The following is a 140,046-nucleotide window of genomic DNA, read 5'->3' on the forward strand; positions in this document are numbered from 1 at the left end:
TCGCGGCCCGATGCGACCCGGCTCGGCGGCGACCTTGTTTGGAGGAGATAGCGTGGCGGCCTACTTCTCCAGCATCGGCGCGGCGGCCCGGCCCGGCGCGGCCGCATACAGGGCGCCTCGGCCCTCCCGCGCGGCCGGCGCTGCTCCCCTCCCGGGCTTGGCGGCCGGCGCTGCTCCCCTCCACGGCTTGGCGGCCGGCGCTGCTGCCCTCCCCGGCTTGGCGGCCGGCGCTGCTCCCCTCCCCGGCTTGGCGGCCGGCGCTGCTCCCCTCCACGGCTTGGCGGCCGGCGCTGCTTCCCTCCACGGCTTGGCGACCAACGCTGCTCCCCTCCACGGCTTGGCGGCCGACGCTGCTGGCCTCCCTGGCTTGGCGGCCACCGCTGCTCCCATCCCCAGCTTGGCGGCCAGCACTGCTGCCCTCCCTGGCTTGGCGGCCAGTGCTGCTTCCCTCCCAAGCTCGGCCGGTGCTGCTCCCCTCTCAGGAGCTGGCGGCGCAGCTCCCCTCCCAGGCGCGGTGAGATCATTTTGCCTCAATTCTATTTAGTGAGATGAAACTATTTTGTGCGTGTGCTTTTGTATGATCATCAACAATAGTTTTGCTTCATTTAATCACATGCCTCTGTGATTGGTAAAAGAAGTGCACTCCACTGTTGTACTGCTAGGCTGTTAGGTTCCTGGGAGAAGACCTTTTTTGAGAGTGAAGTAGTTCTCAGCTAGTAAACTTGTTCTGAAATTCTTGTGGAGTAATGCTTGTCATGCCAATTGTTTTATAGTATTACTTGTTGTTTATCATTTGATATGTACCAAATTACTCCTGATAGCTTGAGTTGAGGCTGGTCAGTAATGGGATAGATTGATGCCATGTACTGTTCTATCATTTGATATGTGCCAAATCTACTGTTCTATTGCATGTTTAGAGGCTGCTAATCTTACTTATTGTTACCGAATAGATTGATGAGTTTGACAAAGCCGATTGGAATACCATCAACAATAGAGCATTTTGTGAAATATGTGTTGAGGAGATAAGAGCTGGGAATAGACCTATTGGAGTTATGACTACTAGAGGGTATAAGAACATAGCTGAGAAGTTTTTGGTAACGACTGGCTTGCGTCACTCTAGAACGCAATTAAAAAACAAATGGGACTCACTTAAGGGTTTGTATAGCTTCTGGCTAAGGCTTAACAAAGACACTGGCCTTGGATGGGACAGTGCTAAAGGAACGGTGATGGCTAGTGACAGTTACTGGAAAGTGAACACGAAGGTACTAAATTTTCTATTGATGTCCATCATTTACACTGTATGTATTGTTTACAAATCTGAACCACTGTTATCTTGTAATGTTTTACAGAATCATGCAGAATGGAGGAAGCTTAAGAATGGTCCACCTGAGTGTCTGGATGAGCTTCAGATCATGTTTGATCTTACAGCAGTGGATGGCTCTTCTTCTTGTGTTCCCGGAGAAGGAATAGGAGAAGGAATTGGAGAAGGAGGTGGTGAAGAAAATGGCAGAGATGAGAGCAACTCAAAGGGCAGTAATCCACTAAAGCGATGTAGTAGCAGTAACAATGCAACTAGCCCAAAGAAGAAAGTGAAGAATCCCATGGTTAAGATAATGAAGGGCATTTGGGATACTATGCAGGCTAATAGTGATGTTGCCAATAAGGTGATGCAGGGTGAAATGAGGTTTGAGTCCATTAAGGAAGTGATGAGCTTGACGGTAGAGTGCGGAGCAACCGAAGGAAGTGTAGAGCATTTCATGGCTAGCCAACTCTTTGTAAAGGCTGAAAATCGTGATGTATTCCGCACAATAACCACAAAGGAAGGGAGGCTCAGTTGGTTGAAAATGTGGTGCAAGAAGGAAGGCTATTAGTAGTTATCTAATATTAGCTTATTCATGTAATATTTGCTTGAACTTATGTATGACAATGTCTATGTTTGGGTTCAATAATTATTGCATTATCAATGTGAAATATGTTTGACAATGCCTATGTTTGACAATATTTGTTGCATTATCAATGCTCATTATGTTTGACAATGCCTATGTTTGAATATGTTGTAGATGAACATGTATGGAAGTGATGATGAGGATGAAGCATTTGAGGTTGCACGCAATCAACTTGATGTGCTTGAACAATATGGAGCAATATTTTGCACATTTGGTATGTACTATGCCGACACTTATTTGAACAAGTCACGGAGAAGAGAATCTATTCTATCGGGTCATGACTGGGTTATGCATACCCTTAATATTCCAAAAGATTGCTATGACATGTTTAGGATGAGTAGACCACTTTTTGATACCCTTCATAATTTATTGGTGTCATCTTATGGTTTGAAGTCAAGTAGTAACATGAGCTCTATTGAAGCTTTAGGCATGTTTTTATGGACTATTGGGGCTCCTCAGTCATTTACTCAAGTGAAAAACCGATTTGAGAGGTCAAAGGAAACAATTAGTAGGAAATTCAATGAAGTGTTGGATAGTATATATCTTATGTCAATAGATGTTGTGAAACCAAGGGACCCAGAGTTTACAATGGTGCATCCAAGACTTCAAGGTTCTCGTTTTGCACCATATTTCAACAATTGCATAGGCGCAATAGATGGTACTCACATACCCGTTGTTGTGCCTGCGGCAAAATTGGTTCAACATGTGGGACGTCATGGATATTCCACTCAAAATGTGTTGGCTATATGTGACTTTGACATGAGGTTTACTTTTGTTGTTGCGGGATGGCCCGGATCGGTCCATGACATGAGGGTGTTCAATGATGCTATACAGAAATATGCCGATAAGTTCCCATTTCCTTCACATGGTAAGGACACATATTTTATTGATTTCATCTCATTTCATTTCAATATCGAAAACTATTTCTCATGTTGTACATTGTTTTTTAGGAAAATTTTATCTTGTTGACTCGGGCTATCCTAATCGAACGGGTTTTTTAGCTCCTTACAAAGGGACAAAATACCATTTACCGGAGTTTCGACAAGGCCCACGTCCTAGTGGCAAGAAGGAGGTATTCAACTATTTGCATTCATCTCTTCGCAATGTGATTGAGCGCTCATTTGGTGTTTTGAAGATGAAGTGGAGAATTTTATTGGACTTACCAAGTTATCCTATGCTAAAGCAAACAAGAATAATACATGCATGTATGACTCTTCATAACTTCATTCGAGATAGTGTTATGAGTGATGAAGATTTTGACATGTGTGATCAAGATGAAAATTATATGCCAATACCCTCTCAAGGGAGTGGTGAAAATAGTGAATTAGGAGAAGAAGAGGGAGATATGAATATCTTCCGTGATAACCTTGCTAATGCTTTGTATGCTATGAGAGAGTAGATTATTTATAGGAGGATATTGATATGGACAAAAATTAAATTTTATTTGAATGATGTATTTTGTGTAATTTAATTATGCAATTTCGTATTTTACAAATAAGCTACAAGTTCGATTGAATGAGAAACGTGTCACGAAATGGTAAACAATGTACCCAAGACAGATAAGGGCATTTCAGACTTTTGACCTGCACAAATAGCAATCCAACACATCCAGAATCCAGATTGCCAAACAGCCCTCAGCTTTTGGATCATCAGCTTTTCACAATCCAGCTTTCCACAATCCAGAATCCAAAAGCTGCTTTTCAGAATCCACAGCTGAAACAAACAGGCCCTAAGCAAGTCTTGTGCGCCTTGTTCTTCTTGGTTTTGCAGCCATGTCTTCAGCGCCTATTTTTTTAAAACACCCGTACAATTCGTACATCCACAAATACACTCATATCACCAATGTACACTATGTAAATAGTGTCTATTGAAGATAAAAATATAAAGTTTAAAGTACGACGAAATTATTATAAATATCTCGCTGTCGAAAATTTCGTTCTTTTAGCAATTGTTTAGTCCGCCTGGTGAGTTTCCAAAGTGCTAAGGGTCTATGCTGAACTTTTAGTAGAGGATTAATCAACTTGACAGGGTGTGGTGTTTCTTGGGAAACAAAGTGGACTCTTGATATTAACGCCACTTTATGAAGTTGCAAGTCACATGCTAGCGGTCATATTTGTGTGGTCTCTATTTGAACTTTCTATTTTAAGATTAAGGATAATTTTAGTGATTATGAATAGCAACTAGTTTTTATTATCATGTATATATAGAGAAAAGAATTAGGTGAGTAGAGTAAAGCTGATGTGGAGGAAAATCTTAGATATCTAGTTTTTAAAGAAAAGAAAATAAGAGATAACTATAAATATTATGATGTGTGAGAAATTGAGAATGGAATTTTATGAGAAATATGTCGAAAGAAATAAAATATAGTAGTTAGAGATAATCACTAGAATACCCTAGACGAGATAGGAATGCACAGTACCTGGAGTGCAAACGATAGGCATGTTTGGAAATTCTACTCAGCTTACTATGAATGTTTTAAGGATTAAAAAGGGGGGTAAATCTGAAATTCGGGCAGACAAGTCCAAATCTTGCTAACTTAGTTGTGTACAGAATCTAACGAGTGAATCAGTGCTTAACTGCTGGAGCATTGAAAGGCTGTGCTGTCAACAACAACGATTATTCCGATTAGTCTGACCAAGCCATGAGGGCTTGACTAATTCTGTCGCTGGTCAGCTAGTGCTTCAAAAGGAAGAAAAGGCGAGCTTGTGCTCGCGTGCACTCTTCGGTGCTGTCCCACTACTGTCCTCCTGATGCATTCCCTACCAAAGAGATTATCGACACTGTATGATATAATAATTATCACTGATATGTAAATCAACGACGGTGCAGTATTATTGAGGACCCATATTCATTCCCTACTTGCCTTGTCCCGGGTTCCTGTCGGCTGTCGCCATCATCTCTCTATTTTTTATTTCTTTTCTTTTTCCTATTCGGCAGGCGAGAAACGAGGCAATTCCAAGGAGATAGGTTGTCCATCGCAATTAAGTGCGGTACTGGCTGATAATTAATTGATACTAGTAAATGATTGATGCTATCCTCCAAACCTAACGCTGTACTAGGATCAGATCAAGGATTTTCTTCTGTGCAGAAGATGAGTACACTTTGCATGTGTTTAATTGCTCGAATCTCTTACTATTATACGGTATTATTTTAGGCTGAGAGTGAAACACAATTCGAGTATCACTTTACAACTTAGCATAACGGATATAAGTTCTGTATCTATTTATGTAGTCAAATTCATTTATCAGTGTCATAAAGTAATTTTTATACGAATAACCAATTATAATATCAAATTTTACCTTCACTCATGAGACTTTAGATTCAGTCAACCAAAATATAATCTCAGTTTAGTCAGTCTAAAACCTTATTCGGAACCAAATACACCCTTTCTGTTAAACTGTAAAATGCAAAGCTTTGCATGTACGCAGTTTTTAGCACCAGTAACTCCACCGGAAGTTAAAAAATCTTTCTATTTGTTCTGTAACAATCAAGCTGAAATTTGAATTTAGTTTAAAGAAGGCAAAGCTAAAAGTTTGAAGAACAAGTAAGATTACCCTGGGTTCGGACTTTGACAGGTCTCTGGAGTTCTCAGCATCCACATTACTGCTCCGTCATCGTCGTTGTCAGCATTGAACTACTACCTGCATCATACGAGCAAAGTATTTTCAAAATAATATCATGTAAGAAATTAGTTGGGGGTAATGCGTTAGTAGTGCTGAAATGCTGCTTCTATGTTACAACGTCTCTGACTTTGACCTGCGTATACAAAACAATAAAAAGAAACACTGTTCAATTAAGCTTGTAGATACTTATTTATACCATCTATATCATGATTCAATAACTATATTGAAGAAGAGACAGTATACACGTGTTATCAAAGAAAAATAAATTTTTATAGAACTAAGTTCTATAAAATTTACTTAATATCACTTTAGAACTTTACATAGAAGTACCTGCTTATCTAAGGAGCGTACAAACATGTACAGGATACACTCATGCACACATAGCATGCGAAAGTGCGAATAATGGCAGAATCGCCACTTAGCTCGAAGATAATTGCACATCCAGCTATGACAGGTGGAATTTCATCTAAGACTAGTCATCAAAGATAATCAAGCACAGCTCAGATGATCTGGTTGCCATCACCTTTAACATGCTTGGAATTGCCACGTGCAATCTAAGGAAGAGCGATTCACCTGAAGCGAAAACGAAATGGAATTGCTTTGCACAGGGGGAAAGAACAAAGCAAGAATTCAGCCCACTTGTAAAAGACAAGCCACGTCCTTCGGAATTCCACTACCAATTGCAGCATAATTCCAGAGGGTCCACTGTGTGTACTAGTATATATAAATTCCATAGTGTGGTGAACAATGACACTGAGAACGACTTCCATAAACAACAAGCATATCAAACAAGAGGTCGATCCAAATACTACTCTCATGGGAGTTCAGTCATAATTTACGGGGTCAGAATGCCCACGTTCATCTACAGAAAGTCAAGAATATTATTTGTTGGAAAAAATGAAAATATGATAATGTTTTGTTATTGCCAGGTCTTCTATAGGATCGAAACCGCCTTTTTTCCAACATCTTCTGGGAACTTATCGAATGGATGCCCACGGGAGCTGTCCTAGATCATCTCGAGTTCATAGGATTATATTACCTTTTTCCTGAAAGCAACAGGAAGTTCATATAGTGTGTTAAGATTACATGAGGTAAGGAATGAAAAATAGGGGTAAGATCATCTTCAACGGTTTCTCTTCAGAGGTCAGAATCTCTTTACGATGGAATTTTTATTCCCTTCAGCGTTCTAACGGTTTTCCTTCATGGTTCCTGTCACGAAGAGATTTTTAAGGTTATTTCATTCAGGACGGGATTTTCTCTCTTTTTCCTTCACGATTCCTCTCGAAAGAAAGTTGTTGAAGATAAAGAAAATAAAGAAAATAAGAATGAGAAAAAAAATAGGAACAAATAAAATAAAAAAATAGCTGAAGATGTTCTACCTACGTCTGTCCTTCAAGCGATATCAGTAAGGCACTGTGATCACTGAATAAATGGAGTAAATTTGTGTATGAAATGGAAGGGTGCTGACCACTAGTCAAAGAAAGAAAAAGATGAAGGCCCAATAAAACTCCTCAGAAAATGGGCTTTCTAGCCGACTGGACTCCTTAGATTACCTAACTTTACGATGTGGGCTTCCTTTTTATAGTTTTGTTGATCGCTCAGAATGGGCTCATTGAACTTTGGAAATGCGGCAACCCTCACGAGCAACAGGGACTGCCACAAGTCCACAGCTACTAATACATAACAGTGAACCAGTTGTGGGATTAATTTTGGAATCCGACATTCAAATCCTAGCACGTCGTAATATGATATTAATTGGAACCGCAATTACATTGAAGATGAAATCTGACAAACAAGCCTACTTTGCACTAGAGGAAGTAAAACCCCAGCTATCTCATAGATTATTGTGTTCCAATTCCACATGAGAAAGGCACAAGGGCTATGCCGTTTTTTTTTCTCCTCTCGAATACGTATGAGAGCTACGCATTTTTCATTAAAAAGAAAGAGATAAACGAGTTTTACATAACGACTTACAAAAGGTCAAGGCTAAACAATAACACGCTAGAGCTTATACAACAAACTAATCAACGAAGAACAACAGCAGCAAGAATTAAAAAGCATTCTCTGTAAACCGCAGCTGCTTCAGTTTCCTAGCCCCGATGTTGGACCATCGTTCAGCTTCTTCCCAAATAAGGGCGACTAGGGAGTCAAGTCCTTTACGATGATCGCCACTTGCGCGTCCCCGGTTTCCTCCACCAACTACTGAAGGGCGGGCTTGAGCCGGTGCAACGACGCTGAGAACTCACCACCGCAATTCCCTCGCCATCGGGCAGTGCAAGAGTGAATGGTCTATCGTTTTGGCATCATGCGAGCAGTGAGCATAAGAGTCATCGGGCTATGCCGTTGCTTCTTAAAGGAAGATATGAACGGAAATGGGTCAGATTCAAGAAGGATGGCTGCAACTGGATAGAAAAGGAGCCCGGATAACGGACGGCGGTCAGGGATGGAAGATGGAAGCACACACGATGGCACGACCATCAACAAACAACTCGTCAAAAGCAGGTGCTGAGCATTTCTGTCCTAACGCTTCCTGACTTTTACCAACCAAAGTAAATGTCTTAATCAGCAAGTAATTCCCTAATTTTTCCATGCGTAATTTTATTTAAAAGGGAGATGGGGAAACTGAGGCGAAAGATGCCCAGCCACTCTCATCGTCGGACAAAAGTCTAAGCGCTGATAAGGACAATTTTCACACTAACCAGGTTAATTTGCATAATTACACGTGCAATAGAACTACGGAAGTCAACTTAACGATAGATCATCCCCAACCGATTACCGTCAGGGTCTAGAATCTTTTCACAAAGGGATTTTCGTTCCCTTCAACGTTTCAACGATTTCGCTTCACAGTTCCCGTCACGAAGAGATTTCTAAGGTCATTTATTTTAGGACGGGATTATCTCTCCTTTTCTTTCACGAATCCCTTCGAAGAGAAGCTGTTAGAGATGAGAGAAAATAAAGAGAATGAGAATAAGGAGAGAAATTAAGAAATAAACGAAATGAAAAGAATATAGTTATGAATGATCTTAACGACGTTTACTGGTTCTTAATCTACTGGCCAATGCCCACGTAGTAAGAAAAGACTAAAACTTGGAAAGTTCTACCAAGACTAGAAGCAGCAAAGTAAACGATGTGCCCAGACTTGCCTTCTAAATTGCGCACATGGTCAAAGATCCTGTTCCTCAGGCTGTCAGTCCTTCGAAGAAATTCACACACGTACACATCTAGTTGGCTAGTTGCGGCTTTTTTGTTAGTTGTTACGGAGAGGATGCCTGTTAAGCAGCGTTTTTTTTTGTCAGTTACCTTATTGAATTAACTATTCAGTTGTGAGGTTTTCAAATTTAATTTCTCTTATAAATTAGATTAATTCTTTCTTCCTATAAAAATAAAAAAAAAATCGATAATATTCTTACCATCCTTTTGAAAAAATAGTTAGCTAGTTGCGGCCTTGCGGGTGGTGTATTCCAAATGCCACCATCACGAAGACCTTTCCTCGAACGGATCCAGCACGAGAAAGAATAGTCAAGTCCACGGTGCAGTACAGAACGAAAGGGAGTTAAAACTACCAAGTTGCAAAAGAAAACATTGCCTCCGATATTTGCCTGCTGTAGCTGCTCAAGATAAGCCAAAAGTATTGAAGATTCGGAGTCAATACTTGCAGCCACTTTGGGCCGTTACACACCATTCCAATATCCCGTCTGCTTACTTATTGGTAAAGAAAAGAAAAAACTTGCCTAAAGATCTTCAAAGTTCAAACAAGTAGGCAACAGAAGTTCAGAACATATGACATGCAGCTGTGTAGGGTTGTGGCAGTTAGATTTCGTTTTCGGAATCCTAATAGATCTATCTGTACGCATTCAACACAATTTTACTTTGAAATTTAAATAAGGATTAGGATCTCAGAAGAATTCATTAATATACGACTCAACACGATAATTTTATACATGTTGTCTAACCAGCTGTGTAGGATTTCTTTTCATTGTCAATAAGAAGGCAGGGGGGTGGGGGTGGAATTGAAACTAAAGTGCCATGTGGCCGATGCTTTTGGAAAGTTAAACTGCAATTTAACACTTACTCACGAGGGACAACAACTGCTGATGAAGAAGAGTCACAAGAGATTCACGACTTCAGCAATGAATGAATACCTCGGCAAGTGAAGTGAATGATAACAGCATTTGACTTCAACAAAATGCAATGAGAAATCTGTTTGTTCCACGAACATCCTGCCTGTCCAGACATCACAAGTCAGGCACCACCCGGCATGCCTATAAAAGCCAAGTTATGTTAAACAGAACAGAAGGTCGGCTAGAGCAAGACTCCATTCAAGATGGCTGAACCTCAGCACACAAGCAGCAATGGAGCTGCTCACGGTGATGCGGACTCTGTATATGCATCAGAGAAAATGTCACCAAAGAGGCTACAGAGATTTGATTCACTGCATATGGAAGCTGGAAAGATTCCTGGTGGCTCAACACATGCAGCCAAGGTATGTTCTTCCCTTACTCTTCAATCAGACAGCAATCATTATTTTGCTTAAAGTCGTATAACTGCATGGATATTTTTGAATTCTCGTTAGTTAAAGGACATTTTTTTAAAAGTTAAGGATTCTCACAAAAAAAAACAATTTTGCACTAAACATTCCGGATAGTATATTTTTTATTTTTGTGAAGCACGGTTCTATGAAACCTAAAGTAGCTATTGTATTATCATGTTCGTCGTCGTATTATGTGATGAAACTAAGGATTGCATATATCAGCTGCTTGATCATCTAAGGATTGCATGACTAAAAAAGCATAGGATTAGAATCTGCCTTTTTTAGGCAAACATTATCTGATTCAGATTTTGCACTTTGATACCGAAGGTTGGCTGGGCGACCACACTACACTTGGCATTCCAGAGCATCGGTGTGGTTTATGGGGACATGGGGACTTCTCCTCTCTACGTTTTTTCCAGCACCTTTACAAGCGGGATCAAGGACACAGATGACCTCCTTGGAGTCATGTCTCTAATTATCTACACTATCCTTCTCCTTCCGTTGATAAAATATTGTTTCATTGTCCTGCGAGCTAATGACAATGGTGATGGTAAGTACATATGTTCTATATATCTTCTCAAGCAACTTCTTGTATGGCTATAGACAAGCATTTCAAGAACTAGAGAAGGTGCCTTTTTACAAGCAGTGTCTTGTGTAAAAAAGGTTTAAAACAACTTTATATAGAAATGAATGGTCACAGAGGGCCATAGGAGTGAGCATTTAGAAATCAACTACACATAAATTCTCCCACCACATCAGGTTAGACTGTAATATCTTCTTTTAATAAAACAGTAGGATTGCCCCTACTGAAAGTATATTAAACATAAAGATATATAATTATGTACAGATACTGTAGTATCTCTAAGAATATATGTAAAAATCATTAGCAGTGCTACGGCTGTGAGCATTAAGCACATAATTTGCTAAAAAGACTTAAAAAGAATTACAGGCAAACATTATTTGCTTCATGACAGAGCTTGACATGTATTATGTATAATTTTGCAGGAGGAACATTTGCACTTTATTCATTGATATCTCGGTATGCTAGGATTAGCTTGATACCCAATCAGCAAGCTGAAGATGCAATGGTCTCTCGCTACAAGTTAGAGTCCCCCACAAATCGTATCAAGAGGGCTCATTGGATCAAGGAGAAAATGGAAAACAGTCCAAAATTCAAGGTCATGCTTTTCCTAGTGACAGTCCTGGCAACATCCATGGTGATTGGTGATGGTGTGCTAACTCCATGTATCTCAGGTGAGTTCAGTCTCCTTTCTGTCTTTGCTCATTTATGGTAAGAAATACTGCATACAAGGAATAGTTGAAATACACGTGGATTCTTCAAAAATATAAATCAGGATATCTCTTTTACGAACTAATTCCGCACATTCTCATGCTAAAAATGTCCTTCGAGTCCAAAAATGGAAGAGGGAAACTGCCATTCCGAATAACTTAAGAGAGCTGTTATCCTGCAAGGCGATGCAATGTTCATTGGCCATTAGAATATATTTATATTTTTTTTCTTAAATATGCAGGAGAGCTGCGTATCTTTGTATTAAGATAAAAAACAAACATGTCGGTTACAACGACCTTAGCCAGGCCTAGACCGGGACAAACAAAAAGGGGATGGAGATTACAGTTGCACTAAACAACCTAGCCGTGACAACACGTTTGTATAGGTAGCTTAGCCTAGAGTATGCAGCCAATCTCTCAGTATGCCAAGGTACCGCGCGCCTGCATTGCACCATCTGGTGATGTCCTCCCTGATAAGCACCACCAAGGTGTCAAGGGAAGCTAGATGATTGTTGAAGAGATGTTGTTCCTTGATAGCCATAGTCTCCAACATACTAGGAATGTGAGGGAATCAAGGCCTCTTCTGCATGAATCGTCCGCCCTCATGCCACCAATCGAGAATTGATGTGTCCGCTTGAGGGGTCTGAACGCCAAGCACCTGCCACCATACTTGCCGCTCCTGGCGGAATTGGGGGTCTGAATATATTTATAAGGATGGGTGTTTTTGAAAGGAACTCATTTTTTTTTTTTGGTTATTTTGCAGTGCTTAGCGCAGTTGGGGGGATCAAGCAGTCAGCTACGTCCCTGACTCAAGGTATACCAATCGATGCATCTCATTGTATACCAGAGAGAGTTACATCAGTTCAAAAAACTTGAGTACTATTTGGGACGACAACCTAATTTGGCCTTTTTGACCCCATCGACAGGAGAGATTGCTGGCATCGCAATAGCTATTCTGATTGTCCTCTTTCTTGTTCAACGCTTTGGCACAGACAAAGTTGGTTACACATTTGCCCCTATAATCTTGACATGGTTCATCTTGATTGCTGCTATTGGAGTTTATAATTTGTTCAAACATGATACTGGTGTTCTGAAAGCATTCAATCCAAAATATATTGTGGACTATTTCAAAAGAAATGGAAAGCAAGGCTGGATTTCTCTTGGAGGTGTTATTTTATGCATTACAGGTATTTCTGCTCCCATGAGTCCATGACAGAACTCTGCAGTATACCCTGATCTCTACGAGATCACCTTAATATTTTGCTAGAAAATTCTTGGACTTACATATGAGTTTTGATAGCAATAAAACATCTATATTTTTTATCAAAAGAATTGTAATGTGTATTGTGTCTTTTATAAAACAGGAACGGAGGCAATGTTTGCCGACCTTGGTCACTTCAATGTGAGAGCTGTTCAGGTAAAAGATTCCGACCAACTATGCTTCCCTTTCGAGTGCGCGGAGAAAGCAGTCCTAAAAAACGAAAAACTATTTTCATCTTCTCACAGAAGTGCTTTGAAGCTTTAACTTTGAAACTTTCATTCTTGCTTTTTGTGTTGCTTCAGTTAGACATATAAGATAAAGTTTTATTGCACTGCAGATTGGCTTTTCAGTAGTTCTGTTCCCTTCAGTATTGCTGGCATACATTGGACAAGCTGCATATCTCCGTATCCACCCAGAAAATGTTGCAAGTACATTCTACAAATCAATTCCAGGTAAGAACCTGTAAGGATCAACTAAGAAATAGCATGAATTAGGCGTTGAAAGATTAGCAGTTAACGATGAACTCATGAATTTTGTTGCCAGGCCCGTTATATTGGCCAACATTTGTGGTGGCTGTCGCCGCTGCTATAATTGCAAGCCAAGCTATGATATCCGGTGCCTTTGCAATTATTGCTCAGTCCCAAGTTCTAGGTTGCTTTCCACGAGTTCGTGTGATCCACACTTCAACAAAGTTTGAAGGGCAAGTCTACATCCCGGAGATCAACTATATGTTGATGATTTTATGTGTAGCTGTTACAGCTATTTTCCAGACTACAGACAAGATCGGCAATGCATATGGTAAATTCTCAACTCAAGAAACAAGTATCCCTCCCACCCCAAGATATAAACAAAGGAGAAAAAATGATGCAGTGTCTGAAGATTCATTTTCTTTATGAGATTAAGATACTGAGTTTCTATTATTTCTTGACAATCATCTGTTTGTGCAGTTAGATGCACTAAAGTTGCTCCAAACTTGTTAGGTTACCCTCATCTATGTGCCTAGATTGTAAGCAAGTAGTAAGCACCAATGGTTTGCCGCTACTTAAGATTCCAAAGGCAGAAGAAATGAAATCATCATAACAAACATTATGAACATCAGTAGCCATGTTGCTCCTAAGTAAGATGAGGTAGTGTCTAGATGGAAGGCAATTTGACAAAAATCTAAGATTAGTGCCATTTTCCAATGGCATTGTGATCTGTTAGCTTTTTCTTAGAGCAAGTAGGGACATTATCATAATATCTGCTAGCTATGGTCCACTTCCTCCTTATTCTGATAACATTGGAAAGAATGCTCCACATCCCAAAATGCACCGTCTTAGTCCATCCATAAATCATCAATAATATGATCAGATATTCATACCATCATCATATTATGCAGGTATTGCTGTTGTCTTTGTGATGTTTATAACAACACTTCTAGTCACTTTGGTAATGGTTATGATATGGAAGACAAGTCTGCTTTGGATTGCACTCTTTCCAGTAATATTTGGCGGAGCGGAGCTCATATACTTATCTTCGGCATTCTACAAGTTTACTCAAGGTGGCTACTTGCCACTAGTTTTTGCAGTGATCTTGATGCTTATAATGGCCACATGGCATTATGTCCATGTTCATCGATACAACTATGAGCTCCAGAACAAGGTATCAAGTAATTATGTGCAAGAATTGGCAACAAAGCGAAATCTTGCCAGGTTGCCAGGAATAGGCTTTCTGTACTCTGAACTTGTGCAAGGCATCCCACCCATACTTCCTCACTTGGTAGAAAAAGTACCTTCCATCCATTCAGTTCTTGTAATTGTCTCGATAAAGTACTTACCGATCAGCAAGATAGAAACAAGTGAACGGTTCCTCTTCAGATACGTGGAGCCAAGAGATTACAGGGTTTTCCGATGTGTTGTGCGCTATGGATACAATGATAGAGTAGAAGATCCAAGAGAATTTGAGGGCTTACTTATTGGGCATTTGAAACAATTTATCCATCAAGAATCATTCTACAGCCAAGGAGGAGATCATTCAACAGAAGAATTAGGAGATGCAATGGAGCCTTCTGTTGGAGCTCCAGAGGCAAGGTTGTCCAAAAGTTTTTCAGACAGAATAACTGCTGCTCCAGCAAATGGATGCAACGATGAGATACAATTAATTCAGAGAGAGATGGAGGATGGTGTTGTCCATATGCTTGGAGAAACTAATGTGGTGGCAGAACCAAATGCAGGTTTATTTAAGAAGATAATAGTTGACTACGCCTACAGTTTCTTGAGGAAGAACTTCAGGCAACCCGAGAAGATAACATGTGTCCCTCATAACAGACTGTTACGGGTGGGAATGACATACGAGATCTAGAGTGATGCTGGACCTAGTACAATGCCACGATTCGATAAAACTCAGAGGATTAGCTACTTGACTACAGAGTAGGTCTTTTCAGTATCAAGTCAGGAAATGCAAATGCAAGAAATGGTAGGGGCAAATAACCAGCCTGCCTGACTGAACTGAAAAGCAAAGAATGGAAGGGTTCCAGCAATAGAGGTGGAGTACCTAGAGTACACTTAATGGGTGCCTGTGATATATATATTTGTTAGAAAAATTATGCGTAGTGGTTATGATCCTAATACGATTGCACTTGGTGTTATGTTGTCACTTGTTAGGGTTTAGGAGGGGCTACTTCTGCATTTGGGCTATTGTACCAGCATCCTGCCCTTCAGTGTGCGAATCAGAGAGCAGGCCACAGATGTAATCGACTTGTTTCAAAAAACAACTGTAAGGAGAGATGATTCTAGAAAGAAATCACTTCCCAATAATTCGAGGCTGCGAATCAGTAGGCGAGAGAGGAGAATACACGAACATCAAATCTACGCACAGGAGTAACCCCATTCTCTCATTCGATAATACACAAGCATTAAAACGGTGATGAAACAAGCCGCCGAGGCGAGCATTTCATCGAACAGTTGAGGGGCAACTGGCGAGAGAAGCTAAGAAAACTGCCACACTTCACGAGATCGTACCATAGCATCCCACCCCGGCCGATTCGCTTGCTCGAGCGATCCATTGCTGCTACGACTGGTACCCAATACGACACTTCGTTTCGGCGATTCAACAGTGCCCAACGGATTGTGTCAGAGTTCGGGGGCAAAGAAAAAAAAAAGAGGAACGAGGGATATGGTGGCGGAGAGGTGAGAGAGCATACCAGCGATCATCAGCGAAGGCCGCGCCGCGGGAATTCACTGAGAGATCGGAGCGATCGCCGCCGATTGCCATGCAACCGCGGGCTGCGGGGGCACGGAACGAAATCTCAAAACACATTGATGTGGGCTTGGGCCAATATAAACAGTTTTTCGGCCTCATGAGGCCACCTGCGATGGGCCGGATTTTAACTACTACCTTCGTTTGCTTTTACTCTACCATATTTTTACTGTAACAAATTTAATCGTCTGTTTTTTAAAAAATTATAAATATTTGAAAATATATAATACTAATAAAGTTTGTTTTATGATAAATATAATAATATAAAAGTTCTAAATATTTATAATTTTTTTAAACCATATGATTAAATTTACTATGATAAAAAATGATGATAAAAACAAACAAAGGTAATACATATTTATACAAACTATATAATCTATTTTCTCTTAAAATATCTCTATTACTTAAAAAATAATAGTAGTTCCAACACGTAACATCAGGCACGAGACAGGTGGGCCTATCTCCTATCGCTGAACTTCACCGTTGAGATCTAGTACTCCCCAACCGCCGAGATCCCGCGCTGGTCTTCCACGTCGATCGAGAAATTAAAGAGTATGATCGAGTCTGCAGTCACTACTGTCTCATGGCTCTCTACTCACTTGTAATTCCAAAATGCCATGGCACTTCACTTGTAATTTCAAAGAATATATTAAAAAAATGCCATATCGACCGGACGGCTATAACTTGTCACCGGTACCTAATGGGCTTGTTCAGTCAAGTAATATATACTATTAGAGAGAATGAAAGAAAGTTTAATTAACACGTGTGCATAGCCCCTTGTTATATAGGAGTACTACTATGTATGTGCTCATCGTTTAATTGGTCATATTCACGGGCAAAAGCGCTTTGACATCAGACATTCATCGCGCGGCGATCGCTACCGAGCCACCAAAACCACGGCTAAAATTGAGAAACAAACAGAGATCTGTTCATCTACCATACGATGACAAAGTGGCTCGATTGATCGGTCTACGTACCAAACTGGCGTTGCTGATGCTTTCTCTGTGTCCTGCACGTACTCCTGCTCCCCAAAACGCCGCACGCTGCAGCTGTTGCCTTCCGTTGTCATCTCCGAGATCATCGGACACAGTACTCCAGCACACGATACAAACCATGCATTCTGGATGATGCAGAAGATACTTCAGACGCAAAAGTACATACAAATTTAAAGTGGAAAACGACTGTACTTGGCATACATTATTCCACATGCATGATATGTTACATCGAGGGATATGACATATTATTCTTACAAACAACACACACAAGGAAAAAAAAGTTCAATATATGGCAACTATGGTTTAAAAAAATTCAATACACAATGTAACTGAAAGCTATCCAGCAGCGAGCTGAGCATCAGTCCCAGCAACCAAAACCATGGGGACTCGACATCATATGTATCTTCCTTCACATTATACGTACATATATACATGCAAAAACGTAGCCACGTGTATATGTACATACACTGTACGTACTGTACGTCCATCCATATGGATCATGCATGATCCATGCATGCATGCACACCAAGCAATCCATCCAAGTTGGGTGCCGCGCGCGCGCCCATGCATGGTTGATCAATTCACGTGGCCATCCATGCGAGTCGATGCGCGCGCGCGTGCTTGACAAGGGTGTCCAGAAGGTTCGCGTGATCAGGCGGCGGATTCCTGCAGGTAGGGGAGCAGGGCGATCGTGTTCTGCCGTCGCAGCTGCTCGTAGAAGCGCCGGATGAACTCCTCCGCCTCGTCGTCCACGGCCTCGCTACCGCCCCCTTCCTCCTCCGACGAGTAGTTCGACACCCGCACCGAGAACCCGGCGCCGGCGCCCGGCGCGGGCGACGTGCAGTACTCCTCCCCAGGTGCGAGCTCCCGCAGTAGGAGCCCTGGAGACGACGGCGACGGGGAGGCCGCGGCGGCGTAGTACTCGATCCTGGCGAGGGGCGCGGGCGACGCGACGTCCGCGCGGAGCTCCTCCTCAGACACCGCGCCGAGGCAGGGGAAGTAGGCGAGTCGGTGCCTGGAGGCCGAGAAGGAGCCCGCGGGACCGGGGCTGTTGCTGCAGGAGAACTCGTAGTCGCGGCGGCGCAGCGCGTTGCCGTGGGCACCGTGATGGTGGCCGTGGTGGGAGAGGAGGCTGGTGATGGTGCGCGCGACGGCCTTGTTGCGTCGCTTCATGAGGAGGTGCATGCTGACGAGCAGCTTGCGCTTGTTGGAGAGCACGCCCTTGCGCATCATGAAGAACGCCGCGCGCAGGTAGCTCCACATCCGCTTCGCCACCGCCGGAGCCGTGTGCACCTCCATGCCGCCGCCGCCCAATTGGAAGACTCGAAGAGGGGAAAGGCAAGACCTTTACAGGATGGAGATGGACAAGAACTAGTAACTGTCAGGCTCGATGTCATGTACGAGCATGAGCAGCTCGAATTGGAGGAGGTGGCCGATGGATGGGCTACGCGAAGAAGGCGAGAGCAGGAGACGAAGCAAGTGCATGCGCCTAGCTTGTACGTGGTAGGGTCGTGGTCGCATTGCCTTTGCCGTGCTCGGTGGTGGAGGTATATATAAACCCAGCTCGCACGGCAGAGGGGGGGGGGGGGGGTGGGGGGAAGCTGCAGCTGCCTTAGCCTGGAAGGCAGGGAGCCGAGTGCCGGGTGGTGGTGGTAGCCCCTCGGGGAGCGGGCAAAATATGGATATTTTGAAAGCAAGTTTTATAGAATTATATTAGAATTTTTTTATAAAACTCGATTTATATTATCTATCTCGTGATCTAATAGCTGGATTGAATAGTAGACAGAATAAGTGAATACATATTATCACACAGAAGATAATCTTTTATAGAATATAATTCTATAAAATTTTCTTCCAAATATTTCCCTCGTATTTTACGGTTGGTATTTGGCGTTGTTGCCTGGCTTTTTTATCTTTCTTCTTTGCATGCGCCACCGGTTCCTTGCCGCGTCCCCACCACCCGCCAACTGCCGTTACACTGGAAGGTAAATTTTTATATTTGTATACGTGCAGATGGCTTATCAAAATTATTAATATATGTTAAGATTCATTTATAAGAGAAATAGATTAAAAAATTATGAGAATAAATATCAGATAAGAAAAATAGACTATTAAGATAAGTCATAACCGGCACTTTTTTTGGTTCTTTTCTTCGCCAATGGGTCATCGACATGAATGTCTGTCCACACTGTACTGCACGCTTAACTTCATCTGGAAGGTAATCCAGTCTAAGCGAAGCGAACTCTGCAGTTCCAAAAGTACAAACGAGGAGGAACTCAATTCTGTAATGATCCAGTCCGAAAAAGGTACCTCGGTCAAGTTCTGCAGGGCAATGGTATGGAAGGAATTATACGAGGCTTGGGTCGCAGCAATATTTCCCACGGCAGCCACGTGTCGTTCATATTCTGTTTGCTTAATCTCAACCAAAAGGCCGAGAAAGGTATCTGTTTCCTTAATCTGATGACCTTTGACAATACCGGATCAACCTCAAAGCGGCAGCCATGAGCCGTCTCTCCAGATTTCTATTTCATCACCACAAAGAAGACGAGAAATCCTTCTCAGAAAACCGGAAGGAAGAAAAGCAAGCACGGAAAACAACGTGAAGGCCGTCCATCCAATCAATCATGGATTCTTTCTTCTTCCACAGCCCCGAGCCACAATTTCACGATAAGCTCGCGCTCTGACCTTTACGTGTAAAGATCTCTGATTTTAATATGAACGTAACTTTATCACTGATATATAAGATAACGACTCGTAGCTCTATATGTCAGTAATAAAATTAAAAAAAGTTGAAGCAGAGGATCCCAATCCGATTTTAACTTGTGACTAAAGTACGTGCAAGGGTTCTTTTTTTTCCAGGGTAAAGGTGATCGCTTTGATGCCTACCAAATCCATACTTTGATTAGCTCCCTCTAGTCAAGTTACTACAGAGGTTTGCAGAAATTCAGGCAAGCTTGGTCCTGCCCACACCAATGTCGGTCCAGTTGGCTTTGTCGATTGATAGAAGTAAGCAATTCTTCGGGGTTTTTCATTGAATGGGGCGACGAATCTTCGTAGTACTAGCTGTCGATTCTGCCAGAATGGATTTTTTAAGTAGCCATTCTTGCTACTGTTGGTTATATGTCCTATAAATAATTATATAGATGACGGTATTATGTTTATATTTATGTATTTTTAATAATATGTTATCTTATTTTATAAATATTTATCATTTATATTAATAAACAATTACGTGATTTGTTAGTGTAGTTCTGTGTTTATATTATGATATTATTCTAAATAATTCATAGTCTTTTATTATAGTGATAAGATTGATAGACTGACATATGTATTTATTGATGATCACGTTTTACGGATCATAGATATGAAGAGAGCATATCAATAATATGGACATATGTTAGATAATATGATGTTGAATTGACCTACCTCGAGATTTTGCTAGATTGTTATGTGATGTGCCATCATCTGTAGTTTTGGATGGTGTACCTGTATAATCCTTAAATATGAGATCATCATTGATTTCTTAGGGGCTAACAAATGTTATTCCGTAACTATGTAGTTATAAAGGTTTTTTTTATATGCTATAAAACATTTCAAGATCGAGTTAATGATCGAGGTATCACAAGGATGACACATATTGCCTTGAGTTTGACTGATATTATGAGGTAAAGGGATCGTTGTACGTGTATATCAAGATTCAACTGATATGATCTTTGTGTGTGTTTGAAAATCAATATGTCATGCTAGGTGCAGCTACTGACTTATGGTTAGAAAAGAGTTTTCGAGTCATGGCTATTTACATATAAACCTAATGGGTCACACACTTAATAAGTTAGAACACTAATTCAGATTAGATATATACATGGGCTATACGGATAACGATCCGTGAAGAATTAGAGTTATAATTGTCTTCTAATGTGGTAGCTAATTAGCGGGCTCTATATAAATAGAGGTGTGGGGCTGTGAGCGAGTCAATTCTCTCGCCCCGAAACCTTGGTCACCACCTCCACCCGACCTCTCCATAAAACCTTAGCTGGGTGCATTGTGCCAGCATACCGGCACATGACGTTTTACCCCTGGGCATGTGGATATCGTGGAGGCATTGTTGTTGTTACTACGGTGCTGATTGACGATAAAGACATGAAGAGGAGATGTTCGGTTTATAATGAGACCGACTGATGCGCGTGATTTTGGACTAAGTTGTTCTAACTTTTCTTCTACTGTTCTGCATGTCTAGAGGTAACTATCCATAATCTCTTACTAGTATGATTTATTGGTTAAATACAATAATTTTTTTAATTTAATCTATCATAGTCTACTCGTTCCTCAACACTTACTGCAAGGAATGCAACAGGGACAACCCTTTCAAGAAAAGGACATTCTTCTGCAGCATGATCCAAGAGCTTGCTCTCTACTGCACCGGAGAATATCGACTGATATTAGCGTTTCGTCTTCCTTTCAGCGAGGAAATGAACATTAGCATTTCTTAGGGTGCAAATACTGTGTTTCACTGGTTTCAGTTTTTGGCTAGCTTTCAGTGTCGGAGAGGTTGCTTGGGCAGTTTTTGCACGGCAGGCCCCTGATGAATGTGCGGTACTTTGGCCGTGCACTTGCCTGCAGTTGACACCTCGATTAGCATGGAATGGATTAACTATCCACTTGCGCTGCTCTTTTAGTTTTCTGTTCTGCAAAGCAAACAGCCAGGGAAGTGAGCCCGGAAAGTCAGTCCATGCCGAAAAGAGGATGGCACGGAAAGTACAAGATTGCAAGGAAGCATTATTGTTCGTCAGGTGGTGCCGTGGTCAGGTGGTAAACTGGTAATGCTGCTGCGCCTTTTTTTATCCCTTTGGCCTTTTTGATCCCTTCGGCCGCTTAGTGCTGGCAGAAATCGGCGGCCCGAGACAAGGTTTTCTGCTGGGCTACAGCATCAGACAAATGATACATTATAGTTGTGCGTGATGATGGTTTATCTTTACATGATAGGAGCTACATACATTGATATGGTTTCGTCTCCACTCCTATGTTTTACTTTTATTTGGAGCATAACACTGAGATACAAGCTGTAGTATCTAAATGTAACTCTAAACACATACCACACCCTACCATTAGTACAAAATAGATCTTATATGTTGGTCTATCATTGTCGTTTTATAAAGAATCAGTAATGATCCAGTTATTACTACCAGTTCATTAAAAAAAAGTAACATCATTGATAATTGTTTATCATTGTCGGTTCTTAGTACAAACTGATAGTGATAATATTATTGTCGGTTTTATTATAAACCGATAGTAAAGTTATGGCTAGATCCAAATGTTTTATGCAATCTAGTTTTAGCTTGGTGACTTGAATTCGACTCCAGATTTTTCTAAGTCTCTCCGGCTCTTTCCTCCTCACTTATTCTCTCTCTCTCTCGTTATCTCAGACTCAGATGCGCACATCTTCTTCTCTCCCCTATGTTGCCTCCTTTGATCCCCACCGTCACCCTTCGATCTCCTCCCCTCACCCCTCCCCACTGGCCTCCTCCCCTCACGAGATCCTCCTCCTCTCCACCTCCTCCGCGCGGGCGGCAGCAAGGTGCGGGTGGCGGTGATGGCAAGTAGGGCAACTGTTGCAACGCGACGGCTGCTCCTCTCCACCTCCTCCGTGTGGGCGACGACGGCTGTGACATTGCTGCTCCCCCTCTCCACCTCCTCTGTGCGAGTGGTGGCGACGACAAGCAGGGCAACGACTGCGGTGCTGCTGCTCCTCCTCTCCACCTTCTTTGTGCGGGCAGCGGCTGCGGTGCTACTGCTCCTCCTCTCTACCTCTTCCGCATGAGCGGTGGTGGTGGCAAGGCGCAGACAGTGGCGGCTTCTACGCCGCTGCTCCTCCTCCTCTCCACGTCTTCCGCGTGGATAGCGGCGACGGCAAGGCACGGGCAATGGCGGTAGCAAGAAGGCTGGGGAGACGACCATGTGTGTTGTGGCAGTGACCTTCGTGCCGTCACATTTTCTTGTGCATGAATGTACTTGATGTCACATAGAGGGGAGTAAATAGACATCTCCTAAAATAAACTTCGCAGCGAATTTACATAATCTGGATACTCCGAGTTCAATCTGGAACTTCTGGGTTTCGGAAGTTCCAAGCTCAATCTGGATAGTCCGGCTAGAACATGAAATTAAAAACTAAGAATACCTAAGCAAGTCTAGTTGGTTCTAAATATTACCACAGGTTCCAAAGAGTTACTAGAGGCTTTTTCCACCAAATACCTGCAACCACAAACTCACAAACACAAAGATCGGGGTAAATCACCCAAAATACCAACTAGAACAAGTATGAACTCAAGAAAGCAAATGAGACATTAATTTGTTTCCCAAAGTTCGGATCCAACGATCCTACATCTCTGTTGAGGTGCTCACAAAGAGCCAAGTCTCTTTTAACCATATTCCTCACCAAGCGACCACGAAGATCGAGCTTGGGCTTACTCAAGTGTTCCTCTTCCCTTACATAGCGAGGACGACCTTCACAAACTTCACAGAGTACTTCACAAGCTTGAGTGCTCTCCAGGTGACACCTAGCTGTCTAAGGAGCTCTAAGCTCCAAGAGTAACGAACGCAAATTGACGGCTTGATAATACTCAAGTGCTCAAGATTTGAATTTGGCTCACTTGCACTTAATCTCTTACTCTCACACTCAACTCTTAAATCCTTGCAAGAATTAAAGCACTAAAGGAGTGGGGAGAGTTATTAAAGGGCTATGAATGCTTTTGTCTCAAGATAGTTCAGCAGCCAAAGAAAGGATGGGATGAAGACATATTTATCCCCTTCCCCCCAAAACTAGGCGTTACAGGTTTTTCTGGCCTAACCCGGATACTACGGGTTGGTACTTGAACGCATAACCGAGAATCCCTAATCGTAAGTTAACTCGGAGGGTCCGGATGAAACACTAGAACCCAAAACTTTCGAGTCAACCCGGAACCTCCGGGTAAAATATTTAGACCTTAACCAAACACCCATGTTCGGAGTAAAGATGTCTAAATGGGCCGTGCAACATGGGCCGGCCTGAGGCACGACACCGTTGGCACGGCCCGGGCATGCGACGGCCTAGGAGGCACGGCCGGCCCGGCACGACACGACACGACCCGGGCACGCGACGGCCCAGGAGGCACGGCTAGCTCGGCACGCGGCGGCCCAGGCGGCACGGTCCTCGCGCGGGGCACGGCCCAGCGGGCGCGCGACGGCACGGCCGGCCCGACACGGCACGACCCAACGGGCACGCTTGGGCCGGTAGTAGCCGTTGCGGGCCCGGTCAGCATGCGAGGGCACGACGGGCACGCGGGCCAGCCCGTTTAACCCGTTAACCTGATATTTTTGAATTTTATAGCCGTTTTGTGACCGTTTGAGCTCAAAAAATTCAAAAAAAAATGCAAAAATCACCATTTTTCACATATACATAGAGGACCACCCTGCCCTTCCATTCCACACCAGCAACACCATTTTCTCTCTTGTTTCCTCCTCTCATTCTTGTCTCAAAATTCTTAAGAATTAGCGATAATTTGGCAAAATTAGTTTGAATTGTTACAAAAATCTGAGCAATTCCAAAACCGCCATCCTGCTGATCAGATGTCTTGAAGTTGAAGAAATCTTGATGATTTTTTTGCATCGTTGTTTAGTCTTATTTTATTATTAGTTTTATTACTTGATTATTTCTAACTCTGAATATTTGCAATTTTTGTAGTGCCATTCGACATTGATCATGGATGTCGGTGATCATGATACATCCATCGATCATGATTTTTTTTTTCTCCAAGAACTCACAGGGGACTACGGCCCCTTTGATACCAGTGCTGCAGATGATGATGGACCCAACGGTGAACCTCCGGTTGGTTCACATACAGGTGATGCAGCAGCACCTCCATCATTAAGCTCTACAAGTGCGCACACATTAGCAAGCACCGGGTCTAAAAGATCAAGAGCCGGTACTTCCGAAGTTTGGCAGGACTTTGAAAGGTTCTACAAAGAGGAAGATGGGGTAAGTGTCAGGTATGCTAGGTGTTAGGTGTTATATTTGCAAACATGAATTATCTGCAAAGCCCTCGAGTGGAACGGGGCACTTGAAGAGGCACGCCACAAGTTGCAAGCGAAAGAGTGGAGCAACCATGAAGCAAACGGTGTTGCAGTACAACCCTGACGGCTCTGTTCGTCATTGGGAGTACGACTCCGCTAATGCTCGAAAAGAGCTATAACGCTTCATTGCAAGAGCGGATCTACCACTCAATATCGGTGAGTCTGCTGCATTTGAAGATTACATTAAGCAAACGCATAATGCTAGATTCACGCATGTTTCTAGACAGACAACTAGTAGGGATATGGTAAAAATACTACAATGCATGTCGTAGCAAGCTTAAAGAAATATTGCAAACATGTACATTTTTAGTTGCTTTGACCTCAGACATATGGGCAGGTAGGGCTAGAGAGGATTACCTTAGTGTAGTTGCTCATCTTGTTAATAATGATTGAGAATTAGAAAAGAGAATAATAAGTTTTCAGTTGATTGACAACACGCATACCGGTGAAAATATTGCTGAAAAAATATCTCAAGTAGTTGCAGACTTTGCTCTCACGAATAAAATATTTCCTATCACTTTAGATAATGCCGGTGCAAATTCTAGAGCAATGAATATTCTTACTCCGTTGTTTAGTACCTATGCTGAATCTTTCTTGTTACATCAATGTTGTGCTTGTCATATTATTAATCTTATAGTAAAATCCGGTTTGAAGAGGTTGTCTAATACCTAAACGATTTTCATACTGCAATATCTTTTATGAACTCCTCTAACCAACGAATTGCAGCATATAAACAACACTGTGTTGCAATGGGTGTGCGTCCACGTAAGTTTGTTGTAGATATGCCGGTAAGATGGAACTCTACTTTCTTGATGCTCAAAAATATTATACCATATAAGAGCATATTTGGTGTGTTTCTTCATGCACATTACCATCAGCATGGGGGTCAAACTTTACTCACGGAAGTGCATTGGTATGTTGCCGAAATGATACTGGAGTTTCTTGAATTTTTTTATGATTCAACTGTGAGTTTATCAGGAGCTTATTATCCAACATCTTGTTTAGTAGTGCATAATATTGTTAAAATTACTACTTATTTAAACAACTATGAAAATAACAATTTTCTAAGAGTTTATAGTAAATATGAAACAAAGTATGGCGGAGTTCGCCTGCAACGACCTCCACTACCACCCACAACAAGTAAGAAGAAGACAACGTTGGGGAAAATATTTGGTGCAGGTTCTTCATCAAGAAGTTCAGACTCTTCGTCACGATCGTCTACGAGAGCCGGAATTTCAACATCCGGAGGGGAGCTAACTACCTTCATCAACAGTGACATTATCGGCCATGAACAAGAAAACTTCAACATACTACAATGGTGGTATGAGCACAAGACGAACTGTTAGCGCGAGATTTGTTAACAATTACTGTATCTACAGTTTCTTCTGATGCTGCCTTCAGTCTTACTAAAGGATAATCGAAGAGAGAAGAACAAATATGTCAAGTGAGATGGTTGAAATACTCACCATAGGAAAAGATTGGGAATAAGCTGAAGCACAAATGCAACACACTGCAGAGAACACTGAGCTTAAAGAATCATTCCAAAATTTGTATCTAGATGTTGATGAGAATGTGTAATTTTAAATTTTCTGAGCTATGTTGTACTCTTTTTTTCTTTACTACAAAGGTTTTTAATGAGGCAATCTATCAATAAAGCTCATTTTTAGAAAACGACCCCCACGGCCCCACCCACCTCTCGTCTTGGCCTATAAATACCATCTCAAACCCCCTGTGATCTCATCGGCCACTCATCTCTCTTTTCCTAGTTGCTAGCCAAGTAGCCAGGAGCCACTTCACATCAAGAAATCAATTCTATATTTCAATTTGTGGATCAAGACGTCGAGAACTCGCGTGCATGGTCATGGGTGTGGCAATATTTTGAAAAGGTCTTTAGAGAAATTAACGGAGAACAAGTAAGATTTGCTAAGTGTAATATATGCAGCAATAAATAGGTGCCAGACCTCCAAATGGAACAGGACACTTGAGGAAGCATATTAAATATTTCAAGCAAAATTCTGGGGTTTCTAATGAAATCATGTAATTTTTGGAGCATAATCATAGGTTGTACTCTTTTTTTCTTCTAGTAGAAAGGTTTTTAACGAGGCAACCAATCCATAAAGCTCTTTTTTTTATTTATTTTCTATAATTTTTTTATTTTTGTGGAATGTTTTAGCTATTATTTTTAATTTTTTCCTATTTTCGGAGTGCTGGCGGGCCGAGCGTGGCTCCACCGTGCCGGCCGGGCCTGTCGTGCTGACTGTGCCCGTCATGCCGACCGGGCCTGTCGAGCCGACCGGGCCGTGGGCTGACCTGGCATGGCACGGTGGAAGATGGGCTGTGTTGTGGGCCGAGGACACGTCACAGCCTGTTACAGGAAGCGAGCCTATCAGGCCGTGCTATAGCCGGGCCGTGCTGAGCTGGGCCCGTGCCGGGCAGGCCCGAGTGGCTCATTTGGTCATTTGTGGTTCGGAGCAAAGTTCGGAGACTCCGACAACCCGGAGCATCCGGGTTGGCTTAAAAACCAAAACTGAGCACCTCTGCCGGAGCTAAACTCGGAGACTATGGCAACCCGGAGTACTCGAGTCAGCCCGAAACATCCGGGTACAGATAAAGAATTAGAATTTCTCTGTGTTTGTGTAGTGATTTGTGTCTCTTATCTTTGTTCTAAATAGGTACTTTGAGCACTGAGATATCTTCAAGTCAATCTAAACGTATCCCTCTTTATAGTACGACACATATATACTCAAATTTAAAGATAAAATGAATTTAAATCTATGAAGTAATTATATGCCGCTTCTTTTTTCTGTTTGAGGGATGCCAACGCCTTTTAACATGTTCAATGATACATGTTCATATTCTCATTAAACTCATTGGTCTCTTAATCATTTATCATCAATTATCCAAAACCTACTTAGGGGGTCTAGATGCACTTTCAATGCAGGGCGGAGCTAGTATGACAGCGGTGGCGGAACGCACCGATGGTGGTGGCAACCGAGCCGACTCGATTTAGAGCCAGCTTGTTTCCTTTTTCTGGCTCCTAGAATCACTTTCACTGCCAATTGTACAACCGACAGTGATTGAGGTGTGACTTTCATTGCCCGTTGCGTACTGTCGGTTCCAAAATCGGCAGTGAAAGCTAGTTTGAAACCAGCAGTAGTGTACACACGCACACCTACATATTCTAAGATACACGTTAGACTTAAAACCTATACATACACGTCTACTGAAGAGATTCACGAAGCCTTCGACTCCGCAAGCGATGGGCACATCGTGCTCTCATTGTGGTCCACAGGCGCTCGAGATTGTCAACAACAAAAAACTATTTACAGGGGCAAGCCTTGGTGCGAGACCAAGAATCAAACTCCCAATCGATCGCTCACCCATCGGCAAAACGACCAACACGCTACAAGCTCGTTCGCTCCTCTGTTTTACTTATTATACACCAGGATGCAAATCAAAACCGTAGCTGCAAATCGTGAGGCTTCTTGTATCGAGGTCAACCGACTAGGAGTGTGATGTTGGTTCTGCCACCGCGTCCATGCTACTGCCATCCAGGAACTGGGTTGCTGCCTTATAGAAACAAGAGAGACAGGCAGCGGTGGATCCCCTAACCCCTAGGCACTTGAGATCCCATAAGCCTCCTATTATTTTTAGGCATGAAAGAGGAAAAAGAAGAGGATAAAGAGGAAGAAGAGAAAAAGAGAAGGGGAAAGAGGAAGAAGAGAAGGTTAAGCCCACTTCTGAGAGAGGGAAACTGTAAGCTTTGCCACTGTCAACCTCGCTCTGCCCATCCCGCCACCATCCAAGCTGCCAGTGTTGCCCACCTCTGGTTCATTTGAGACTTGGCCTCATGCCTTTGGTTCAATCTACATGCATGTACGATTTTTGAGAAACAATCATCGAGATGCGTCGGGACGTTGGGCTGTACATACTGGGCTGCTCGTAAAGCCCAATACAGCACAGGGCCTCTAGTTTAAGAAAATATGCTTGATCCTTAAGAAAGATTATATATATATATATATATATATATATATATATATATATATATATATATATATATATATTCAATATTTGCAAAAATTACATGTTCGTTTTAAAAAAATTGCAACTCTAACCTATCATTGTCTGTTGGGAGGACGATAATAAGGTGTCGTCTAGCCAACGGGCAACATCTAATGGGTCTCACAGTCAAACATGAAAGAAGGACGTTTTGCTGCTTGCACTAGGGCATGAGCGGGAATGTTACTTGTCGCATACTGCTGACACGAACACTTCGTCGCACACCCCTTCCTCACGAGGTCCATCGTCCCCGGCTTTGTCGGACTGTCCTCCACTCTCGTCGTGCACCCCTTGCTTCCCTCATCAATCCAATCCTCCCCGCAGCCCCTCCGCCTCCGTTCAGCTCCTAGAAAGGGGAGGCGGCGTGGCCAAGAGGCGTCACGACCGACGCGATGTTGCGAGAAGGCAACGCCACGAGGGAGGCGGCGATGCCATCACCGGAGCTGAGGAATTGGGATTTTGGATCTGCAGTTGGAACAGCCCGTTTGCGCCTACTATCTATTCGCTTTCTTCAAGCGGAGCAATTTTTACGCCCGGAACATTTGATTGGAGCCTCATCGGTTTTCGTCAAGCCACGAGGGAGGCGGCGCGGCTGAGCGACATGGGCCAAATTACGTGCTAGGCTGAAGTAGGCCGAACCCAGCACGGGTGGGGAAAAGGGATTTTTTTTATTTATGTATTTTTATTTCCGGACTTTGCAAATATGTGTGTTCATTTTGAAAATTTACAGATCTTTATGTGTTGGAGGGGCGACAGACATGTAAATCTGTAAATTTTCAAAGCAGAGGTGCATATTTGCAAATTCTAGAAGTAATAAAAAATACATAAATAACAGACCCCGGGCAGGAGTCCACGGCAATCAGCGAAGGCATCAGACGTTACGTAACATGAGCCGGCGGGCTGGCCGGCATCCACGTGACCTGCGTGAATGCATTGTGGATACACACGCGTCTTAGTCGCCGTACGTTGCGTATACACGCAGGTACGTACAACCCATGGAAGACAAACAAGCGCCGGCGAAGGCATCTATGCATCCTGCGGAGCAGAATCCAATACAATGGGATTGCCTCGTGCATATTCCGAAGGAACCTTTACAGTACACCATGATACTAGATAATGAAGAGTATTATTGTTGTGATCTAACTGTCAATTTTAGTAGATATTATTGTAATTATCTTGATACCCTTAGAGGTAATTACGTCATTGACTGACCGGACTTCGGACTTTCGCCACCCATCATCGACCGGCCGACAGAGGGTGAAAACCCTAATAAATGAAATGAACAGAATAAGTGAAAGCTTATCCGAAGAATAAACTAACATTTTGACCTTCCTTAATTAAACATATAATTTACAAGTTTATCATATATATTTTTTCCAATCCTACCCTTATGATACCTATGATACTCTTTAATGATACCCATGATACTGGTGGGCGATAAAGTATCATTGTACCAATCTAAATCACCGAATGAAGAAAATGGACGACATGCACTCATTTAAGTGTACCGTAAAAGTCTTCTATTCCGAACCCTGACCCTTCACAAATGCGTGTATATAATCGAGACTGCGACTACAATGGGATCGATATCTCTTTTTGGTTCAGACAAAAAGAAAATTCGATAGATCGTCTGCAAGATGGCGTCAAGCAGCCGGAGCAGAGAGGAGAGGTGGAGTCTGGCCGGCAAGACGGCGCTCGTCACCGGAGGAAGCAAGGGAATCGGGTAAGTATATACGTGCATGCTTCGTCCATCCATGCGCGCCGGATTAATATAGGTGTTAATTTTTGGAATCTCTGACACGCCTAGGCGCGCGATCGTGGAGGAGCTCGCGGGGTTCGGGGTGCGGGTGCACACGTGCGCCCGCAGCGACGCCGACCTGCAGGAGTGCCTTCGCCAGTGGCGCGCCGACGACCGCCTCGCGCGCGTCACGGCGTCCGTCTGCGACGTCTCCGTGCGCGGCGACAGGGAGCGCCTCGTGGCCGCGGCGCGCGAGGAGTTCGGCGGCAGGCTGGACATCCTCGTCAACAACGCCGGGCAGACCTTCTTCAGGGCGGCCACGGAGAGCACGGCGGAGGACTACGCCCGCCTCATGGCCACCAACCTCGAGTCCTGCTTCCACCTCGCCCAGCTCGCGCACCCGCTCCTCCTCGAGGCCGCGGCGGCGGCGGGGGGCGCCAGCAGCATGGTGAACATCTCCTCCATCGCCGGGTTCGTCTCCTACCCTGCGCTGTCGGTGTACTCGGCGACTAAGGGAGCCATGAACCAGCTCACCCGGAGCCTCGCCGCCGAGTGGGCGCATGACAACGTGCGCGTCAACTGCGTCGCGCCGGGAAGCGTCCGGACCGACATCACCGGCAGCAGCGGCATAACGATGGACCCAGAGGTGGCGCAGGAGATGATGGAGGCGGAGCTGGCGCGGGTCCCCATGCGCCGCATCGGCGAACCAGAGGAGATCTCCTCCATGGTCGCCTTTCTCTGCATGCCGGCCGCGTCCTACATCACCGGGCAGGTCATCTGTGCCGACGGCGGCCGCACCATAGCCGCCTAGACCTTGCTAGCTAGCTACGTCGACGGCTCTTTGGCTGGCTTTCCTAAACTGCTTCATTGTGCACTTGCTATTTTACATGATAACTGGTTGCGTAAAATGTGTACCGATATATGTACGAAATTACTATTTGTCTCTCGGAAAAAAAAATTGCCGAATTTCGTACCTTACGATTTGCATGGAGATTCGTACATACCCTTCTTCCCCGGTGAGCTCTCCTCATCCCCAGCGATGTCTTCTTCTCGTGCAAGCTCCCATCGGGTTAAAGTTGGGGGTTTTCGGGGGCTGTCGGTTTAGAGGGAGGTCTGTCGGCCTGATAGTGGTGGCGGGCGGTGGGCGGGATGGCGAGGTGGCGGGGCGCCGCTCACCGTGGTGGTGGAGGATGCCTAATGAGGAGGGTCAGCGACGGGGTGTCAAAACGAGATGGGTTAACGAGAGAGCGGGCGACGGAGGCAGATCCAGCAGTGGGGAGCCGCCAGAGACATGATAGGAGGGTGGGGTAGGGGCGAGTTTGCCAGCGACCGATGAGATCGAGCGAAGTCGTGGCAGGGGAGCGTGGGGAGGAGGGGCGTTGGGAAGAGAGATATGGTGGTGAAGATAGGCAGAAATCAGAGATGTGAATCTGTACTGTTTGAGACCCATTGGACAATTCAAAATTTAACGGATTATCCAAATCTGTCAACAGACAGCTAGTCACTCCCATGTATGTAATGTGACTTGTGAGTGTCGTCCAGCGGATCATGTTCAGGTTGTTCGGCACGTCAATTTTGAACGAGGAAATTTTCCTAAACTATTCAATACAGAACTTTGGTGGAATTCATATGCTCTGAACATGATCCAATGGACTTATTGCTTACCACATTTGTCGAGTCATATGCACGTATTATACGCGGAGAATTGAACCCAGCCAGTGCTGGCTGCATCCGAGTTACAACAGCTCTCTTCGGTTTGCTTTTCTGAATCCAACATCCAAAACTAACCCAGCTATGAGCTCACCACCCAGCTGAGAGGTGAAGAGCGTACGACGGCCAATCTATTGCTCCATTTGCTTGCTCTTGAGGTCGAGGGTGGACAAGGCGTGCCAACACGTCTCCAAGAGACCTAGAGCACGGAGATTCGTGCTCTAGGTCTCTTGTACCTTACAATTTGCATGGAGATTCGTGCATGCCCTTCTTCCCTGACGAGCTCTCCTCATCCCCGACGAGGTCTTCTTCTCGTGCAAGCTCCCAACGGGTTAGAGTTAGGGGTTTTCGGGGTTAGGGTTCGTGTTTTTGGGGCCTACCGGCTTAGAGGGAGGCCCGTCGGCCCGATAGTGGTGGCGAGCGATGGGCGGGATGGCGGGGCGCCGCTTGCCGCAGTGGTGGAGGATGCCTGGTGAGAAGGGTCGGCGATAGGGGCGTCAAAACGAGATGGGTTAACGAGGGAGCGGGCGACAGAGGCGGATCCAGCGGCGAGGAGCCGCCAGAGACATGGCAGGAGGGTGGGGTGGGGGCGAGTTTGCCAGTGGCTGATGAGATCGAGCGAAGTCACGGCAGGGGAGCGCGGGGAGGAGGGGCGTCGGGAAGAGAGATGTGGCGATGGAGGTGGGCGAAGATGAGAGATGTAAATCTGTACTGTTTATGACCCATCAGATAATCCAAATTTTGACAGATTGGTCCATCCAAATATGTCACCAGACAGCTAGTCACTCATATATGTATTGTTACTTGTGGGTGTCATCGTAACGAGCGGATCATGTTCAGGTTGTTCGGCACGTCAGTTTTGAACGAGGAAATTTTCCTAAAGTATTCAATACAGAACTTTGGTGAAATTCATATGCTCCGAACATGATCCAATGGACTTATTGCTTACCACATTTGTCGAGTCATATGCACGTATTATACGCGGAGAATTGAACCCAGCCAGTGCTGGCTGCATCCGAGTTACAACAGCTCTCTTCGGTTTGCTTCTCTGAATCCAACATCCAAAACTAACCCAGCTATGAGCTCACCACCCAGCTGAGAGGTGAAGAACGTACGACGGCCAATCTATTGCTCCATTTGCTTGCTCTTGAGGTCGAGGGTGGACAAGCCGTGCCAGAACGTCTCCAAGAGACCTAGAGCACGACACCGCTCTTCTCTCCGGAGTCCAAGAAGCGCATTGGCGTGCTGCCAAGGTCCGTCAGGTCAGAGTGCAGCCAGCCACTGCCCTCGTCACCCCCATTGCCTTGTTCTTGCTTGGTCCAGAGCGTCGCAGCAGCCGTAGAGGTTGGCGTCCAGCTCCAGCGGAAGAAGGCGCACGCGCGCCCCGCCTGCCGGTGAGAGAGTGGCAGACTGCGAGTTGGAGCTTCGTCCGGTGGCCGGCCGAGGGGCGCGGCCGGGCACCATGAGGCGCACGAGGAGGCCGTGCCGCGACGCCAGGGATGCATGATCGATGCTGTAACTCGATGGGAGATATCGTGTGTGGTTGCTTTATGCTGCATCGCTCAAGAATTGGATTAACTTCTCGTGAACCCTTTAATTTGCACTGCACCTTTTGCTCACTTCATGCGTGCATCGAGCGGCCGGCAGTTCCAACTGTTGTGCACACGGAGACGGAGGAGGCAGATACACAACATTATATATGCGCCACAAGCCAGGTGCAGCATCAATCTTCTTCTTCAGTTGTGGTAGTAACTCGAGAGTACGTAACAGTAACACCAGCATATCTATCACTTCAAATCAATGGCTTCTAAATAAGCATATCTGCATGCATATGTGTCCAAAAGGTTCATGCAACGAAAATTAGGAATATAGTAATAGTGCTATACTAAAGAATCGGCTGGATGGCAGCTTGAACCAAAACAGTAACTGTTGCGGCTTGAATCTTGCGGGCGACTGCGCATGCAGGTGGTAGGAGTGGACGACGGGAGGGCGAGGTCTGTAGCCTCAGGGACGGATCCAGCCCAGAAATCGAGTGGGGCCTGCTAGCTATAGTAACACTGGAACTACAGTAAAAAAAATATCTACAGTTCACTAAGCCAACAAAAATAAGTGGAGACATGTGCCCCCACTCCTACACTGCTAGGTCCGCTCCTATGTAGCCTCCTCGGCGTTGAGATAAGAGGATAGGAGGAATACTTGTTGCTTGTCTTTATTTTCAAAGTTACCACTTCTTATACAGAGGGTGATTACAATCCTAATTAGAATCTAACTTATAACTTAACAAACTTATCTTCTAATCAAATCAAATTCAACTTCTAACTTATAAAACTAATCTCCTAAACAAATCAAATCTAACTCCGATCAAACTTATTTCCTACTAAAATAAAAAGGCAAGCTTTATCTCCTCATGCGGTGGCCCTTACTGCACGCAGCGGCTGTAGGCCCAGCCCCACATAACAGTAACATAGCTAACTATTCAGACATATATATGGCCACCTATTTTATTAAGTATATCTTAGTCTCAATCTTGTAGATCATGCTAATTATCTATCAAACAAAAGACCTGAGTGAAACATGGCTAGAGCTAAGGATTATTATTGCATATCGGAACTCTATATGGTGGATGGCAAACTTCTCCGAGTCGATCCGCAGCAACTAGCTAGAGTCCACCCATCAAGCCTATACATAAGAAAATACCAAGTCAGAGCTGTCAATAATACATGAAGTAAACCAATATGTTCAAGAACGAAGGAGGAAAATTAAAGTAGTTGCGAACGAAAAAAAAGGCATTTAGACAGCAAAATGAAAAGGAGCACTCTACATACTCTAAAGCAATGGTTAAATTTATCGCAGATGTCTCTTCCAATCAGGTTGTGTTGTGTTGCTATGCGAAATTTGAGTCCTTGATTCCTGGAAGCATATATATATATATATATTGGAGAAAGTGCAAAGATTCCAAAAGAAAAAAGAAAAAGGAAAATCAAACAACATTTCCAACTGTACTAAGGAGCAAATAGATATGTTAAATACAACTGCAAGAATGGAATGAATGAAATCGAGCCTTTGAGAAATATAATACGCGAAAAGGAAATAATAAAAGATTAGATGCAACTTACCAGTAATCACGGCAGCAACATAGGCACATTTGATGGATTAGCGTGGAAGGACCTGGCCGCGGTCTAATCATGCACAAGCTATCTTCATCTGTAACTGGAGACCAGGTGGTGGTGCCAGTGCCACTACCGAGTTGGTATTGTACAAGAGATACTCCCACCTCTCCCCCACAGCTACAGAAGCTTACTACTCCCCAGCTACGTATGCAGATGATCGAGTTACCCAAAACGGAAGGGAGCTCCTTGTTTGGCGTGACGCAGACGCACCGTTCCTCCTCAAGGAACAAGCCATGGCCGCCGATGCTCGTTGAGGGAACAAGCCTCCCGCTCACAAGGTCAGCGAGCCTGTAAGCCAGCACGTGTGTTCGAAAAGCGTTCTACTAGATCGAGAGAGAACGGGCTTGTTCCGACAGGGCATTCGGCGATCTTCTCCGGCGCAGGCAGAGATAGCGGCGAGCGGGAACCCTCGGCGTCAGGTCGTGGCGGGCCAATCTGGTAGATGTCTACCCGGCCTCTTCTTGTCGCGATTGAAATGCTGCATCGCGTAGAGCTTGCCTTGGAATGACACGGCCTTCGACAAAGCTAGGCACTTCCAGGTTCAGAGGGTCCACCGCCGGTGGCGTAGGCTACGCTTGGCAAAAAGTCAGGCGCCAGCATGACGGTGATGTCTCCGGCGGCGCTGACGGCAACGCTGGCGCGAAACTTGCTGGGATATCCGTGGTCGCTATTCTCATTCATCGCGTGATGAAGGGGCGGTGTGACGCCAGCGGTGGGAGCTCTCTTTTAATAAAAGCAAATTTTGTGAAACCTTAGAGGTATATTTTTTTAATCTTTATTTATGCTATATATTTTAGATTACATGATAAAAGACACATGTCTCACACAGACATAAATCTACCTGTAAGGCATAGTCTCGCTAGATTTGCTTTCCATTTGAATAGGGGCAATTAACTTTTTATCACCATAAAAAATGTGGCACTCTTAAATGCTATTATAACCAATGATTTCACCAATTTATCATATGAGTTCCACTTTTTATCTCTTGTGTATTATTTTTGTCTCAGTCAGCAACCATGTGACCATTTTCTTCTCTCTGACGTGGAGGGCAACGTGAAAGGATATCTTTGCCCCTGGTGGCCACACCAAAACTGACCATGCACCGCTACTCGAACCATGCCAACCCAACGGGGCTGTCTTCTTCAGCTCGATGGTGACTTGGTGGGGTCATCTACTACTCTTCTTCACCAGCTTGGGACCTCACTACGAATAAGGAACAGGTATATCTGGAGGCGTATTGCTCCCCTTGTCTCTCTCCGTGCTGATGAAGAAGACAAATCGTTGTGTTGGTATGGTTCGAACAGCGGTGCGCGGTCAGTTTTGGTGTGGTTACTAGGAGCAAAAATGCCCTTTCGTGTCGTCCTCGATGTCGGAGAGAAGAAAATAGCCACATGACAGCTAACTAGAATAAAAATAACACGCGAGTGCTAAAAAAGTAGACCCTATGTGAAGTCATCCGTTACAGTGGCATTTGAGAGTGTAGCGAAGTTAATTGCCCCGTGAGTGAGTCGAGGAGGAGGATGGCTGTGTCGCTGTCGCGGCGCAGGAGGAGGAGGCCGTCGAGTGAGTCGAGGGCCATGTGGTCGTCGACGAGCGGGAGGCGGACGCCGATGAACGCGCCGGTGGAGAGGTTGAAGAAGCCCATGTCTCCGTGAAGGCGACGCCCATGTCTCCGTGAAGGCGGCGGCTTCAGGTGGCGTCGTCAGGCGACGGCGCTTGCTGCTGCACGGCATCGTGGCGGCCGGGGCGCGTTTTGGAGTCGGCGGCGGCGGCGACATCCCGATGGAATCGCCGAACACCACCAGATCGGTTTCACGAACTGCACTGTGCAGCAGCTTTCGGCACCGTCCACCAGACTCTAATACGGGTGCCTCGTGGGCCGGAACGGGTGTGGGCTACCGAGTCCCTGTGGAGTACGTAGCCCGCGGTCTGGAGAGGCCGGCGCGCTCGTCAATTTGTGAGTTTCCCATGTTTAGTTGGACCGAGCCTTTTCCAAAATCTGCTTTTAAAAGTTGTTTATAGAAAAACTGTTTTTAAATTGGCTTTTGATATGTATAAAATGTATAATATATGTAATACCTTCGTAATATCATTACTCAGAAACTAAAAAATTATTCCAGGCAAGCTTTTAGTAATAATAGCAGTTTTTTTTTAGGAACTATTTTTAAAAATAGATTGTTTGGTCCAGTTTTCTGTTTCTGAATAGCAAAAGATAGTAGAAGATGAACCAAACGATACTCTCTAGTTTTTCTCCTATCTTCACCTGCAATCCGATTCTGCATTTCTGCAAATAGTAGTACCCGCCTGCAAATAAATTCCTGCGCAACAAAACAGTTATCCTTGCAACTGCGCATTTGATTTTGAGTTTGAGGTATCCTGTGCAAATCTGATTTAAACAAATTTGAGGCATCCTGTATGTATGATCGTCGCTAAAGCTTCCAGTAGAGGCCAGCGCGGTGAAGCAGCCCGGACACGAGAGCCCAGAAGAGGATCTGCGCGAAGAGGACGTAGAGGAGGATGCCGACCCTGGTGGAGTGCCACACGCGCACGAACACATGCTTCCTCACCCAGTAAACCTGCAGGACGCCAGGATGAAATGAGCTAAACAAATCAAGTAAGTGCAGCCAGAGCCAGTTTTTTTTTTTAAATAATGGAAGTATAACTTCTGATGTCTATAATTACAAGATGTCAAGATGTACATATGCACACATTTTTTTTTTGAAAATATACACTTAAATTCTTGTTAAGAGTACTCGAATTTGAATAATCTAGACGTATATCTAGACCCTCAACCAACTAAGTTAGACTTAGTTCCTACGGCCAGAGCCAGGTAATGGGCAATGGTGGGTTCCCTTGTTGTAATCGATCTTACCAGCGTGTTGTTGGTGCCGTCGTAGTACCACCCGTTCAGGAACCCCTCGAAGATGCCTTCCGCGGCCATCACGTACACCAGCATCGCGTTCATGCCGATCCACTGCAGCGGCGCGAAAAGGTAGCGCAGGTTCAGGATGTCAACCTGCAAAAAAATTCAGGCTTCGACAATGCTATGCATGGGATGATATAGGATTTGAAAGTTTTGTTTTTTCTTTCCAATGGATTCACATAAGATTTACCAAGAAGTAGAGCATGGAGAACACAACGCCAGCAGCACCAGCAGTGACGCAGATGTAACTGAATGTGTAGAGCTGTTTGTTAAGCGGAATTGCTGCAAGGAAATGAGACAAGTACCGGGTGAATCAGGTGGAGATGAAATGATGATTCATTTTATATGTTTTTACCATGCGAAAAATGTAGAATGATTCCAAGAACAACAAGAGATATGCCCATGGTAATCCACTGCTTCAGCCTGTTCCTATGACTCTTAAATTTAAGAAACAAAAATCCATACATGTCAGTAAGTGTGTTGCAGTCTTTGCTTTCTGCCACCACAAAAAGAGTTGAAACCAGAGGCCAAATCACCTTCATATGGACAAGCACATGTCCGTAGTGCACCCCGATGATCGTACTCAACACCGCCGAAAGTGAGCTGCAACATCAACGAAACATTAGTGTTATACCTGAATTGATAGGTGAGAAATCCCCATTCAGCTGGCCAATATGACATATTTACCATTACACATTTAGTTACTACTAACAACAGTTATTTTAAGAAGCTTTAACTTTGAGCATGCTACAATAACAGATGTAGCATGAATCTGACAAAGTGACAAGTACCTCAGTATCCCTTCAGGTTCAAATGGCGCAACACACCATGCTGGGGCATCGTTTTTAAAAGGCCCCTCATGTGGGGAAGCATCAGTGCAGGCCTGCATGGGCCAGTACAGTAGTTGATAACACTGAAAATAACAGTTAGGGACAACACAACGTTTTGTCCGAAAACACACACCCTGTGCCTTCTCCATGCTGGTTTCTGGTACATGTGGTTGATGCCAAGAACTTTGCGGTCAATGTAACCTACTACATTGCAAGGAGGGTTTAATTTTCCCCTTGTACCACACGTCACCTAGACATTAGAGAGAGAATTACAAATGAGTCACGGTTTTCACAAAAGAAAAGCATTGGTTATTATTGAAGAGCAAGAAATGCATGCCACCATTTTCTAATGGAAAAGTATTAAGTTAAAAGCAAACAAATCGGATTTTCGGCTCATCGCGTTTAATGAAGAACTACAGGATTTTGATGCTTTTAAGTGAAAAGCATAAATATAATATTTTCAGTAAGCTATTCTTTAAGAAGTGTGCAACTTATTTGGGATTCGAATAATCTACTCAAATGCAACGGAGAGTACTTCTATGCAGAAAGGAAATTCCATCTCATCGAGGAGTACATAAGAAGAAACTTAAAACAGAAGGGAATAAAAAAGCTGATAAATCTCGTACTGTCAAAACTTTGCCGTAGTTTGGGCTGTCAACATTTCGCACTCTGAATTCCCAGTCAGGAACATAAATCCCATAAACAAGGGACAGATAAATCACTAGAATGCAGCATGCAACAATCCTTGAAAATGCACAGAACACGCAATTAGTATGTCTAAAGATGAAACCTGTCAGAACTCAGAAGACATCAAAGCTCACATACCATTGGGAGAAGTACATCCTGAAAATAGAGAAGCCTGAACTTGACTGATCCTGAACCTTCGCATCTTTTGTTACGATTTCTAGGATTGCAACTACCAAGTATGCAAGAGCAATCCTCTGGTTGAGCAGCGACCAAATTACTCTCAATTGTATCCATCTACCTTTTTCAGAGATGAGGAAAATTAACACGGTTTTGTACCTGGAGAATACCACCCCATCTTACGTGCTTCATGTCGACCCCATAAGTCAGTTCATCTGGAGCATGGGAGTAACCACCTGAATATGTTCATCAATTGCTAATTCATTAGATTTGTTCTATGCAGAGAAGGAAATTTAAGCATCTTTCTTCATGTTATCGGTAAAAGTTGGCCCCTAAAAACATCAGTCTCGTTGCTAGAGACTTGGTAATGTCTGGATATGAAGAGCATATACTGAATAACCTTGCAACAGGATCCCCCAAAAGAGCAGCTTCAGTGTCCTTATGACTACTCTCCTCACAGCTCTACCACGGTCTGGAATTCTCTGCATGTTCGTTCAAAGAAAGTTAGGCCAACGAAAATTGAAACAGTACCATCGAGGACCAACTTTTAGTATATACATAGAATTCAAAACTTGACTGCTCAAAGGGTATATGAAAAGTGATAAAATGGACCTCAGTTTATCGATTCTTTTCAGAATGATTTGTGGCCCAAAAAAGAAAGGCCTTAACTTTGTAAGTCCCGAACGGAAATAAGACAGCAGGGTGGACCTTGAGGGAGAGGGGAATGGCCATTCCAACGATGAAGAGGAAGAAGGGCATGACGAAGTCCGCGAGGTTGCAGCCGTTCCACGGCGCGTGCCCGATGACCGGCCACTCGCCGCCGGCGCCATCCACCAGTATCATCAGCTGCACACAAACGAACAACCATGCTGACATGCAGAGACACCGAACTCTGACAACTCACTCTCTAGTCTCTAATCCAGCAACGGACTGATTGCTACACCCAAAACATCCAGGCCCCAGATTTCCAATCATTTGTGGCTTGCAATCGGCAGTTAAACTACAGAAACCTTCAGACAAACATCGCCGTGAGCTAGCCTGAAAGAGCACGTAGAAAGAGTGACTCACAGCGACGGTGAGGCCACGGAACACGTCGAGGGAAGTGACCCGCCTGCTCCGGCGAGGCGCCTTCTCGTCGCCGTCCGCTTCATCCACCACCGGAGCACCGTGACGGCCAGGATCCTCCTCGGCGGCAGCGCCGTGCGGCCGCTCGACGTTCTTGCTGCCGTCCATCGATCCCACAGCACGCCCACCGTTCAACTGCGCAAGCAGCGGTAGCCGAATGCTGCGTGACGCAGACGTGGACGGATAAAGAAGACGAGGATTCTGATCCCTTGAAGCAATCACTCACTCATCAGTTACTTGCCTAATAGCTTTCGTGTTCGCTTGTCGTACTCCGGTGAGTGTGAGTGGCGCCGAGCCGAGGCCAACCAAGTGACCAACCTCGCTCCTCTCGCACGGCGAATGATTGAACCACTGGGCAGTGACAGGTGGGGCACACACGCACGTGCCCCGGGCTAGAGAGTTTTTTTTTGTGCGACGCTTTTTGGCCGTTGTGCAGAACACGCCGAGCTCGGAGAATGGCGTCGTTTTCCGACGGATGCGACAGATTTGGGGATACATGTTTGCTTGGTTAGCTGGATGAGCTCGGTGCCATCTCAGTCTCAGGCACAGATTTGGGAAGAAATAGGAGTTGGCCTCTCTCTCTCTCTCTCTCTCTCTCTCTCTCTCTCTCTCTCTCTCTCTCTCTCTCTCTAGACAGTGAAGTTCAATAATGCAAGTTGGACTTGGAACCGATGAAGAAACAGTATTATTATGTTTGCCGATTTCTGAACCCTGGAAACTTTGCCCGTGTTCAACTCGTTTGCTGCTCCACCGAAATGGTTAATTATAGTTAGGACTTAGGCGTGCTCTGAACCCTGGAAACTTTGCCCGTGTTCAACTCGTTTGCTGCTCCACCGAAATGGTTAATTATAGTTAGGACTTAGGCATGCCTGTGCCTCTATGCTACCATGAAATAAACCATGTAAAGTGATATATGTTATTACTTGTAAACACAAAGAAAGACACTGAAAAAAGGCATGCGAGATAGCATGTACAGATCAACAAACAAACGTAAGCTAGCAGCAACACATCAAACTGAAGACTAAAGCTGAATTCTGGACCATCGAAGTCAGCAACGCAGCACGCGTGGACCTGGTTACTGCGAAGAGGCGATCTTGGCGACGGCCTGCGCGGACATGGGCGGCAAGCTGAGCGAGCAGAGGCTCTCCCAGGACGCGGCCACGGCGGGCCCGTCCTCCTCCCTCGCCGCGGCCTCCTTGGCGAAGGCGGAGTGCATCGAGCCCACCACGCTCCGGGCGGCCTCGCGTGCCTCTGGCAGCCGGTCGTTCAGCAGATCCGCCGCGACCTTCAGTAGCGCCGACATCCCGAACTCCTTCATCGCCTCAATGTCCTGGCAAGCACACAAATTATGCAGAGAAAAATTGAATCTTTCGAATTGTGTTGCACCGAGTTGCCCAGTTCGACGGGATTTTGTTTCTTGGCGTACCATCCTGGAGGCGCAGTGGGAGATGGCGACGGCGGCCTTGGCCCTGACCCTGAGGTTGGCGTGGTGGACGTACGCCTTGAGCTTCTTGAGCAGGGGAAGGGGAGGCATCGATGCCGCCATCGCGCGCATTGCCTTCTCGGCCTCCTCGCACACGAACCGCTTGTCCTGGGACGCTTTCAGCAGGAGCTGGAGCAGCTGCAGGCAGAATCACATTCAGGCATTCAGCCAGACGGAATCGCCAGTTGATTGGGTTGTTCGGTGAAGATGAGGAACGTACCAGCTTGTCGAAGGCCTCGTCGGAGGCGGAGGACAGGAGGTTGCCCAACGAGTAGAATATGTCGGTGCAGGCCATTATGGACGTCTTCAACACCGCGCTGCGCGGGTTCTTCATCGTCTTCACGATCGCCAGCATCACCTTCACCCTGCCCGATAAGCCACGAATCAAGTGAGAATCATGTAAAAACAATTCCTAATGAATACGATAAAGGTTTTTTCGATTTATGTTATTAGAAATACTATCACAGTTTTAAAATATATCGCTAGACTTTTGGTTTTTGGAATATGTTATTATAAGTTTCTTGAAATTGGACCGTACCATTATGAATCTCCTAAAATTAGATCATGTTATTACGAATTTTTTGGAACGGGATCCATACCATTACGAAAGATATCTAGTGTATTGGCATATTTTAAAACCATAATATTCATAATGATATAAATCTAAAAAACCCAAAGATTAAATCTGAGATCAATAACTTACAGAATCGGGTTCAGGAGGGCGGAATGGTGGATCGCGAGGCGGCGCGTGTCGTTCAGCGCCTCGCAGGTCCTGACCCAGTCCTTGGAGTCCAGCTCCGCAACCAATCCCGCGGCCTTGGCCTTGGGGTTTGTCGCCGCCTCTAACTCCTCCGACGGGATGTACTCCACGGCCTGCTCCCCTGCTGCGGCTGTGGCCCTGGGCGCCGAGTTCTCGTCATTCTTCTTCTTCTTGCCGCTCCCGGGAGAGGCGGCCTGGACGGCGGGGACGGGGGCGGCGGCCAGCTTGGGGACCTTCTTGGGGCGCTCCTCCACGGCGGCGGGCAGTGTGTTGTCGAGCGCGCGGAGGGCCATGGGACGCTGCTGGTCGAACTCGCCGGCGGCTGCTGGTCTTGGATGGAGATGGAGATTGTGTCTTGAGGCGGGCAGAGATTGATGGCTTCTGAAGGTGGTGGAGCAGGGCGGCGTTGAAAATTTTAAATGCAGAGAGTGGGGAATGGACGGGTGTCTATAACGGCTATAAAAAGTTCAAACTCGCAAGTGAACGTTGGGAGCTTGTGATGCTGCTTTTTTTATAATAAAAACAAAAAACAAAAGCAAAGCATAAGATGAGTTATGGCTTGTAAGATCTGCAGTTTTTAATTTACCATGGCAGTAATATTGAATTTATATCTAGTGTGAAAAGAGAAATAATCAATGAGAGTAGAGTAAAGGTGTATTTGACAGAGCTTCTAGAACAATTATCCAAGTGCAATCGGAAAAGCTCTATTAAACAATAGTTTTCAGTTTTTAGCTTTCAGAGCGAAATTCGTGAGAGTGATTATCTGAAATGAATTAGATATTGAGAGCTAAAAAAATAGCTTCTTCTGATTCAATTTTTATACAAAATCATTTTCCCCATAAATTTTACCCTAAAAAATCATTAGAGAATCATTTTCAACCACATTATTACTTTTGTCAAAGAATTCCTCCCTCTAAAAAATTTGAATCAGAGAAAGCTCTACCAATCTACCAAACAGTCCCTAATAGCTTAACTGGACTGCTGAAAATTGATTGAAGAGTGCACCTGGAATCATAAATGGTCACGAGATAACTGGGGAAAACCAGCAGAAACTACTAGCCGGAAACCCTGGCATTAACCAGTGAAGTTTCCAACCCTTTCTCCACAAGATGTTCACAATTGAGAAAGCAGATAAAAATTTTGGCACTAACATACTGTTGTGTTGTGTGTCATCAACGACGGATCTTAAGCTTGAAATACGGTTGTCCCTTAGGACCATTGCCATTGTATACATTGAAGATGACGTTCGCCTAAAATGTACAGGTAAGTGCCCAAAACGCAAATGGCACTTACAAGTTACAACCTCTGTAAGACATTGTATGGTATTGACTCATTCACCCAGTTCCAACTTTCAGAACACCGTGAAGGAGAGAAATCGGAATCTGTCAAAAAAAAAAAGTCAGCAACATCACCAGAAAACTTATGTACGAAGGGAGGGTGTGGTCTTCAGTCAGGCGGTGCTCCATCTGGGTGGGTACAGTATTGCTGGCCTGAGATCCCCATCAGGTGTTCAGTGTAGCCGGTTCTTGGAATTCCCTGTAACCTTCGTCCAAGAATCTGGCATTCTTGATCAGGCCACGGGCAACAACCCATGAGCTCAGAAGGATCCATGTGACAGCGGAACCAGTGAGGAACAGAAACATCATAAGAGATTGCTTCACTTAGGGCCGGAGAAACGCTTTGTTGCACTTCCAGGTGCGCTTCAGGCTTGGCTTGCTTTAATGGCTCTTCAACAGCAGAAGGTTCTGATGACAACATGGAACTCCCTATGCCAAACGCTTCCCAGTCAACCTGCTGCCACAGCCGGTATCCGCCATCACTCATATTGTCCATGTTATGATTTTGGAGTTCAGTTACTGCTCCGCTGCCAATCTGTCAACTTCAGCCTTCAGTTCCTGCAGCCGCTGCCCAATTCTTTCTGTTGCTTTGTCATACAAGATCCCTCTAGAGATATGTTGGGTGTCATTACCATTGTCAATTATCAGATCATCAAAGTTGATTGGGTCACCCACAACCACAATCACCTAGAAAATCAAATAAATAATTTAAACTTCCGCAAGATTTCATGATAGCATTGCAACAAGACTCGCATCGGTCTATATAGGGGGCACATACCATTTTCCCTGCTCTCGGGATACGTTTTCCAACAGGCATTATGTCCTGCATCCCAGTATGGACAAAGGGTATCACAACCAAAACATTGTTGGCATCCATTACCAATCTGGTAAGACAACAGGGAAATTAGACTGGGTACACCTCAACAATAACTGAGAAATGACAACCTTCAAAACCTAAGGCTCTGAAAAATTATACATGTATATGAAAAGTTCAGCAAATCAAAAGTGGTCTAATATTCTTTGGAAACAGGCAGTAAAAGAAGAAAATAATCTTCTAACCTTCCAACACCTCTTGGCAGGAGCAATGGTTTTCCCTCCATCCTTTGAGCGATTTCCTTCTGGAAATATATGAACCCATCCCCCAATGTTCAGCTTTGAAAGTGCCAAATCCATTCCCTGAACAAAGTACATAAAAAAATCAATTAGTGAAGAGCAAACCTGATGAGACATATTTGACAGGTCCAAATGTCCTGAATCATTGTCCATCATCTTGTATCAGAAGGAATTGACCTGTGATATTCAAACAACGAATCCATTAACATTATATAACTATAAACTTATTCTGAGGGCAAAATTACTACGATTAGAACACATGCAGCTTGGAGCACCAATTCAAACATAACCTCGGTGTAGTATGTCCTTACAGAAAGCTAACTACCTTGAACTTTGTACTGAATTGAATGATGTATTTCCACCACTATTACAAGAAAGTACATCATGCTACTGGAAATTTCATAGCATCATACATTATTGATCATCGATGGGAACACCGAGTTGAAGCAAAGCTACAGTGAGTGGCTCTAACAGCTCTTTGTAAAGTGACACCCTTCCCAAAACAATACTCATATCTAAAGTAAATATCAATATTCTCGCAATACAAAAAACATGGATAAATTGGCTGATCAACATTAAAGAACGTTATATGACTAAGCTGCGAATCAGACATAATCACAAGATGGGTACCTTCTGGTAGATGCCATCACTACGAGAAACAGGTAAAACCTTAACAGATCTGAAGAATGTAGAGAAAATTAGGTTTGTAAAACAACGATCCGTCGCACATAGTGTCCATCTCAGCTTTTGTGCTTGAGCATAACAGATGGTAGTAGAAGCAAAACAATTACGAAGGGGTCATCCATAGCTGCCACATGATTGCTGACCTGAAAATTGAGTTATAAATAAGATAGAAGCAAAGTAGTGATTAGAATTTAGAAGAATGCATAGATGAGAAAGTTACAATAAGGAAGACATGTGATGTGTTGAAAGGATCTCAGATTGAGAGTACATTGCATAGGTTAAATCATTTGATGCTACAATCAATTAGGAAAAGAGTAACGTGCTGCAATTATGCTATTCCATACCGTGAGAAGAGGTTTGCCTTTAGCTCTCCCTTGTAATGCCTGGTGAAGTTTCTCTGCTCCATAAATCTGCACACCCACATAGTTTAGACAACTGACCGATTGGAGTGAAGTATTCAAGTACTCTCTTCTCAGCTAGAATACCTGGACGGAGTTAAGGCCATGCATAAAAACATAGCAAGCATTGCCAATAAGAGGAACAGCCAATGCTTGAAGCGAGCGAAAAATAACAGTCTTCAATCCCATCAACTTCTTAGCCCACTAAATAACAACGAACTCATCAGCAGGATATCTTTTATTTTTAACATGAGATCATAATCAAAACATACGACTCCGAAATAACCAGTTGTCAGAGTTGCAATTTGAACAGGCCAAGTTCAGACCAAATTTTATAGGCCGTCGACATTTACACCAGAGAAAACTAAGAGGAATCATAAGCAATCAGCATAGACCATTGCAAGATACGAATACGGAAAGGAATACTCTAGCGCTAAACCGACGAACCAATAGCTGCGAAATCAACTCATACGCGTCACTGCGACGTGCGACGAACCGCATTTGAAAAAAACTAGATCAAAAATCGCCGTAAAGTAATAGCAACAAATGAGTTTGTACCTTTCTTTCGGTAGAATCTCAAAGCACTGGACGACGGCTTCGCCGCCGCCGCTGCCTCAGGAGACGTCTCCGGCGATGTGGAGCCCTGATCCGAACCCCGGTCCCTCTGCAGCAGGGCCCGAACGCGAGCCGACCACCGCCGGACCGCCTCGGTGGCGACGCCGTCGCCACCGTCCGCCAGCCTCCACAGCCACCGGCGGTCCACGGGCGCCGCGCGGAACCTGTTGCGGACCTGTGCCCCCACCACCCGTGCCCGCTCCGCCCACGGCACCCCGCCACCGGCCGCCATTGGGGGGTCAGGGTTAACTTCGGAGGCTATCAGGGTTTCGCTTGTAGCCATCCAGAGGCGTTGAGAAGGAGATTATTCAGACTTATTAGTGAAGGTCAGTGATTAGGCCCTGCATGGTACATAGTGTACATTTCATTGTGAACTGTTGATACTGATGATTCCATAATGGAACTTCCATTATGTTTCAAACAGAATCTGTGCATTATAGTAAGTTAGCTACTATGTTTGCATTTAGAAATGAGTAGGAGCTTGTTATGATGGCACAATTTAGAACGAGTCTCCATTGATTGCTTTCGCAGCCTTCTTCCCTTATTTCTAGAAAAGGCTGATGGCAAGAATGTCAAATAAAAGGTTTTGCTCCAAATTAATTATATGTTAAGTTTCTGAATTGAACGTCGCTTGTAATATTATGGATAGATAAAAGGTTTAAGGCACATGTCTTGGTTAACCTTTAGTTTTAATCCTTTCGTTTTTAATCAACAAGTTGGAGGAATGTAAGGATTTTTTAAAGACCTTATACATGTTCATTTATGTTCTAGGCACCTACTTAGAAACCACATGTAAGTATATGGACATAATTGCTTTCTTATGATGTTTCATTTCAAGCCTTTGCATCTGACAGCAGAGATTGCCTTGACTTGTGAGTATATAGGTTGCCATTCTTGATGGTGTTACTATGGGTGGTGGAGGAGGTGTTTCCATCCCTGGAACATTTCACATTGCAACTGATAGAATAGTATGTCAAAACATTTTGCCTGATTTACTTTTCTTTCCTATAGTACTATTTTTCTCTAGATGCTTGCTTTGTTTAATGACAAAGGGAAGTTCGTTATTTAATATATTTGTTTACCACAATGATTTTCAGGTTTTTTCAACTCTAGAAGTTCATATTGGATTCCATCCTGACGCTGCGGACTCCTTTTATCTGTCACATCTAACCGGTCATGTTGGTCGGTGTTCTTAGTAGTTCATTAATTTTTAATAGTTTTTTAAACCTTTACAGTACACCATGATATTAGATGGTGGAGAGTATCATTGTTGTGATCCAACCGTCCATTTTAGTAAGTATTATTGTAATTATCTTGGTACTCTTAGGGGCAATTACGTGATTGACTGATCGGACTTCGGATCTTCGCCACCTATCATCGACCGACCGATGGAGGGTGGAAACCCTAATAAATGAAATAAACCGAATAAGTAAAAGCTTATCCAAAGAATAAACTAATATTTTGACATTCCCTAATTAAACATATAATTTACAAGTTTATCATGTTTTTTTTTCCAATCCTACCCTTATGATACCCATGATACTCTTTAATGATACCCATGATACTGGTGGACGATAGAGTATCATTGGGTCAATCTAAACCACCGAATGAAGAAAATGGATGGCATGCACTTATTTAGGTGTACCGTAAAAGCCTTCTAGTTTTATGGTGTCCTCAGTTGTTTTTAATCTATTTCATGATGGGAACACATAACTGTCTTTTCTTTCTCACCATGGACACTCAGGGGAATACTTGGCCTTGAATGGTGAGAAACCAAATGGAGCAGATATAATTGCACTTGGCCTTGCTACACATTATTCCATTAGTAGCGTAAGATCCTTTTCTTAAACCACATGTTTTGCATTTCTGGTCTTCCTCCCTTGGTACTACCTTTAGCAAGTTAATAGATCAACCTTATACGTTCCATTTCTTTCGGCAGCATGTTGATCTTGTTGATGAACGAGTTGCAAAATTGGTAACTGATGATCCATCAGTTATTGATTCTTCCCTTTCACGATATGGTGACATGGTTTATCCAGACAAAACAAGCATTGTTAAGCTATACAATGACCATGTGGAAAATAAAAAAGATTTCTACACTGAACATTTGCCTCATCGAGCACTTTACCATGTCATCACTATTACCATTGCGGTAGTTTTGCTATTCTTGGATCCAGGTATGAATATTACTATGGTTTCAGCTTGAACCCAGTGAAGACTTCCCCATGTAAAAATTAACACCATGTGTCAATGAAATTTAAATAAACATATGTTTGAATGGAATCAGCGGCATTGCATATTTTGCTCATTGATTTACAATTTTATTACTTTCCTACTGAAACTTTTTTGGCCATGTGTGATAATAACTCTTCTACTGTGAGCAATTTCATATTGTTTCGTACTGCACATCACCAGTATGTATGCACTTGTGTGTTTCTGCTATTATTATCGCGAATTAGAAGATGGAAATATTGAGATCTGATCTTTGTTTCTTTTTTATTGAGCTCATTGAGTCAATAGGTGTTGTAGAGACCGGAATATCTTTGTTGCAACTTGTCGTGCATTGCAAAATTTTGGGCTCCTTTTTTTTTATACTATTGTAACAATAGAGCATACATGACCAACCAACACCTCTAAGGTATGAATGGTTAGTCAAAAATATTCTGTGTTGGTGCCACTGGCGAAACATTTCATTTAGTACTTCATCACTGTAAACAAAGTGGGTAAGCTATTTTATGCTCTCGTTACATATTGATGTTTTTAGTATAATATTTTTCTTCAATGAATTAGTGGATAAGTCGGTCTGTAGAACATAAATGTTGTATGGTGCAGGATAGTCGTTGTAACTTGTTATGTCAACTCGGTCAACTATATTATCTTATAGAAATTTTTAACCCCTTTACAACATAAGGACATGTAACTAATAGAAGAAAGTGAAAAATTACTCACGATTTTAGGGAGGAAGAAAGCGAGGGGGAGCGGTGGGGCCCTAATGCAGTGGAAGAGCTTTCCCCAAAAATACCAGGATTCAGATGTGGGCCTAGCCTGATGTGACGTTTGGGCCCAGTGGCAGTGAGAGAATGGTGGCGAGCGGGCATTGGAGAAGGAAATTATACTCGCTCGCATCAACGTCAGCGAAGGATCCAGGTTGTTGGGAATGGGATCCAATGACTTCACGGCGGATGGACAGGCAGGGTTGATGTTACAGTGTTTTTATGAACGGTAAAACCGGTACATCATTGTTTTCACAATAAAACTGGTACACCATTGTTACTTCAGTGTTCTACTGTTTACCGCTCACGAATCGTTGTTCACCTCTGATTTCACCCATCAGAGGATTTGGATTTAGGTTGCTGATGGTGGCATATAAAACAAAATGCAAATGGAATTTGCAAGCGCACTAGGAAAATTTGGAGATCAGAAGCCAAAACAGTTGAAAAAAGAATCGTAGAGAAATCCTATATTCTGACAACATAAATAAGCTTACATATATGGACAGCTATCCGGTAACAAAATGCAGTGGAAGACGCCACCACACCACGGTACAAAAATGTAGAACCTAAAATATTGAACATTAAGGAGGCAAAATTTGGGCATGGACCCATGGTAAATTATGGGCAACTTCAGCTCAGTTTCGTAGCGATATTGTCCAAATCAGATCAGAATCTGAAGTCACCGTTATTTTATCGTCCTCTACGAGGTTAGATGTGCTTATCAATCCGCCATAGCTCATACTGGTATTTTCTGAAAAAGGAAAGTGCAGTAAGGCTATTAGATGTGGCCATACAAGAAAGAGGATTATTGTTTTTGAACCAAAAGAAAAGAGGATTATCAAGCGTGACGCTTTTACCCAAATTCCACCGAAGCCCGGTGGTTGTGGTGCTAGTCGACGGTGCGCCAATGGGAATCAAGCCACAATGAGGACCCTCGACAGATCGCTCGATATGGATCGAGTGAGTGTGTGTCTTCGGGAGCAGAAAGATTGAACAGTCATCTGACAGGAGGACAATCTTGGTGTTTGAGAAGCGGTACAATACATTGATGTTCCCCATCTCATGATCGAACCTACCACCAAGTGCGCCAAGAACAAGAATACACAGCTGCAGTAAAGGAAATCACAGTAAAACCTGTTAAGTTGACCTTGCATACTTATAATGGATGCTTTTGATAAATTGAACTGGAGTACATTCGACTTGTCTGGGACAGGGAAATCTCTTGTGATAAACGATATGCATTTGTGCAAGTCGGTTGTGTCCTGATCATGTGATTCATCAACTATTTTTGCACCCTGCAATCGAACACAGAAAAGTATGAGTTGGTAAGTCAGGAAGAAAATTCCTGTCGCAATCAACAAAAGAACATCCAGTGTCAAGGCTATAGGAATCAGGAAGGTGCATCTTAAAGCAGATAACAGTGACACGGTATAGCAGAGAGAAAATCAGAATAAAAGTATTTCCTCAATTTATAATTGACCTCTATGAATTTTCTCAGAAGGTAGTAATTCAGAAACAAGATACAGGTGCAATCAAGTGCCTAATTTGTTTAGCGCGTGAGCTTCCTGAGGATATTCCAAAACATGTCCGGAAGGAAAATTGAGGTGCACAATTCAAAGTACAATCAATAATGAAACAATACATTATTATTGCATTTGTGTGTCCTGCATGCTTTTTCACTAGATACAGATTCTCTGAACAAGGATCTACAACAAAACAAGGCATCACTCCCATCCTGGTTTTAGGAAATTTGAACAGTCAAAAGGCCTAATTATTGCAAATAATTTCTGCATTTTGCTTACACTTCACATACTACTGTAATTAATAAAGCCATCTTAACAAGTAGAGATCAAGGTCTAATATCCAGTTAGATATTGCCAACAGCACCAGGCAAAGGAGAACTACAAACATATTCACGTGGACCCGGATGGCACAAACGATGATATCTTTATACATGTGCAGTGGAAACTGTCCTTAACATTTGTAGCATAAAGCACGACTATATCCTTCAGCTACTAAGCCTTAGCATGTCATTTTCAACTAGGCATGCTAAAAAAAATAAAGTAGTTACCAAATTGCAATAATATTCCTTCACTTCTGGCCTTATTGAGTCCATATCCCCTTTAATTACATCTGGCTTGTACCTGCAGGAAGATAAGACAAATTAATAAACCTACAAGCTGTGTTGAATCCTTCCCAACTACTACCAACACAGCAAACTGTCTTAAATCTCTTCCTGACTAGTATCACGAATGGCAAACTAACTACCATACTCCATTTCTTGATGGAATGCTAATTTAAATCATCGCACAAGATGTCTTCAGCTCAAAAATCATGTTTGAAGTAACAATTTAAGAATCCAAAAAGAAAAGCACATAAAAGGTTCCCAAACCTATGGCAAATTAAAGCCAAAAAAGTTAGTAGTCAACAACAACTAAGTTTCTTCAGAACATAGTACAAGTTTATACCCCAGATGATGGCCTTTAGGAAAGTATTAAGCAGTGATTATGTATAAAATCACATGGCCTTTAGGAAAGTATTAAGCATATCGGTCTGCCAAGTCATTTAGTGCATCTGAGCCCAACTTTGAGAACACTGCACCCCATAAATACTTTGAGGCGCATAATTAGCATGAGAAAAGAAGCGTAATTTTAACATCAATGAAGATTTCACCAAACTGAAAGAGCAATTCGTTAGCTAAAGTAGTTGCTCATCTCATATCAAAGAACATACATCCAAAAAACAGACCCCAACAACCAAGCGTTCCGTGTCAACATATAGCAACTACTTCCTCCGTTAAAAAATAGTAGGCATATTTATTTGGAAAAGGTCTATTTTTCGTCCCTCAACTATCGTTATAGTTTAATTTTCGTCCTTCAACTCCAATACCAGAAATCTTTCGTCTCCCAACATTTAAAACCGTCCGGAAGTTGTCCCTCGACTTATTTCATAGTGGTTTTGCACACGTAGCGCTGCTAACTTGCATCCCGCGTGGTCTAACCATGATGACTTAGCCTCTCCCACATTGGGGCCCATCTGTCGGCCACTTTCAGTCGCGAGCCGCCGCCGCTCGTCGTTGCGCCGTTGCTACAAGCCATCGCCGGCCAATGAAGACGATGGGAACGTGTTCCACACCTTCCTGGGGATCCATTTTAGCCATCCGCGGCGGAGTGCAAATCGGCCGAAGTCGCGTGTCATCTTCTTTCTCCGCTCCGGCAAAAACCGCCGCCATCACGCGCAACAATTCTCACAGCCCGGTGAGCCAATCCCCGTTCTTTCTTCTTTGTGAGCACCACCTCCCCCTCCCTCACCATTTGTCGTGCTCAATTTCAGCTGAACTCAGCCAATCGTCCCTGGCACCGATGCCCTGCTTCGGCCGCCGCCTCTCTCCAACGATCCGTCGATCCGAGGCATCTTCGGTCAATTCACATTGCATGCACCTTCCTTAGGACCTCGTGGAGCTTCCTCAAGCACCATTTTCAGTTGCGAGCCGCCGAGGTGAGCTGTCGCCGTTGTCCTGCTTCCACTGCCACCGCTCGTCAACGCGCCGTCGCTACAAGCCATCGCCGGCCAATTCCCTGCGCTTACACCATCACTGTGACCCTAGGAAGTCGCCCGAACCGCAGGTTGCCGCCGCGACTTACCGTGGGAGGCTGCCCACGACAGCCTCCCCTGTTTCAACAAATCGGGCTCGTCGTCATCGGGCTACCTCGCCGCGACCTCGGTCGATTGCTCACGACTAAACCGACTCCAGGCCATCCTGAAGCCGACCGTGGCGGCCACTTGGTCGGAGGAACTTCGAGGAGGGCTGCCCACATGGAGCCCCTCCGCCTCCGGGAGCTCACCGCTGCCAGGTCTGCACCACCACTCCCCGTTGTCGTCGACCGCTCAGGTAACCCTCTGAAGACCCTTGTGTGCTTGTGTGCGCCTGTTTGCCCCGACTTCACCCCGCCCGAGCAGCCATCGGCTGCCCTGCTCTGGCCACCACCACGATCGTCGCGGTGCCGCCCAGATTTGTTAGCCACCGCGCCGCTGTCTCGGCTGGGGATTAGGGACGCCAGCCGTCCCTTCTTGGCGCGTCGCCGGCGGTTGTGTTGTGCTATGCTGGTACCCCAATCGTCAAGGACCATCCAGTCAGTGGGTTGTGCTGTGCTATGCTGATACGCCAGAGAAAGACAGAGACGAAGGAGCGGCTAACTCAGCATGTTCGGGCCACGTGGGATCCTAGTCATACACCCCACTTGTGCAAAACTACTCAAAAGTGGGTCGATGGACGGAAAATAGGCTTTTTCCTATTTATTTTAGGCTCGGTCTTCGAAGTTGAATTTTGACTAAAGTTTTCTCATAAAATATATCATTTATAGCTACAAAACTTATATAGTGTGAATCATTTTGAATTGTGAATCTAGTTGTATAATTTTTATACACTATACATTCTTATAATTTGATTAAATATTAGTCAAAGTACATAAAGTTTGACTTTCTCAAAAATAAATAAGTCTACTATTTATGAATAGAGGGAGTATAGCAGGGGTCTTCAATTTTCTCAAAAGTGAAAACACATACCAGCTAAAGCATGTATTCCAAAAGGTAACATGGCAGATACAACACGCATTAAACATATCAGGAATCAACACAACTAGAGGCCGGATTCAACCAGGTATTTCTTGGCGCCATGCGAACAAGTACGTCAATCTCGCGCATCCGCACGCAAGCAGCCAACTAAGACCTTGTTTAGCACAGCTAAAACTTATGGATTTTTTTTGAAAAGCTACTTATAGCTTCTGAAAAAAAAATTAGCTTATAGACTTAATTTTTAGTCTCTCAGCACATTAGTTTTTCAGAAAAGCTGATCTTAGCTTATAAAAAAACTGATTCCAACTTATCAGTTTCTGGTTTATTTCACCATAAAACAATTTATCAGAAAAGTCATAAGTCAGCAATAAGTTTAGCGTTTGTTTCAGTGTATCGACTCCTCGTCGTCTATGGTGCATTCCATCGCTTGCAGAAACAAACAGTGCCTAAAGCAAGACTCCTCGTCGTCTCTGGTGCATTCCATCGAGCAAGCGATAGGCACTTACTGAAACACGCAGAGACGTGAGCAAACAGCTAATAAAACAGAAGAGGCTGGAGATTTGCATCACCTGGTGCGGACCTCGGCCGGGTCCTCGCCGGGGAGCAGCTCCGGCATGCCGTCGAACACGCGGTTGGCGCCACCGTCCGCGCACACCCGCAGCCGCGCTGCTCCAAACCAAGCAAACAACAACAGACCGGCAAACCGATCAGGCGAACCGAAAGCTAGCGAACAATGGCAAGAGAAGGCGACGGAGGCAGGGAGAGGAGTGTCACCGCGGGCCCAGAGGAGCGGAGCGAAGCGGGGGAGGCGCTGGTTGAGGACGACGAGCGCGTAGGCCGTGGCGGCGTCGGTGGAGGGGGGCTGGGAGGCGGGGAGGAGGAAGGCGGAGGAGTGGGTCATCGTCGGCAGCAGCATGGCGGTCGCCTCGCCGGGGAGGAGATGTGGCGTGACGGAGGCAGCCGTGGTCGGTGGCGAGAAGCGGAGCCCGAAGAGGAGAGGGGAGAGGAGAGGAGAGGGGATGATCCGATGATGCGAAAAGAGTTGCGTTGGTGGTGGGCTTCCGAGTTCCGATTTGAGGGGCTCACAAGTTTTTTTTTTCTTTTGCCCCGAGAACGACTCCGAAGTCTGAACGAGCCGCGTCACATTGATTAGCGAGCCGGAGTTGTTGACGCGACAGGAGGTGGTAGGTTGGGGTGGAGGCTTTTTTATTTTTTATTTTTAAAATTCCAAATTTAGTAAGGTTAGGTGGATGTTTGAAAAAATAGCTAAAAATTTTGTGAGAGCTATATAATAGAATTATTTATATCATAATTTTTTATTAAAAAATTTATGACTATTTATATAGTATTTTGATTTTTCATCCGGATGGACGGGGCTCCGACCTTCATGCAGGGAAATGCTTCATGTCAAACCATTTGTTGCGACCATTTTACACTCATACAAACAGTGACATGTGGACAATTATGGCATGTAGCGGACAAGATCTCGAGCAGCTGATTGCAATCAGTGGTTACAAGAGCATGCGATCGTTGGAGCGGACAATCCGTTTTTTTCTTTTAGATGGCTGAGAGACACGAGTTGGTTGGCCATCAAATTAATCGTCTGCAGTGACCCATGCACGTCCTTGATCAGCTGGGACATCGACCCCACAGTCTGCCGCTCGCCTCTGCCTTTCCTTCATCATCGTGTAGGCCCTCTTTGATTCACAGGATTTCCTTGATCGGCAATCCTCTGGAACGGGCACTCCACAGCCCTTTGGTTTGTAGGATTGAGACGTGGGAAATTTTGAGAAAAAATTCATCGGCAACCGATTTTACAGGAAAAACATAGGAAAGTTGGCATCCACTCGAACCTCTTTTTTCTGTCGTTGCATAGGACCGAGGCAAATCACAAACATAACAGAGAGATATCACACTCACAAAGAATAAATCAGGAAAAGATAAGCCAGTTGATTAAAAAAAGTAAGATACATTCCACTCATAAAATTCCTATGTTTTTTCCTACGTTTCATCCAAACACTCGATCCTACATGATTCATATATTTTTCAATCATCTATTTTACACCTGCATTCTTATCATATTCCTGCATTCTTATATTCCTATGTGTTTTGCATTCTTTGTGTTCCAAAGGAGCCCGTAATGATAGCAGCGCAACTACAAACTCGACCTCAATTTGCAACTCGTATGTGTGCCGCACGTTAATTTTTTAAAAACCTAGTACAACATGTAGACACATGCGTATAATCACAACACCATACACACGCAATCATAAAACGTCTACTAAAGATCGAAGATACATAGCTTGGAGATTTACGAAGTGGTTACATTTGACATTACGAGAACGGAGCTGTTGCACTCCAGTTTCCTTAATAAACTGATGCGTTTAATTTACTAGCGTCTGACAAGCGATGTGTTGTTCATTTCTTAGGTAGCAAAATTTTATCATATTTAGTATAACTCTAGATCTAAGATTAAAAAACTAAAGAACTGTGGATGGATTAAGGATATTTAGTTGAGCCATCGGATTTTTATTTTGAATTAAAAATAAAAGTTTAAACTGTTTTATTTTATCATACAAACTCTAAATCTAATATAAATTTCGGAGCTAGAGCTATACCAAACATGCTTTTAATTAAGATTTTCTTGTGCCCTGTAGTAAACTCTGTTCCGTGCAGCATTCATTTAGGGAGTATATCTTAGCTGCTCTATGTATGGTACAGAGTTCTCGATCTGTAACTGTCATGGGCCTCTCTACTGCACTTTTATCTTACTCAAAGTCAATGTTGCATTTGTTTACGAAGATAATATGAGCTTACACGAGTAGACTTTCGTATAACCAAATCTACACCGCGTAGCGCATGGATGTTTGAAGTGACAGTAGAGAAATAACTTATATGGTTAACGTAGCCCCTTCATTAATCACTTCTTTGGTTGAATAACAAGGACCTCTTGCTCATCTAAAACTACAGATCAAACCATTTCAAGACAATAGCAAATTAAGGGAGAAACAATTAGGCAAGTGTTTAACAAAACAATTGTGTTTCGCAGATTACAAATTTACAGTTGTACAGTGACGAGATTTTTTCGAAACAATCCTTGAGAAAAGGGGGGAAACCCATCCAGCAGAAACAGGACAAATGTCCTCAGCAAGCATGGAGGGAAGAATTACAGATTTCCCTGTGAAACAAACTCTCACCATCATATATACTCCTAAGAACAAAAAGAATACTTTCGTTCTTGTGATCCTTGGCGGATCGAAGGGAGCCCCTCTACCTGTGGAGCACTTGGAGCCCTCTTAAATTTTGTGATATGGAAGAGGAAAAAGAGGAGGAGAAAGAAGAAGAAGAGAAAAGGAGTTGGGGAAGAGAGAGAGCCCCTAATTTGTAGCTTTAATTCCGCCGTGACGTTGTACTCCTACACAATCAATCAATCAATCAATCATCGCTGTTCCAATCACATGCAACGGTTCATAAGGCCACACACGACCACCAAGCCCAGAACAAGCAGATGATCCACCTCCGACTCCACTGTGAGCGTCAGCACATCCTCTCCCAGGACGACCCCGGACGCCGTCTGCTTCGGCCCGATTGCTGCCACCACCGCACCGTCGGCGCCGCTGATTCTGTAGTCCGATTTGTGCGAGCGCCCGTCGATCATGTACGTCCTTCCACTGCCATGCATCGTCACGGTGGCTCCATTCCTCCGAGCCTTCCGCGCTCTGAACCACAGTGTCGTTGTCTCCTCCCCGAGACCCTCGCCGCCGTCGTAACACCGGCACGCTTCCCATCTCTTGAACATCGCAAAGCTCTGCACAATTGTGAACGAAAACATAATTAAGAAACAATGCTTCTTCGAAACGATCAAGTCTCTGACAGCAATTCAAACGGAATGGTGTGCGTCAGTGTGTATGCACCTTCCTTTGGATCCTGATGAGGCTCTTGCCGGCACAGTCCATGAAGAACACCTCGCGGCCGCCCCGGCAGCCGTAGTTGTCGACGCGGAAGGCGATACAGCCGTCGGCGCCGTACACCGTGCAGCCGTTGCCGTTGAACACCAGCGACTTCATCCACACCGTGTACACTGTCTGCTTCTGCTCGCCCTGCAGGCATTGGCACTCATCCTCGGAGGAGGAAGACGATGAGGCTGCAGGCAAGGGCTGGATCTTGGTCTTGGCCATTGAAGCGGTTCAGAAGCTGGTTGCCTGTTCTGCCGCTGTTGGTAGCTTGCTCAAGTGAGATGATGATTGATGAGGAATTGAGGATGGGTGCCAGTGGCTAGGTCTCCCATATGTACTTATACAGATGCTGTTCTTTTTTCCTCTTTCGGAGATACCTGATTAAAAAACTAAATGAGTTATTTGGATACTTAATTGTACTCATACGCATCATGTGATTTGATAGAATAGTGCTATACTAAATTTTTTTATGCTCGACCTAGCTTTGTACGAGTCAGCAATGAGCGTAACTCTGGAGTTTAAACTAATCTCATAATGATATAGTAGGTAAAAAAAAAACCTTCAGCGATATATATACTATCACAGCCAGGTGTGAATGAATAGATAGTGTCAGTATGCATGTGTTCATATCAAGCATAACTAATGTTCTAGAGAGCCCGGCCCATACTCAGGCATTGCTACCTGCTAGTGGTCCATGCATGCATGGTGCCATGGTGTGAATGAATAGAGGAAGTGTAGGATTTGTGGAAGCGTGTTATGTGCGCATGCGTTCTTAGTGGAGTAAGGTATATATGTATTGGATCCCTCAGAACAGAAGTTCAGTTGGAATACCTGTATATAAGTAAGTACAGATACATATCAACTAAATACTGAAATTAAAACCTCTAAAAATAGATGAATTTACTTGAATCTAAGACCAGTTATTCATAGGCAGTAAGTATCTGTAAGTTGCCGAGAGCCTGAGAAGCAGAGAAGATGAGTCTATCCTTATGACACTGCATCGACGTAAAACATAGACTTGCTTCTTGCAATGCAGTTCAGAATTTCGATCCCATCTAACCTCAAAGCAACGGGAAACATGTGCGATGAGATTTTAACATCGATTGGAACAGAAGATTTCTATTGTCGCTCATCCTCCTTTCTCTGATGTCATCTTCAGTACAGGACCGCTGGCATCTTTGTTTTTTTCTTGGAAACCACCATGTGGGCGATTATATTAGATAGGAAAGAAGATGCATCAAAGATGCTTACAGCGATTACATGCATATAGGCCGGACAACCTCCACCGCCAATGCAAGGGTGAGAAAAAACGTACAACAATGCAGTCAAAGGGTCATATTAAGATGAAATCTCACGACTATCCCTAAGAGTTGATAACACATGGGCGCCCGTCATACCCCAGACCATGGAATCCTCTTGGATCCTATTAAATATTGCGCCTTCAGTGAGCTCTTCAGCCTGAAAAATCCGCCGATTTCATTCTTTCCACCACTCTCAGAGGATCAGGATGACCAATGTCTTGACGCCTTTTTGTAAGCTTTCCAGTTGGCAGGCTTGTTCCCTCCACCACCCTTCAATGGAGGTTGTGTTGGTCCATACAGAAGGGTTTAAGGATGGAAGGTGTAGCCACCTCGCAATGTGTTACAGTTCACTTATATACCCACACATGGCAGAGTACAATAAAAATGATCTCTCTCATTTGTCATTTCCCTTGTCTTCCTGGAGTTCATGCACCTGTTTTTTGAGGTCAAGTGTTTTCTGGTTTTCGGGAAACTATAGTTTCTGGTGATGGTATAAAATGGATATATATGTACTTGGAATGTGGTATACTGAACTAGCTAAATAGTTACTCCTACTTGCATCAGGCCAAGATGGAAAAAAGGAAAGGCTTTTGTAGAACAGCTATCTATGTTCCGTGGAATGTTTGGAAAGAGCGAAACAATCTCATTTTTCAGAGGGAGAGCTATGCGGCCTACAAAATCAACAAAGACATAGTTAGTCCTGGAAAAGGTGTTTTCTTTTGGTTTTGATTTCTTCAGGTTGAAGTTGAGCCTGTTGTCGGTTTTGTAATAATAGACTAGCTGGCTTAGCTCAGAATCTTTTCAAGTACATCAACGCCAGAGAGGTTTCGCTATTGTAATTCCTCCTCTACTTAATGATAGGCAACGCTCCTGCTGTTTTTTTTTAAGAATTGCAGCCGTGATGAGGTACTAGTAGGATCCAGCCGCTCTCTAAGCATTGAGCGTATGTACTAGAGAGGAAGTACTTCACAATAATTGACAAATTTAATAGACTGATAATGATGTTTCCATTTCTTAATAGCATTTCCCGTGTGCCTTGGTAAACTATGTTCCATGCACCATTACATAGCATATGAAATATGCATGATAGAATGTTTTTTTATTAGCTCTATAACTTCCGTGCGCCCTAACACTCCATCGCATTTTCATCCTGAACATAGTCAAAGTTACATTTGATTATTAAAGTTGGCTTTCTTATAACTATAGCTTTCCTACGTATGTAGCTTCTGGATGTGTGAAATGACAGTAGGATTTATTTACATATTAAACTTATGCTCTTTAGGAACCATTTTGTTTGAACAATAAGACCTTCTTGCTCGATCATGTAAAACATAAATGGCAAGTAATGTTCATGACAACAATAGCAAAGAGAAAAAGCAATTAGATCAGCAAAAATGTACTACAGAACAAGTTTGTTTCATAGGTTGCAACCTTAAAATTATACACCATAGGAGCGGGGAAAAACATCCACCAAATTAAGTACAACAGTGCGTCCTCAATTGGAGGGAAAAATTTGAAGTTGTTACCTATAAGACAATCTCTCACCATGTATCCTCCCACGAACCAAACTAGCTGATAAAAAAAAACAGCACGAAAAGAAGATCGTTTTCGTGTCGTAGTACCCTCCTGGAGAATCCTTAGCCGTTCCCATCACATGCAACGGTTCATCAGGCCACACACGACCACCATACTTGGAATGAGCAGATGATCCACCTCCGACCCCACTGTCAGCCTCAGGACATCCTCTTTGAGAACAAACCCGGACACCGTCTGCTTCCGGAAGCAAATTTTAAAGGACCAGTCTTATAAAAGACCTCATCCCTTATGATGACATGTATTCATTATGTCTCTCTTCTTCTTAGTTCAGTCGTTAATTAGATCAAGAGATGGATGGTATATATAAGATTCTACCGGAGTCTTTCTGGATAAGGTCCTATAAAATCTGCTTTCGCCCGATCGCCACCACGATTGCGCCGTCTGCGCTGCTGATTTTGTGGTTCAATTTTGCTCACGCACCCATCGATCCTGTACGTCCTCTTGCTGGCGTGCATCGCCACGGCGGCTCTGTTGCTTCAGGCCTTGTGCACTCTGAACCACGGCCTTGTCTCCTCCCCGGAACCCTCACCGTCGTAGAAATACCGGCAAGCTACCCACCTCTTGAGCATCCCAAAGCTCTTTCTTTGGATCCTGACGAGGGTCTTGCCAGCGCAGTCCATGAAGAACACCTCGCGGCCGCCCTACAATCATAGTTGTCGACGCAGAAGGCAACGCTGCCACCGGTGTCGTACACCGTGCAGTTGTTGCCATTGAACACTAGCGATTTCATCCACACAGTGTACACCTGCTCGCCCTATAGGCTTTGACACTCATCGGCGAAGGGTGACGATGAAGCAGCAGGCAAGGGCTGGATCTTGGCCATTGAAGAGGTCGAGAGGCTGGCTGGTTGCAGTTCTTTGGTAGCGAACTGCTACGAGGTAATGAGGATGCGAGGAAGCAAATTCTATAGGAGTCTGTCCAGAAAGATCCTCGGGAGACCTTATTCATGTCATCCATCTCGTCATTCAATGGTTGGACTGAAGAGTAGAGAAAAGGAGTGAACACGTGTCATCAAGGAGAGAGAATTTTTTGTAGGACAAGGTTCTATAGAATTTGCTTCAAGGATGCAATGTCAGTGCCTGGCCTCCCGTACCTATATATTTATAGGTGCTTGTACTTTTTCCGTGTTTCGAAGGCCTAATTGAAAATTCAGTTGGATTATTGGGCACTCGTTCTTAGAGCATCTCAACCATATTCCCTTCATTTCGTTCCTTTTCTGATTCCCCTCTCTGTTCTTATTTACTTTATTTTCTCTCATCTCTAACAGCTTTCTTTCGAAGGGATTCGTAAAATGAAAGGAGAGATAATCTTATTCTGGAGGGAATGGCCTTGGGAGTCTCTTCATGATGAGAACCGTAAAAGAAAATCATTGGAGTGATGAAATGAACGAAAATCCCTTCGTAAAAGGATTCTCATCCGCGAAAGGAATCCCTTGGGATGCTCTTATGCGCGTCATGCGATATTGTATAATAGTGCTGCACTAAAGTTGTTTATGCTCACGATCTTGCTTTGGACGAGTTAGCAATGGACCCGGTTCCTCTGACTTCACCCCGGTGAAGTTAGAGAGAAACAATGTTTCGTGAGAGGATGAACAGTACCTCTGATGGCGAACACTGTATCAGCGGCACTATAGCAATCCATCAGCTACTGTGATGACTTTTTTACTGTTCACAACACTGTACCATCAAATATGACCCGTTCATCTTAAATCAACTGTTTGTAGCTCGTTAAAGTCATCTAACTTAGTCCGACGATCTCATTCCAATCAGCAATTGGCACCACGTTTACTACCAAGTGTGTGGCTCTGGAGTTTGAACGACTAATTTAAGCATGCTATAGAAGGGCAACAAAAAATTTCAGGGATATACTATTATAGGCAGGTACGGTTAGTATGCAAGAGTTCATATCATGCATACCTAATGTTCTAGAGTTCATCTCAGACATTGCTAGCTCTCTAGCCGCCAGTGGTTCATGCTGTGTGAATGAATGCACAGAGGGACGATTGCATTTGTGGATGCGTGCTAGTGTGCGCATGCGTTCTACAGGGCGGCATGCAGGTATGCGTATATACATCCTTCGTTCTCAGAAGTCAGAACAGAAGTTCAGTTGAGATTCTTATATATATATATATATATATATATATATATACAAGTGTACATATAAATATCAACTAACTATCGAGCTTAATAACAGTCGTGTATAGGAGCAGTAGTGTATCTGTAAGATGCTGAGAACGAAGCAGAGAAGGTGAGACTCGATCTCCATGTTCTTTGGCACTGCATGGACGTAAAACATAGCCTCGCTTCATTTCATCCAATGCAGTTCAGGATTCCGAACTAACCTCAAAGCAACGGGAAACATGTGCGATCAGATTTCGACATCGATCTACATAGAAAGCAAGCATGAACAATGGATTAATGCAGGGAAGATAAGTACTAAAACCTAACTTGTAGGTTTAATTTCACTTCGTACGCGTCTTCCACGCATGGAGTGATGTGGCGGCCGATTTGTATTGTTGTCGCTCCTCCTTTCTCTGATGTCAGCTGCAGGGCCACCCACAGCTTGCTTTGTTTACATATCACTGCTTATCCACACATGGCAGTGTGCCATAACAATATAAATAAATGATACTGTTTCCCTGATGTCAGCTTGATTTTTGTGAAACGGCAGTTTCTGACTTTTTGTGATGGCATAAAATGGATATGTATGTTGAATATCGAATTAGCTTCCAGCTCGACAAGATCATCACAAGAGATATCAGATCTAACAATTAGTCGAAGGACTGCCAGAAATTTGGGAAGCTCGTGCAGATTAACAACTGATCTAATAATGAGCGTAAACTATTTGCAGATATAGTTGCACCCGGTCGATGTGATGGCATGGAAGACTTCTGAAGATTGCACATCCGAATTATTATCTCCAAGGCACGGAAAGCACGAGTGCATTATAATCTATATACGACACAAGACAGAAAGAATCTTTGGGATTTTGAAAATTAGCATATTTCATTCCCCAATTGAGAACTGAGATTGAATAATAATTAGCGAAAAAAATGTTGATCGAATCTCCAAACTTCTAGCTAATCAAAAGAAAAGAAAATGACACATCAACGTTTGCTTCTCTTTTCAAAAAAAGATACCTCAACCTTTGGGTGGGAACAAATTGCAATATGTGCCGTCCTCCGTACAGATGTGCTTTGCACGTTTATGATCGAAGTCTTCAGCTCCTCCGTACCTCAACCTTTGTTTGAATTGCTTTCAATAGAAGTAGAGCTTGTTTCTCCTGTCAAAAACAGTCTTTCTTTGGATTAATGCACGAAATTTTCTAGGTGGTGTATAAGAATTTGTGTAGAATGCGAACGGGCGTGGAGCCCGATTGGCAAAGCCACGAGGAAGTGGCCGAGCCCGCAGGGGTTCCAAGCCCCGACGTCGCACACCCCGTAAAAATAGTTTCCTTGTATAATTTCTTTTGGCAATCCTCCAGTGCAAACCTATTTTTTTACCTTTAAATACAGAGGATAACTTAGATAGCATTGAGATCCCAAAGAAAAGAATTACTTGGTGTGCATATCATATCAGTACGTGGTTGCCGTTTAGTCAAAATTGATCAAATGAATTTGTGTAGAACAAAGCAAGTCCTTATATAATTGCTTTTGCCAATCCTCCAGCCCTAACATGTTGTTATCTTTAAAAGCAAAGTATAATTTTTACAGCAGTGAAATCCGTAGTAAAGAATCAGTTTATGTGCGTTTCAGACTTTCAGTAGGTGCTTGCCAATGAGTCAACTGGTCAAATGAAAATGTGTATGGACTACTTTTAAGTAAAATTGTGGCCTCTTTTCAAATTTAGATCTCAGTGCCCTCTTTTCAGATAAGCAGGCAGAAAATTGAGATGTGAAAGTAAAGGAAAATCTATGACCGACATATTTTCAAAGCAAAATATGCAAAGCTGCACACCGTCTTGTTGCTCAACAGTTCTGCTATACTAAACTGTAAAGTTATATCCTCAGAAACGAAGTGTAAAATCATACACATATAATGAAATCACGCGTATGCAGGATTGAAAAAATAAGATGGACAAAATGTCAAGCAGCTGAACAACAAGGCATAGAGCAGAGGCTGCAGAGCAACTGCAGGTTCGGTTTGTTCCTCTGAACTGTAGATGTTCTCCTACTACAAAGGTAAACAAAAAAGAAAATAATATATCAGCTTTGTGACACCGCTCACGATTGAACAGTTCACCTCAACAAAAACATGTTGAGAGGAATGAGCAAAAAATACTAGGTAAGACAGGTGATACCACCGCGTACAAAGTGTACAACGTACATGCAGCCACGCAGCATCACTTTCAAAAAGACAAACAAAAGAGCTAGCTAGTACGGTATCTGGTCCCTTCTGACTACTTAAACAAATTTTGCTCGAATTAACCCTTGTGAACATTGCATGCAGAACAGAACCCACCTAATTCTTAGAAATTAGCAATGGCATATCTTAATCCGAGTATTATAGCATGCATGTAGGACATGCACATCTGAATTATGAGCATGGTGAGGCCGGCCATGCCTGCATGTGTGAATGCAGCACATCGACCATTGCCGTGATGCCCATCTCATCAGGAAAAGAAAAATGGCCATTGCTAGGATCCAGCCGCTGGTCTTCAACGGCCACGGATGCACGATCTACGGCCACGATGGACGCGTGGCCTACCGTGTTGACAACTACGCTGCAGCTGCAGCCGGGAGGTGTATGTCATGGATAGTAAAGGTGTCCAACTGGCCCGGACTAAATGGGCCGTTACGAGACACTATATTTTTGACTCAGTATAAGCATGGCACGGCTACACAGGTTGTGTCTAGGTTGGATGCGTAGCATGTCGGGCTAGTACGATATGATTTGTTTAAGTTTTTTATTTGTTAAGAATATATATAATTTGTTTAGAGACAATATCATATATGAATTATGGTGTGGTAATAGTGCAATTTACTCTAAACACAAGATTGTTGGTTTGATTCTCAATGACACTTCTTTTTTTTTTTGATGTAGTAACAGGCTAACAGCCCGAAAAAATTCATCAGGCCTATCGTGCCGTGGGCCGGCATGACACGTCCCAACCATAAGTAGACTGTATCTGAGTCTAAAGTTCGGCACACAAACTGGCACGATACGACCTGTTTGGCTAACATATCTAAATGGGTCGTGCCTAGTTGGGCTTAGGCTGTGCCGTGCCATGCGGTCCAGTTGGACACCTCTGATGGACAGTGGCGGCAAGACACTGATCAAGCTGCTCAAGAAGGTGACTATTCTTATTTCTGCGTATGCATGAGATGTTATCGTATCTCCATTCTCTGATGAAATTTCGTCGATAACATTTGGGTTTTGTGATCTTCGATGCAGAATTTTGTGGTGTTTAAGACATGGAAAGACTATTCTTTTTGCAATGGCGTTGCTGGTTTGGAAGAGGAGACTGCCAAGCCATGGTTCAGTGTTAATAAGGCTCATCGAATTCCGAAGAAGGAAGGGCAGCACAATCGTAGAGCTATAGTGACCGTTTGTGTCAATGGGAAGGTGTATATGATCGATGGTGTCACACAAATCGGAGTACAGAATCAGCTATGCAGATGACGAGGTTATGGGATATTTGATTTTTTTTCTACTCTGTTATTTGGTAGAGTGGTAAATTTACCATTCGGATTGCTTGCTTGTCGTTGGGCTTGTGGTCGTGTGTGGCCTCAGTCACTGCATTTGACTATCTGATGCGGTCGTCTTCTGATTTCTGAACATTTTTACCGCTGATTGCAGTGTTTACTCAGTGAACAAAGAGAAAACTCTTTTAAGGTTTAGTTTATGTTAACAAAAAAAAATTAGAAACTACTTTTTTCCCAACTGAAGGATATTTTTTTGAGAGAAAAAGTTTACTTTCTTTCTTTCCATGTTTGATAGAGCTCTCTCAACTTCATGTCAGATCTTAAACTAAAAATATTTAGCTTTAAAAAATTTTAAACTGAAACTCTGCTAAATAGATCTTATGTTTATGTTCATGAATGGCGGTGCTTTCAATGTACGTTTGCTAAGGGAGAATGCTAAAATTCCCCTGTGTTCCCCCAATCCCCACGAAGATCTGATAGCACTACTTTCATTGTGTTTTTCCGTACTACGTTCAATGTTTCGTGTGCATTTTATTTTCATCTTGTTCCACGCGCTTCGTGTTTCCTCTTGGATTCAGATCGAGAGTCAAACTCCAGCCACACAAATAGTTGTTGAAAGAATGAGAGACCAATGAATTAATCTGGGTCGTTCATAAAGTACACGTTACTGAACTTTTCTAGGAGGAAAAACCGGAAAAGCGGAAAATATTCAGAACTTTTAGCTCGTATCGGTGTCGGTGAGGGCGTATTATGTGTATTCAGAAGTACTGAGCAGAGGTAATATCGGGATTAAGAAAAATAAATCCATGAGTTAACCAAAACTTTTTTCTATAAATTCCTGATAGAAGATCAGGATCCACCACTCGCTGCCAAAACTGTTTGGGGAAAAATATACCGAATAGTACACGTGCTACGAACAAGAGCTGTTTTTTTTTAGAGAAATTTTACGGTGGTCCAAAATTAATATGAGCCATCTATTTTTAGAGTCCAACGATCCAGATTAGTCAGAATACTACTCATTTTCTACTAGTAGTATAGGTAGTATATGTGAGTAGTATAGTAGTATTAGGGTTATTTTAGGAAGAAAAATACGTTGCATAAAACTAATTAACTGCAGTTATGTGTCTCTAAATAGAGTAATATTTCATTGTTATTTTAACATTTTAATCTGTCTTCGGCATGAGAGTTCATTTGCTACCCATCGGCTAGGGTTAGCGATCCGATGTTTGCGGTGTCAATTTTTCTATTAGCAAAAGCATGGTAGTTAATTTTAACAAAATTGCCATAATTACCAAAATATCCAATTATATATATCGTCGGATTAGATTTATACTACCTCTTACCTCTAGGTAGTATGGACCACCGTAAAAGAGCTCTTTTATTAATGTCACTCAAATCTCATAGAGCATCCCAACGTGCAAGGTCTTGGCCTGATCGATGTTGAGCGTCGAGACGCTGGACCTGAAGTTCTTCTGCAGGAACCTGTAGATGTCATTGGTCACGAGCCGCTTGAACCAGTTGTGCTCGCTGCCCATGTGCAGGATCGTCCTACCGAACACGAACATGTAACCATCCTCGAGAGCCGAAACCATCATCTCGGCCTCCTCGGCGCTCTCGGCGATCTCCTTGAGCGCGGCAATGGCGGACCCGACGAACCCGTCGCCGACCAGGTCGTGCTTGTCCATGTACCCGTACCGCACGACGCACCGGTACACCCCCGCGGGCTCCTCCCTGGCGACGAGGAACCGCTCCTCGGGGAGCACCGACCGCACGGGGACATCCCGCACGGTGACGAACAGCGTCAGCTCGCGGAGGCAGCGCGCGTGCTCGGCGTAGCGGCGCACGATGGGCGGGAAGCCGTTCACCAGGTCCGTGCAGAAGACGCAGACGCCGGGGACGCGGGCGCTCCGGGCCACCAGCGCGCTGAGCTCCGCGGCGCCGACGGCGTGGCGCGCCTCGTACTCGGCCTTCAGCTTGCGCCCGTACGTCCAGGCCAGCGTGGGCACCAGCAGGAACGCGGCGACCGCGAACGGCACCCAGCCGCCTTCCGCGACCTTGTTCATTAGCGCGCTCGTGTACACGCCTTCAAAGGCGACGTAGGCGGAGAAGAACCAAGTGGCCAGTGCAATGTGCACTTTCCAGATGACGAGCATGACTATTGTCATCAGATGAGTCGTGATAAGCATGACAAAGATCACTGCAACACCTGCAAAACAAAAGCAAGTTCTTTCTGATCAAAACACACACAAACACACATGGCATATTGGCATGTCTTGCCAAAACATTTTTTTTTTTTTTGAGGAATCGTAAGTGTTTTGATCAAAACATGCAAATCGTTTCAAATTGAGATGCATGTCAAGCTAGCTAGGTGAATTATATTGCTTACCAAAGGCACGGCCAATCTCCGGTCCGCCCCCGAACCCGACGGTGATGAGGATACACACGACCATCAAGAAGTAGTTGATCTCCGGGGAGTACACCTGCCCCTCGTACTCCTCCGAGGTGTGCCTAATGGTGACTCTGGGGAAGCAGCCAAGAGCGACGGACTGGCGGATGATGGAGAAGCTGGCGGATATCAGCGACTGGCTCGCGACAATGGCGGACAGGGTGGCAACCACGAACATCGGCCAGAAGAGGGGCTCCGGGATGCTGCTGTAGAACGTTGTGCTTAGCTGGGAGGGGTTCTTGATCAGGTACGCTGCTTGCCCGGAGTAGGCGAGGATCAAGGATGGGTAAACTAGTGTCGAAAACGCCACCTGCGTGAGAAAGGGGAACACATAATTAACGAATGTTGTTTTTCGATCTTAATTCCTCCGTAGATGTTAAATTTACACGCCCATTATTTACCTGTATTGATGACTTGTTGAAGTGGCCCAAGTCAGCAAACATGGCTTCAGCACCTGGTTAATGATGATCACATTCACAAGAGTATGCAGTCATATGTACTGAGATTTTAGTATCAAACCAACGAACAGGAACATGAAAAACTGGAAGGATTGTAACGAATACGTATGCTCGCTTAGATTTCTGACCTGTGATGCACAGAATGACGGCTCCAAGTTGCTCCCAGCCGACCCTCTTGTTCCTCGCGAAGTAGTAGTAGATGTAATGGGGCGACACGGCTTTCAGAACAGGTGGATAGTGCTTGGCGATATTGTACACTCCGATCACTGCGATAGATCCGAACCACACGAGCATGATGGGGGAGAAGGAGCTGCTCACTTTGCTCGTGCCAAATCGCTGTACCAGGAAAAGGAGGAGCAGAATCACCACGCTCAAGATGACGACGTGACCTGCAATAGGGAAAGTCAGTTCGCCAATTAACCTCTTACTATTTATTTATAGGCAATTGCGTACAGAACAGTAAATTACCAGTCAATATAATCTCTTGTGGTTAATTAGTTGTTACCTTGTTTAATGCTCGACGATCTTGATTGGATTCCTTGGACGGCCGAAAGAACTGAATCATTCAGGGAAACACAGATCGAGGATGAAACATTCGGGAACTCTGAATGAGAATTGACCTGCATGCACTTCGTAGGAATAGAAACTAGACGATTATTACTAGTAAGACGAGTACCTGAGATGGATGGAGTGAGCGCGCCATCACCCATCGTCATGCAAGTTCCAAACAGCACGAAGTAGGTGACGGCAGATTGCAACATCGAGCTGCTCTCCAACCACTGGTGCAGCTTAGATGGCGATCCTCTTTTCTCGCCGTGGAACTTGAGGTTGACGTCGGACGCCAGCGGCGTCACCGGCACCGGCATGTTCGCCTTGAAGTTCACGTGCTGGCGCAGCAGCGAGTACAGCGCGAACGTGCCGCCTTCTCCGTGGTCATCGGCGCGCAGGACGATGAAGACGTACTTGACGAGGCTAACTATGGTGAGCGTCCAGAGGATGAGGCTGAGGACGCCCAGGAAGTCCGTCTCGCCGGCGTCCGGCAGGACCAGGGAGGAGAACACGTACAGCGGCGACGTCCCGAGGTCGCCGTAGACGATGCCCAGGGATTGGTAGGCCAGCAGCATCGTCTGCCACTTCGTGAACACCTGAGCGCCGCGCCGTGCCATGCAGCGAAGAACGATCAAATCACGTCAGGATATGGTCGTCGTCACAGCGTGCATGAGTAGAGAGACGTCGGTGGCGACGTACTATACGTACCATTGGTTCTCGGTGCCTCATCTTGTAAGCCTGGCTGAAGCTGAAGGTCCGACGAGCGGCACCGCCGTTTCTTTCGTCATCGGCGACCTCGTCGTTCTCTGCTGCGCCGATCTCTACGATGAGATCGGCGGCGGCGGGCTGCATCATGTTCATAGGCCAAGTTGTGCGCCCCTGATCGCGGACACTGTAAGCCAGGTTCAGCCTTTATTTTAAACCTAGGAATCTTAGCCTTGTTTGTTCAGGTTTTCATAATGGTCAATCGTAAGAATGACGGTTTCGTTTTACGCGTTTCTGTTCAAATCTTTGAACTCGCACAGATAAAGTAGCGGCAGTTTGATCTCTGAAGTATCGAGATCACCAGCTGGATATGCTGGTTCGTTTGCAGAACTGAAAGGCGTGTCTTTTCAGTTTACGCGTTCCCTTTGTACTTTTTTACATGATAATGGGGGGTACAACTGCGTACATATATATAAAAAGCTAAGAGAGGGAGAGAGAAATAATGTGCCAAAAATATTAGCCAAATCCGCGAATGTTGAGTGCGTTGAAACGGTATTTTCAAACATTTTATGTTAATTCATTCATTTTATTAATTTCTTGCTAATAGTTTTTTATTTTCTTTTTCCTTGCAAAAGAATCGGTTGGTTTTCTTATATTTGGTTATCACATTATAATCATGATCTAGTCCCATCACCATTTGCCATTTCGGCTAGCGGCACCAAGCTAGGGTTCACCCGCGAGCTCGAATCTTAGAAAGAGGGAGAGGTAACGGTGGTAACTATATATATATATATATTTGGTGTCAGTTAATCACTTGAGACAAAGACAGAATACAGACGAAGGTGGAACATTATAATCTAAGAGTGGATAGATTGTGTATAGGTTGGAAGGGAAATTTGGATGGTTCGAACTTTTTTATGTCTCCAGAAGGTGACTTGAATTTTTTATTAAAAAAACTTAGTACAACCCATGCACTCATCTCATCATATGCATATATTCACACAGTATCTATTGAAGACTGAAGATACAAAATTTAGAGATTTACAAAATCATTACAGACGCCTTGCACTACAATTTCAAGTTTTTCTTTTAACAAAGCTGATGATCACAACAATAAAATCTCACGAGTCTACTTGAATGAAAAAAAATTAAAAATCTCACGAGTCGTGGCAGTAACACATTGGGTTTGAAATTTTGTTAAAAACTGTTCGGTATTTGTAATATTCGACCAATTCGGTCCGTACCGTATTATGAATTTGACCAGTTTAAGAATTTGAATTAAAAAAGTTTTCAAAAAAATCACAAAAACCCTCCGTATGAATAGGATGATTTGGCCTACCACGTTAAGGAAAAAAGCTTAACATGTAAATACAATTTTTTTGTGTGTAGAGCATATCTTAAGAGAATATTTAAAATTGGTTTCACTTCATTTAGAGTTTTATTAATTTCTCTATAATTTTTATAAAGTTCACAAGCATAAAAAATGAACATATTAAGAAATAACACTGTAATTAACCTTTTCATGTCTAACATTTTTTTCTCTATATAAAGCATAGTAAGTAAACTAATAAAAGTGATTTCACTAATTTTGGAGGTGTGATGTGTGAGGTATGAATTAATCTAGTTGCAGCATATTTACACAATCATGCATGCTAAAAAAAATGAATTAATGTGTTTTAAAAGACATAGAATCATGTAAAAAGACTAAAAAAAATGGTTTCATGATTTTTGGATTAGCAAATAATTAACTATTCATTTAACTAGGTTTATAAATGCATTTTCTCACAGAAAATATTCAGATTTTTTATGAGTATAAATATTTTTATCATGTAGATCATGTTACAAAGAAACTAATAAAATTTATTTCGTTTGATTTGGAGCTCAGATGAATTAGTTATTTATTATACAAGGTTGAATCATTTTTTTTTGAATTCACTGCAATTCAGCAAATATGCTCAGTAATTTGGTTTTCAAAGAATTCGTTTGAAATACATTTAATATGAAAAATTAGTAAATACAATCGGTTTTTTTAATTCGATCGATTTTCGGTTGAATTTGAGCCATTATCAAACGATCAATTCAGTTGATTTTTTATCGAATTTTACACATTTGACCGAATGAATTTGACTAAATTCTCATCAAATTTTGAACGTTTTTTCTGATATTCATGAATTTTAGAAATTCATGGATCCCAGTTTTCGACTTCAAAACGAATTTGTAAACGTCGGTAACACATCCCTGCACCCGAAGCCGAGCGATCGCTTTTACTCCTTGCCTTCACCTTTCTTCCACCTCCCGATCGTCCCCCTTCTCATCACTCCATCGCACCGATCTCACGTCAGACCGCCTCCACTAAAACCCTAGCCCTTCCCAACCCGATGTCCGCGCCGGCGGCAGCGGCGGTGGAGGGGGCCGCGGCGGCGGCGTCGCCACTGCCCGCGGCCCCGCCGGGGCCGCGGCCGTACGAGGTGGCAGTCGCGGCGGCGGAGCTCCGGCCGGTGGACTACAACCTCTCGGCGCTGTGTGATCACGTCCAGGCCGAGGGGTTCGGCTCCGGGGCTTTCTCTGACGTTGTCATCGAGGCCATGGGGGCCACCTACCGCCTCCACCGCCTCATCCTCTCCCGCAGCGCATACTTCAGGTGAGCTCTCGAATGCGGAGCCCTGAGGCTCCTGCGGAATTGAGTTACTTGGGTATCGGGATTGCTGTTGCGATCTGATCGTCTGCGACTGTTTAGAGACTCGAATTGCATTTGTACTGGAAAGTTGACACTTTTTGTCTGTTTAGTTGTGCGGTTAGGACGCCTCGATTCCTTTATTGTGAAATTTTCATGTGCTTGATGCCCTGTTGAAATGTTTATTAGATGAATCTGACCTGATGAAAGTGATTAGGGAATTTTTTTTTATACAGCAAGCAAGTATCATGTTGATTACAGCCTGAGAACTTGTACGACCTTAATTGGCACTCTGTATTAGGATAGGTTGGGATGTGTTGTTAATTTCATATCATTCAATGTTCAATTGAAGCAAGTTTACCCACTGACTTCCAAATTCCCGTTTAAACCGTGAATCGTGATTGAAGCTAAAATTGATTTAATGGAAGTTGGATTACTAGTTAGTGATTCAGTTGAGATTTCAAGGTCAGAACTTGTGGTTGGGGGCATAGGCATCAGCCGTACATGAAAAATGAAAGCATAATTTCCTCTCTCTAGTGATCCTATCAGCTTCGTGCATACATATTTCCCTGATCGCTTTCAGGGGAAAATTCAGGGACCAAGTTGTTTCTCTTCCCTCTCCTATATAATGGAATTCAACTGGATGTTATCCGGATGGATATGATCTCTTTACCACGATTTGATGCTTGAATGGGACACTGACATTCTGTTCTTGTAGTTCCTGTGGATGCTACATTACTTGTTTAGCACCAAAATCTGTACACTAATATAGAGGTTTGATGGAACTTCCCAGTGTCAAATAATTTCAGTTACCTATATTCCTTGTCTGTGCTTTCAGCTGTTCATTCAGCATAGAAGGGAATCTCTTTCTGCATCCGAACTTTTCCATTTTGTGATTAGGTTATATGCTTTTCCTACTATCTCATAGAATGATCGTGTAATTATGAATAATAACTAAAATTGCTTAACAACTTCTGTATAAAAATGACTGGCAGGAATATGCTACATGGCCCTTGGAGAGAGGCTGGAGCACCTGCAGTGGTCTTGCATATAGATGATGCTAATGTTAATTCAGAGGCCATTGCAATTTCATTGGCATATCTTTATGGGAAACCTCCCAAGCTTAATGATAACAATGCATTTCGGGTGCTTGCAGCTGCATCATTTCTGGATCTTCAGGTCTTCTTGACCCATTTTAATCATTTATTGATTTTTTTTGCCTCATTTCGTTGTTCTTATTTTGACTCACAGATAGTCAATTGCAGGACTTATGTACAATATGTACAGATTTTATTATTTCCGAGCTTTGGACATCAAACTTTTTACAATATCAGGCAAGTTCACTGTAAAAATCTTTGGATATAGCTTATCTTTGGAACTATACTTTGATGAGATCAACTTTTTGTTATAATGAAATATTGACTATTTGACTTTTTTCTCTTTGATCATTCATCTTTGGTCTTAACTTTTTGTAATTTGACAATAGTTGTTTGCGGAGAGTCAAGATTATGGTAGTCATGGAGAACGTGTTAGAAATGCTTGCTGGGGTTATCTTTGTCAAAGTGCCACACTGGAACTACGAGAGGTAAGGAGCATTCATAGAAACTTCGCTGGTTAAATGTTGAGCTTTTGTTGGTTGAAATGCTGTGCAAACTTTTCGACATTATTGTTCTTGTATAAAATTTTGTGATGCCAGCTTGCAGTATGCTCATTACAGTTAATTTAATGTCATTTATTGAGATGATTGCATGTGAATTAAAAGATCGTTTTTTGTATTAGATATTGATGGAGGTCATTTAAGTAAGGATTTATAAATAGATCCTGTCATCCATGCCTTAAATTTCACCAATATCTTGCTGTGCAGTTTATGAATTGACTGAGTATTTGTTCTGGTATTTAAATCATTAGCATGGAGACTATATTCTAGTGAATGGGGGTTGTATGAAAAATTCAACTGTTGGTTGTTCCAGAAAAAAGAAGATTATAAAGCTATTCTATGTTAAATTATATAAATATGTTTGTTTCTTTTCTTTTCGGCAACACAGAGTGCTGACACATGTGGCTGGTCTTGGTTGGGATTCAGTATTCAATGTATTAATATTGATTGCGAACATGCCGGGCCTTCTTGTTACTCATATTGCTTTTTGTTTTATTTTTGAAAAGGTGCTTCCAAAGCTTTCTTCACAAACTTTGCATGCTCTCCTTACATCCGATGAATTGTGGGTACCTAACGAGGAGAAACGGTATGCTATGTGTTTATTTGTCTGCTGAATGATATTAAAAGCCCATTTGTGACAACAACTTATCTTGCTACTTGAAGGTTTGAACTAGCATTGTTCACTCTACTTGCAAAGGTAACTATGTGGGAGTTACAAGTTAGTGGGAATGAAACAAGTTCACCAAATGCTGATCGTTCCATGAGGAAAGGGAAGACTCCGATGAACAAACTTGATGAGGAACAGCTAACAGTGTCTGAATTGCAGAACTTGAAGTTGCATGATGATTTTAGGAGTGAAATTGGCCATAACATTATCGATGTTTCAGATATGGTAACCCCACGGGGTAGCATGTCATACTCCATTGCAAAACTAAGACAATCCTCAATTTTTCTCCCTTTTGTTCAATATGCTATGCATTTTCCTTGTCTTGCCAAATAATTATTTAACATGAATCATGAGAACTACATTAAGATTGTACTGTTGTTCTGAAATTTAGAATTGTGAAGCTTCCAAGAGGACGGTGAGTAATGTTTCTACAGGAGGACCATCTGGAGAAAGCACTTCGTATCAATTGACTGAAAACATTTGGCTTTCTAGTGAGCAAACTACAAAGAATTATTTCTCGAGAACTTCCAGTAATGGGCTTATTCCTACTGAGTGGGGAAGGCCCAATGCACCACTTTGGGGTGGCAGGGTTGTTGGTCGGCAGCAGGTTAGATGCATTAAGGGGAACTCTTGTCTATCTACTGATGAATATAATGCCTTTATGAATATATTCGAAAGGGGTTCTCTTCTCTACTGTAATATGTCATTTGATGCACTGTTAAGTGTTCGAAAGCAACTTGAAGAATTTGGGTTCCCTTGCAAAGCTGCCAATGACGGTCTTTGGCTACAGGTTTTAGTCTACTCACTGCCTTGTAGTACTCTCTTCCTTTTAAGACCGTGTCTAATACTTTGATGCTTTGTTACTGCAGATGCTTCTGTGTCACAGAGTTCAAGCCATAATTGCTGATACTTGCAGAAACTGTTGCCTTACAAGTAATTCTTGCGCTTGCAAACAAGCATATGTAGGCTCGCATAGCCACTACAGGCAGGAGCATGACCGGAGCAATGCTTCTGGTACTATAGGTACTGTCTACCTTGCAGATGCCCAGGGAGATGGGAATGGTGTGCTTGGGTCTGTGCGTGTTAACGTAAGAGGAGCAGTTGATGGACTTGCTGGTATTGGGAGAGGAAACTCAAATGTGCCTGGTGCAGCTTGGGCTCCTACGCGTTATGTCTTCTCCCGTGTTCCTTACGGGCTCGGTTCAAGAAATGGCCAGCAACCATTTGCCAATGATGAATCGGAAGCTAGAATTGATCGCAATGGAGATATTTCAGTAGATGGTCTGACTGCATTGGTTCCAGAAAACAGTGCTGCTCATCAGCAGGCAGAAAGTCTATTTGAGACAGGTATCCAGACGAGATATTGTAGTGTTGCATCTGTTTCCACTCCAGGTGGTTCATCTGTCCAGATGCAGGAGTCAAAGGAGCATGAGCTTGGGCCAGATTGGGAAACTGCAGAGGACGCAACTATATCATTAGACATGAAAACACCACTTAGTCATTTTCCTCCTTTCCGCTTTGGGTAAGAATTACCGATTTTTGTGTTTCTGCTATTCTATCATCAAACAGCACCCCATTGGACAGTATCCCAGGAAAAAAATGGCATGTTTATTTATGTTGTTTACCTGAATTTCAAGTAATATCTATCGAGTCATTTGAAGGTTCCCCCCCCCCCACCCCCCCGAGAGTTTGCTTTTAGATTACCAGTTGGGTTGTTTCCTTTTTGATAATCTTCCAAGGCAGAAATAAGAAGGAAAAAAGACAGATTTTGCAACAAAGTTGATAAGACTAGCAAACCAAGAAATGTTCTGCTATTTATTACCTATAGGCCACATTGACTTATAATTGAATGTGCACATTGATTCCTTATTCTGACATGCCTTGACCAGCTTATTACTGCTCACAGGGTTGAGTTTGAAGATGTGCACAGGCTTGCTGATGGTCAGGTGAAACATTCCACTGAAGTATTCTATGCAGGCTCTCTGTGGAAGGTTAGCTTTCTTGTCTTAAATCAATGGCCTAAATCCAGTTAAGTAATTTGTATGAACATTTCTAGGTGTAATTTGTATGAACATTTCTAGGTAAGTGTTCAGGCATTCAATGATGAGGATCCTCATGGGCGACGCACCCTTGGTATTCTTTTTTATCATATTCTCACATGCTTGGTTCTTGCCTCTGTTGACAGTCCAAATATAATAATGTGCCATGTAATAATAACTTATTGGCAATGCAGGACTTTTTCTTCACCGACGCAAGGCTGAGTTGTTAGACCCCTTGAAGAAGGTGAGTGATTTACTGATTCATTTGGTCGCTGGACATTTGGTCAACTGATAAACTTGTATTCCTCAGGTCCACATGTACATAGACCCCCGCGAAAAGGTTACGGCACGGTATCAGGTATTATCCGCCTTTTATCCATCCATTGTTCTGCTGCGATACTCTATGGTTAATTTGCCATCTGTGCGTCGCCCGTAGCTCATCTGTCCATCGAAGAGAGAGATCATGATATTTGGAAGTCTGAAGCAGGCTGGGACGCTGCTACCGAAAGCCCCAAAGGGTTGGGGTTGGCGCACTGCTATATTGTTTGATGAGCTTGCATATCTTCTCCAGGGTGGAGCCCTGCGAATCGCTGCAGTAGTCCAGGTTGTCTAAGCCAACATTTGCGGCAAAGAACAACCTGCAAGGCTGGCGATATAATTGTATTGTATGTAGTTGATACCTGCAATAACTTGATATATATCGTTGAAATGCTCCACTGCTTAGTCATGTGCTCATGTTCTGAAGTGTGTAAGGTCATCTCCAATAGTTACTCTAAAATTTTATCTCATATAATACTATTATAACATCTTCTAACACTATTATAGCATTCTCTATTTTTCTATACCTATTTTCTACCTTATATTATTCTCCTTATCTTTTCGAATCCACAAATATACTCTGTGAGTGAATAGTAATACGAGCCGCGCTGCCGTTTCCGCTCGGCAGCAGCAAAGTCGTACTGTAGCACCGACGTACGTAGATGCGGCTGCTGCGGAAGACGTCTCTGCTGGAGTCAGCCTAATAAGGGTTAATATGGTGGCATGCTGTTTGATAGACGAACCTTCACCTCTGGACCCAAATTGGGTCCGTATGGAATTACAATAACTGTTGAGTTTTTCAAAAAAAAAATCTTAAATTTCCAATACCACGGAACGCAGTGTTTGCTGCCTCACTGAAACCAAGTGTTTCAGAAGATCCAAGTGTTAATTCCAGGGCACAGGCACAAACACATAGGATCCAAGTGTTCCAAAAGGGGACAGCTAGCCCCGTTGAAGTTGCCCACCTCGAGATGGTGGGTTTTAACTCCATCCGTTTTAACCCGCATGTCTTATAACATCGGTGTCTCGTTCTGAGGTTGGTTAGAACTTTTTCTTATCCCATCTTGTCCTATAGAACGAAGATTAACATTCGCTCCGCTCGGGCAATAAACACACAGTCATGAGCTAACAATTTATCAAAAGAAGATATATTAGTAAAACAAAGGGCTAAAGGAGAATGAAAAATGATTGACCAGTATGACAAAATGGTAGGTGCGTGTAAAGCATGCTATCCAATATGTATAGGATGTGATTGGTTATCTGTATGAATAGATATTAGTTTGATGGGTGTGTATAATTTTAAAGAGATATATATTTAGTTGTTTATATATATTGTTTTACTATAGTTAGATGGATGCAAATATACGTCCGTAGGCTGACTCAGGAGGGAAGCTTTGAGCATCTCTCCGCAGCCTGACCTGACGGGTGCAGACTCTTACATCCGCTCATATAAACAGACCTATTTGTCAGTGTCAAAAAATTATTTTCATATAAACAACAATCACAGTCTTAGCTTCTCTCCGTAGCCTGATCTAATAAATACAGACTCTTACATCTACTCATACAGACGAACATATTTATCAGTGTCACAAAATTACTCCGGTATACGAGTGTTACTCCGGTATAGACCCCAGTCAGGATGTGCAGGGCAGATGGAGACCGGTGGGTCGGGTGGGGACTTGACCTGTGTCTCCCTCAGCTCGCTCTCACGCGCCGGTCGCCGCTCTCCCAGTCAACAGCAGCATGGCCACGACACCGACGTCCCAGCTACACCATGGCGGCGGTGAGGCACCGGCAAGTTGAGGCCAACGGCATCTCTATGCACGTCGCGGAGTCCGGTCCGGCGGGCGCCACCGCCCCCGCGGTGCTGTTCGTGCACGGCTTCCTGGAGCTGTGGTACTCGTGGCGCCACTAGATGGGGGTACCTGGCGGCGCGGGGCTACCGCTGTGTCGCGCCCGGCCTCCGCGGCTACGGGGGCACCACGGCGCTGCCGCGCCAGTCTTCCTACACTGTCTTCCACATCGTCGGGGACCTTGTCGCCCTCCAGCTCCCGCAGGTACCCACGCGGGTGGCACGCGGCTTGATTTCCCTTCGCATCCCCCCAGATTTCGTGAGATTTGTTGGGCTCGCGCGATTGCTCGGCCGTGATTGATGTGTTGGTGTTGCTGCGAAGGTGTTCGTGGTGGGGCACGACTGGGGCGCCATCGTGTCGTGGAACCCGTGCCTTCTGCGGCTGGACCGGGTGCGCGCGCTCGTCAACCTCAGCGTCGCCTTCATGCCCAGGCTCCCCGGATGCTGCAGATGCATGGCATCCGCAGATTAATTAGCAATTTGTTTCAGTTGGAGCATAGTTTGGACGTGATTAGCATTTCTGCAGTTGGCATGCTTGCTTGCTTCTTATGTCTCCCCAATGAGAGATGTGATTGCATCGGCCGCCATTTGTTTTTGCAATATGGTTACTTGTGCAAAAGAGGAACAGGGATGAGATTCTTCAGTTGTGATCCAAACTTACAACTGTCAGAGTATCACAAGGGCATGGGACTGTGAAGTTCGATTGGTTTCATTTTGAAAGTGAGTTGGATGGATCTATACTACAGTACTGCTCCAAAGAGTCCAAACAAAAGGTCAAAGGTGTTGCTGACATGTATGCTTGTCTTAATGCATTACTGGCACAGATAAGCTGCTCATTTTTTTCTCATGTGCCGAGTCGGTGCATTGAAGTTACCTGTTAACTGATTTTCTAGAGGTTTACTTTAGTAAGTACCAATTTAAATTTGCTTCTTTGAGCTGTTCTTCAGTTGCAAGCAGTTCTCAAGTTTCAAAGAAGCGATACTGACTTCTAAAGCTCACCTTGGTATCACATTGATTGGCAGAAACCTGGAGTTGAAACAGAATTCACTGGTTTTCACTCGAAGAGGTTCTTCAAAATGGCATTGACTGTCCAAACCACAGGTTCTTCTGCTATGTCCCTTCAGAAAATGTGAGCAAACAATAAGCAAATAGCACTCCCTTCTTGGCTCTCCGAGGAAGATGTCAGTTACCTTGCAAGTGTGTATGCAAAAACTGGATTTGCTGGAGGAGTACATTACTACTTCTGCTTAGACCTGTAAGTTTGCAACTATTTTAAATTTCACTAGTGTGAGGCCAATTTTATTCTCCAGAATTAAAGCATGTTACATTTATCCTAAAAACTTTCTGCACATGCGAAACTCCTAAACCACATCTGTGTCACCTGTTTCCATATGGACTATAGTTTTGTATGCAACTCACTGACCACACTAAAGAGATGCATAGAGCTTCTGATTGCGAAATACTGATACTAAAATATTAATACTATTGGCTTAAACATTGTGCTGTGTGTTTTAAATGTCTTCAACGGACTGTATGTATAGATCGTTGCTTGGTATTAATCATTCTCCCCTATCATCCTGCTCCTTTCACAGCACTGTCATCACAAATTGTAGAATTACCACATCCATGTTTGCAAGATGCTGGAACTTTCTAACAACCTTGTTATGGTCGGCAAGACATATGGTAGGCGCCGGTTAAAGGGAGTCCCAGGTCAAGCAGATCAAGCTGAAGATTTAAGTTGCCTTAATAGGATTCTAGAAGATAGAAAGGTTTGGTTTGAATCAGGTAGCATTAAGAGTCCTTGTTAGAATCGGCAGCAAGAGTTAGGATTAGGAAAGTAATCTATTTTGGTTAGGAGTCTGAGTCGTTTGGAAGTTGTAACCAGCCAAACTCTATATAAAGAGCAGTAGGGCCTTTAGGAAAAGCAAGCAATAAACAATCTAGTTTTCTCATCTCAATTGTCCATTGCCTCATCTCCTGCTCGCCATCTTCTTCTCTGGCTAGCGCCCCAGCAGGCGTCCAGACTACACCATGGGCAAGAAACCGGCCAAGGAATGGCCGGCGACTTCTCACAGATACCCTATACGGCCACTTCCCCGCCGACGTGGCAAACCTACATGAACTGCAGTAGTACGAAATTTTTGCAAGTTGTTGGAAACTAACATCATTGTTTGCAAGATGCTGGAACTTTCTCTTCATTTTTTACTAAATTAGGTTTTGAATATTGTTACCAAAAATATGAAACTCTGGTTTGAATAGCATTATCCATAAAAGCAACTTTTGTTTGAACTATTGGTAATTTCCCTAAGTTGATTAGATTTCAACCATTATGGTATTGTTCAACACCACAGTCATTCATTTTCAAAAGCTTGATAATCGTATCATCATCATCTCTGCACTGCATCATATGTATGCGTCAGAAAATAGTAACCTCTGACTGACACGCGTGGACAGGAACTGGGAACTGATGGCGCCATGGACAGGAGCACAAGTGAAAGTACCAACTAAATTTATTGTCGGGGACGGTGACCTGGCATACCATCACCCGGGAGTGAAGAGCTGCATACACAAGGGTGGGCTCAAGAGGGACGTGCCTATGCTTAACCAAGGGCGCCGGGCACTTCATCCAGCAGGAAAGAGCGCAAGAAATCAGCGATCATATCTGTGACTATATCAAGAAGTTCCAAACGGGTGCTTCGACACCAAAAAGTTTCGAAACTGTGAGATCGTTGCTTTCTGTACAGAAGTCAAATAGACTGTTGTCGGTGTATTTAGAACCAGGGGTCCCTAAGTCCCGAGGCCAGGCCGGCCATCTACCACATATCACCACCCTGCAAGGTAGGTAGAAGCTAAGTCCCGGGAGAAGGTGCTCGGGGCCGCCGCTTCTGGTTCCCGAGCACCCTAGTTCCCCGATGATCCGCAGAGCCCAAATACCAAGAAGGAAGTGCTCGGGAGAGAGTGCTCGGGGCTGCACGTGGCAGCCCCCGAGGACTCGGTGCCCCGAAGGTCCCACCGAAGTGCTCGGGAGAGAGTGCTCGGGGCTGCACGTGGCAGCCCCCGAGGACTCGGTGCCCCGAAGGTCCCATCGAAGTGCTCGGGAGAGAGTGCTCGGGGCTGCACGTGGCAGCCCCCGAGGACTCGGTGCCCGAAGGTCCCACCGAAGTGCTCGGGAGAGAGTGCTCGGGGCTGCACGTGGCAGCCCCCGAGGACTCGGTGCCCCGAAGGTCCCACCGAAGTGCTCGGGAGAGAGTGCTCGGGGCTGCACGTGGCAGCCCCCGAGGACTCGGTGCCCCGAAGGTTCGCGCAAGATCATTCAACGACCCGAAGGGTCCCGTCGTCAGGGTGTCATCCAGTCAAAGACCCAATGCCGCATTTAATATGCACGCGCGGTCTGACATCCTGACATCCTGACATTCTCAGCTGCCCACGCCCCAGTGTCAGACCCTGCCATGCACTGGCAGGGGGCCGTGGGTCCATTAAATGCACGGGTCCCGTCCCGTTTCATCCAGGTGCCTCGGGATAACGTTGCCAGAATCGAAGCGCTCCGCCTGCCACCCTGCCCTGGCAGAAGAACAAGACAGGGTGGGCGCACCGGGCACCTCTGAGGCTGCCCGGTGGGCCCCTTTTATGGCGCCCCGAGGCTTCCGCAGCGGCTGGTGGTCGAATGCGCGCCGCATTTCTCCACCGCCCCTGTCACTTCGCCAAGATGAAATGATTACGCCTTTCTCCGTGGCACCTTGGCATTCGCGTCCCCTCTTTCCCATTCAGGATATGTTGAGGTCGGCGCGCCTATAAAAGGAAAGGATGGAGAACACTAGAAGGGGAGGAGAGAGCAACAGCCCCCGACCACAAGACGACCAAGAGACCAGACAACCAACAATCTCCGGCGAACCAGGCCAAAGATAGATCGACAGACACTCGAACCAGCTCAAGTTAAGCTAGAACATAAGAGCCTCAAGCTCTTTGTAAACAGTTCTCCCCTTAGAACCAGATACCTCCTTGAAGAATCCCCTTCAAGGATAAATATAGCGCTCATACAGGAGTAGGGTGTTACGCCTCCGTGCGGCCCGAACCTGTCTAAAACCCAGCGTACCCACTTTTCCTTGCATTAGGGTGATCGTCTCCCACTAGCCATCGCATTTATTTCCGTTCCCGCTTATTTCCTACACAAGCTTTTCCAGGATCATCCCCCCGGCCGAATCTCTAAAAAGGGGTCTCTCGGGATCCCTGCGACAGGAGTTCACTCTCCGACAACTGTACTTTTGCAGTGTTGCAGCAAGGTTGTCGATTTTTGTAGCATAATCATAACATGAAGACCTTTTTTTTTTTTAGAAAGTGAGAGGAAGGGAAGATCTTTGTTCAACTGTCATATTTTGTAAAAAATTTATTGGAGAATGCATACATTTTGTAAATTTTTTATCGGAGAATGCATACATTTTGTAAAATTTCATCTATGGCTTAACACAGTGCGGCCAGAAAGTGGGAAGCACTGGATGCATGATTCAACCAAGCAGTTGTCTAATTAACACTCATGCCATGCTCTAAGTTACTTCCTTCGGTCATAAATATTTATCATTTTCATTAAAATCCGATCAAACTTTTAAAACTTTAATCACAAATAGCTTCTATATTTAGTTTAAAAACATAAAAATCATATATATATATATATATATTTTTGAAAAATACTTTTATAATATTATATTTTTATTAGGTATTATAACTATATTTTAATAGAAAATAATAGTCAAAATTGTACATCTAAAACTGTAAAAAGTTAAAATTGACAAGTATTTATGACTGGAGGGGCGCAACCGTGGCCTTGCAACCAGGTGAGTCTGCGCGGCATGGTCGAGCTGAGAAAAAAAACAAGGAAAATAAAATAGAATGGATTAAATGGGTAGAATGTTATATAATCTTAGTGCTTCATCTTTTAGATGTTATTTTGGCAAAGCTAATATTGACGGTATCAAACCGTTGAAGCCATACGTCCTCAGATGTCAAAAGTGCAATTTTCTCGTCGACGCCGGACGAGCAGGATCCTGGTCTTTCTGCATCTGTCTGCAACGGACCCAGGTCCAGGACAAGCGCTGATCAGCTTCAGCAGCGCGCGGATGCCTCGGCCTCGGCGAGGAGAGCAGAGCAGAGGAGCTCGCGGAATGCGGCTCCTGATCAACTCCCAGCCGCAAGGTTCTCCGTTTCCTCCAAGTCTTGAGCCTTGACCATCCTCAACAAAAGCAACTGTATACTGCAACACGATATGTTTGCTGAACACACATATCATTGTGCAGTCGCCAAATCACCCAAAACAAGAAAAACCAAACTGAAAATGTTCAGAATTCTGAACATTTTGCCCTTTCCTTATCAACCTATGTAGTTCGGCACACGAATTCATTGTGCGGCCAACAACATATATTGTGCACAGTACTGCTCATCATTTTCTTTGGCTGCTGTTCGCCTCCTCGAGCGACAAGAATAATTAAGTAGTTTTCGCGTACCAGTGTAGGCGTAGCGTTGCAGGACAGAGGCAGCCGTTTGGAACAGCAAAAGCAGAGGATGACAGCCGCGAAAAGCAAGAGCGGCAGCTCTTTCTTGCCACAAAATTGCATGCAACAGTTGCCGGAAGAACCGGCGCGCGGCTCTCCTGTTTCTTCACCATCGCCGTTGTCCTCATTTTTCGAAGTGCTGCGACGTTCGCTTCTCGGTGCTGAAGTACTTATCCCTTCGGCGATGCACATCGGTCAGCGGCTTGGAGGCCCTCGGGTGGCCGACTGTGGCCGGAGAGGGGTTCTCCGTACACCGGGCGCGGGACCACCTCTGGAATGACGAACGAGAGGGGAGAACGGCCGGGGCACGGCGGCGCTACGGCGACGGCGAGGGAGCGACCCGTGGCCCTGGGTTGGTCGGTAAACGAAGGTCCCCCACAGCCGTTGGATAGTACATGCGCGGCCAAGATTGGCGTCGATAATTACAGGGCCATGTCCTTCTCCCCTTCCTCTCGGGACCGCCGTTCCCTTTGGCGATGCGCTGAGCTCCGGCGAGCCGTGGCCGCAAAGAAGCAGAATTGGCTTCACTCCACCTTGCACTTTCAGCAGGACTACAAGAGAATAGAGGCCGAACGCATTGGCCGAAAACCCGACGCGTTGAGCCGTTGATCGCTAAGGTGTGTTTGGTTGCCCGCACGAGGTTTTTTTAGAGTTGCATTGTATATATTGGATGAGCGGAAGCAGGGGATTTGTATTCTGGAAAAGAAGTGTGTTTGGTTGGTTGGATGATCGGATGCAGATTGAATTTGAATTTGTGTTTGGTAGACTGAATCTGAGACTGTATAAGTGAGCTCGTTGTCGCTGACGAGTGGATCCAAGTCGTCGGTAGTTGCATCTAGCCGGCCTGCATATGACCTATGGCCATTTCTAGCGTATGCACGGATGCAGCAGCCGGCCGTATGGCTGCACGAGCGGATGCAGTTTCACACAGGTCGTCACGCCATTCAAATACGCAGCTCGCGGAGCGTATACACCTGTGCCTGTATCCGCTGGTGCGTGCATCCGTCGGTGCGCCAAACCAAACACGCTCTAAACGATGGTGCCGAAACTCAATACAAGCAGCTAAAAGATAAAAGGCTTGAGCTTGGTAAGAACAACAAGGGCAGGCGCACAACCACGGCGAGCGGGCCGCGCCCGTGCCGCCACCGCCGCCGGACTCGAAGCCAACAGTCTTCTTGGGTAACATGAACGCGTGACACGCACGGCCTGCATCATCTTGGCAGAGCTGTCGGGTCGGGCTTGCGCGGCCAATAATATCGTGGATGAACTGCAAAAGGAGACCCTTCCCGGCCAAGAGAAGTCGTTGGTATCCGGCTCGAGGCTGCGGACATGAGTTCATCGATGAGTGCCACCCGCCGCAGTGCGTGCGCTAATTGGCAGGCGGCACGGAGGCCCCCGGGTGGACAAATGCGGCCGCTGAGATGTTACCCGTGCCTACTGCGTACATCGGGCGTGCGACCACCTCCGGTACGACTAATTAGGCCGTTCCTAATAAAAACTTTAAAAATTCATCATTTATAATACTGTTACAGTATTCTTAACACTACTACAACATCTCTTATTTTTTTCATCTATAACAGTTACCTTATTTTCTACCTTACATTACTCTCCTCATCCCTTCAAACCCACACTACACCGTAAATAGTGATACGGGAGCCCGTATCGTTCAGCAAAAATGCCGCCGTCGTTTCCCTGTGCACCAACTCCTGTATCACTGTAGAGGTAGTTTCCGTCTCCATTGGAGAGCTAGCCAAGACATGCGAGCAGCAAAGGTCGTTTCCGTCTCCGTTGGAGAGCTAGCCGAGACATACGAGCAGCAAATCTGCTAGATACAATATTTTACAGGATCGATTATGTCTCCCTTAGAGATGGCCTCTGTTGGAGCGGCCCGGGCGCAGCGGTGCTCTGGGGAGATAGGGACCTGGGCGAGATCGGTAAGTGAAATACCGACCACCCTTGGTCCCCCATAGCCGTTGGATCGGAGTTTTGCGACAAAGATTGGCGTGGGTAATTACCGGACTCCATGAACTCCGGCAACCACGGCAGCCCGCTGAGGTCGCTGGCGCCTGGTTCGAGCTGCGCCTCGCCTCCCAGGACGTGCTCTGTCTCCTGGAACGCCGACGCCACGGGCTCGCCGCCTCCCGACATGTGGTCTGTCCTTTGCTACGCCAGCGCCGCACGGTCGTCTGACAGGTCGCGCTCCAGGTTGTCCGCGAATAGCATGTCGTCGTCGTGGTCCTCTTGCGTTTGCTTCCGCGACCGCAAGCTGGGTGTGCGTGGTGCCTCGAGGTGTTCGACGACGTCTGCCTTCCTCTTGCGGCCCGACGACGCCGAGGTGCAGGGAAACGGCACGTCCGAGCCCGGCCCCCAAGGCGACTTGTACACCTTGCACAGGACGGTGTTGCTGCCGACTTTTCCTGCATGCATTTATATTTGGAAGTGCTATTAATCCATACACTAGATGCACTTGCATTTATTCTACAATTTGGGTTTGGATATCCATCTTGTACATTGAATGAAAAATCAAATCGTATAGTATCTAATGTTTGGATTTCGATATCCATCTGGCCATTGAATGTAGCCAGCAGGCCAAATCAACCTCTATAAATATCGATCATATAAGCTCTTCTCCTCACACCCATCACTCCATCAGCCATGGCATTCAACAAGAAAGCGGTGTTCGTTGGCTTCACCTTGGCCTTGCTCCTCGTGACCTATTGTAAGTTAAAAAAGACTCTCGTCGTTCATCATATTCGTAGCAAACAAGTACTAAAGAAAACTACTCCTTCAAATCGGATGCTGGCAACATATCTCATGCATCATTCTACGCAAAGCACCATGGAGTACCGCTAATATTCGTTCTCTTGTTTTCCCCCCCGATTCCTTAGAAATTTCGCAACAACTTTATGTCTAGATGGGGCTAACTGTCCGATGATCTGTGAATGATTGTAGGTGCGGAAGCAGTAAAGATATGCACATTTAACAGCAAAACTTTCCATGGTCCCTGCAAGAGCAACAAGAACTGCGCGAGCGCGTGCATCCACGAGGGCGAAGAAAATGGTACGGGGTACACCGGCGGCCACTGTTCCAGGAAGAAGTGGTCTCTTGGCCCCGACGGCGACGACGGCTTTGACTTGAACTGGAAAAAAGGCCCCAAATGCAAATGTGTCAAACCGTGCAACGGGCCAAGCCCGCCGCCCGGGGACGAGCCGCCGCCTGGGATGAAAGTTTCCGACTGGCCAGTTGTTTAGGCGATCCTTGGAATAAGAACGTCTGTACAAATGGTATAAGTAATCGCGTGAAATAATTTGGAGATGAAATAAAATGCAGTTTCAACATAATAAGTATGGTAAACAAGGAACCTCTCTCTGCACAATTTTGACTTAGGTGACTTGCAGTCTCGTGCTTGGCGAGAGAAATATGGTAAACAAGGAACCTCTCTCTACACGAGCAAAGGCTGTGAATCCAAATGCAGAAACTGACGCGATTTTGAGCAATCACTAGTCAGAGGTCGATTCAGAAAAATAACTAGTCGGCACACTCGGCTAATCAAAGCCAGTTGCTGGTGGTGGATGGTTTGCGAATGCTGCGTGTATGACTGCATTTTGACGTAAGCGCTGATTTCATATTCATTATATATTTTTTAATGCATATGCGGACGTATATACATATATACACATACATATATAGAAAAGAAAATAATAAAAAAAGCAGAACAACCCCTTCTCTTTCCCGAGCCGACTTAGACTGGACGGGCCTCTTTCTTCCTTCCCCTCTCCTTTTCTCTCTCTGTTGGTCAAAACCGCCGGCCCCAAGCAACCCAGTCCAACGCACACGCCCCTCTCCTCACCCTATTTCTACTCGAGCACACCCCTGGTAAGGTCTTATTCTTCTTCTCCATCGAACCGAGTTGCCACACCCGGCCAAGGGTGCCACCCCTCTCCTCCTCGATCCAAGCCACCACTCCCAACGGCTGGCGCCCCTACTTGCCTCTCCACCCAAGGCGTGGCGCTCCTCCTCTCTGAGATGTGGGCTCAAGCCACTTCCACATCGCCAAATTGCAGCAGCCTCGGCCCCCATCTCTGAGCCACTGCACCACCTCTCTTCCCTCTCTAATGGTTGGGTCTAGGCGTCAGATGTAGCGAAAATGATCCTATTTAGTTATGATTATGATTTTGTTGATTAATGATAATATAGACAATGAGAATAATATGTTTGTCAAAAATATATGTTAGTAGGTCTTATGGATGCAATATATGAAAAAGCTACCACAGCCGGGACAAAGTTTGATCAAATTGAAGAAGTCTCATAAAGATTGGTCTCACAGGATGGTCCGGTATTGTGGATGTTGAACTCACCAGAGCATATTTGACAAAGGGGGAGAGAGACATGAAGACCTCACCGGAAGGTCCGATGATTAGCAAATGTGCTTACCGAAGTAATTCTTTCAGAGAAGGGTGCCGTGCTGAAGAATGAAGTCTAAGTCTTATCGGATAGTCTGGTGATCAAAGCATGACAACATCAGAGTGTTTTTGTTCAGAAGGCAAAATGTAACAACCTACTGGATAGTCCGGTGATCAAAGTAAGATACACACCAGAGCATTTCTACCAGAGAAGGTTGCAGCCGTGAAAAATTAGAGATCAACATGCTGGAAGGTCCGACGATGAAATACTTTTTTGGATGATTTTTTTTGCAAGAGCATTGGTTGTAAAGTACTGTTCACCTAGCTGATAAGTCAGAGGAGTCGATTCCGCACACGACACAGCAAACCATGGACGCTAATACTAGGACACAACACATGCAGACCATGCACGCTAATACTAGGACTAACTTCGACTAGAAAAACAAGATTATACTCTAACAGTAGTTAATGAAGCCGCCCAGGCCTGCTCCCTCTTGGCCACCGTACGTGCCGCCCAGGCCTGCCCCCGCCGTGCACGAGCAAGCCATGCCGTAACCGTAATCCGTGGTCCAGACAGTTGCCCGAACATGTCACGATGTTTGGGCGGCGGCCCCCTGTTGGGTGGCTGCGACGAGGAGGAGCACGGCAGCGGTGGCCCTCTTCACGGTGGGTCGGTGTGTGTCTGCCTTTGTTGCTGCAGTAGTTTGCTGCCCAGCAAGTACTCCTTTGTGTCTGTGCCTATGTCGTGGGTACCAGTCGCAGAGTAGATCCGAGGCTATAAAAGCCATTTCACTTCGAATTTGAGTAGTTCAGATGGGGACTTCCCTGCGTTTTCCTAAAGAAAATCACACTGCTATCCATTTTATTAGAAATATTAGTACAACTTATAGACACGTATATATATTTACATCATCATATATATACTACTTAAAAACTCATTTTTATAGGTGTTTATTACATCCACCTGTGATCGAATGCCTGTGAAAATAGACGATTTCTACAGGTAAAAAAAGATCCCATGTGAAAATAGATTACTACAGCCGGTTCATTTAAAAAACCGTCTGTGAATCTATTATTATAGATGGTTCACTTAAAGAAACCACATGTGATAATTTCCATTTTCACGGTCGGTTCTATAAGACGACCGCATATGATAATCGGTCATCAAATCGTTATTTTTTGCACGAAAAAAATGAATTATTTTTTGGCCCAACCAATACCCCCGTGGTCGCGCCATCTAAAATCGCAAGTCACAAGTCACACAATGTTTCACATAAAATACATATGCATGCAGTTTTTAGCACTCAAACACGGGACCTCTCAGCTCGCGCGAACTCTCCTTACTATCCCACCATAGAACTACTAATAATACAAATAGCATATGCAATCCTTTTGATATCTTCTATCTAAAACTTTAAACGATTATTTGAATATCTAAATGCTTCAAATGAAAATCTTTTCAACTACGAAGTTGTAGATCTCGTCGATAGCTATAATTTTGATATAAAGTTTGTCCTCGTTCTACTTCATATGAAAAATTTATGGATTTTTTAAAATAAGCTATCATTCATTTCTACAAGCAGTTCACATAATAAACCATCTATAAAAATAGCCATACATTATTATATACGGTTCACGTAAAGAACCGTCTATGATAATGAGTGATAGTTTATCTTAAAAAATTGATAATTTTTTCATACAAAGTCAGATGAGTATAAACATTATATAAAAATTATAGCTCTCGACTAGATGTACAACTTTGTAGTTGAATTTTTTTTATCTGATATCATTTAGATATCTAAATAATCATTTAAAATTTAAAATAATTATTTAGACATCTAAATGACTTCAAATGAAAAGGTTTCAACTACAAAGTTGTAGATCTCGTCGAATGGTACAATTTTTATATAGAGTTTTTCCTCATATGACTTTGTGTGAAAAAGTTAAGTTTTTTCATGAATTGTCATTTCTAAAGGCAGATCACCTAAGTAACCACTTTTGAAAATGGTCTTTTAGACATGTGGTTTTTTTTATATAAAACACTTATAATAATTATTCATTATCACAGTCGATTCACATAAAGAATCATCTGTGAAAATTTGTATCCACAAGTGGTCCGTAACCGTAGGGACCCTGACCAACTTCTCATACGGTTTTTCAATTGAACCCTATATATAAAGGCACCTTAGGTGTCTTTAAAAAATAGTTTTCGTAGTAGTAACACAATCACACACTGATTAATGAAGTTAGCATAGATGTCACTGTAGACAAGAATATTGCATACCAATGACAAAAAAATACCCTTTATGAGATATAAAAGAAGCAAACATGTGGTTTTATCCTAGCTAGATAGAGGTTAAGTCACTTCTATTAACCACCCAAGCTAGACTTGGTTCTCATCACATTGCTATCCATGCTGTGGAGTACTTCACATCTTTTCTACATGCATTTGTATCTTGTGTATCCATACTGTCGGAGGATTAACTCCAGTCGCAGGGATCCTGAGAGACCCCTTTTTAGAGATTCGGCCGGGGGAATGATCCTGAGTCTGTTCGTCGGAGAAATAAATGGGAATGAATGCAACGGCCGGTGGTGGTGGAGTGACCTAGTGCAAAAAAAAGTAAATGCACCGGAATTTAGACAGATTCGGGCCGCACGGGGGCGTAATACCCTACTTCTGTATGGATACTATAACTGTCCTGAGGAAGTCCCTCAAGGATGTTGCTGGTTACAAGAATGTTGGTCTATCTAAGAGCCTGGGGCTCCTTGTTCTTCAGCCTGTCTCGTGCTGCTCACTTCTCAACCGCTGTTTCTTTTGTGCTGTGTTCTTGTCTATCCTTCAGGATCTATTCCAGATGCATTCAGCTATATGTCCCACTCTCTTCTCTTGTTTTTTCTATCCGTTGCCTCTTTTCGGATGCATACAACTTTTCCTCTCCTTTCCTTTTGTGCCGCCGGCTGCTTTAAGTATCCGTTGGCCGCAACGTGCCCCGAACGGGAGGGGGGCACAAGTTCCGAGACACCATAAATGGAAAGGGCGTCATCATTTTCTCTGGGCGAAGTGACCGGGGGTAGAAAATACGTCGCACGCCCGGTCATCCGTCACAATAAATGCCCTGGCAACGGGCGCCGTGGAGAGGACCCACCGGGCAGCCGCAGAGCTACCCGGCGTGCCCGCCCTGTCTTGTTCCCCTGCCACAACAGTGCGGCAGACGGAACGGCTTGGTCCTTACGACGTTATCCTGAGACAGGCCGAATGGCACGGGACGGGACCCGTGCAATTAATAACCCCACGCCTCTCTGCCAGAACGTGGCAGGAACTGACGCTGAGCGCGGCGGGAGCAGTTGGAGGTGACAGGCCACACACGCTATTTAAATGTGGCCTTGAGCCTTTGACTAGTTGACACCTCATCGGTGGGCCCCTCGGGGGCCTCCACCAGGGGGCTTTCTGGGTCGTCGGGGTACCGAGTGCTCGGGGGGTACTGTTCACCTCCCCGAGCACTCTCTCCCGAGAACGCCCATTCCTGTCCTTGGAGGACCGAGTGCTCGGGGGTACTGTTCACCTCCCCGAGCACTCTCTCCCGAGAACGCCCTTTCTTGCCCTCGGGGAACCGAGTGCTCGGGGGCTGCTGCACGCAGCCCCGAGCACTCTCTCCCAGAACTTCCTTCGGCGAGTCCTCGGGATACTTGGGTGCCCAGGGGCCACCGCCAGCGGCCCCGGGCATGCTTCTCCCGGTACTTAGCTCTCCTGATCGCCGGGGGACTAGGGTGCTCGGAGGTCACCGTTCACCTTCCCGAGCACTTTCTTCCCGGTACTTAGATTTCGTGGATCATCGGGGAACTGGGGTACTCGGGGGCCACCGACTGCGGCCCCGAGCGCCCTCTCCCAGGACTTGATCTTTTCTCACCTCGCGGGAGAGACTCCGCGAGATGGCGCCATGTGGCGGATGGAAGGCCTGGCCTCGGGATTCGGGGACCCCCGGTTCCTGATACACCGACAGTAGCTCCCGGGCCCATTGGCAAGCAATGGCCCAGAGACTGCGGATGGGCCCTTCGTCGCCAACGAGGCCGAAGCCGGTATTGATGCCACGTGGCGAGCTCTCAGATGGTGGTCCCTCCAGTCCGGGCCCTTGGTACGGCCCAACGGGGAGCCGAACGGACGCGCGTCCAAACGACTCCCGAGGCGTGTGACAACGGGACAGGCGACACACGACGATGGGGCAGGCAGCACGCGTGGCAGCCACACAAATCGAGGAAAATACGCCTGGCAACCGCTAACACCGCATGACCGGTGGGAGACTCGCCTGGCGGTTGCGTCGATCGAGGAAACCGTCCTGCCGAGTGCGCTGCGGTGGGCGACGTTTGAATTCCCTGGGGTATAAAAGGAGGAGGGGAGCGAACCGCCCCCCTCTTTACGCCATCTCGTGATCTAGCCCCTGCCCTCCTTGCACTCCTGAGCCCGAGACTCTCCTTAGGCGATCAGAGCACCTTCCCTTCTCCACTGTCCAGATCATCCCCCGCCCCGACGAAATGCCACGAGCAGGAGGAAGCCGCCGCGACAGGACTCCCGATAGCGCGTTGCCGGAGTCCCACCTGTCGAACGAGGAGGCGGCGGGGAAGATTCGGAAGTTGCTGGTCCCCGAAGGCCAGCAGGGGGCCTTGGTGGTGACGCCGGCGAGCTTCCCGCCGGCGACAAAACGCCCGGGGCGCATCGTCCTCTTCACCTCCTTCGTGGCGGCCGGGCTGGTGCCGCCGTTCTCAATGTTCTTCCTCCAGATCCTCGACACCTACGGGATCCAGTTGGTGCATCTCAGCCCCAACTCCGTCGTCATCCTGGCGGTCTTCGCCCACTTCTGTGAGATGTTTGTGGGGGTGCCGCCGTCGGTGATGCTCTTTCGGCATTTCTTCACGCTGCGGTCGGCCGGGAAGAAGAGGGGCTTCTCCACCACGGACGTCGCTGGCTGCTGCAGCTTCCGGCTGCGGGACGGCCTAGGGGAGCGATATATTCCCTAGGTGCTGCGAAGCAAGTGGGAGGAATGGCGGCGCGACTGGTTCTACATCGATGTCGACCCCCATGACCGTCTGACCCTGCCGGAGGTGGCGGCGGAACCCCAGAAGGCGACCTGGGAGGTGCCGCCACCGATGGACGCGCGGCTGGAGCTGGTCCTAGAGCGCATCGAGTTCCTGCGCGAGGCCGTGCTCACTTCGATGATGGTGGTGGCGGACTTCCAGCGCTGTCGCCTGGCGCCCCTGCGGGAGCGGGCCCGGCCTTGCTGGCTTTACACCGGCCCCGAGGACATCACCCGGACCAAGATCGGCGAGGATTGGGACCTGGGCATGCCGGAGTTGAGGGGCATGCTCCGGGTGGTGACCGGGGTGGATGACCTGAGCCGGGCGGAGCTCTCGTGGGAAGAGATGACGCTATGCGCCAATCCTGACCGGGTGACGATTCAGGCGAAGCTGCCAGAGTTCGACGCCCAGGGGTTGGTCGACCGGCCGAGGCGCCGGAGTCCTGAGACCATCGAGACCCCCGGGGTGGACGAGGCAGCCGGCGAGGAGGCCGCAAGAGATCCAGCGCAGACTGGTGGCCCGGGCGCCGCAAGCGGCGAGCCGCAGGCCAGCAGTAGGGCTGCTACGGGCAGCAGCCGCCGCACCGGAGGAGGAGGCACCGCCGGCAGCGGGGCGGCGACGGCACCGGAGGACCGGGGAAAGCACCCCCGGCTCTTTATTCCTGTGCCGGAGTCCCCGCCGTCGCCGTTGCCAGGCGAGGGGGGAAGCCGGGACGGCCAGTCGTCCAGCGCGGGGCCGTCAGTGGGGGCGGCATCTGTGGTTCTGGAACCGCACCTTGGTCTGCTTGGGCCCGATTCGGTGCCCGGAGACCACGCGGCGTCCCCGCAGAACCCCCAGCGGAAGAGGAGGAGGGAGGACTCCGGGCCAACGCCATCGAGCCTGGAGTTCAGGATTCCGGCAGCAAGGTGGCAGTACCGAAGACCCAGAGCCACGTAAGTTTCGTCCTCCATTCTTTCCTGGGCGTGCTTTGCCCGGACTAAATTCTGAGTTTTGATCCCATTCTTCTCTTGCAGGCCGCCTACGGGCGCCGCCGAGAGCCAGGGGCGGCCGGAGGCGCCGAGGCCGACGCCAGCCCTCGAGCCAAGCGCCCGAGCCGAGTGCACCAGCAGAGCCAGGGCTGGCGAGCGCGGCGGTGGAGCCGGGGCCGGCGGACGCGGCGGCGGAGACAGAAACGCAGCCGCCGCCTGAGCGTTCGGCGCCGTCCGAGCCCGCCCCGAGCGCGCCGAGCGCGGGGCGGGTGACCGCGTGGCAATTTTCGGGGACCCCGAGCCCCCCGAGGGAGGCTCGCAGGGGACCCAGCGCCCAGCCGCCGCCCAGCCAACCCGCCGACCCTCTCCCGGTCGTGCTTGGGAGCGCCCGGGAGGTGATCGGGCGGCTGGAGGCGGCCGTAGCGAAGGAGATGGCGCAGCGAGAGGCGGAGCGCGCCGCTCTGGCCATGGAGAGAGCGCAGCTTACCGCAGCTTGGCGCGTTTTCGACTCCCTTCTTGCCGCGGCGCGCGCCGCCAATGAGGACGAGCAGCGCGCTATGGAGGAGGGGCGGAAGGCCTTGGAGGAGGCCCGCGCGAAGGTCGCGCGGGAGCGGAAGACTCTGGAAAACACCCGCGCGGAGGTCGCGCGGGAGCAGGAAGACGTCGCCCGCCTGGCCGAGGCATCGCGGCAGCAGGCTGCCGGGGCCCTCGACAGGGAGAGGCAGGCGCAGGAGCGGGAGGAGGCAGCCGTGAACCGCGAGAGGGCAGCAGAGGCCCTCCAGGCGGACCTAGCCCGTCAGAAGGACGAGGTCGACCGGACCCACGTCGAGCTCCAATACTGGGCAGAGGAGCTCCAGCACGTCGAAGGGGAGCTCCAACGCCGGGAGGAGGACGTCGCGATCCGGGAGACCGACGCCGAGATAACAACGGCGGACTTGGGCGCCCGGGAGGATCTGCTGGCCCGCCGGGAGGCGGAGGCTGCTGAGGCGGCAGCGGCCGCTACTGCTAGGGAGAAGCAGGCCGCCAAGTGCGAGGCAGAGCTGGCTGCCCGCGAGCAGGCCCTGTCCGTCCTAGCGGGGCAGGTGAAGCTGGCTGAGGGCCAGGCACCCGGCGCTGGCTCTGCCGATGCGGCCGGGGGCCAGGGGCTCGAGGAGCGGCTGCGGACCGCGACGGTGGAGCTCGAGGCCGCCTCGGTCGAACGGGCCAGCCTGCAGCTGATGCTAGAGGACACCCTCCAGCGGATGCAAGGGTCCGTGATGGTGGCCGGGCTCGGGCAAATTCTCGTGGAGGAGAAGGGGGCGGGCCCCGGCCGGTTCGCCCTAGGCTTCCAGAAGGTCTGCGAGCGCCTCGAGGCGCTGCCCCAGGCCGTCCAGGAACTCGCCGCCCGGGAGGGGCGTGGCTTGGCCCAGGTAGTGGCCGAATACGTCCTGGCTTGCTACCGGAGCCGGGACCCGAACTTCCCGCTGGAGCCAGCTCAGGAAGAGGTGGTTGAAGCCGAGGAGGAGGCCGCCCGGGAGGCAGTTCGGAGCACCGCCGCCACGGTGGTGGCTGGCTTCACGCGGGAGGCGCCGCCGCCCCCAGTCCCGAGGAGCAACAGCGAAGGCTCCGACTCTGACTAGGCTTTTGTAGTAGTTTTTTTCTTCTCCTTTTCTTTTTGACTTGATGTAAATATGGGAGTGATCCCTCAGAATAGCTGTCCTTTTTTGTGAATATAATGGAGGCCTTTCTTTGGGGTCGCAACTCCAGTATTCTTCTGAGTGCTTGGTGTAGTTTCTGTTGTTTTCACTTGATGCTCCGAGGAGTACTCAGTCGGACCGACCCCGACCTTTCCTTCCCCGAGAACGAAATCGACCCAATCGTCCTTCTCGGTGCGTTCAGCCCCCGAGCCCTTGCGAGTCCGCAACGGCTAGGTCAAAAGACAAAGGCACGAACTTCCTTGCTCGGGAGATAGATCGATCCAGCACGGAGCACGCCATGACCGGTGAACACTTTTCTACCTTGCGACCACTCAGCCAGTAGACTGAAGACACTTGCGGGCGGGAATGCGACCAAAAGTCCTCACAGTTCGGTGGTGCCCGGGCTTAGGACGGACCGGACCGAACACCGACAACCCGTCCCTGGGGCCTAGGCTCCGAACTACTCGAGCGGCTCGAGCGATAGGATTACCCGAGAACCCCAGGGACTCGGTAGTTCTCGGGGACCTATAAGCGGACCAAACACCACGACCACCATGAAAGACTTCGATCGGACATTACCGTACGCACGGTACACATTTCTACGGACCGTTCTGTCGTTCTAGGAAAAAGTGGACACGCGGTAGGGTTTTGTGCGCGAAGAGACCATCTCACCGAGCAGATTAGAGTACGAGGGCCCCCGAGGATGACTCGGGAACAAAATATTACTGAATGTAAATTCGTCTGAATTTAACCACTCACCGGACAGCTGTCAGCTTTTCGGCCAACCGATCCAGGAGGGGTATGCGCTCCGAGCTCAGGGTGCCCGGGGACTTGGTTCCCATGGCCGGGGCGCCCGAGCACCAAGGGGCGCATGAGGAGCCCGGGGTCAGACGATCTCGACCACTCATGCCTGAGCGGTAGGACCACCCGAGGACCCTTAGGGCTGGGCAGCGACCTGGGCACTGAGGCCCTCGCGGTCGAGCTGCCTTTGCTTTTGATTGTCGATCTGTGACTTGAGAAAAAATAGAGAAATTTTTTGCTTGGTGCGCTCTGTTAGTGTGGTACTCATTATAGACTGCTATCGTTTTCGACCCGAGACCTCTCGAATACCCAGACCGGCGGACAAGAGTAGGCAGAGGTATAACCCAGAGGTCATATGGTTCGGTGGCGCCCGGGTATGACAGACCAGACCGAGCACCGACAGCCCATCCCTGGGGCCTAGGCTCCGGACTACTCGAGCGGCTCGAGTGATAGGATTACCCGAGAACCCCAGGGACTCGGTAGTGCCCGGAAGCCTGCCACGACACCGAACACTACAGCCTACCACAACAGACGTAAGTCAGCGCAACTGCTCGCGCGTATACCGATCGGGATTCTTTTATCAGCGGGGAAAATGAGAGAGCGAACTTTTCTCGCACAATCGAGCATCTCACCAGACAGATTAAACATATGGACTCCAGAAAAATGAAATTTGACATAAGGATTGCACATTGATATACATACTGTATTGACAATTTTTTTACAAGGTTAGGTGACTTACCCAGTTAGTGGTAGCCCCCAGTCAACTTGGGCGGGGGGGAAGCCCCCGGCCTGGTTGACCTGAGCCGCGAGTATGGCCATCTACGGGAAGAATTTGCGCAGGTGCTCGATGTTCCACGGGTTGGGGAGCGGCTGCCCATCTTCTGTAGCCAACCGAAAAGAGCCTTCTCGCGGGACACCGATCACGGTAAAGGGGCCTTCCCACATAGGGGACAGCTTATTCCTTCCTTCGTGCGACTGGACGCGTCGGAGAACTAGATCCCCCACCTCGAGAGACCGGGCCCGGACGTGGCGCTGATGGTAGCGCCGTAGGCTTTGCTAGTAGCGGGCTGCTCGGACGGCGGCACGCCGCCGGCGCTCTTCCAAATAATCGACGTCGTCGCGCCTCTGCTGCTCATGCTCGCCTTCGGAGTAGGCATGCACCCGAGGGGAGCCTAGAGTGAGCTCGGAGGGGAGGACCGCCTCAGCACCGTACACGAGGAAGAAAGGAGTCTCCCCGGTAGCGCGGCTTAGCGTGGTCCGATTGGCCCATAGCATGGCAGGCAGCTCGTCGACCCACCCCTTCCCATGCTTTGCGAGCACGTTGTAGGTCCGGGTTTTTGAGCCCCTTCAGTATCTTCGCGTTGGCGCTCTCGACCTGCCCGTTGCTCCGAGGATGAGCGACGGAGGCGAAGCAGAGCTTGATGCCGAGGTCTTCGCAGTAGTCCCCGAATAGGGCACTTGTGAACTGAGTGCCGTTGTCGGTGATGATCCGGTTCGGGACACCAAAGCGACTGGTGATGCCGCGGATGAACTGGAGCGCCGTGTTCTTGGTCACCTTGATGACTGGGACCGCCTCCGGCCACTTGGTGAACTTGTCGATGGCGACGTAGAGGTACCCATAGCCCCCGATTGCTCGGGGGAATGGACCCAGAATGTCCAGCCCCTAGACCGCGAAAGGCCATGACAGGGGATGGTGTGAAGAGCCTGAGCTGGCTGGTGAATCTGCTTTGCGTGGAACTGGCACGCTCTACAGCGCCGAACCAGCTCGGAAGCATCCTGGAGGGCTGTAGGCCAGTAGAAACCTTACCGGAAGGCCTTCCCAACCAACGTGCGGAACGATGCATGGCCACCGCACTCACCCTCGTGGATCTCAATGAGAAGCTCGCCGCCTTCTGTCCGGGTGATGCATTTCAGGAGAATGCCGCCTGCGCTATGCCGGTAGAGATCCCCATCTACTATGGCATAGTGTTTGGACTGCCGAGCAACTCTTTCGGCAGAAGCCTCATCCCTGGGGAGGAACTTTTCCTTCAAGTACCCTCGGATCTCGTCCATCCACGAGGCATCTTGAGAACAATCAGCATGCGCAGCGCCGCTCGTCGCGGACGCCCTGCCGGAAAGCAACGATGATAGCGTGGGGGGTTATCCGCAGGATAGTGTTGCGGATCTGGCTGAAGCGCTGAATAAAGCACCGCAGCGTCTCCCCCTCCTGCTGCTTGACGGCGTGAAGGTCGCACTCCAGGCCGGGGCGCGTGAACGTGCCCTGGAAATTAGCCATGAACTGGTGGTAAAGATCATCCCAGGAGCTAATAGACCCTGGGGGTAAGTTCATGAGCCAAGAACGGGCAGAGCCCCCAAGGCAACATGAAAATAGTTATCCATCACCTTTTCGCTGCCACTAGCCGCTTGGACGACAGTAGTGTATATCTGGAGGAACTAAACGGGGTCGATGGACCCGTCGTACTTCTCCGGCAGCTCGGGGCGGAACTTGGAGGGCCATTTGACCCGGCGGAGCTCGCTAGTGAAGGCACGGCAGCCGGTGTCGTACCCTGTGGCGCGGGTGGCGTTCTTGGGCGGTGAACGCCAGCGAGCCGGGGAGCCCCGACGATCATAGGCCAGCAAAGAGGAAGCCTGGTCCTCAGCTTCGGCCTCCTGCCGGGTCTCCCGCTGGCGCTCTAGAGTGACGCGCGCGTCTTCGAGGCCCCTCCGCTCGTTGAGGTGCAAGCGGAGGTCCTGGGTTCCGGACGCGGCCAGGGGGCGGTGCTCCGCCTGGGGGCCCCCCGGCCAGAACGAACGTTACCCGACGATGGGCCGGCTCTGGCGGCGCCACGCTGGGTGGTGCCACAGGAGCTCTCGGTCAGCACCTGGCGGCGAGCAGTGCCGACCAGGGCGGCAACCTCTTGGAGCCAGCGGCCCTCCGGGGTTTCCCCGGTCGCCTGGACTGGCGGATGCCTGAGGAGAGCATGCGCTGTAAGCAGCGCACTCCCAGGGCTGGCCTCGCCGAAGGCGAGCCTACGCCGGAGAGGCGCTTGGCGCTGTCCAGACGCGGACCTGGCGGCAGGAGTCTCGGCCACCGGCTGGGGATCGGATGGTGCACCGGCGACGTCGGCAGCGGCCCTACTGGACCCAGCGCCCTGGTCCCCCTGGGAGGGGAACGCCGCGCGTGCAGATCGTGGCTACTGCTGGGACGCAACAGCGACTGGGGCCTCCTGTGCGAGGAGCTGCATTTCCCCGCTGGAACTGGAGCCGGAACGCAGGAGGCGATGACCACCGGCTATTTTTTTTGCAGAAGGAAACAAACGAACAAATTCAGGGATGCTTCCCCCCTACCTGGTGCGCCAGCTGTCGGAGGATTAACTCCAGTCGCAGGGATCCTGAGAGACCCCTTTTTAGAGATTCGGCCGGGGGGATGATCCTGAGTCTGTTCGTCGGAGAAATAAATGGGAATGAATGCAACGGCCGGTGGTGGTGGAGTGACCTAGTGCAAAAAGAAGTAAATGCACTGGAATTTAGACAGGTTCGGGCCGTATGGAGGCGTAATACCCTACTCCTGTATGGATACTATAACTGTCCTGAGGAAGTCTCTCAAGGATGTTGCTGGTTACAAGAATGTTGGTCTATCTAAGAGCCTGGGGCTCCTTGTTCTTCAGCTTGTCTCATGCTGCTCACTTCTCAACCGCTGTTTCTTTTGTGCTGTGTTCTTGTCTATGCTTCAGGATCTATTCCAGATGCATTCAGCTATATGTTCCGCTCTCTTCTCTTGTTTTTTCTATCCGTTGCCTCTTTTCGGATGCATACAGCTTTTCCTCTCCTTTTCTTTTGTGCCGCCGGCTGCTTTAAGTATCCATCGGCCGCAACGTGCCCCGAACGGGAGAGGGGGACACGAGTTCCGAGACACCATAAATGGAAAGGGCGTCATCATTTCCTCTGGGCGAAGTGACCGGGGGTAGAAAATACGTCGCACGCCCGGTCATCCGTCACAATAAATGCCTTGGCAACGGGCGCCGTGGAGAGGGCCCACCGGGCAGCCGCAGAGCGACCCGGCGTGCCCGCCCTGTCTTGTTCCCCTGCCACAGCAGCGCGGCAGACGGAACGCCTTGGTCCTTACGACGTTATCCTGAGACAGGCCGGATGGCACGGGACGGGACCCGTGCAATTAATAACCCCACGCCTCTCTGCCAGAACGTGGCAGGAACTGACGCTGAGCGCGGCGGGAGCAGTTGGAGGTGACAGGACACGCACGCTCTTTAAATGCGGCCTCGAGCCTTTGACTGGTTGACACCTCATCGGTGGGCCCCTCGGGGGCCTCCACCAGGGGGCTTTCTGGGTCGTCGGGGTACCAAGTGCTCGGGGGTACTGTTCACCTCCCCGAGCACTCTCTTCCAAGAACGCCCATTCTTGTCCTCGGAGGACCGAGTGCTCGGGGGTACTGTTCACCTCCCCGAGCACTCTCTCCCGAGAACGCCCTTTCTTGCCCTCGGGGAACCGAGTGCTCGGGGGCTGCTGCACGCAGCCCCGAGCACTCTCTCCCGGAACTTCCTTCGGCGAGTCCTCGGGATACTTGGGTGCCCAGGGGCCACCGCCAGCGGCCCCGGGCATGCTTCTCCCGGTACTTAGCTCTCCTGGTCGCCGGGGGACTAGGGTGCTCGGAGGTCACCGTTCACCTTCCCGAGCACTTTCTTCCCGGTACTTAGATTTCGTGGATCATCGGAGAACTGGGGTTGTCGGAGAGTGAACTCCTGTCGCAGGGATCCCGAGAGACCCCTCTTTAGAGATTCGGCCGGGGGGATGATCCTAGAAAAGCTTGTACGGGAAAAAAGCGGGAACGGAAGTAAATGCGCTGGCTTGCGGGTACACCGGGTTTTTGAACAGGTTCGGGCCGCGCGGGGGCGTAACACCCTACTCCTGTATGAGTGTTATATCTATCCTTGAAGGGGATCCTTCAAGGATATATCTGGTTCTCCAAGGAGAGCTGTTTACAAAGAGCTGGAGGCTCTTATGTTCTAGCTAGCTGGTCTCTTGATCGTCTTGCGATCGGGGGCTGTTGTTTTCTTGTTCTTCGACTGACTCTCTTCTTCTCCTTTTTTCTTCCCTTTTCGGTGTCCTCCATCCTTTCCTTTTATAGATGCGCCGACCTCGACATATCCTGAATGGGAAAGAGGGGACGCGAATGCCCAGGTGCCACGGAGAAAGGCGTAATCATTTCATTTTGGCGAAGTGACAGGGGCGGTGGAGGAAGGCGGCGTGCATTCGACCACCAGCCGCTGCGGAAGCTTCGGGGTGCTCTGAAAAGGGCCCACCGGACAGCCTCAGAGGTGCCCGGTGCGCCCACCCTGTCTTGTTCTCCTGCCAGGGCAGGGTGGCAGGCCGAGCGCTTCGATTCTGGCGACGTTATCCCGAGGCGCGCAGGCGAAAACGGGACGGGACCCGTGCATTTAATGGACCCACGCCCCCCTGCCATTGCATGGCAGGGTCTGACACTGGGGCGTGGGCAGCCGAGAATGTCAGGATGTCAGAATGTCAGGCCACGCGCGCCTATTAAATGCGGCATCGGGCCCTTGACTGGATGACACCCTGACGACGGGGCCCTTCGAGTCTTTGAACGAGCTTGCGCGAACCTTCGGGGGACCGAGTCCTCGGGGGCTGCCACGTGCAGCCCCGAGCACTCTCTCCCGAGCACTTCAGCGGGACCTTCGGGGGACCGAGTCCTCGGGGGCTGCCACGTGCAGCCCCGAGCACTCTCTCCCGAGCACTTCAGCGGGACCTTCGGGGCACCGAGTCCTCGGGGGCTGCCACGTGCAGCCCCGAGCACTCTCTCCCGAGCACTTCAGCGGGACCTTCGGGGCACCGAGTCCTCGGGGGCTGCCACGTGCAGCCCCGAGCACTCTCTCCCGAGCACTTCAGCGGGACCTTCGGGGCACCGAGTCCTCGGGGGCTGCCACGTGCAGCCCCGAGCACTCTCTCCCGAGCACTTCAGCGGGACCTTCGGGGCACCGAGTCCTCGGGGGCTGCCACGTGCAGCCCCGAGCACTCTCTCCCGAGCACTCTGTTTCTACCTATCTTGCAGGGTGGTGATATGTGGTGGACGGCCGGTCTGGCCTCGGGACTTAGGGACCCCTGGTTCTAAATACACCGACAGGGGTACTCGGGGGCCACCGACTGCGGCCCCGAGCGCCCTCTCCCGGGACTTGATCTTTTCTCACCTCACGGGAGAGACTCCGCGAGATGGCGCCATGTGGCGGATGGCTGGCCTGGCCTCGGAATTCGGGGACCCCGGTTCCTGATACACCGACACATACACTAGATGCATTTGCATTTACTACATGGCCAATGATAAATTAAACTGTGCTATAGTAGAATCCACCATTTGGATTTGGATATCCATCTAGGACATTTACGATGCATGTATTTTTATCTATACACTAGATGCCCTTGCATTTACTCTACATATACAACCAACAAAAAATTAAATTGTATAGTATCTAATAATTGGATTTTGATATCCATCTAGGCCATTGAATGCAGGCGGCATGCCAAATCGATCTATAAATATTCAACATATAAGCTCTTCTTCTCCTCAAACCCATCACTCCTTCAGCCATGACATTCAACAAGAAAGCGGTGCTCGTTGGCTTCACCTTGGCCTTGCTCCTCGTGGCCAATTGTAAGTTAAAAAGACTCTCGTCGTTCATCATATTCGTAGCAAACAAGTACTAAAGAAAACTACTTCAAATCGGATTCTGGCAACATATCTCATGCATCATCCTACGCAAAGCACCATGGGTTACCGCTAAGATCCGTTCTCTTGTTTTGTTCCCCGATTCTTTAGAAATTTCTGCGAAATTCCCAGCAACTTTATGCCTAGATGGGCCTAACTGTCCGATGATCTGTGAATGATTGTAGGTGCGGAAGCAGTAAAAATATGCACATTCAACAGCGAAACTTTCCATGGTCCCTGCAAGAGCAACAAGAACTGCGCGAGCGCGTGCATCCACGAGGGCGAAGAAAAGGGTACGGGGTACACCGGCGGTCACTGTTCCAGGAAGAAGAGATCTCTTGGCCCCGACGGCGACGGCGACGACGGCTTTGACTTGAACTGGAAAAAAGGCCCCAAATGCAAATGTGTCAAACCGTGCAAAGGGCCAAGCCCTCCGCCCGGGACGGAAGTTTCCGACTGGCCTGTTGTTTAGGCGACCGTTGGATTAAGCGCAGAACGTCTGTACAAATGGTATAAGCAATCGCGTGAAATAATTTGGAGATGAAATAAAATGCAATTTCGACATAATAAGTATCCATGTCAGAAGCGGTACGTGCAAAGAAACGATCGATCACCACCGTCGCGCAATTTTGATTTAGATTATGCCTAAGGAATTCCCGTCGGAGGTGAAAATCTTATCGTGAAAGGATTTTCTTTATTTCAATATTTTAACAGTTTTCTTTCACGGTTTCCGTCACGAAGTGATTCCTATGATCATTCTCTTTAGGACGGGATTCTCTCTCCTTTCTCTTTACGATTCACTTCGAAAGGAAACTGTTAGAGATGAGAGAAAATAAAGAGAATGGGAAACAGAAAAGAAATTAAAAAGAAAAAAAAAGAAAAAATATATAGTTGGAAATAATCTTAGATGACTTGCAGTCTGGTGCTTGGTGAATACAGTTACCATGCCCGTGCAAGAATAATAATAATTGCGTGAGCTCGTGCATCCAAGAGGGGTACACTAGCGGGTACTGCTCAAGGAGTAAGCTTGGGCCCCCGGCGCCGACATCGACGGTGGCTGGAGTAAAAAAATATGCAAATGTACTAAGCGGTGCAACAGGCCATCGCCGCCGGGAGATGAGCGGCCACCCGGGGACGAGCCGGTGTCAGCCATGCCCGCCGGGATGAAAGTATCCAACTGATTGTTTAGAGGGCCCGCTGGAATAAGAGCAGAACGTCTGTACACATGCTATAAGCAATTGCGTGAAAATAATTTAATCTGAAGATGAAATAGAAGACAGCTCTTGTACATGAACATTTGCATGGCCAAGTGTCAGGACACTGATGCTCTGGTGCGCGGGTGGGCGTGTTTGGAGAGTCGGTTGCGTTCGTGTCTGGTCTTGAGTTTGCGTCGGGTCGGCCCAGGCTGAGCTGTGGTGTGCGTGAGCTCCGTTGGCCCATGTACCGGCCAGGTTATAAGGCCGTAATGAACTCAGACAAGTATAACGATTCGAACACATCTCTCTCGCTCGAGTTCTTCTTCCTTCTCACGTCTCGTCCTCTCGAAGCTTTTCTCCTCTGATTCTCCACCGTGACATTGGGATCGACCTCACCGGTGAAATAGACCGCCGGGGCCGTGACATTTGGTATCAGATCCACCCGCTTCCCCAGTCACGTTCGCTCTGGCTCCACCGAAGAAATCGTCATGGTTCGAGACGCGCATGTCGACCTTGATGGATGGGTTGGTGAAACAGTTCTAGGGATTCGAGTTGATGCTTCAACAGACGCTCGGCAAGTTGAGTGGCATCGAGGTTTGGTGCTCCTCCACGGATGCGTCGCTCAACATCCACCTGCAGAAGTCTGAAGAAGTGGCCTTCCATATTCAGAAGCTAGAATTGCAACCGCGACCTCCTACGGCGTTGGCTACACTGACGTTACTCCGTTGAAGGTGGCAAGCCCACCTGCGTTGACCTTGGAGTGGCCCCACAGGCACTGTGTCAACCCTCAGAACCGGGATGTTGGCCTAGGGATCCTTGGGATCCCTTCGCCACTCCTGGTCACAGGTGCGTCAGATTTCTCGAACCTTAAGCTTGTGGTGGCACATGACGATAGGAAGGGATTTGGGGTGAGATCAGGTCCTGCACAAAAGCTGGAGTTCCCTAAGTTCGATGGAGAGAACCCACACCTCTGGAGAGATCGTTGTGAGATGTACTTTGAGGTGTTTGCCGTTAGTACTGCCAATCTGAAGATGTGCTTTTGCGGCCCTAAATTTCATAGGGGCAGCGGTGTCATGGCTTCAAACTTTAGAGCTGAGGGGTAGGATCACCAATTGGGATGAGATGTGCAGCAAGGTCTGTGAGAGATTCGATAGAGACCAATATCAATTGCATATGCGTCAGTTAGACACCTTGCGTCAAACAGGCTTGGTGATGAAATATTATGAACAATTCGAGCAACTCTCACGTAATATAATGTTGTATAACAACTTGTATGATGACATTTACTTTGTCACGAGATTTCTAGGAGGTTTGAAGGAAGAAATCCGTTCTACAATTACCTTGCATCGTCCCAAAAATGTTGATACTGCTTCTGATCTTGCACTGTTCCCAGAGGACTTGGAGTCTCAGAATAAGAGGAGTGCTAGCACAGATTTTTCCAAGACTGGTAGCCGGGTTTTTCACTACCAGTGAGAACAATAAGCAACTCTCAGTTAAAGAAGAGGTCAAGTGCCCTGACAAATCTGTGAATGATAAATGGGAGTCTCTGAAGGCCTATCGCAAATCTAAGGGTTTGTGTTTTACCTGTGAGGAGAAGTGGAGTAAGTACCATAAGTGTCCTGACCAAGTTCCTCTTTATGTCATTGAAGAAATCTTGGAGATTTTTCAATTGCACTCTAAAGATTCCCAGGCTGACAACCTTGATGAAGCTGAGTTGGAGGATATAAAGATGTCAATGGGGACCCGATCCTCAATTTCTCGCGCGGAATTCTCTTATTAGAGGGTGGGGATGGAGAGATTTTGTCCCCCGCTAGGAAACAAATGGTAGAAAAATGATCCCTGTTGGGTCTAACGGGAACGGGTATAGGAAAGTATTTCTCGTTTCCTGCGGGGATCTGTTTATATCATAATACTTGTATATGCATACATATATTATGTATCTATATAAGGCCCATCCATTCAATGTCTTGCACTTCATCTTATCTCAGGCCCCCAATCAGCCAACAACCCAACACCTAACCACCCATGCCCATCCATTCAATTATTAGCGGGGACGGGTTCTCCGTCGGGTCCATATTCCCCATGTGGGGATGGTGCTTAGGAGAAAATATTTCCCGTGAGCAGAAGCGAGGATGGGGATGAGGAAGAGGAATTTTCTTTCATTCCGAGACGGGATGAAGAATCATTCCCTTTTGACAAGGAACAGACTACTTCTGACAAAAAGCCACGAAAAACTATGTGCTTTCAAGGATTTATTGGCAAACAAACAGTACTCATCTTGGTTGATTCAGGCAATGTTGGTATATTTGTGGCCAAAGAGGCCTACCTACCTACTTGGGAATCACATCTGACCGTACAATCCCAAAGGTTATCTTCTTCCTTTTATGTCCTCAAAGAATATCATATTAAATGCACACATGGTGTCAAATTTAAATAGACGGATGAATGTGAGAAATCTTTCCAAATCTTAAAGTCTCGTCACACAACTACACTCATTCTTGCTCAACCAAATATTCATATGAGCTTTGATAACTTGTATCGGTCCCGGTTGTATCCTCAGGCAAGAAGTTCAAGTTGTAGCATATGCTTCCCGACAATTAAAGCGCTACAAATAAAATTATCTCACTCATAACTTAGAACTCGAGGGTGTTATGCATGCTCTAAAAATTAGGCTTCATGAACAACAATTTTATCGGGTCACTAAACTTTCAACCCGTTCCATAAAAAATTCAAAGCTGGTAACACTTGTGATGTGTTCATTTTCCAGGGATCACATCACAGCAAGCAATGTGGCCGGTTGGTAGCTTCTGAAATCAAACACTGCTTCCTCTACCTGCTTAGCCCCCAAAATTGTCTTTGCAATGCATACTACTGCTTTGCTGCAATTTCACTCTGTCTCCACTCTGATCTAAATTGAAAAAAGTGCGTGCATGCAAAGACTGTCGGTGCACGAACTGCTACATGTGAAAAGAATTGTGCCAATATGTAGCAACCCAAGATCTAGGAGGACAACTTGTTGTTGATCAGATTCCATATGAATTTAAACCTCTCTATTTTACCCATTTCTCTTTTTTTCTTGAGCAAAATTTCCTGAATTACTAGCCGTTTGCGAGCTACTGATCAAGCGCTGCTGTGTGTACTGACTCCACAAGTTCGCCATCGAAACGAAAAATTTGTCGTGAGTTCTAAGAAAGCTACGTATCGCTCGAAACAAGAAAGACCAAGGTGAGAGCTGTGACTGAGCATTGCACGAATGAATCAGGGATTCTTGTCGCCTACCAATGCCAATTACAAAATTATGGAGCAAGAAACTTGAAAAGGCCATCTATAGAACCCCCAAGATTTTGTGATCAATCTCAAGCCAACTATAGAATCCCAAGATCACCAAAAATTGAAAAAGAAACCAAAGAAAAGGAGGTTTTGTCTTACAAGCTGCAAGAACTGAGCAATTCAGACCATGCCGCCATGAGCCAGCTCGCTCGCTAGCCTCGGCACCTGGTGATGGCGGAGCAGCCGCGGGAGTAGGGGTTAGCCGGCGCGCCCGGCCGGCAGTTGTAGTATGACGCGCCGCGGATCGAGCACGGCACACGGCCGCGGTTCATCGCGTCGTAGCTGATGTACCCGCCCCCGGCCAGCTCCCTCCTGGTGGCCGCTGCCGCGCCGCCGCCCACGCACTCCTCCACCGTACCCGTGCAAGCAGCGCCGTGATCCGCCGCCTCTGCCCAGCTGTCCGGATCGACCACTGTCGTTTGGGCGGCGACGCCCCTCTCCGTGGTGGCAGCGACCAGGACGAGCACGGCAGCGGCGACGGCGAGCAAGGCGCGGCTCGGCGGCATCGCGCGCGTCCGGCACCAACTTGTGCCTGTGTCTGCCGCGGGGGTACGCTCTCTTCTGCTCGTGTCTGTTCACCGTGAGATTTTTCTCACGAGACTGACGGCTAATGAACGTGTTCCTCCATTCTTTTTTTCCTTTTAGAATATGTTCAAAACTATTTGTATTACACTGTTAGATTCGTCTTTCGAATACTTTAATAAAAATATAAATCTATCTCTATATATTCGTATTAAATTAAAAGTAATAGTTAAAGTTATATCTTGAAAAATATAAAGAATCAAGAAAAATAAATAGATAAACACAACAGAAATAATAATAATAATCTTGATCCATCTGAACATGGCACGCCTGCCGCGCGGCATTAATATACGGGGAGGCTTCTTGTCCGCGCCCGCGGCGGTGCACGTGAGATCACAGCCTCACCGGTGTCGGGGGCCGGGAGCACATGGCAACTTCCCATTTCTTAACATATCTTGCTTGGATGTATACTCCAGCTCGAGACACGGCTAGCTCCTGTTTTCGTGTCTGATCTGAGTGATCTCATCAGATCTACAGCCGCTGCAGTGGTCTAGATGTGTTTCAGTCTCTAGTTTCCTTGCTCTCCTCACTACGCTGCTGGCGGGCAGAAGTACAAGACCACAACGTGGTTTGCACACATGCTATCCGAGCTTTGGAGTGCTTTGAGATTTAGATGGATGAATAAATAGTAAAAATATTATCTCACTAAAATGAACGTATAACTAATCGGAATATTTACACACCATAGAAAACGAAAAAATGTGGCTGAATAAATCGTAAAAAAATGATCATACCGAAACAAACACATAACTAACTAACTAACACATAACTAACTAGAAACATAAAAAACAAAAAGCGTGGCTGAATAAACAGTAAAAACCCATCCCATCAAAATAAATGTGATCGGAACCATAAAAAACCAGAAAGTGTGACAAAATAAACAGTAAAAAAGTCATCCCACCAGAATGACTGCACCGAAAGGTACATTTACAAATATATTTTTTCAGCAATTTCTTTGATTTGTTTCAAAATTCATAAGTGAAATGTATAGTTAATACAGATAGTAGATATATGCATACCACGTGGTGAAATTTTCACTTGGTGCTGGCTGGTGACATTACTACAATGAATTTTTATCCCTGCAGTTTTATGTCTCACAAGCTGACACATAAGATGATTAGTTACATCACTGGCAAGCAGGGGCAGAGCTTCTTGATGGTCAAAAGGGGCCATGGCTCCTCCTGCTACTACAAATAGCTTAAGTAAAAATTGTTATAATCACTTGCTCACAAACAAAAGCACTAAATAAATCAAGTATCTATAAGCTTGGCCCCTTCTACAAATTTGTTCAAGCTCCGTCACTGCTGGCAAGTGCAGTTAGTTTATTGCGTAGTATTTGTCAGTTCATGCATTTCTCACTGAAAGTTAGCATGTTGAATATGTATGCTACCATTCACTCATGCCCGTGTATTCATGAGGTGGAAGAGATAAATACATGCATGCCTTGACTAGTGATTGACCCTTTTTTCCTGAAACGAATTATTTTAATGATCAAGTGACAGGGAAATATGTACCTATGTGCATGGATGCAGCCACTTAACACGTGGACTAGTGGATTACTTAGTTTATTTCATCCCGTTGTATCTCATTCGATCAAAGCGTCGCTCACGCGGAGACGTCTTTGTGAAGGGAACACGGAAACAAAGGAAGCCGGTTAGATGAAAGACGCTTCCGCTCGAGGACAACAGAAAAGGAAAGCGGCTGGCTCCAGCGGGCCGTACTGGGCTGGGTTGGGTTTGGCAGGCTCGAGTTGGGCTGCAGGAAAAAGGAAAAGAAGAAAGGGAAAAGCAGATTCGGACCGAGATAAATCCAATTTTCAGAATGAATCATTTTGTGCATGGTTTGACTTTTCAAAAACTTAAATTTGGAGTGTATTTTGGGATACTTTGCGCAATGTATTTGAAAAGATTTCAAATTTGCATATATTTATAGAAAATGCAAAAAATTCCCTGATGTTTTGCTATTATTCTAAATGTGCAAAACAAAGGGTGTTACTCTTGGATATTTAGACATCGCTTGCGTGATTCTAGGACGATGGCTCCTTTGGCAGGCATGTCTTTGGGGTTGAGCGCATCCCTATTTACAGTAGTACGAAATCATTTGGTTATTGCCAAATGTCAAGTGGAAGTATATGCAGATATGTGCAGCAAGTGGAAGTATGTGCAGATATAAAATTGTAGCTCATATAAAGTTTCAGATTCACGACTCTTTCTTTAAACGGATCGTGATATCGTTTCTTGATCCAGTTAAATGGATCGTGCCGCGACGTGTCCGGGGGTTACGAAGATGTTGGCGCTATTAGGTTGCAATGCATTCTGGTCGCGAGGATTCTAGCGGGTAATTGCTCACCAGATTCTGCGTCATGCTCAATCGCAGGTCGCAAGCATGTTCATGGGACATGTGTACAGACGTGTTATCTTCATTTGTTTGCAGGCTGCATTGCTGTACTGCCCATACAAGAATGCATGCCAACATGCATTTAGATGTTGCTGATTAGAGTAGCAATCTCTTACTGTATTGTATTATGTTGCAGATTATGCACAAACAGCGAGAAATTTACCTGCTTGTTCTTTTCTTTTTTGTGCAGAAGCGAGACTGACTGGTGAAGATGCATTACAATACCGACGTAAGTACTCCACATCTTGCTACTGCATACGGATGCTACTCGCAGAATGCTAGTGATGCCCGTTAGTTTCTTGATGTTCGAAGTTGACTCATCCATCTTTCGTGGGAAATACGAGTATATTTTGGCCCGGCACTTATGAGACAGGGACCGGCCAACCTCGCTAATTAGAGCACCTAGACCTTGGCCGCCAGCATGTTTACAAGCTTAAATTAGCAGTCTTTGCTTCCTAAATGGAAGACTAGGACGGAAATTTTCATGCCAACCTTGCTTTGGGTTAAAGAAACAGTTATGTTAACGTTGACAGCTTGCTTTCTTTTCGCTTTCATGGGGATTGTGAAGCGCACAACCATCGGTATCAGTTAACTAACTGTAATTTGGAATTCATAATTGGTGTCCCTCGGGCGAACCCAAAGCAGAGCCGTGTCATTCCCAAACGCTTCTGTACTTGCAGTCTGAAGTTATCCTGTACTAGCCAGTCTAGAAGTTCTGAATCCTGAACTGCAAACTCTGGAGCCCTGATGCCTATAGTTTCATGAACCTGCTCTTGTTTCAGCCGCCATCTCTTACGGCACCTGCATCCTGATTACTGCATGTTCACTGTACTTGAAGCAAAGCTTCTCCGAGCTTGCAGTTTGCAAACAGGGATGCCTGTCTGCATTCCATGACGAGCTGCTGCTGTTGTCTTCAGTTCTGGATGCAGTCTCTGGTCAGAGTCAACGCATCATGCCCCAGGCCAAACTGTTGTCGTAACCGTGTCAGGTTAAGCATGTCCTGGTTGGGCAAAAGGTGAATGTTTAACAGCAATTCCTTTGGCTCTTTCTATCGTTACCCGTTACTTAGAGAAATACTAGTAGCAGATAAGCAGTAGTAAGTTTCAAAAGAAAGGCAAAAAATGAAAAGATAACTCTGCTCCTTCAGTTCTTTTGAGCACTTCGAAGTAACTTTACATTGGAGTTAGCTGAGTTATCCATTCCCAATGAGATTTTAGACAGAAGCAACATCTGAAATATACTGTGGTACATATTTTCCAGTGCATGGTGTTAGTTTACCTGCTGAGCGACATAATACAGTATCAGCTGCAAGATTGACAAGGTAACAACCATTCATGGTTCTTGTGCTAGTCCTCAAGGAATTTGAAGAGATTATTTATATCTCCATTTTAACCATGTCAAATGCTACAAAATTGCTCTGATAAATGCCAGAGCTATCCCATTAGCCCCTCACATTCTTCCTCTCGTGCATCAAGCATTCAAGCTCAGCTCATCTTATTCTAGCGCCATGAAGCCTGAGCAGTGCTATTACATCCGTTCTCGTACTAATTCTAGCATCTAACATATAGTCATAGTTGATTAAGGAGCAGTAAACTAGCTAATAACTCGCACCCTTCGTTTACATCACGCTGCAAGAATTGGCGTTCTCGTCGTTGAAGATGTCGCCGTAGCCGTCTCGCGCTGGCGAGAAGGCGCTCCTTTGCGGCGGCTCGCCGTAGTAGTAGTCCTCCGTCGAAGCCTGCTGCTGATACTGGTAGCGATACGGCGATGGCTGAGGAGGGTAGTGGTACTGCTCGTACGGCGAGGACCGGGCGTAGTAGGACGGCGTGTAGTGCTCGTCAATGTAGCCCTGTGACGGCCCCGGCCTCGCCATCGGCATCGGTGCTGGTGCCGGGGCTGGAGCAGGCGCGGTGGCGTAGTAGGATGCGCTCGGGTTCGGCCGCGCCACGTTGTAGCTCATGACGTGCACTGGGTGCTGCGGCGGCGGCGGCATGCGGTTCACGTAGCTGCCGACGCCTCGGTCGTACTCCACTGTCACCCGGGCGTCGACCGGCTGCTTCTCCTCAGGCTGTTGCTTCGCTTTCCCCTTCGGTTCGGGTTGTTGCTGCCCTGCTTCCGCCGTGGTCTCAACACCAGTGTTTCCACTGGCATCAGCATTGGAGGCGTCTTTGCTCTCTTGAGCCAGCTTTGGGGTCTCGCCGGTGCTCTGCTTGGGCTCCAGCGCAGGCTGAGGGTTGCTTGGCTCGGCGGCACTGGCCTTGGCGTTGTCGGCTCCGGGCTTCTCGGCAGGTTCGTTCGGTTTGCTCGGCTCGTCGTTTTGGTTCTTGGGCTCTTGGCTTTGGCTTTCTGCCGGTGGCTGCTGCTGCTGCATCGGCTGCTCGGGCCAAGGCTCAGCCTGCTTGCCGGACTTGCGCAACTTGGCGATGAGGATGTTGGGATCGAGCTTCGTAGAGGCCGTGACCACGACCTTGTTGCTCCGGGCGTCGATGTCGCATCTGCACACGCCTTGAAGATCAAATAACACAAATTAACGAGGCACATGCAAATAGAGCGACCTGTCAGGTATTTCAGTTTACAGTATTTCAATTCAAGATACAACTTTTGCAACTTGAGACTTCTGGAAGGCCTTTGACAATGCGCAACTACATGCTAAAAGATGAGCAGTTCGGAGATCAAATAAGACGGGACGTACCGTTTACATTTTGGAGCACTTTCTTCACCTTCTTCTTGCATCCTTCACAGTGAATGGACACCCTCAGCACCAGAACCTGAAACAGGACATCAGACATACAAACCGACTGAGTATCAGCACACTGACCTGGCCTTTAGCACAAGAAAAGAGTAATACAGCAAAAGCATGGGAACTAAACATTAGGAAATTTGCTGCCATATATGAAGCCAAGAGCAATTTAAAGAACAAATCATGAGCCACTCAGCCTAAGGAGCAACAGCAAAACAAATAGTGACTGGAACAGAGATCCTCTGAACTAGGAACAGACTGGTGATCAGAAGAATTGCTCTCAAAACATTTACCGAAATTCAAACCAAGAGAGAATATTAGTACCTGCCACTCTATAGGCTCTGAGGCCATGAGAGCGGGTGAAGTTATTCGCAGGAGAGAGGAGGGGAAAGTGCTGTCTGGAGTCGTGAACTGTGAGGAAGGGCTGAGGGAAATTTTATACCCTGCACTAGTTTAACAAGCGAAAAGAATAAAAACAGCAGCCATAGAGAGTAGTGGGGGTATCGTTGGGCCTGAATTTTTTAGTTGGTTCGTGTGCCAATGGGAGGCTTGGCGCCAGGGTTGGCAAATTCGTTGAAAACCACTCGACCCGTCAATTTGGTCCGCACCGAATTCTAAATTTGATCGGTTTTCGAATTTAAATTCAAAAAATAAAAAATATTAAAAAATCTAAAAATACTAGAGACTATTCTAAGACCTATGCGAAAAAGATTAAAAAATAACGTCTTTTACATCATATTTCACGGAGAGATTTCATGAAGAGGAAGTTTGAAACAAAAGTGCTTTAAAATACGTGCAACTCATTTATTAACTCACGTTAAGGAAAATACATGCAAACACATATTTTTATGTTTAAGATGAATCTTAAGAGGATCTATAAAATTAGTTTCACTTCATTTAGAGTTTTATTAATTTTTTCATTATTTTTACAAAGTTCATAAGCATAAAGTGAACATGTTAAGAAAAAGTATTGTAATTAACTTTGTCATGTCTACCATTATTTTTCATACACAAAGTATTGTTAATTAAACTAATAAAAGTGGCTTCACTAATTTTGGGGTGTGATGAGTTAGTTATAAATTAATTTAGTTGCAACATATTTACTCAATCATGTATGTTACAATAACTATTTCATGATTTTATGTATTTTTAGAAGATAGAAGATTATGTAAGAAGACTAAAAAAATAGTTTTGTGATTTTTGGATCAGCAAATAATTAACTATGTATTTATCTAGGTTTAGCAAATAAATTTTCTTAAAGAAAATATACAACTTTTTGAATTGACAGTGGATATGCATGTGCAGAACAAGATTTTCAGATATGTGTATACAAAGATATCCACAATGATTAGTTTCTTTCTCTGATAAAACGGACACGTACTCATGAGATGAACGTTTATGTTTAGACAAGTTCACATGCGATTTTCTACGAGTTTGAGCTAGTTTGACATATGTAAGCCAAAATCGTATCGTATGTTATCCCTTGTCTATGCATGCATCCTATTTAAGAATTATAACAAAATTGGGTCCCTATCCTGTGTACTCTTGTAATATATTTTTCATATTAGTCTAGTCAAAGTTTCACTTCTCAAAAGAACCCAGTATTGGTTTGTATGGTTCGTCGTGATGGTTATATCCTACTTTTTGTGTGTCTCATTAAAATGAAATTTTCTTCAGCTATAACCGATGTATCCATTAAAAGTATCGAATGGCTCAAGAGGATGATGAGTTAGGCTCTAATTAATAATACTTCTACTGAATTTTAGAATAAATAACAATCTTATACTAGATGAAAGATAATACAACTATATAAATAAGCTAGAGAAAGATAAGTAAACAAGCAAATTAGAATGCAAAGTAAATTGTGAAATTAAATGTTTGTAAGAATGTAAATGTTCAAAGTAAATGCGGAAAAGTAAAGAGATGGATAAAAAGATATCAAACTTTTTCCCGAGGTATCGAGTAGTTGGTACTTTCCACTGGTCCTCGTTGGAGCATCCACTAATGATATTGCTTTCCCTTGAGCCAAAAAACTCAAGTGCTACTGAAAGGATCGAATGACCCAAAAGAGAGGGTGAATTAGGCTATTAAAAATTTACTCATATCGCATTCTAGAACAAGTAACAACCTTAGCTTAGATGAACTGAAATACGACTACACAATCAAAATAGACATAAGCAACAAAACAAGTAAGCTAGAACACAAAGTAAATACGGAAAGTAAAGCTTGTAAGAAGTAAATGCACAAATGTAAATGAGAGAAAGTAAGAAGATGGACAAGAGAACACTGATTTTCTCCCGATGTATCGAGGAGTTGGCACTCCCCCTAGTCCTCATTAGAGCATCCACAAAGAATATCGCTCCCCTTTGAATTACAAAGTCTTAAGTGCTCACTCATGATTGTCACTTCTTCATCTCCAGATTGGCAGGCATCAAACTAAGTACATAGCTATTTCTGAGGCTCCCACAAGAACTCCAAGAGTTACTGAGACACCTCGAATCTCCAAAGACCGACTAGATGTTATCAACCATTAAGAGTAACAAGCTAATAGCTTCACTTGGTCAAGATCAAATCTAGACTACAGCTAGATGCACATTTGCTACTCTACAAACACTAAAGATATCATTAAACTTCAATTAAGAACTTTTGAATTCACTCAAATGTACTATCTTGCTTCTTAATGACACAAACAATGTATAAGCTCTTCTGGGGTCACAAGAGATTTAAATGAGACCAAGTGAGGGGGTATTTATAGGTTAGAGATCCAAAATTAGTCGTTGTCTAACAACTTAGGTTTTCTGTTAACACTGGATAACCCGGTGAGCATCTTCTTACTCACACTGGATAATCTCGGTGAGTAGAAATTTCAAAATAATACCATGCCAGCTGTCATTAGCCGTTACTACTGAGAATAGTCCGGTGAATGCATCCAGTAAGCATACCTTTAGCATCGAACTATCCGGTCAGTTGACCTCTAATTTTCAAACAGCTACAACATTCTCTTCAAGAATTGCTCTGTTGCTCGTTTTGTCCATCTCCAGACCATCCGGTGAACTGAGCAGCTTTAAACTATCCGAAGCAACCTCTCAGCAAAAATTAGTTCGATGACCTCACCTTTCAATCATCGGATAATCCGGTAAGTTCAACTTTATTTTACCTGGAAAATATTGCTTTTGATGAAAAAGCTCTGGTGCTCTCAGTGAGGTAATACTGGACCATGCAGTGATACTGCATGTTAACCACCAGACCATCCGGTGCAACACTTCAAAAAAAATTCAGGACATGTGTCACCAAGAAAAGGTTCCGGTGATACTGCATGTTACCCACCGGACCATCCAGTCAACACATGCAATTTCTTTATAAACCAAGAAAAATGCTCTAATGAGAACAAGAGTCACATCATCGGACTATCCAATAAGGCTAACTTCACTGAGCCAGTCCAATTCAATCTTTTATTGATCTCTAACTTCACGACATCTCAACCATGAGCTTCTATGAGCTACTTAGTGCTAGAATTTATATCAAATCAAGTCTAGACTTAACTAGATCAAACTATTACTCTTAGCACATCTTTATAGAACAGTCAAAAGACTAAGAAAAAAAACATATGTTGCTCTAAATATCCTTAATCTCCCTTGTGACACTTAGAACTAGAAAATCCTTAATCTGAATGCACATCTTCTTTGATTGTCTATATAATCAACTTATTGACCAAGAATATCCGATTATCATTATAAACTAAAATTTCGATACCCTTCAAAATAAATTTATTAGTCACAATAATATGACTGTCATTAATCACTGAAACACTTAACACTTATCTAGGAGCCTAGATGCTATAATCTTCCCCTTTTTAATGATCGATGACAGCAAGAGATATGAATATCTGTCACCTATAATGGTTACCATCCATCATTTAATGCCTTTTTTCATGTAGTGACTAGGGTTTCTTAAAAAAGTTTCACTTCTCAAACAAACAAAACAAAAGTGAAGGCGACTCCATGACGAAGACGTCACTAAATTACAACAAGGAAGAGCAAATCAAATTTATTATTGGGGCAGATCTCCCATGGAGTCCTGTTAAGATTCTTCGGCCTTCCATTGAGTGTTCTAGCGTTCTAGGCAACCGCAGGTTAGTGGCCAGCTTTGTCATGCTAAGATAGGTTGCTGCTTTTGTCATTGTTTCTCTGTGCAGAGGGAGAGTTTTGTCTCGTCAGAAAGTGGAAACACGGGGACTATTGCGACATATTTTTACGCTTTTTTTTTTTTGCATGGAGGAGAAGAAGAAAACATCGATTCGAGCCTTGTCTTTTTGACAATGCTTAGTTGTCCAAGAGGCAGTGTATTTTATCTCAAATTGAGCCATGGTTAAGCGCAAAATGCTGATGCCTGTCCGCATTTGCAAAAGCTAAATTCTGGATTGATCTGGAATTAATATTTTGAAGAAACGTGGATGGAAATTCGAAAATATGACTGTTTTGATTATTATTATTATTGGTACATTGTTATTGCTTACTTGGCAAAGTTTGTGACTCATGGAAATGGACGAGAAACATGAGCAATTGTTACTTGTTGTCTTAATGTTGAAGTTTAGGTTGTTAATATGTTGCCTATGACTCATGGAACCAGAGCTTGGGCTTGTATATGTTGCTCTGGTAAATTTGAGATTGTAGATTGTAGCGCTTGAACTCATGACTTTATTATGAGTAAGACTTATAATATAATTAAAACTTGTACTCTACTTATGTCTTGTGACGAGCTTATGTTATAAGCTATATGCGTGCTGATCTTGAATATGTCTTTAGATGCATATCGAGGAATATTGGAATCTGGTTCGTTTCAATTGAGCTATTGCCATGAAGTGTTGTTATTTAGCTGTGTTAACATATGGTACATTGAAAGGCGAGTATGTGCTAACCCTTATTGTTGTAGACAGACGATGATTTAATTAAACACTTATCTTTGTGGACAGCAGCCGGCTCATTTAAACCGAAAGTGTAATTTGGACGGTTAGTGCCTGAACAAAATCAAAATGTACGTCAGCAAGCATCATGTTCATGGCCCACACATATCTCTTCTCTCTCTCTAAGGGTTTCTGTTCCTATCACTAGCACAGTGATACTTCCAAGAAAGGTGCTGGATCAGCAAGCCAGCCCGAACCCAATATACGACCATCACCAATCCGTCGTCCTTCGTATGACCGTCCCGTCCCTTTCTCGAGTTTCTTCCTCCTCTCACCTTCATCCCATCACCACGAACAAAAGCTTCCTCCTCCTAGCTTAGCAGTAAAAAAAAAGGTGAGATGTCGTCGCAAGAGCGACGGCACAGGTTGCTGCTCTGCGAAAGCAAAATGGTTTGCGAGCGAGGAAAGCAGCAGTGTGGATGCGACGAAGGAAAAGGAGAAAATGAATCAGAGAGGGGGAGACGGAGATGGAATGGCCTTCTTCGTCTCTCTGAACTCTGAAGCGACAGTGATTTATTGCTCTCTTTTCTCCTGCTTTTCGGAAGCGGCGGTTCGCGTCGTCGTCGTCTTTAGTTTTTGTCCGCGAGGGAAGAGTGAGGAATATGGCCTTTGGTTGCCATGACGTGGTGTCTCTCGTCGGCGTTGAGCTCGGATGGGCACGTGTGCGGCGGCGACAACGGGAAGGGGGGCGATAAGGACTGGAACTGGACCGGAGTGGCAGGGGAGCAGCCGAGCAGGCAGTGGAACAAGATTCAGACGCAAGAAACGCACACGTAGCGCGGTATGCATGGCAGGAGCGGCGGTGCGTTTGGCTGCCAGCAACAAAGAAAAGAAAGCATGAAAAAGGTAGCTGTTCTGTTCGTGGTAATAGCATCAGAATTATTCGTGCATACTGTACTCGTTGTCTAAGAGAAACTTCCTCAGCCTAGCTCGTATGACTCATACATGTTGAGTTAGGATAAGTTAAAGAGATGTAGTAGGGTTTGTTGGTTGGCTATATGTGTAAAGAGATTGTGTTTGGTTGCACATATGAGTATATATATTATAAGATTAAAATTAAAAAAACAAGTGTTAACATGATATTTAGTTTGCATAAATACACTCTATAATAATTAATTTATCATATTAAATCTTAATCTAATTTAAAATGTACTAATATGTGCTAATATTTACTAACTATTTGTCATTAGCGCTAATTCGTTACATCCCGTCGGCCAAGCCTATGAAAAACAGTCGAATCCGACGTTTCCTGCCAGCCTGACTGGGCAGATGCATTTGCACGGTGCAACGTTTCCGACCGGTGCAAGCATCCAAACAGCGAAGCGGAGCTAACGACTGCATCCATTGGTGCATGCACGAGCGAAGCAGAGAATCCAAACACACCCTTACAGTCTACTTGCACGAGCATATTTCTGCATCAGAAAGTGGCAGATCTCATAAAATGATAATGATGCATAACGAAACGAATACACAGGAAATGTATAGTAACGAGCATCTGCCTGGCCTGCTTATTGAAATGTCCACGCTCCGAGATTGGATTTTCTTATTTTTATATTTCCATTTTTTAAATATTAGAAAAAATAGGTCTGTTTGAAAAGATAGAAAGATTAGGATTTTTCTGCCCGTCCATAGGCTTCTATTGCCAGCGGGCGACACAAGCCTATATATTTGCTATTTTTAAAATGGATGTCTAATTTTCTAAAAATTTAAAAATAGAAATTTTAAATTTTAAAAAAAATCCATAGATTGGCGCGGACCCATTGAGGCATAGGCCCAACCCACCAAATAACCCGTAGGCCCTTGTTCGAATTGGGCTCTTAACAATATAAGAGAGCTCAGCGTTCAGCCCAAGCCCATATTTGTACCATTCATTTCAGCCCAAACGAATCTCTCCCCGATCCCCATTGGTTTAATTTCGCTCCAGTTGCTTGTTTTTCCCCCTTAAAAAACGATGCTCTCCTGCAGTCCTGCTCCAGGGCTGGGCAAGTTTTACTGCCTACGTCTGGTCTGTACTTCCGTTTGGTTTTCTGCATGCTCCAGTCTCATTGTATTAGTGAGTTAAACTTATTTGAGTCAAGTTGTGTGTATATAGTGTAATTTTATTTGGTTGGTTGTATGTTTTTGTTTGATTGAGAAGAGATTTGGTGTTTGAATGTTCATATGAGTACATATTGTATAAGATTGAAATAAAAAAATAAGTGTTAATATGATGTTTATTTTACATAAATACATTATATATTATTTAGTTTATCATATTAAGTCTTAATCCAAATTAAAATGTATTAAAATAAGTTAATACTCGCTAATCATACACTGATATCATCTTTAGTTGAGAGTATGGCTGCATCCCGCGAACCTGACTCTGGAGAAACAGTTAATTTTTGCGTTTCCACTTATCGGCCGGACCGAGAAGCCCTTTTGCATCCTGTGAGCTAGACTCAGGAATGCAGCAAGCAACCAAACTGCTGCTTTATCTTTTCTTCCCCAAGGATAGGGTAAACCTCGCCTTGATAAGCACATTCGAAGGAATTGTGTCCTTGCTACTTGCGTTTCTGTGCCTGGCCTGCCTCTGAACAAATTATACAGCAAGTGGTCGCGTTTGATAAACATTTTCCATGGATCTATATATACTGGAAGCGAGAGCAGGTAATGATTATTAGCAGGTAGGATGGGCAGGAATCAAGCATGCCAATGGTTGAGCCCTAGAGCAGGTCGATGATGGAATGAATGCAAAGGAGACAGAAAGTCAACAACATATATTCTCTCACTGACCCCACGGGCTTAGCTGTATCCTGTGCGCCGATGGATATATGAGTGGTCACAAACAAAATTGTGCCTTAATCAGTTTGGCCTGAGGCATGTCTGAATTCTGATTCTTTTTTCGGTTGCTGTCCTCAAGTGGCGGAGCCAGAAAAGTATTAACAACTTGGCAAAAATTCGACAGCATTATCCGATTTCGATTTTGTGCAGACTAACATGAGCGGATCCAGCAGTAGACTAGGAAGCAAATTCTATAAAACTCTGTCAAAAAGATCCTCGTGAGATCTTATTTATATTATACATCCTGTGATTCAATAGTTGAGCTGAAGAGTAGAGATGGGAAATGAACACATATCATTATAGCGGAGATAATCTTTCGTAGAACAGGATACTATAAAATTTGCTCTTAGTAAACTGAGGAGGGCTCAAGTAGAAAGAAAAAGGGGAAAAAAAGAAAGATAAAGAGGGAGGACTCCCTATTTCTCGGCTCTAAATTCGCCAGAGCAGATGACAGTTTAGGGTTGTTGGGCCATGGCTCCACCTATGTTGTTCTCCAATCTCGATTGACGACTTACCCATAATGACAATGGTAGGTTAAGTTTCGAAAGATTATCTTGTGTGTAGTCGTGCCCATGGCATACGAGAAATTAAGCTTTCGATCGAAATCCCGACCTAATTAAGCACTCCTAACTCAGCTGAACTCAAAAGCATCGTTGATCACACTTTGTACTGCAAACTCCTCGCAATGCAAGCGGTCGAGAACACGCATGATCGAGACACAAAAAAACGAAAATGAAAGGAACCGATCGATCCGCTCCACTTGCATAGTTGCATGCATGAGACACAGCAGGTAGTCGGGGGAAAATTGACCATGCAAACTTAGACTACCACAGCATGCAAATCTTATGCACACGTGTACAAATATACGTCATCATGCCACGTATATTACACACATACACGTGAAGATTACATAAACATGCGTCGTACAAACGTACGTATAGCACGCGCACACAGTTGATTGAGCAAAGAACGAACACGCACGCACCTACAGAGTTAGAGACGCATGCGTGGCTAGATGGACATGAAGCTAGCAGCTAGGCGTCGATGACGCGGAAGGCGTCGCGGTTCTTGACGACGATGTCGTACATGTGGACGGAGCCGAAGTGCGCGAAGTCTTTGGGCAGCGAGATGAGGTCGACGGAGGAGCGCTTGTGGTACTGCAGCATCCCCACGTCGCCGCCGCCGTAGTAGCGCTCCCAGCCGAGCGCCGCCAGCTTGCGCTCCAGCGACGCGTACGAGGTGACCACCTCCCCGGACGGCATGTGCAGCAGCGCCTTGCGCTTCCCCGCCGCCGCCGCCGCCGCCCCCGACGTCGGGTTTTCCACCAGCCTCACCACGCCGTTCCGGAACACCCACACGCCCGACATGCTAGCTAGCAGCGTAATTTCTCGCAGGAGTAAATCCTCTCGAGCTCGCGCTCCTTGTCCGAGCTAGCTTCTTGGCTCCCTGCTTGATTTCGTCTCTACTTGGCCGGCCGTGTTGGGATAGATGTGGGGAGAGTGTGGTGCCGCGCGAGGGGCTATAAATAGGAGCGTGCAGCTGCCGTGTGGTCGATACGTACGTACGCATCGGCGCGCTTGGATAGATATGCTACAGGTATTTTGTAACTATATATACGTTGACTCAGTTCACATGATATAGATAGAGTTATTATTATCTGAAAAGTTAAGATCTTGTTGTATTAATATAGAACTTTAAAATTAGCTTTTAGGATGTAATCTCTCCACCGCGATTTATTCGGTCTTCATTTATAAATTGATGTGGCCTCGTAATAGGAGGTGAAAATGTTTTCACATCATGTTCATGGTATCAGAGCCATCCTTCTCCACTAAAACATCCATGGCAACCTCATTTAACTCTACTGTCGGAGGATGACCTCCACAAGCGGGGATCTAGAGGGACCCCCTTTGAGATTCGGCCGGGTGATAATTCCGGATCTACCTCGTACGTGAAGTAAATAAGAGTAAATGAGATGCAGGTGGGTTAGATGATCGGATGTTAGTAGAAACAAATGCTCAGGGGATTTTAGACAGGTTCGGGCCGCATGAAGCGTAATACCCTACTCATGTGTGTATACTATAGATGCTCTGGAATGCCTCTCTGAGGATCTCTTGTGTTATAAGGGTTTTTGTCTAAATCTAGAACTTCGTGTGTCTTGTTCTTCGTCTGTTGGGCTTCTTGAACTTTTGTCTTCCAGAGCTTGCTCGACCTCTGTCTTCTCCGGTGAGCCCGCCCCTTCTTATACCCCGTCGGGGCGTTCTAGCGTGCCCAAAAAGAAGGGCGCGAGTTTCAAAGCGCCATAAATAGAAAGCAACCATCATGGACTGCAACTTGACATTACGGGGGGTTGAAAATGCGCCCTCTTCCGGTCCTGTCGTCATCATCCTATTTTTCAGTGAGTGTAGCAGGGAGGGCCCACCGGGCAGCCGCTGAGCAACCCCACGTGCCCACCCGGTCAGAGCGAGCCTGACACAGCAGAGCGGCAAGTGATATGCCTCAAGTCCTGCGACGATATCCCGAGGCGCGCCGGATGACGCGCGATGGGACTCGCCGCATTAAATGTCACCACGCCTCCCTGCCAGGCAGTGGCAGGGACTGACAACAGGGGGGAGTGGTTGGAAGTGACACGCTACGCTCCCTCTTAAATGCAGCATTGTGCCTCTCACCAATTGACACCTCACCGTTGAGCTCTTGTGGGGACCACCGGCGAAGGACTTCTTAGGTCCTCGAGAAACTCTGGGTGCTCGGGGACTACTGTTCATAGCCCCGAGCACCCTCTCCCGGATATGCCATTTCTCGGTCCTCGGGGAACTCGGGCACTCGGGGACCACTGTTCATGGCCCCGAGCGCCCTCTCCCGGAACTGTGTCTGCTCGGGTCATCGGGGAACTCGGGTGCTTGGGGACCACTGTTCATGGCCCCGAGCGCCCTCTCCCGGAACTCGTACTTCTCGGGTCCTCGGGGAACTCGGGTACTCGAGAACCACTGTTCATGGCCCCGAGCACCCTCTCCCGGAACTTGGTCTTCTCGAACCTTGGAGAAAAGTCCCCAAGGGAAGGCGTCACGTGACACTCTGCTGTCCTGGCCTCGGGACTCGGGAACCCCCGGTTCCCATGTCACCGACACCTACCCTCACATCCTCTCCCAGTCTTCCCATTACCAAGAAACTATCCAAAAACAATTACCTCATGTGCAAAGCCTAATTTCTACGGGTCATCCGAGGTGCTCAATTGTTTGGCTTCCTCGATGGCATGAGTGTCTGCTCTCCTGCTGAACTTGATGTCAAGGAGGGCAACAAGATGGTTAAATTGGTGAATCCGACGCACGTCCAATGGATTGCCACTGATCAACAAGACCTTGGCTACCTCTTCACTTCCGTATCTCAGGAAATTCTCACCCAGGTGGTGACAGCAAGGACTGCTGCCCAAGCATGGCATGAGATCGAGGTGCTCTTCTCCTCTCAAACCCGCGCACGGGCGGTTAACACCTGCATGGCGCTGGCCATGACCCAGAAAAGGGCCCATGACGATCACTGAATACGTAAACAAGATGAAAGCCTTTAGTGATGAGATGGCGTACGTCGGCAAGCCATTGGATGACGAAGAGATGGTCTCCTACATCCTCGCCGATCTCGACGTTGATTTCAATCCTCTTGTGTCTGCCATCATGGCACGAGTCGAACCCATCTCCGTCGTTGAGCCTTATGCACAGCTTCTGGGCTTTGAGGTTCGAATGGATCTTCTCCACGGCAGCATGTCGTCTGCGTCTTTAGCAAATACAGCTAGTCGCAGCTGGCGCAGTGGCACCACTTGTGGTCGTGGAAACTGTGGTGGTGGCACCGATCGAGGTGGCTGTTGTGCGTCCCAAGGAGGGTGTGGAAACCAAGGTGGAAGGGGTGGCTCAAGCAGTAGCCGCCCCACCTGTCAACTTTGCAAGAAACCAGGCTATACGGTGATCAACTGTTGGCATCGATTTGATGAAAATTTTGTTTCAAAAGACAAGAGTGCAGCTACGGCAATATACTCCTATGGGATAGACACAAATTGGTACACTGATTCTGGTGCAACGGATCACATCACGAGCGAGCTGGACAAATTGACAATTCGTGACAAATATACCGGCAATGACCAAATCCACACTACGAGCGGTGCAGGTATGGAGATTAATCATATTGGTCATGCCATTGTCCCTACTTCTGTTTGTAATCTTTATCTTCTTAATATTCTTCATGTTCCTGATGCTAGGAAGAAATTAATTTTCATTCATAAATTCACTTCGGATAACAAGGCCTTTTTTGAATTTCATCCTGATTTCTTCCTTGTCAAGGATCAGGCAACGAAGAACATCCTCCTTCGAGGCAAGTGTAGAGGAGGACTTTATCCTTTTCTGTCCATACCTACATCAATAAAACAAGCATTTGTAGTCACGCTCTCTCCGGCATGGTGGCATAGTCGGCTTGGCCACCCTTCCTCTTCAATCGTTCAGGAAGTCATCACCCAGAATAATCTTCCTTGTTTCAAAGAGTTTAATAAAGAGTCAGTCCGTGATGCCTGTCAATAGGCCAAGAGTCATCAGTTGCACTATTCTAGATCTAATAGTGTTTCGAGTGCTCCTTTAGAACTTGTGTTTTCCAATGTTTGGAGTCCTGCTCCTAATTCCGTAGATCAGAAAAAATATTATGTCAGTTTTATTAATGATTATAGTAAGTTCACTTGGGTGTATCTCCTTAAACACAAGTCTAAAGTCTTCCATATATTTCATGAATTTCAAGCTCTTGTTGAACGTCTTCTTGATCGTAAAATCATAACCATGCAGACTGACTGGGGGCGAATATGAAAAGCTACACTCATTTTTCACCAAAATTGGCATATCTCATCATGTTTCATGTCCTCACTCTCACCAACAAAATGGGTATGACGAACGAAAACATCGTCATATTGTCGAAGTAGGCTTTGCTCTCCTTGGTCATGCATCTATGCCTCTAAAATTCTGGGATGAAGCTTTCCTCACTGCAACCTACCTCATCAATAGAATTCATAGTCGTGTTATTCAAAACATCACTCCCTTGGAATGTTTATTTAGCCATAAACCTGATTAATCTCTTCTTCGCATTTTTGGTTGTGCTTGTTGGCCAAACCTTCGGCCATATAACTCATGCAAACTTCAATTCTGTTCCTAGTGATGTCTTTTTCTTGGTTATAGCAACTTGCACAAAGGGTTTAAATACCTTGACCTATCTACACGCCAAATATATATTTCCAGGGATGTTGTGTTTGATGAAAATATTTTTCCTTTTTCTCAGTTTCACCCAAATGCCAACGTAAGATTAAGACCCAGAATTCTTTTATACCCTTCCTTTTATCTTAGTCTTGAGAATAATTGGCTGATTAATCAATGATTAATCATCCTACCATTTCTATTAATGATGTACCTAATATTTTTGAAAATAGTGTCGTAGAGAATTTGGAAGAAAAATGTCATTTTATGCAGGCTAGAGAAGATTCGGCTGCACCTTGCACTAGCGTGGATCCCAGTGTTGCCTCGGGACACGATGTCCATGCAACGCTCTCACTTGACCCTCTGTGGGAAGATGATGGTCTGTGCACAACGCAGCGCTCCTATCCAAGCAGGAGTGAACCAGCAGGACCCGTCAACATCGGCAGCATGGGCGCGTCTCAAAATCCAACGACAGAATGGGCGTCATGCTGCTTGATGAGGCTAGCCCCTCCAAACACGTCAACATCGACAACATGGGCATGTCTCAGTCCGGCGACATCACGATGCTTGATGAGGATGGCCCCTCCGATCCCCCTGCACCAGCGCTTGCATCACCAGCTCATGATGAGGGTGCATGATCTTTTGCAATTGGAGGCGCTATTCATCAAATTGCAGCACCTTCGATCCATCAACATGGTACATAACTTCGCAGTGGGATTAGTAAGCCTCTGACTCTCACTGATGGTACAATTCTGTATGGATTTATCACTGTTCTTGATGAACCAAAAATACTAGAAGATGCTTTGTCCAGTTCAAATTGGAAAAAATGCCATGGATACTAAATTTGTAGCTCCCATGAAAAACAAAATCTGACATTTGGTTCCTCCAAAAAAGGCGAGAATATCATCTATTGCAATTGGGTCTATAAAATCAAGAAGAAAGCTGATGACACCATAGGTAGATATAAGCAAGATTGGTAGCCAAGGGTTTCAAGCAACGATATGGCATAGACTATGAAGATACTTTCAACCTTATGGTTAAGGCAACTACTATCAGATTAGTTTTGTCTATTGTTGTTTCCAGGGGATGGAGTCTTCGTATGTTGGATGTTCAGAACACATTTTTTCATGGTGTTTTGGGGGAGAAAGTGTTTATGAGGCTGCCACTAGGATATGATGATAAGGCAAAACCAAATTATGTTTGCAAACTGGATAAAGTCTTATATGGTTTGAAACAGGTTTTTGGCCATCTAAGGGAGACACTACTCTATTCTTCTACAGTGAGGGAAATGTGACTATTGTTATTATTATCTATGTGGGTGATATAATTGTAGCAAGTTCCTCACAAGAGGCCATCTTAGCCCTAATGCAAGATCTCAAACAAGAGTTTGGGATCTTGATGATCTTAGTTATTTTCTAGGTATCAAAGTAAAGATGATACATGATGATATATTATTGGCTTAAGAAAAATATGATGCTGATATATAAAAGAAAGCTGGGATGATGAACTGTAAGCCTGTTAGTACGCCACTTTCAACTTCAGAAAAATTGTTAGTCTTTGAAGGAGAAGCATTAGACCCTGATGCAACAAAATATAGAAGTGTCGTACGTGCTCTACAATACTTGACTTTGACTCGACCTGATCTTGCTTTTCCAGTTAATAAGGTGTGTTAATTTCTGCATTCTCCTACTATAGCTCATTGGACAGCAATCAAGAGGATCTTGAGATATCTTAAACATATCATTGGTATTGGACTGAAAATAAGAAAATCTCCTTCTGTTCTAGTGAGTGCTTTTTCTAATACAGATCGGGTTGGTTACTCAGATGACAGAAGATCCATAGGAGGCTTCGTAGAGTGCTAGGAAATAACCTACTGTGTTATGATCAAGCACTGAGGCAGAGTACAAGATGCAACAGCAAAAGTTATGTGGGTACAGATGATACTCAGTGAAATAGGTATTGAGATTCCCAAAGTTGCACTGTTGTGGTGTGATAATATTGGAGCTACATATCTCTCGACCAACCCAACGTCTCATGCAAGGACAAAGCACATTGAGATAGATTTCCACTTTGTCATAAAATGTATGGCACAAAAACTCTTGGATATTCGACTTATTCCCACAACCGATCAAGTCACAGACAGATTTACCAAGTCGTTGTCTACTCAAAAGTTGAAAGAATTTAAACGAATATTAATTTAGGAAAGTTGTGATTGAGGGGGACTGTTGGAGATAATTTGTAACCATATATACATTGAGTTGGTTCACAGGATATAGATAGAGTTGCTATTTTTTTTTATAGAAAGTTAAGATCTTATTATATCAATAGAAAACTCTAGAAGCAGTTCCTAAAATATAATATGTATGGTGATTTATTTAGTCTCCATCTATAAATTAACGTGGCCTCGTAACAGGAGGTGACAACGCTTCCCCATCATGATTCAATATCATCGGTGACACCAATTTATCAGTAATTTGCAGGCATGAACATGCTTGATTCTATGACTGAGGCCTAGTTAGCCTACTGGGTACGTTCTTGTGCAGCTCGAGCAAGAATAACGTACAAGGCTGATGAATGAACCAGCAGGGATAAGAGTGATGGCGGCAGTATGCCATGCATGCACAGTTCAGAGAACAGCGATATCCATGGAAATGGAATCCAATCCTAGCTACACCCACCTTGACCTAGCTAGACATGCATATCGAACCATCGATTCGTCGATGGATTATTGGAACCAAGGCGATGCGTCACGGGTGACAGCGATAGCCGATATTGATAAGATTTTTAGATATGATAGTAAGTAGAATTTGAACTATAATTCTCGTAAAAAATCTTTTTATTATGTATTTTTGTTATCATGGTATGTTAGGTCAACGATAATGTGCAATTTGTAACTAGCTTTTGAGACATTTTCTAGATATTAATTTAGTGACTTAGGGATGTCTCTCCTTTAGCTCGAGATTTTTTTTTTTTAAGATCTCTTGGCCGTCTGTGATCATATGGATCGATCGATCGATGGACCTAGCTTTACGGCGAGTGATACTTGCATGGCCAATTAGCTAGACCGCCGAGAAGATATGTAGATCGCGATCGAACGATGAATACGTGCGCAAGGATTATTATTCGATCCCATGGCCACCATCTGCTTGCAATTGCTTGACATCCAAGCACCGCGCACGACCGGACGACGGACGACCGGTTGCCCTCAATTCGTTATCTCATCTCGATCGCCCTACCTACCTACCTAGTTGAGTGAGAATATGGTTTCTGTGGTCTGGGACTCTGCGTACGTGCGTACGTGCGCTACAGAACACGACAGCCTTTTTCCCGTCTCCAGTGCCTGCCATCAGCTCCGGCGATCCGGCCACGCAGGCATGCATGCCCGACGTTTCACGGGCCTGGCACATGTACTGGCAGTGGGCCCGGACAGTACTGAACAGAACAAAATGTAGCGCAGTGGATAATATTGTACTAGCTCTATGTGCGAAATTCACGCATTCAGCGTCGTGTAAATCGAGCACACGGCCAAGCATATGCAAATGGCAGTGGAGAAGTTCATTCCGTAGGTCGCGTAGAGCTGAGCTAGCAGATGTATGGGATATGAAGCGAGTTTATCAGCTTGAGCTCAGGTATCCAGACAATATAATTAACATTCTACGTACTGCAGGTATTGACTTGATAATTGTTGACAAGTCACCATCAGGTTTTCTTTTTCCATAACCCATGAGGAACGCATCATTTCTTTTTCTCGTACGTTTTGGAAACGCGTCAAAAAAATCATGAAAACTGGCGGAGATTTGGGAGCCTTGCTTGGTCAGTGGTCACGGCCACGCACATCAGGCCGGCCAATTACGTACTACTCCTACCGCAGGAATAGGACGAGCCCCGCGCCCGCCGCTGTCTGCTGGCCCTGGCTTCATGATTGCTCGCGCTCGATCACACGTCGACGACGTCGAAACAGCCCGGCCGCATGCAGAACACATGCCAGCACAGTGCGCTGCGCTCTGCATCAGTCGATCGAGAGCCGTCCGAGTCACGGCCAGCCCAACCCTGATCACGCGCCGCAGCGGCCGGCCCACGGCTCGTCTCTAGCGCGCGCCCCAGGACGTCAGTTCTTTTCCTGCTTGCTGGCCAAGGTCAGTTTACTGAATCCCTTTCAAACACCAAACCTAATCTCCATTTCTGCAAGAAGGCAGGATCCAGAGCTAAGGCGCCCCCGCCCCCCTCCTCCTAGCTATTCGAAGCCGGGCGTGGCCTGAGGGGGCATTTCTTTCCTGAACATAGACCCAAATAGTACGGTGCGAATCAGTAGAAGAAAGCCGAACCCGCTACGAGGGTCTCTCCTAGACGATGCCTTCAAGGAGAGCACAACGTCAAAAGACACCGCCGTCGACTAATCCAAAATATCGGCAGGGAATACCACAACACCGCCTCTAAGAAGAGAACAACGTTCGAGGGCGTCATCGACGCTGGCATCGGCAAGACGCTGAACTGGGCTTTCGCCTGGTATTCCCAAACCCGCATTGCCGCCAAACAAAGCAATGTCAGAACCAAACAAAGGCGCACTATCGCAACAGGCCCGGAGATGGCCTAAACATTGCAGCGAACACCAACGCATGACACTTGAGAGAGAAGATTAAAAGCAGTGGCTCGATGAGCCACAAGCTTTCTGTGGTTGAGACTAACCACAACAAGCATGCAAAGCTAGGATCTACGATCATTGACGACAGAACACCGGGAGAGAAGAGGCCGCCCCTCAGCTTGGCAGCAAGACAGACAAAACTCGAGAGTTTGTGTTGTCCTCGACACTACGCATGAGCATCCACCACACTAACGCCGCTGAAGATGGAGCACAGGGAGTACAAAGTGGCGACGAGTGGTACAAGCCTTCGCATCACAAATAGCTAGCCTTGAGCAAAACACCGATGATCTGCACCTGGGACTTGAAGTCATCCACTAAAGCTATCCCCCGGGCGCAGGACCCCACGAGGGTCACCGTGCAAGACACCACGATAGTCGAATTGCTGCCCAACTCCATTTGCCCGAACAAGCTGCCCTCAGGAAGACCTCCCCAGAAATGCCTCCTCAATCGCCACCAACACCATCGCGCCCATGAAGACGCAGAACCTGCATGCAACACCATCGCACCCATGGAGATGTAGAGCCTTCATGCAGCGTCGACCACATCGCTGCCCATCCGAAGTTGGATGTCGTACACCTTCTCTCCAGGGCCACTAGAGGCACCGGGCGCAGTCGACCGAAGGGGGATGCTGGGATCATGAAACACGCATGCAATAAGCAACGAGCCCTTAGGATAAGCATCAAGACACCCTTATGGATGTAGCCAAATGGGCACAGCCTTGGAGAAGAACATCGTGACTGATAGTTAGTTGTCACAACACAAAAGAGCGCTTGCAAGCAGAGGACCGACAGTCCTTGCAAGCAAATTTGTTCTAATTTGATTGAGTCGGAATATATAGATTTTATTCACCTCTGAATTTTCTAAAATATTAGCAAAAATTAGTTCCATAGTTGACGAATACAGATATTATCTATTTTTATATCTGAATTTAAAGCAATTGTAATATCCTCGTCGGAATCGGATTCTCAAAAACAAATTCAGATACATTCATTTTAGTATCCGTTTTAGAAACGTATACGAATACAAATATCTATATTCATATTTTAACCTATACAAATATTAGATAATTCAGATCCCTACTATCTATATTCTACCTTTACCTGATGGGTGCAGTGCCACGCTGCTTGGTCACCCTGAGTCGCCTAAGAGACGACGCGAGGGCTGTTTACTAGTAGTTCTGTTTAATTATCTCTACACCGCTATATTAACATGTGAAACGGATGTATATGGATGGTGTGCTCTGAAATACAACCGTTCCCGTGAATAAGAATAGCTGGGCGCGACGAAGCTAGCGCTTCTGCTGTTTCGCTTGCTACTTTCCGCTGACAATTGATTTCAAAAAATTTCACTATTTGACTATTCACACTAGTGCCGGGGAAAATCCCAACTCTGAGAAGCGGATCCCATCCAATTTATTAGGAGAGCGGCGGGGAACTGGACCAGGGCCGTGAGTCGTGCCGGCGTACGTGGCGCCGGTGCAGAGGGCCGGATTTCTTCGATAGGGATCCCCGGCGCGCCTCGCTGACAGCTGCGCCGCCTCATCCTGTACCCGCAGACACGCGGTGGGGTGGGCGGGGCGCGGCCCCCCGACCTGTCGCCGTCCAATTAAACGCCGCTGCAGCGTGGGCACAGGCAAACTGGCCATGCGCGCTATGCATCACCGGCACATGCTCGTCTCATGCATGCAACGCAATCGAAGCGCGAGCCTTGCACGTGATACTGCTTCGGGGACAGGGACAGGACAGGCATCTCCTTCTACTAGGCTCTAGGGAGCTCAAATAATAAAGAAAAGAAAAAGGAGAGAACCAAGGAGTGAAGATCACATTCTAGATTCTACTAGTAGCTAGTAGCTGGCGATGAGAGAATTTTAAGAAAACAACATATATGGGTTTTGTGTGACGAAAAATAAATGGATTTGCATATACTATCTTTTAAAAGAAGAAAGACCTTGACTTGTATGGAGAGCCAAACGAAACTGTCCAGATAAGAAGAAAGCGAATAATAGAAGAAAGACTTGGAATACCAACGTCATACCAATCGAAAAAAACGTAGCCAGGTAAAAAACAACTCGGAGCATATCTATCTTATTAGATAGGTTCTAGGGCACTAAACCTCAAAAACATCAAGCATGAGCCCCCCGACAGGAATGAAGCTAGGAGCCCACTCTCTAATCTCCCTTACTGCGTTATCCACTTAAACTTGTCATCTACTCTGAGAAAAATGTTCCAATTCTATATAAACAACGTAACAATGTATTAGACTTCATGCGGCTTATTTGAGAACTTTTTCTTGATCGTTATTTTATTACTAGATCGCCGCATAGCCCATATTAGACCCGTAAAAATAAATAACCTAATTTTTTAGAAATTTGGAGAATCCCTGAGAATGAACTTGCCCATAAATCAGGTACGAGAAGTTATTCCACCTAAAAGTCTGGTGTAGCCTGTTCTAGATACATCAGACGATCGTACATCGGAAGAGGATATGATCGACAGCCTCTAGTTTGCTATAAGACCATCTCCAACCATATTCCCTTCATTTCGTTCCCTTCCCGATTCCCTTCCCCGTTCTCATTCCCTTTATTTCCTCTCATCTCCAACAGCTTCCCCTCGAGGGGAATCGTGAAGGGAATGGAGAGAGAATCCCGTTCTGAAGGGAATGACCCTGGGAATCCCGTCGTGACGGGAACCGTGAAGGGAAACCGTTGGAACGCTGAAGGGAACGAAAATCCCGTCGTGAAGGGATTTTGGCCCCTGAAGGGAAACCGTTGGAGATGGTCTAAAGAGAACACCTCTCCCCCTTTCCACCTCTTTTCTTGAGAGACGTGGCAACGGGAGCTTATTATGAAACATTTATTACAGGAAGACTTTAATCCTAAAAGTGAGTTTGCATCTCCAAATAGTTTGGGCTACACTGCTAGAGACTCTTTCAAATGTGATAAATCTATATATAGACTTAGTGATAAATCTTATTAATTTATCCAAAGTCGAGAGGACCTCATCTTCATCCCCATTAAGACGAACATGTTGCTTTATATCATGAACTCCACCCACTGAGAGATGTCCTCCTCAGCAATACTTCTTTTAAACTGAATGTCCCAATTCTCATTATCCCAATAATTAACCACCCAAATATCTTCCTGAGCATATTATTAAAAAAAAAATCTAAGTATTGGATTTTGAGAGGGGTATCTTCAACCCACACATCTTTCTAGAAGGGAACCTACCTACCATTATTTACATTGTATAAGGCCCCCAATGAAAAAGAATTTTGACCTTATGCAGATCTTGCTAAAATTAGGATGTGCCTTTGTGCTTCAAAGTGAAGAAATTTCTATCTAGCAAATATTTAACCTTGTGAAGCTTACACCAAATATCTTGTAAAAATAGAGCAGAATTTTTAATCCACTTGATAAGTAAGTATTTATTCATGGTCGTAGTGTTCAAAATATCCATACATACATAATTTGGCCGTTAAATAGCCTCCCACTTATTTACATGATATTTGTTCACCTTTTTAGCTTCCCTCAGAAAAACCTAGGCTTTATATATTCATCCTGCTATGAGAATCAACAAGAAGGTAGTAAAAACCTATAAGTGTATATGGGGAGGCTAGTGAGATAGGAGTTTATTTGAATCCATCTAATCTCTGAGGTCATATTTTTACCTTTTCAAGGGTAAGGCCTATTAACCATTTTGTTGAGGATTATAACTAATCCCAACTTATGATTAGAAATAGGATGTCCATATAAAAAGAGTGTGGCCCAGCGGGCAATATGGCATATTAGCCACTCTTTCTTGATATAACTTGATATCTCAAAATAATAACAAATGATTTTTAAATTGAGAATTAAGCTATCAGATTCGTCTATCAAAATCACAATGATAAATACATCTGAAAAAAACACGTGCACAGAGAACAAATCTTCCATCTCCGCGAAATCAAAAGGAACAAATCCTCCATGGCAGATGGCACTCGAAGCGATTCGGCGGCAGAAAATGGCTCGCTGGAATATGAAGGTTTTCCTCATTCGAAAAAGGGTGAATGAATTCCATCTGATCCGTCGTGGACTGAGAAACCACGGAATCGTTATCGCTTATCGGCTCTCGCAATTCGGGCCTAGCCTGCAGAGCAGGGCCATGTGACGAGATGCTCGCGGCACGCACGTACTCCATATGGGTTGCTTCAGCTACAATAATGGATGCTCCCTTGTGGAATATGCATCGACGCGTGCATATTCCGTGCACGATTTGGAATCGCGATTATCCGGACATGTGGATGGGTGTATATGATTGATGGGATGGGTTCATTTACTATTGCCGCAGCGAATAGTGCACCAATAATGTGCAAACTGCAGCCTCCCATGGACGCGTGCCCAAGTGGTACACGAGACATGACGGAAAATAATTGTATAAGACATGATATCATGCATTTAAAGATGATACTACTCCTTATATTTAGAAAATGTAAGTGTATTAAAAAATTAAATTTTATGTATTTTAACTAATATTTAATATATTATAAAAATATCTAATATATAAAAATTATATAATTATGTTCACGATTAGAAATAATTTCATTTTATATAGGTTTTGCAGCTATAAATAATATATTTTATATAAAAAAATTAGTTAAAATTTAACTTTGAAGATCAAGCCTAAAACAAATAAATTTATTATTTTTGAATAGATAGACTAATTTATAGTGTGATATATGACATCAGTTATTATAAATTGTATGGATGAGTTAGAGAAATTTATAAGTGGGAAAATAAATGAGGAAATAAAATGTCAAGTAACAGTCCTACTATTGCTGCGCGGTGGCTGCCGGTGCCCATGACTGTTCGTCCCAGCCCAGCTCGAATAGTCGAATGCCACACCAAGGGTGGGGATTGGATGGTCCTTGCACGCAGATTACAAAGCCTATCAGGAGTGTGGCCCGGACCAACACATGTGGACTGGCTCAGCGGCGGCGGCGGCGGCGGCGGCGGCGGCGCGGCTCCAGTCCCCGTCGGGCGCGGCGGCTGCCCACGCGCGCAGTCGGGGGCAAGCGGCACGGTGGGCTCGATCGCCATGCGCCAGTATCGCGTGGCAAGCGATTCCTAGCCACGGGCCTTGGGCCCAGTGATTTAGCAGCCCAAGCAGGTACGTTGGCATACGAGTTCATCGGCACTTCATTTGTTTCTTCCGAACGCAGTTCATTCATCAAGAAAGAAAAGGAATCAACAGTCATGTTGCGCTCATCGAATACATCATCTATACCGACCGAGCTGGCGCGTTGCTTCCATAGGAGCTAAAACGGCACATAAACGAGCTAGCGTTACAATATCGAGACAGTTCTGGATCTTGTCCACGGCACAGAAACGGTTTGTTGCACAGAGCACGACGCTTTTTATTCGACTCACTCGACCAGATGATCTCAACAAGCAACGACGTTACGACACACGTCCGGCTCCGGCAGCACTAGGCGCCTGGCTCCCTCAACTCAGGCGGACGGGAAGGGGATGGCGGCGACGGTCTTTTCGAACGCGAGGCGCTTGGAGATGTCCTCCCACCAGGCCTTGACGTGAGGCCTGGACTCCACGAGCTCCGCCTTGGGGGTCTTGCTGAGGTAGAGCAGGTAGGACATGTGGTTGAGGTCGGCGAGCGTGAACTCGTCGCCGGCGAGGTACTTGTTCTGGGCCAGGTGCGCCTCGTAGACGTCGAGCACCTCGGCCAGCTGGTGGGCGTGCTTGTCCACCACGATCGGGTCCGGCGC

At 45.7% G+C, this 140,046-nt stretch overlaps 14 protein-coding genes, 1 non-coding gene and 2 pseudogenes across 16 annotated transcripts in view; 7 read left to right on the forward strand and 10 right to left on the reverse strand.

The window, feature by feature from the left end:
- Window positions 1–9,742: 9,742 nt before the first annotated feature.
- LOC133928121 (potassium transporter 5) lies at window positions 9,743–15,277 on the forward strand. The gene is made up of 9 exons (XM_062374391.1): window positions 9,743–10,052; window positions 10,428–10,650; window positions 11,106–11,354; window positions 12,154–12,204; window positions 12,317–12,577; window positions 12,755–12,807; window positions 12,989–13,103; window positions 13,195–13,449; window positions 14,030–15,277. The coding sequence occupies exons 1-9, from the start codon at window positions 9,894–9,896 to the stop codon at window positions 14,989–14,991; spliced, it is 2,328 nt and encodes a 775-aa protein (XP_062230375.1). The 5' UTR covers window positions 9,743–9,893; the 3' UTR covers window positions 14,992–15,277.
- Window positions 15,278–17,052: 1,775 nt separating this feature from the next.
- Window positions 17,053–18,402, reverse strand: LOC133928131 (uncharacterized). The gene has a single exon (XM_062374398.1). It carries the CDS (start codon window positions 18,180–18,182, stop codon window positions 17,535–17,537), a length of 648 nt encoding a protein of 215 aa, XP_062230382.1. The 5' UTR covers window positions 18,183–18,402; the 3' UTR covers window positions 17,053–17,534.
- A 12,251-nt stretch (window positions 18,403–30,653) lies between these two features.
- Window positions 30,654–31,643, forward strand: LOC133890962 (noroxomaritidine/norcraugsodine reductase-like). Its single transcript, XM_062331628.1, has 2 exons — window positions 30,654–30,771; window positions 30,856–31,643. The coding sequence occupies exons 1-2, from the start codon at window positions 30,686–30,688 to the stop codon at window positions 31,595–31,597; spliced, it is 828 nt and encodes a 275-aa protein (XP_062187612.1). The 5' UTR covers window positions 30,654–30,685; the 3' UTR covers window positions 31,598–31,643.
- A 6,357-nt stretch (window positions 31,644–38,000) lies between these two features.
- On the reverse strand, window positions 38,001–45,075 carry LOC133886270 (uncharacterized). The gene is made up of 18 exons (XM_062326024.1): window positions 44,945–45,075; window positions 43,595–44,153; window positions 43,112–43,256; window positions 42,835–43,029; window positions 42,486–42,738; window positions 41,352–41,629; window positions 40,992–41,129; window positions 40,684–40,765; window positions 40,443–40,519; window positions 40,245–40,360; window positions 40,046–40,163; window positions 39,553–39,669; window positions 39,381–39,472; window positions 39,126–39,192; window positions 38,945–39,026; window positions 38,780–38,871; window positions 38,539–38,682; window positions 38,001–38,242 (listed from the first exon to the last, which is right to left on the reverse strand). Exons 2-18 carry the CDS (start codon window positions 43,942–43,944, stop codon window positions 38,096–38,098), a joined length of 2,493 nt encoding a protein of 830 aa, XP_062182008.1. The 5' UTR covers window positions 43,945–44,153; window positions 44,945–45,075; the 3' UTR covers window positions 38,001–38,095.
- A 26-nt stretch (window positions 45,076–45,101) lies between these two features.
- On the reverse strand, window positions 45,102–48,314 carry LOC133928149 (uncharacterized; annotated as a pseudogene).
- Window positions 48,196–50,233, forward strand: LOC133886279 (small ribosomal subunit protein mS47-like). Its single transcript, XM_062326035.1, has 5 exons — window positions 48,196–48,237; window positions 48,683–48,766; window positions 48,896–48,980; window positions 49,543–49,628; window positions 49,738–50,233. Exons 1-5 carry the CDS (start codon window positions 48,196–48,198, stop codon window positions 50,002–50,004), a joined length of 564 nt encoding a protein of 187 aa, XP_062182019.1. The 3' UTR covers window positions 50,005–50,233.
- Window positions 50,234–51,213: 980 nt separating this feature from the next.
- Window positions 51,214–56,448, reverse strand: LOC133928140 (thiamine pyrophosphokinase 1-like). The gene is made up of 6 exons (XM_062374403.1): window positions 56,141–56,448; window positions 55,936–56,032; window positions 52,863–52,935; window positions 51,985–52,086; window positions 51,649–51,898; window positions 51,214–51,542 (listed from the first exon to the last, which is right to left on the reverse strand). The coding sequence occupies exons 1-6, from the start codon at window positions 56,280–56,282 to the stop codon at window positions 51,427–51,429; spliced, it is 780 nt and encodes a 259-aa protein (XP_062230387.1). The 5' UTR covers window positions 56,283–56,448; the 3' UTR covers window positions 51,214–51,426.
- A 1,971-nt stretch (window positions 56,449–58,419) lies between these two features.
- Window positions 58,420–59,609, reverse strand: LOC133890972 (protein LURP-one-related 11-like). The gene is made up of 2 exons (XM_062331640.1): window positions 59,281–59,609; window positions 58,420–59,174 (listed from the first exon to the last, which is right to left on the reverse strand). Exons 1-2 carry the CDS (start codon window positions 59,542–59,544, stop codon window positions 58,821–58,823), a joined length of 618 nt encoding a protein of 205 aa, XP_062187624.1. The 5' UTR covers window positions 59,545–59,609; the 3' UTR covers window positions 58,420–58,820.
- Window positions 59,610–69,231: 9,622 nt separating this feature from the next.
- On the reverse strand, window positions 69,232–72,171 carry LOC133928159 (potassium transporter 6-like). The gene is made up of 7 exons (XM_062374411.1): window positions 72,024–72,171; window positions 71,443–71,911; window positions 71,272–71,322; window positions 70,895–71,155; window positions 70,710–70,762; window positions 70,249–70,618; window positions 69,232–70,068 (listed from the first exon to the last, which is right to left on the reverse strand). The coding sequence occupies exons 1-7, from the start codon at window positions 72,168–72,170 to the stop codon at window positions 69,254–69,256; spliced, it is 2,166 nt and encodes a 721-aa protein (XP_062230395.1). The 5' UTR covers window position 72,171; the 3' UTR covers window positions 69,232–69,253.
- A 2,062-nt stretch (window positions 72,172–74,233) lies between these two features.
- On the forward strand, window positions 74,234–79,871 carry LOC133928168 (uncharacterized). The gene is made up of 13 exons (XM_062374418.1): window positions 74,234–74,661; window positions 75,690–75,873; window positions 75,960–76,028; window positions 76,181–76,279; window positions 76,858–76,937; window positions 77,015–77,243; window positions 77,410–77,808; window positions 77,888–78,540; window positions 78,925–79,009; window positions 79,100–79,151; window positions 79,252–79,301; window positions 79,368–79,415; window positions 79,494–79,871. The coding sequence occupies exons 1-13, from the start codon at window positions 74,399–74,401 to the stop codon at window positions 79,668–79,670; spliced, it is 2,388 nt and encodes a 795-aa protein (XP_062230402.1). The 5' UTR covers window positions 74,234–74,398; the 3' UTR covers window positions 79,671–79,871.
- Window positions 79,872–81,010: 1,139 nt separating this feature from the next.
- Window positions 81,011–82,395, forward strand: LOC133928178 (uncharacterized; annotated as a pseudogene).
- A 7,030-nt stretch (window positions 82,396–89,425) lies between these two features.
- On the forward strand, window positions 89,426–90,021 carry LOC133886288 (uncharacterized). Its single transcript, XM_062326042.1, has 2 exons — window positions 89,426–89,489; window positions 89,723–90,021. Exons 1-2 carry the CDS (start codon window positions 89,426–89,428, stop codon window positions 90,019–90,021), a joined length of 363 nt encoding a protein of 120 aa, XP_062182026.1.
- A 20,831-nt stretch (window positions 90,022–110,852) lies between these two features.
- Window positions 110,853–111,546, reverse strand: LOC133928207 (rapid alkalinization factor-like). Its single transcript, XM_062374440.1, has one exon. It carries the CDS (start codon window positions 111,433–111,435, stop codon window positions 111,082–111,084), a length of 354 nt encoding a protein of 117 aa, XP_062230424.1. The 5' UTR covers window positions 111,436–111,546; the 3' UTR covers window positions 110,853–111,081.
- Window positions 111,547–115,266: 3,720 nt separating this feature from the next.
- LOC133928189 (pollen-specific leucine-rich repeat extensin-like protein 1) lies at window positions 115,267–117,112 on the reverse strand. 2 transcript variants are annotated; one of them, XM_062374435.1, is made up of 3 exons: window positions 116,973–117,112; window positions 116,601–116,676; window positions 115,267–116,403 (listed from the first exon to the last, which is right to left on the reverse strand). In XM_062374435.1, exons 2-3 carry the CDS (start codon window positions 116,639–116,641, stop codon window positions 115,527–115,529), a joined length of 918 nt encoding a protein of 305 aa, XP_062230419.1. In that variant the 5' UTR covers window positions 116,642–116,676; window positions 116,973–117,112; the 3' UTR covers window positions 115,267–115,526. The 2 variants fall into 2 exon arrangements, with proteins under 2 accessions (XP_062230419.1, XP_062230412.1); XM_062374428.1 differs by having other exon boundaries at window positions 115,267–116,413.
- Window positions 117,113–125,287: 8,175 nt separating this feature from the next.
- On the reverse strand, window positions 125,288–125,920 carry LOC133890980 (flowering-promoting factor 1-like protein 2). The gene has a single exon (XM_062331652.1). The coding sequence runs from the start codon at window positions 125,796–125,798 to the stop codon at window positions 125,466–125,468; it is 333 nt and encodes a 110-aa protein (XP_062187636.1). The 5' UTR covers window positions 125,799–125,920; the 3' UTR covers window positions 125,288–125,465.
- A 2,098-nt stretch (window positions 125,921–128,018) lies between these two features.
- On the forward strand, window positions 128,019–128,157 carry LOC133891310 (small nucleolar RNA Z247). Its single transcript, XR_009904176.1, has one exon. It is a non-coding gene; the product is annotated as a small nucleolar RNA Z247 (small nucleolar RNA).
- An 11,424-nt stretch (window positions 128,158–139,581) lies between these two features.
- The window catches only part of LOC133886297 (glutathione S-transferase 3-like), a 3,456-nt gene continuing 2,991 nt past the window's right edge, over window positions 139,582–140,046 (reverse strand). Inside the window, exon 3 of the mRNA XM_062326048.1 lies at window positions 139,582–140,046. This exon is cut by the window's right edge and continues 173 nt beyond it. Within this exon, the coding sequence (XP_062182032.1) occupies window positions 139,774–140,046 (273 nt within the window). The 3' untranslated portion in view covers window positions 139,582–139,773.

This window comes from Phragmites australis, chromosome 1, assembly GCF_958298935.1.
Source record: "Phragmites australis chromosome 1, lpPhrAust1.1, whole genome shotgun sequence".
NCBI lineage: Eukaryota > Viridiplantae > Streptophyta > Magnoliopsida > Poales > Poaceae > Phragmites > Phragmites australis.

What these genes read in the sequence shown, in the direction of transcription:
- LOC133928121 (XM_062374391.1), top strand. Translation starts at nt 9,894, where the DNA reads ATGGCTGAACCTCAGCACACAAGCAGCAATGGAGCTGCTCACGGTGAT. An exon ending in GCTCAACACATGCAGCCAAG is followed by an intron (nt 10,053 to 10,427) that starts GTATGTTCTTCC and finishes TTGATACCGAAG; the next exon opens with GTTGGCTGGGCGACCACACT. An exon ending in ATTCTACAAATCAATTCCAG is followed by an intron (nt 13,104 to 13,194) that starts GTAAGAACCTGT and finishes TTTTGTTGCCAG; the next exon opens with GCCCGTTATATTGGCCAACA.
- LOC133928131 (XM_062374398.1), bottom strand. Translation starts at nt 18,182, where the DNA reads ATGGAGGTGCACACGGCTCCGGCGGTGGCGAAGCGGATGTGGAGCTAC.
- LOC133890962 (XM_062331628.1), top strand. Translation starts at nt 30,686, where the DNA reads ATGGCGTCAAGCAGCCGGAGCAGAGAGGAGAGGTGGAGTCTGGCCGGC. An exon ending in GGAGGAAGCAAGGGAATCGG is followed by an intron (nt 30,772 to 30,855) that starts GTAAGTATATAC and finishes TGACACGCCTAG; the next exon opens with GCGCGCGATCGTGGAGGAGC.
- LOC133886270 (XM_062326024.1), bottom strand. Translation starts at nt 43,944, where the DNA reads ATGGCCCTCCGCGCGCTCGACAACACACTGCCCGCCGCCGTGGAGGAG. An exon ending in CAAGATCGCCTCTTCGCAGT is followed by an intron (nt 41,630 to 42,485) that starts AACCAGGTCCAC and finishes CTGATGAGTGAG; the next exon opens with TGATTGCTTCAAGGGATCAG. An exon ending in TCCGTGGCCTCACCGTCGCT is followed by an intron (nt 41,130 to 41,351) that starts GTGAGTCACTCT and finishes GTTTGTGTGCAG; the next exon opens with CTGATGATACTGGTGGATGG.
- LOC133886279 (XM_062326035.1), top strand. Translation starts at nt 48,196, where the DNA reads ATGGAACTTCCATTATGTTTCAAACAGAATCTGTGCATTATA. An exon ending in AACAGAATCTGTGCATTATA is followed by an intron (nt 48,238 to 48,682) that starts GTAAGTTAGCTA and finishes GTGAGTATATAG; the next exon opens with GTTGCCATTCTTGATGGTGT. An exon ending in ACATTGCAACTGATAGAATA is followed by an intron (nt 48,767 to 48,895) that starts GTATGTCAAAAC and finishes AATGATTTTCAG; the next exon opens with GTTTTTTCAACTCTAGAAGT.
- LOC133928140 (XM_062374403.1), bottom strand. Translation starts at nt 56,282, where the DNA reads ATGCTGCTGCCGACGATGACCCACTCCTCCGCCTTCCTCCTCCCCGCC. An exon ending in TCCGCTCCTCTGGGCCCGCG is followed by an intron (nt 56,033 to 56,140) that starts GTGACACTCCTC and finishes GGTTTGGAGCAG; the next exon opens with CGCGGCTGCGGGTGTGCGCG. An exon ending in AGGAATATTATTGCAATTTG is followed by an intron (nt 52,087 to 52,862) that starts GTAACTACTTTA and finishes GTTCGATTGCAG; the next exon opens with GGTGCAAAAATAGTTGATGA.
- LOC133890972 (XM_062331640.1), bottom strand. Translation starts at nt 59,544, where the DNA reads ATGGCCAAGACCAAGATCCAGCCCTTGCCTGCAGCCTCATCGTCTTCC. An exon ending in TCATCAGGATCCAAAGGAAG is followed by an intron (nt 59,175 to 59,280) that starts GTGCATACACAC and finishes ACAATTGTGCAG; the next exon opens with AGCTTTGCGATGTTCAAGAG.
- LOC133928159 (XM_062374411.1), bottom strand. Translation starts at nt 72,170, where the DNA reads ATGATGCAGCCCGCCGCCGCCGATCTCATCGTAGAGATCGGCGCAGCA. An exon ending in ATCGTCGAGCATTAAACAAG is followed by an intron (nt 71,156 to 71,271) that starts GTAACAACTAAT and finishes TCCCTATTGCAG; the next exon opens with GTCACGTCGTCATCTTGAGC. An exon ending in GGAGATTGGCCGTGCCTTTG is followed by an intron (nt 70,069 to 70,248) that starts GTAAGCAATATA and finishes TTTGTTTTGCAG; the next exon opens with GTGTTGCAGTGATCTTTGTC.
- LOC133928168 (XM_062374418.1), top strand. Translation starts at nt 74,399, where the DNA reads ATGTCCGCGCCGGCGGCAGCGGCGGTGGAGGGGGCCGCGGCGGCGGCG. An exon ending in ATGACGGTCTTTGGCTACAG is followed by an intron (nt 77,809 to 77,887) that starts GTTTTAGTCTAC and finishes TTGTTACTGCAG; the next exon opens with ATGCTTCTGTGTCACAGAGT. An exon ending in AGGTTACGGCACGGTATCAG is followed by an intron (nt 79,416 to 79,493) that starts GTATTATCCGCC and finishes CGTCGCCCGTAG; the next exon opens with CTCATCTGTCCATCGAAGAG.
- LOC133886288 (XM_062326042.1), top strand. Translation starts at nt 89,426, where the DNA reads ATGGCATTCAACAAGAAAGCGGTGTTCGTTGGCTTCACCTTGGCCTTG. An exon ending in CTTGCTCCTCGTGACCTATT is followed by an intron (nt 89,490 to 89,722) that starts GTAAGTTAAAAA and finishes GAATGATTGTAG; the next exon opens with GTGCGGAAGCAGTAAAGATA.
- LOC133928207 (XM_062374440.1), bottom strand. Translation starts at nt 111,435, where the DNA reads ATGCCGCCGAGCCGCGCCTTGCTCGCCGTCGCCGCTGCCGTGCTCGTC.
- LOC133928189 (XM_062374428.1), bottom strand. Translation starts at nt 116,999, where the DNA reads ATGGCCTCAGAGCCTATAGAGTGGCAG. An exon ending in CAGAGCCTATAGAGTGGCAG is followed by an intron (nt 116,677 to 116,972) that starts GTACTAATATTC and finishes GTCCTGTTTCAG; the next exon opens with GTTCTGGTGCTGAGGGTGTC. An exon ending in AGTGCTCCAAAATGTAAACG is followed by an intron (nt 116,414 to 116,600) that starts GTACGTCCCGTC and finishes TTGATCTTCAAG; the next exon opens with GCGTGTGCAGATGCGACATC.
- LOC133890980 (XM_062331652.1), bottom strand. Translation starts at nt 125,798, where the DNA reads ATGTCGGGCGTGTGGGTGTTCCGGAACGGCGTGGTGAGGCTGGTGGAA.